Source organism: Anomaloglossus baeobatrachus, chromosome 5, assembly GCF_048569485.1.
Source record: "Anomaloglossus baeobatrachus isolate aAnoBae1 chromosome 5, aAnoBae1.hap1, whole genome shotgun sequence".
Taxonomy (NCBI): Eukaryota; Metazoa; Chordata; class Amphibia; order Anura; family Aromobatidae; genus Anomaloglossus; species Anomaloglossus baeobatrachus.
Window position 1 is genome coordinate 583,514,232 of NC_134357.1, and position 144,179 is coordinate 583,658,410.

A 144,179-nucleotide genomic window follows, 5' to 3' on the forward strand; every position below is an offset into this window, starting at 1 on the left:
CCGGAAGATGCAAACTGCGCTGAAAGCCGGCAAGGCCGGCTGAAGCAGTAGGTGACTTTCGAAAATGTGCAGACAGGCGGCGAACTTTTACCAGCAGATCAGACAGCTCTGGGTATGACTTTAGAAACCGCTGAACCACGAGGTTGAGCACATGGGCCACGCATGGAACATGTGTCAGCTGGCCTCGCCTCAAAGCCGCCACCAGGTTCCGGCCATTGTCACACACGACCTTTCCTGGCTTTAGGTTCAGAGGTGTGAGCCAGTGATCTGCCTGCTGTTTCAGAGCTGTCCACAGCTCTTCTGCATTGTGGGGTTTGTCACCTATGCAGATTAGCTTCAGCACAGCCTGTTGCCGCTTCGCCGAGGCAGTGCTGCAGTGCTTCCAGCTTGTGACTGGTGTGGAGGGTACAGTGGATGAGGATGCGCAGGAGGAGGAGGAGGCTGAAGAGCATGACATTCCGGAGCTGTAGAGTGTGGGTGAAACACTGACTGAGGTAGGGCCTGCAAACCTTGGTGTGGGAAGGACGTGTTCCGTCCCTCGCTCAGACTGGGTCCCAGCTTCCACAATATTAACCCAGTGTGCCGTCAACGAGATGTAGCGGCCTTGCCCACAAGCACTTGTCCACGTGTCTGTGGTTAGGTGGACCTTGGGTGAAACAGCGTTGTTCAGGGCACGTGTGATGTTTTGTGACACGTGGTTATGCAACGCGGGGACGGCACACCGGGAGAAATAGTGGCGGCTGGGGACCGAGTAATGTGGGACAGCTGCCGCCATCAGGTCACGGAATGCTTCTGTCTCCACCAGCCTAAAAGGCAACATTTCCAGCGCAAGCAGTCGCGAAATGTTAGCATTTAGAACTGTGGCATGTGGGGTGTTGGCAGTGTATTTGCGCCTGCGTTCAAAGGTTTGCTGAATGGATAACTGAACGCTGCGCTGGGACAAGGACGTGCTTGATGATGGTGTTCTTTCTGCGTAGGCAACTGCAGGTGCAGGAGTGGAGGAGGCTTGTTCGCAGGCAGCATGGACAGGGGATTGGCTCGCATGCACAACCAGCGAAGACGTAGCAGTGACATCAGCAAGCACTGCTCCTCGACTCTGTTGTACTTCCCACAAAGTCGGGTGCTTGGCTGACATGTGCCTGATCATGCTGGTGGTGGTCAGGCTGCTAGTTTTGGTACCCCTGCTGATGCTGGCACGGCAGGTGTTGCAAATGGCCTTTTTTGAATCATCTGGATCCAACTTAAAAAACTGCCAGACTCGGGAAGACCTAACATTTGTACAGGCACCTTGTGTCGTCGTGTTGTTCCGGGGAACGGTTGCCTGACTTCTGCCTGGGGCCACCACCCTGCTTCTTACTGCCTGTTGTGATGCTACGCCTCCCTCCCCCTGTGCACTGCTGTCCTCGCTCTGCATATCCTCCTGCCAGGTTGGGTCAGTTACTGGATCATCCACCACGTCGTCTTCCTCTTCCGCACCCTGCTCCTCCTCCTGACTTCCTGACAATTGTGTCTCATCATCGTCCACCACTTGTTGAGACACGTTGCCAACTTCGTGAGAACGTGGCTGCTCAAATATTTGGCCATCTGTACAGACGATCTCCTCATGACCCACTTCAATATGAGCTGGCGAGAGGCCAGAATGTGTGAATGGAAACGTGAACAGCTCTTCCGAGTGTCCAAGTGTGGGATCATTAATGTCCGAGGAGGACGTGTACTCAGCCTGGTGGTAGGAAGGAGGATCAGGTTCAGAAATGTGCGGTGCAGTATCACGGCTACTGACACTTGACCGTGTGGAAGACAGAGTGTTTGTGGTGGTGCCAATCTGACTGGAAGCATTATCTGCTATCCAACTAACAACCTGTTGACACTGGTCTTGGTTCAAGAGCGGTGTACTGCTGCGGTCCCCAAGAATTTGGGACAGGACGTGCGAGCGACTAGATGTGGCCCTTTGTTGTGGCGAAATTAGAGCTTGCCCACGACCTCGGCCTCTGCCTGCACCACCATCACGTCCACTTCCTTGTTCCTTGCCAATGCCCTTGCGCATTTTGCAATGCTGTGCTGACGTGTATATTCACTACTTGTGCGTTATATCAAAGTTTGTGGAAATTGCACACAAGTGCACCTGTACGCTGCCACCGACAGGCACACACGTGCGGTTTTAAAAACCAAGCACGGACGCAATAAGAACCTAACAGGTTTTTTTGGGGAGCGACAATTACAGACAAGTCAGACACTATCTGGACTGTTTTAGACTGTGTACACCAGCCCCAGATATGATGAAGGCTGGTATACGGTCACCACTAGGAATGGCTATATATACCCTGCTTGCCTGCCTGCCTGTATACTGGTACAATAGTCCTGACAAGGACTCTTCTGGTCACTAGCCTGTATTCAGACCTGGCCATACCCTGCCTGTATATAGCAACAATAGTCCTGAGAAGGACTCTGCTACTGTACTCCGACCTGGCTATACCCTGCCTGCCTGTATACAACTAGAATAGTCCTGAGAAGGACTTTTGGTCACACTGTTTGCAGCCCTGCAACTGAAAAAGCTATAAAGGGCCGCAAAGCTTTCCCTGAATCAGCGACACTCTCCCTGCACTCACTGTCTGGATAGCTGTGAGCAGAGCACAGCGCGCCGGCCGGTATAAAGGCTCGGTCACGCTGTGCAGGCCGGCCAATCACTGCAATTCCACAACTAACAGGGCTGTGGCATTGCAGTGATCTGCCAGCCAATCCCTGCATGAGGGCTGGCTCTCAAAAGAGCGCCAACATGCAGGGATGAAGACCACGAGTACAGCACGAGTATCGCGAGATTACTCGGTCCCCGCCGAGCAGCCCGAGTACAGCGATACTCGTGCGAGTACCGAGTAGTTACAAGCATGCTCGCTCATCACTAGTCCCAGAGCATCAAAATAGGCATCAACGGAAGACTGTTCTGCGGCCACTGGAGATAGCAAAAATGCCCTGGTCTGAGGACCCCCCCATAAATGGGACATAACTCCCACCCGCTGGGGCTCTATTGACTGACGATCGGGGTCGTAACACGAAAAATTATTTGCAGCTTTCCCTAAAGGCTCTGAACTGATCTTTCTCCCCTGGGAACTTTGGGAGACCTTCCAAGGGTTTAAGGGAGCTTAATTGCACATCATTCGGTAGTAAGAGGTTCTGGGTCGTACGCACAGTACTTGAAAATTACCCCTGCAACTGAATCTGAGAAGACGATAATTTCTGCTTCTCTGTGGCTAAATCCTTGGTTAACTGAGTCAGATTCACCACTTTGTCTCAGAGAGTATGCAAAGGATCCATGGCAGGGAGAAAGATGTCTGGCCAGTTGTAATGTAACACTTGTTTCTACCTTATGGGGTAGCATGAATGGAAGGGTAGTCAAGAGAGCTGGGGTCTGGTAACAGGAGGTTACGTATAATCATAAGGGGTAAACAGACGTAGTCAGGGCACAATCCGAGGGTCACAATACCAGAGGAGGATGGAGTAGTAAACTGGAGCAAGCAAAGATGTCAGATAACAGTCCAAGACAGGGATGCACGACAGGAATAAGGAGCGAGCAGAGGGATGTCCAATAACAGTCTGGGGTCAAGAAACAAAGATCAGAATAGTAGCAGACACACAAACTATGGCAACACACAAGAGCCAGAGAATACAACTGGCAGAGTTCTGGGGGAGCATACTGTTACGTCACCACCGGAGTCCGCTCCATCGACTTCTGCTCCGATCGCCAGGCGACGCCGTGTTCCTGCTGTGGATGGTGCTGGTGATGGGAGAGGAGTTGATGCCGGTGGGCGCAGGCTCCGTTCATCCACTGGTCTGGGTTTCCTGGGGATCTGTAGTGCCACTGGCTGACTGTAGGTGGCGGTTGTCTCCCAGCTGAGGTACCATCATTCAGCTACAGCCTATGGGAAGACACCACACCCTTTTTAATTCCCCTCCTGGCTGCTGACCTCTGCCAGAGATAATTCTGAGAATTCTGGCTTCTGTTTCGTCCTGTGATTTTGTGTGCTGATTACCGCTTGTTTCCTGACTACCCGCCTGCCTGCTGTTTTTGTACCTTGCTGCCCGATCCGGTTTTGACCTCTGCTTGTGTCGGATTATGTCTTTGCCTACCGATTCTGTCCCTGTTCCGCAATTCCTGGTTTGACCCTGCCTGACGACTACTCTCTGACTTCAACCTTCCACAGGTAGTGATCTCCAGGGCCCTGTGTAATTCAAAATCCCTGTATAGGGGTTAAAGGGTTTCAAGGTTCTGGGGGTCCTGCTTGGTGAGCGGCTTCCTTCTAGCCTGTCCATTACAGCCCGTCTGAGTCTGTGGATCTAGGCAGACGTTACACATGCTCAGTAAAGAAGCCTGAGCAATTACCCGGAAGATTTAACAGCTGAGTAACTAGCACCTCCCAGAACCAACCTGGACTCCAGTATAGTGACCGAGCTGCTAGTTCATTATCAAGGAAGGCGCCGTAGAACATCTCCAAGGGCAAGATTGTTACAGGGAGGACTGGCAGATTAGGATAAAGGTGATGAATATCCTAATCGCCAGTCAGAGTCCACCGTGCTCCAAGATGGTAAAGGAGCTGCTGGCAACCCGTAGGTCAGACGGATAATACAGAGCTTGGTGGATCCGACATAATATGAGCCTGATCCAAGTTCAACATCACTTGGACCAGGACTATTGTGAACCCCTTTAACCTCACATGGTCCACACACCCAAACCAGGAACTCCCGTGTTAACACCACAGGGGTCCTGGATACTGACTCTCTGTGTGCGTAGGGAGCACAACGGGCAGATGACGCAGTAGCCGCAGCCTAGCTAACTCCCCAGGGCTGCACAAGCAGGACTGGAGGGTAGCAGGGAAGCGCGGTGCCTGACTCTAATGTACCGAGCCACGAATCTTGGCGTGACAGGCAAAGGACGCCTAACCCTACCTACAGCTTCCAGAACAACTGGGTGTTGCTGCAATGTGGCTCTATCACAAAGAGAATGAAGACTGTGCACCAGAATGCAGTCTTCAAGCCCTTTTATCACCTAGGGTCCACCCCAAACCTAGTGTAAGCCACAATGGCGTCCCCAAAGGCCAATAGCGGAGTGCCACATCATCAATGACATCACCAGCGGCCTATCCGGAACTGCCACATCACTGATAACACAATGGCAGCACTGCCCCAAACACCCTACCTGTCATCATTTGATGACCAATGGTGGGGTGACAGGTCATAGGGGCGGGCTTCCACGAGCCAGTCCGGAGTGGCCACATCATCAGGACAACTGACCCTATCCAGTTTAGCAGGGCCTTCCACCTCACGGACATGCCCAGTGAAGTCCTTACCGGACTTAGCCTCTCATGCACTAAGTGCCTGAGCATGCTCAGTAGCCTGAACAACCGACTTAAGGCCCCTTTACACACTGCAACATCGCTAGCGATATCGCTGTAACGGCACCGGTTTTGTGATGTAATAGCGACCTCCCCAGCGACATTGCAGTGTGTGACACGCATCAGCGACCTTGCCCCCGCTGTGAGGTCGCTGATCGCTACAAGTTGTTCAGGACCATTCTTTGGTCCTTTGTTTCCTGCTGCGCAGCATGCATCGGTGTGTTTGACACCGTTACAACAACATCGTTAGCGACTTAGCCCGTAGGCGTGCTATAGTGTTCCCTACCAGCGAGGTCATTCTGCAGGTCCAGGATCGCTGGAAAGTCTCTAAACGCTGCTGCGTCGCTGGCCAGATCTGCCTGTTTGACAGCTCACCAGCGACTGTTTAGAGACTTTCCAGCGATCCCAGCCAGGTTGGGATCGCTAGAAAGTCTCAGTGTGTAAAGGGGCATTTAGTCTCGGAAATCAGCCTGAGCATGTTCAGTAGGCACAACACATTACTTGGACACAGAACAAAGTCCAAGTACCTGAGCAAAGAGGCTATTTGCATTAAGTGTGTGTGCATGTTCAGTAGCCTGAACTGAGGACATAGCCTCAGAAATGGAACTCACAGGCTGAGCATGCTCACCAACACTGGACATAGACGCTGGCTGGGGCAAATCGGCAAGTGCATGCGCCCTAGCCGCCTCTCAACACTTAGACATGGAGGAAGAAGCAGCCAACTGGACGACCCGAGGCACGGCCAAAAATAGCGGCCGGTGCCTGGGCGTAGCAGAAACCATAGCAGGCTGCTTGCGGCTACGGTGGCGCCGATTTGTAACAAAAAAGCTCTGCACAAAGGAATAGACAGACTGCTAGATCTGTAAGTGCCACAGAGCATCTCCAAAGGCAAGACGCTCTGCACAAAAAATGGACACACTGCCAGATCTGTAAGCGCTGCAGAGCACCTCCAAGTCTGTGAAATGCTCTGCACAGAGAATCGTGACAGTCACGAACCGGGCCGGGGGGTCACTCAGGATCCCTCCACTCGGTCGAGGACTTGTCAATTTGTGACTAAACCACACCTCGCAGCCCCACCGTAACGTCTCTAATATGTCGGAGCCATGTTAGACAACCTCATCACGTTCTGCGCCCCCAAGGGGTACGTAAGGTCCGCTTAGCACAATGCAGCACTGACACCTCTTATCCACGCAGGCACAGGGAGACACGGGGAGGGGAGACAGAGCAGGCTGCGCAACCCCCAGCGTGGCACCCAGCTTTCCCACAACCTTGACAGGAACTTTTCACTAGTCCCTGTGAAACAGAATTCTGCTGGTCCGGTACACTGCCACCAATTCCTCCTTAGATATGGGCCTGGTCCATTAACGGGACTATATGGGGCCAGAAACCAGCCCAGGTAGCTTGTAAAGCTAAGCCAAACTCACAGACATGGGATTCATGGATTGTGATTAAAGCAACAGCCCAAGATTAAATTATATATTTACAAAAAAAACAAGCTATATGGATGGAAAAATGAAAACAAACTTATGGCTCTTGGAACAACGCGAGGAAAAACGTAAAATAGCCACGTTGTGAAGGGGTTAATCATATACAAATAAAATTTGAACACTTTATAATGTAATGATGCAATTCAAACTGCTTGTTCTCAACCATAATGCTCTCCACAGTGCGGCACCCCCTACATCTCCACCCTCCTCTCTGTCACCACAAAGCTCTCCACAGTGCGGCACCCCCTACATCTCCACCCTCCTCTCTGTCACCACAAAGCTCTCCACAGTGCGGCACCCCCTACATCTCCACCCTCCTCTCTGTCACCACAAAGCTCTCCACAGTGCGGCACCCCCTACATCTCCACCCTCCTCTGTCTATCACCACAAAGCTCTCCACAGTGCGGCACCCCCTACATCTCCACCCTCCTCTCTGTCACCACAAAGCTCTCCACAGTGCAGCACCCCCTACATCTCCACCCTCCTCTCTGTCACCACAAAGCTCTCCACAGTGCGGCACCCCCTACATCTCCACCCTCCTCTCTGTCACCACAAAGCTCTCCACAGTGCGGCACCCCCTACATCTCCACCCTCCTCTCTGTCACCACAAAGCTCTCCACAGTGCGACACCCCCTACATCTCCACCCTCCTCTCTGTCTATCACCACAAAGCTCTCCACAGTGCGGCACCCCCTACATCTCCACCCTCCTCTCTGTCTATCACCACAAAGCTCTCCACAGTGCGGCACCCCCTACATCTCCACCCTCCTCTCTGTCTATCACCACAAAGCTCTCCACAGTGCCGCACCCCCTACATCTCCACCCTCCTCTCTGTCTATCACCACAAAGCTCTCCACAGTGCGGCACCCCCTACATCTCCACCCTCCTCTCTGTCACCACAAAGCTCTCCACAGTGCAGAACCCCCTACATCTCCACCCTCCTCTCTGTCTATCACCACAAAGCTCTCCACAGTGCAGCACCCCCTACATCTCCACCCTCCTCTCTGTCTATCACCACAAAGCTCTCCACAGTGCGGCACCCCCTACATCTCCACCCTCCTCTCTGTCTATCACCACAAAGCTCTCCACAGTGCAGCACCCCCTACATCTCCACCCTCCTCTCTGTCTATCACCACAAAGCTCTCCACAGTGCTGCACCCCCTACATCTCCACCCTCCTCTCTGTCTATCACCACAAAGCTCTCCACAGTGCGGCACCCCCTACATCTCCACCCTCCTCTGTCTATCACCACAAAGCTCTCCACAGTGCGGCACCCCCTACATCTCCACCCTCCTCTCTGTCACCACAAAGCTCTCCACAGTGCAGCACCCCCTACATCTCCACCCTCCTCTCTGTCACCACAAAGCTCTCCACAGTGCGGCACCCCCTACATCTCCACCCTCCTCTCTGTCACCACAAAGCTCTCCACAGTGCGGCACCCCCTACATCTCCACCCTCCTCTCTGTCACCACAAAGCTCTCCACAGTGCGACACCCCCTACATCTCCACCCTCCTCTCTCTCTATCACCACATAGCTCTCCACAGTGCGGCACCCCCCTACATCTCCACCCTCCTCTCTGTCTATCACCACAAAGCTCTCCACAGTGCGGCACCCCCTACATCTCCACCCTCCTCTCTGTCTATCACCACAAAGCTCTCCACAGTGCGGCACCCCCTACATCTCCACCCTCCTCTCTGTCTATCACCACAAAGCTCTCCACAGTGCGGCACCCCCTACATCTCCACCCTCCTCTCTGTCTATCACCACAAAGCTCTCCACAGTGCCGCACCCCCTACATCTCCACCCTCCTCTCTGTCTATCACCACAAAGCTCTCCACAGTGCGGCACCCCCTCCATCTCCACCCTCCTCTCTGTCACCACAAAGCTCTCCACAGTGCAGCACCCCCTACATCTCCACCCTCCTCTCTGTCTATCACCACAAAGCTCTCCACAGTGCAGCACCCCCTACATCTCCACCCTCCTCTCTGTCTATCACCACAAAGCTCTCCACAGTGCGGCACCCCCTACATCTCCACCTTCCTCTCTGTCTATCACCACAAAGCTCTCCACAGTGCAGCACCCCCTACATCTCCACCCTCCTCTCTGTCTATCACCACAAAGCTCTCCACAGTGCGGCACCCCCTACATCTCCACCCTCCTCTGTCTATCACCACAAAGCTCTCCACAGTGCGGCACCCCCTACATCTCCACCCTCCTCTCTGTCACCACAAAGCTCTCCACAGTGCAGCACCCCCTACATCTCCACCCTCCTCTCTGTCACCACAAAGCTCTCCACAGTGCGGCACCCCCTACATCTCCACCCTCCTCTCTGTCACCACAAAGCTCTCCACAGTGCGGCACCCCCTACATCTCCACCCTCCTCTCTGTCACCACAAAGCTCTCCACAGTGCGGCACCCCCTACATCTCCACCCTCCTCTCTCTCTATCACCACAAAGCTCTCCACAGTGCGGCACCCCCCTACATCTCCACCTTCCTCTCTATCTATCACCACATAGCTCTCCACAGTGCGGCACCCCCCTACATCTCCACCCTCCTCTCTGTCTATCACCACATAGCTCTCCACAGTGCGGCACCCCCTACATCTCCACCCTCCTCTCTGTCTATCACCACAAAGCTCTCCACAGTGCGGCACCCCCTACATCTCCACCCTCCTCTCTGTCTATCACCACAAAGCTCTCCACAGTGCGGCACCCCCTACATCTCCACCCTCCTCTCTGTCTATCACCACAAAGCTCTCCACAGTGCGGCACCCCCTACATCTCCACCCTCCTCTCTGTCTATCACCACAAAGCTCTCCACAGTGCGGCACCCCCTACATCTCCACCCTCCTCTCTGTCTATCACCACAAAGCTCTCCACAGTGCGGCACCCCCTACATCTCCACCCTCCTCTCTGTCACCACAAAGCTCTCCACAGTGCAGCACCCCCTACATCTCCACCCTCCTCTCTGTCACCACAAAGCTCTCCACAGTGCGGCACCCCCTACATCTCCACCCTCCTCTCTGTCACCACAAAGCTCTCCACAGTGCGGCACCCCCTACATCTCCACCCTCCTCTCTGTCACCACAAAGCTCTCCACAGTGCGACACCCCCTACATCTCCACCCTCCTCTCTCTCTATCACCACATAGCTCTCCACAGTGCGGCACCCCCCTACATCTCCACCCTCCTCTCTGTCTATCACCACATAGCTCTCCACAGTGCGGCACCCCCTACATCTCCACCCTCCTCTCTGTCTATCACCACAAAGCTCTCCACAGTGCGGCACCCCCTACATCTCCACCCTCCTCTCTGTCTATCACCACAAAGCTCTCCACAGTGCGGCACCCCCTACATCTCCACCCTCCTGTCTATCACCACAAAGCTCCCCACAGTGCGGCACCCCCTACATCTCCACCCTCCTCTCTGTCTATCACCCACCCGTTCTCTACACTCTGCAAATGACTTTCGACTAAAGGGGGCTTTACACGCTACAATATCGTTAATGTTTGGTCGCCAGGGTCAAGTTGTTAGTGACGCACATCCGACGTCATTAACGATATCGCAGCGTGTGACACTGACCAGCGACCTTAAGCGACCTCAAAAATGGTGAAAATCGTTCACCATGGAGAGGTCGTCCCAAACTCAAAAATCGGTAAGGGTTGTTTATCCAGGTGGTTCATCGCTCATGCGGCAGCACACATCGCTGTGTGTGACACCGCAGGAGTGAGGAACGTCTCCTTACCTGCCGCCGTCCCCAATGAGGAAGGAAGAGGTGGGCGGGATGTTACGTCCTGCTCATCTCCGCCCCTCCGCTTTGATTGGCCGGCCGCTTAGTGACGTTGCGGTGACGTCGCTGTGATGCCGAACGTCCCTGCCCCTTGAAGGAGGGGTTGTTCGGCAGTCACAGCGACGCCGCCAACCAGGTAAGTATGTGTGACGCTGCCGTAGCAATAATGTTCGCTACGGCAGCGATCACAATCGCATGCGCGACGGGGGCGGGTACTTACATGCTCGCTATCGCTACAAATTGCTAGCGATATCGCTACCGTGTAAAGCCCCCTTAACAGCCACACTAATTCGAACCTCCCACTCCCGAATCCAAGACTTCTTCTGAGCTGCACCAATCCTCTGGAACGCTCTACCCCAAGAAGTTAAGATGAATCACAACTTATTCAGCTTTAGACGCTCCCTAAAAACGCATCTTTTTAAGGCGGCCTATCACAATCCCTAGCTGAACTAAATTCACATAATCCCTCCACAACTTCTCAGAACATAACCCCACATCAAACTCCATGGCACCCAAATGCTTCTCAAGGCTCTGGCCAACTGGTCCAGGAAGCCATTATCTATCCCCCATTTCCTTGAGATGGCTGGATTGTCATTGTAAATAAGCACTTGTACCTTGCCCCTCCCCCATCTCATTGTAGAGTGTAAGCTTTCACGAGCAGGGTTGTCTTTTTTCCCTCTAATTATTGTATTTTCTATAATTGTTACTTGTTTGTATATGATCCTCCTGAATTGTAAAGCGCTGCGGAGTATGTTAGTGCTATAGAAATAAAGATTATTATTATTATTATTATTATTATTATTAATGTTGAGCTGGATTTCTTCTGATCGTCATCGCCGATGGCAGCGACGTTCATTCCGAGCTCCGGAGGAGACTACACAATTGTGGTGAGGTGGCTTTCTTCCTTTTTCGAAATCAGAGAACCAACATGTCCTCCCCATCCACTGAGGAGCTGATCATGTGACCCCTGACTCCTCCCCTCCATGTGACATCATCACAGGTCCTGTAAGCACAGAGCAGCCATATATCTAGTGTGCGGCTCTGCAGGTGGAGGTAGGTGCAGGGTATTATATATCTAGTGTGCGGCTCTGCAGGTGGAGGTAGGTGCAGGGTATTATATATCTAGTGTGCGGCTCTGCAGGTGGAGGTAGGTGCAGGGTATTATATATCTAGTGTGCGGCTCTGCAGGTGGAGGTAGGTGCAGGGTATTATATATCTAGTGTGCGGCTCTGCAGGTGGAGGTAGGTGCAGGGTATTATATATCTAGTGTGCGGCTCTGCAGGTGGAGGTAGGTGCAGGGTATTATATATCTAGTGTGCGGCTCTGCAGGTGGAGGTAGGTGCAGGGTATTATATATCTAGTGTGCGGCTCTGCAGGTGGAGGTAGGTGCAGGGTATTATATATCTAGTGTGCGGCTCTGCAGGTGGAGGTAGGTGCAGGGTATTATATATCTAGTGTGCGGCTCTGCAGGTGGAGGTAGGTGCAGGTTATTATATATCTAGTGTGCGGCTCTGCAGGTGGAGGTAGGTGCAGGGTATTATATATCTAGTGTGCGGCTCTGCAGGTGGAGGTAGGTGCAGGGTATTATATCTCTAGTGTGCGGCTCTGCAGGTGGAGGTAGGTGCAGGGTATTATATATCTAGTGTGCGGCTCTGCAGGTGGAGGTAGGTGCAGGGTATTATATATCTAGTGTGCGGCTCTGCAGGTGGAGGTAGGTGCAGGGTATTATATATCTAGTGTGCGGCTCTGCAGGTGGAGGTAGGTGCAGGGTATTATATATCTAGTGTGCGGCTCTGCAGGTGGAGGTAGGTGCAGGGTATTATATATCTAGTGTGCGGCTCTGCAGGTGGAGGTAGGTGCAGGGTATTATATATCTAGTGTGCGGCTCTGCAGGTGGAGGTAGGTGCAGGGTATTATATATCTAGTGTGCGGCTCTGCAGGTGGAGGTAGGTGCAGGGTATTATATCTAGTGTGCGGCTCTGCAGGAGGAGGTAGGTGCAGGGTATTATATATCTAGTGTGCGGCTCTGCAGGTGGAGGTAGGTGCAGGGTATTATATCTCTAGTGTGCGGCTCTGCAGGTGGAGGTAGGTGCAGGGTATTATATATCTAGTGTGCGGCTCTGCAGGTGGAGGTAGGTGCAGGGTATTATATATCTAGTGTGCGGCTCTGCAGGTGGAGGTAGGTGCAGGGTATTATATATCTAGTGTGCGGCTCTGCAGGTGGAGGTAGGTGCAGGGTATTATATATCTGTGTGCGGCTCTGCAGGTGGAGGTAGGTGCAGGGTATTATATATCTAGTGTGCGGCTCTGCAGGTGGAGGTAGGTGCAGGGTATTATATATCTAGTGTGCGGCTCTGCAGGTGGAGGTAGGTGCAGGGTATTATATATCTAGTGTGCGGCTCTGCAGGTGGAGGTAGGTGCAGGGTATTATATATCTGTGTGCGGCTCTGCAGGTGGAGGTAGGTGCAGGGTATTATATATCTGTGTGCGGCTCTGCAGGTGGAGGTAGGTGCAGGGTATTATATATCTAGTGTGCGGCTCTGCAGGTGGAGGTAGGTGCAGGGTATTATATATCTAGTGTGCGGCTCTGCAGGTGGAGGTAGGTGCAGGGTATTATATATCTAGTGTGCGGCTCTGCAGGTGGAGGTAGGTGCAGGGTATTATATATCTAGTGTGCGGCTCTGCAGGTGGAGGTAGGTGCAGGGTATTATATATCTAGTGTGCGGCTCTGCAGGTGGAGGTAGGTGCAGGGTATTATATATCTGTGTGCGGCTCTGCAGGTGGAGGTAGGTGCAGGGTATTATATATCTAGTGTGCGGCTCTGCAGGTGGAGGTAGGTGCAGGGTATTATATATCTAGTGTGCGGCTCTGCAGGTGGAGGTAGGTGCAGGGTATTATATATCTAGTGTGCGGCTCTGCAGGTGGAGGTAGGTGCAGGTTATTATATATCTAGTGTGCGGCTCTGCAGGTGGAGGTAGGTGCAGGGTATTATATATCTAGTGTGCGGCTCTGCAGGTGGAGGTAGGTGCAGGGTATTATATATCTGTGTGCGGCTCTGCAGGTGGAGGTAGGTGCAGGGTATTATATATCTAGTGTGCGGCTCTGCAGGTGGAGGTAGGTGCAGGGTATTATATATCTAGTGTGCGGCTCTGCAGGTGGAGGTAGGTGCAGGGTATTATATATCTAGTGTGCGGCTCTGCAGGTGGAGGTAGGTGCAGGGTATTATATATCTAGTGTGGGGCTCTGCAGGTGGAGGTAGGTGCAGGTTATTATATATCTAGTGTGCGGCTCTGCAGGTGGAGGTAGGTGCAGGGTGTTATATATCTAGTGTGCGGCTCTGCAGGTGGAGGTAGGTGCAGGGTATTATATATCTAGTGTGCGGCTCTGCAGGTGGAGGTAGGTGCAGGGTATTATATATCTAGTGTGCGGCTCTGCAGGTGGAGGTAGGTGCAGGGTATTATATATCTAGTGTGCGGCTCTGCAGGTGGAGGTAGGTGCAGGGTATTATATATCTAGTGTGCGGCTCTGCAGGTGGAGGTGTGTGCAGGGTATTATATATCTAGTGTGCGGCTCTGCAGGTGGAGGTAGGTGCAGGGTATTATATATCTAGTGTGCGGCTCTGCAGGTGGAGGTGTGTGCAGGGTATTATATATCTAGTGTGCGGCTCTGCAGGTGGAGGTAGGTGCAGGGTATTATATATCTAGTGTGCGGCTCTGCAGGTGGAGGTAGGTGCAGGGTATTATATATCTAGTGTGCGGCTCTGCAGGTGGAGGTAGGTGCAGGGTATTATATATCTAGTGTGCGGCTCTGCAGGTGGAGGTAGGTGCAGGGTATTATATATCTAGTGTGCGGCTCTGCAGGTGGAGGTAGGTGCAGGGTATTATATATCTAGTGTGCGGCTCTGCAGGTGGAGGTAGGTGCAGGGTATTATATATCTAGTGTGCGGCTCTGCAGGTGGAGGTGTGTGCAGGGTATTATATATCTAGTGTGCGGCTCTGCAGGTGGAGGTAGGTGCAGGTTATTATATATCTAGTGTGCGGCTCTGCAGGTGGAGGTAGGTGCAGGGTATTATATATCTAGTGTGCGGCTCTGCAGGTGGAGGTAGGTGCAGGGTATTATATATCTAGTGTGCGGCTCTGCAGGTGGAGGTAGGTGCAGGGTATTATATATCTAGTGTGCGGCTCTGCAGGTGGAGGTAGGTGCAGGGTATTATATATCTAGTGTGCGGCTCTGCAGGTGCAGGTTATTATATATCTGTGTGCGGCTCTGCAGGTGGAGGTAGGTGCAGGGTATTATATATCTAGTGTGCGGCTCTGCAGGTGGAGGTAGGTGCAGGGTATTATATATCTAGTGTGCGGCTCTGCAGGTGGAGGTAGGTGCAGGGTATTATATATCTAGTGTGCGGCTCTGCAGGTGGAGGTAGGTGCAGGGTATTATATATCTAGTGTGCGGCTCTGCAGGTGGAGGTAGGTGCAGGGTATTATATATCTAGTGTGCGGCTCTGCAGGTGGAGGTAGGTGCAGGGTATTATATATCTAGTGTGCGGCTCTGCAGGTGGAGGTAGGTGCAGGGTATTATATATCTAGTGTGCGGCTCTGCAGGTGGAGGTAGGTGCAGGGTATTATATATCTAGTGTGCGGCTCTGCAGGTGGAGGTAGGTGCAGGGTATTATATATCTAGTGTGCGGCTCTGCAGGTGGAGGTAGGTGCAGGGTATTATATATCTAGTGTGCGGCTCTGCAGGTGGAGGTGTGTGCAGGGTATTATATATCTAGTGTGCGGCTCTGCAGGTGGAGGTAGGTGCAGGTTATTATATATCTAGTGTGCGGCTCTGCAGGTGGAGGTAGGTGCAGGTTATTATATATCTAGTGTGCGGCTCTGCAGGTGGAGGTAGGTGCAGGGTATTATATATCTAGTGTGCGGCTCTGCAGGTGGAGGTAGGTGCAGGGTATTATATATCTAGTGTGCGGCTCTGCAGGTGGAGGTAGGTGCAGGGTATTATATATCTAGTGTGCGGCTCTGCAGGTGGAGGTAGGTGCAGGGTATTATATATCTAGTGTGCGGCTCTGCAGGTGGAGGTAGGTGCAGGGTATTATATATCTAGTGTGCGGCTCTGCAGGTGGAGGTAGGTGCAGGTTATTATATATCTAGTGTGCGGCTCTGCAGGTGGAGGTAGGTGCAGGGTATTATATATCTAGTGTGCGGCTCTGCAGGTGCAGGTTATTATATATCTGTGTGCGGCTCTGCAGGTGGAGGTAGGTGCAGGTTATTATATATCTAGTGTGCGGCTCTGCAGGTGGAGGTAGGTGCAGGGTATTATATATCTAGTGTGCGGCTCTGCAGGTGGAGGTAGGTGCAGGGTATTGTATATCTATGTGCGGCTCTGCAGGTGGAGGTAGGTGCAGGGTATTATATATCTAGTGTGCGGCTCTGCAGGTGGAGGTAGGTGCAGGGTATTGTATATCTATGTGCGGCTCTGCAGGTGGAGGTAGGTGCAGGGTATTATATATCTAGTGTGCGGCTCTGCAGGTGGAGGTAGGTGCAGGGTATTATATATCTAGTGTGCGGCTCTGCAGGTTGAGGTAGGTGCAGGTTATTATATATCTAGTGTGCGGCTCTGCAGGTGGAGGTAGGTGCAGGGTATTATATATCTAGTGTGCGGCTCTGCAGGTGGAGGTAGGTGCAGGTTATTATATATCTAGTGTGCGGCTCTGCAGGTGGAGGTAGGTGCAGGGTATTATATATCTAGTGTGCGGCTCTGCAGGTGGAGGTAGGTGCAGGGTATTATATATCTAGTGTGCGGCTCTGCAGGTGGAGGTAGGTGCAGGTTATTATATATCTAGTGTGCGGCTCTGCAGGTGGAGGTAGGTGCAGGGTATTATATATCTAGTGTGCGGCTCTGCAGGTGGAGGTAGGTGCAGGGTATTATATATCTAGTGTGCGGCTCTGCAGGTGGAGGTAGGTGCAGGGTATTATATATCTAGTGTGCGGCTCTGCAGGTGGAGGTAGGTGCAGGTTATTATATATCTAGTGTGCGGCTCTGCAGGTGGAGGTAGGTGCAGGGTATTATATATCTAGTGTGTGGCTCTGCAGGAGGAGGTAGGTGCAGGGTATTATATATCTAGTGTGCGGCTCTGCAGGTGGAGGTAGGTGCAGGGTATTATATATCTAGTGTGCGGCTCTGCAGGTGGAGGTAGGTGCAGGGTATTATATATCTAGTGTGCGGCTCTGCAGGAGGAGGTAGGTGCAGGGTATTATATATCTAGTGTGCGGCTCTGCAGGTGGAGGTAGGTGCAGGGTATTATATATCTAGTGTGCGGCTCTGCAGGTGGAGGTAGGTGCAGGGTATTATATATCTAGTGTGCGGCTCTGCAGGTGGAGGTAGGTGCAGGTTATTATATATCTAGTGTGCGGCTCTGCAGGTGGAGGTAGGTGCAGGGTATTATATATCTAGTGTGCGGCTCTGCAGGTGGAGGTAGGTGCAGGTTATTATATATCTAGTGTGCGGCTCTGCAGGTGGAGGTAGGTGCAGGGTATTATATATCTAGTGTGCGGCTCTGCAGGTGGAGGTAGGTGCAGGGTATTATATATCTAGTGTGCGGCTCTGCAGGTGGAGGTAGGTGCAGGGTATTATATATCTAGTGTGCGGCTCTGCAGGTGGAGGTAGGTGCAGGGTATTATATATCTAGTGTGCGGCTCTGCAGGTGGAGGTAGGTGCAGGGTATTATATATCTAGTGTGCGGCTCTGCAGGTGGAGGTAGGTGCAGGGTATTATATATCTAGTGTGCGGCTCTGCAGGTGGAGGTAGGTGCAGAGTCCCCATTATTTGGGGGCTGTCGTTATAATAGAGAATATCTAAACGTGTTTTACGCATTTATTTTTCACTCCTAAATTAGAAATCTAATGTGGAGACATTTTGTAATTGGCAATTTTCACGATTTTGTGGCCCTCATACAATGAATATACGGTATCGTGCTCGTTTCCTAGTGCACCGACCCGTCCGCCATCCAAGGAGCTCTGAGACCCTTGTATAAGAGGGACCCCGTTGTGGTCGCACTTGTCTCGGGAGTCTGATCTCCTGCATTCCCTAAATTCGTTCTTTCCGTGCCGTCAGTTGTTAATCATATCCATTGTTATTTTGTGTGTTTAGCAAATTATGTTGATAAACTTTGTTACAATTCTTGAATCATGAATAGGAACTGAGCCGCTAAGCAAGGAACCCTGAATTAGTGATGAGCGGGCACTACCATGCTCTGGTGCTCAGTAATCGTAACTAGTGATGAGCGAGCACTACCATGCTCTGGTGCTCAGTACTGGTAGGTAGTGATGAGCGGGCACTACCATGCTCAGGTGCTCAGTACTGGTAGGTAGTGATGAGCGGGCACTACCATGCTCAGGTGCTCAGTACTGGTAACTAGTGATGAGCGGGCACTAGCATGCTCTGGTGCTCAGTACTGGTAGGTAGTGATGAGCGGGCACTACCATGCTCAGGTGCTCAGTACTGGTAACTAGTGATGAGCGGGCACTAGCATGCTCTGGTGCTCAGTACTGGTAGGTAGTGATGAGCGGGCACTACCATGCTCAGGTGCTCAGTACTGGTAACTAGTGATGAGCGGGCACTAGCATGCTCTGGTGCTCAGTACTGGTAGGTAGTGATGAGCGGGCACTACCATGCTCAGGTGCTCAGTACTGGTAACTAGTGATGAGCATGCACTAGCATGCTCTGGTGCTCAGTACTGGTAACTAGTGATGAGCGGGCACTACCATGCTCGGGTGCTCAGTACTGGTAACTAGTGATGAGTGGGCACTACCATGCTCAGGGGCTCTGTACTGGTAACTAGTGATGAGTGGGCACTATCATGCTCAGGTGCTCAGTACTCGTAACTAGTGATGAGCGGGCACTACCATGCTCGGGTGCTCAGTACTGGTAACTAGTGATGAGCGGGCACTACCGTGCTCAGTACTCGTAACTAGTGATGAGCGGGCACTACCATGCTCAGGTGTTCAGTACTCGTAACTAGTGATGAGCGGGCACTACCATGCTCAGGTGCTCGGTACTCGTAACTAGTGATGAGCGGGCACTACCATGCTCGAGTGCTCAGTACTCGTAACTAGTGATGAGCGAACACTACCATGCTCGGGTGCTTGGTACTCGTAACTAGTGATGAGCGGGCACTACCATGCTCAGGTGCTCGGTACTCGTAACTAGTGATGAGCGGGCACTACCATGCTCAGGTGCTCAGTACTGGTAACTAGTGATGAGCGGGCACTAGCATGCTCGGGTGCTCAGTACTGGTAACTAGTGATGAGCGGGCACTACCATGCTCGAGTGCTCAGTACTCGTAACTAGTGATGAGCGGGCACTACCATGCTCGGGTGCTCAGTACTCGTAACTAGTGATGAGCGGGCACTACCATGCTCGGTACTCGTAACTAGTGATGAGCGGGCACTACCATGCTCGAGTGCTCAGTACTCTTAACTAGTGATGAGCGGGCACTACCATGCTCGGGTGCTCAGTACTCGTAACTAGTGATGAGCGGGCACTACCATGCTCGGGTGCTCAGTACTCGTAACTAGTGATGAGCGGGCACTACCATGCTCGGGTGCTCGGTACTCGTAACTAGTGATGAGCGGGCACTACCATGCTCGAGTGCTCAGTACTTGTAACTAGTGATGAGCGGGCACTACCATGCTCGGGTGCTCAGTACTCGTAACTAGTGATGAGCGGGCACTACCATGCTCAGGTGCTCAGTACTTGTAACTAGTGATGAGCGGGCACTACCATGCTCAGGTGCTCAGTACTGGTAACTAGTGATGAGTATGCAGGTATACAGTATACAGGTATACATCTTTTTTCTCCCAAACATACCTGAAGAAGGCTGTAGGATAAAACATCCGAGCCGAAACGCGTTGTATAATTAACCATATTTTAATGTACAAATAAAATATCTCTTTACTTATTTGTATATTGGTCCAGTCATATGACCAAAAATCATCCAATATGTTCCACCATTGGTAGCAGGAGCGCCACAAGTCTTTGGAACTTCTTTCACTAAGTGGACCTGCTGGAGGCTCCTCTCTAGTATCCAGTGCGATTGCTGCAGACTGCACCATAATCCTATTGGAAAGTGGATCAACTCCTTTTGGATTATTCCAGGCTTCCTAACCTCTGAACCAGGTGAGAGTTCCACTATCTCAATACTATAGAGGTAGCACGGTCAGAAGACACGGGATCCAGGCATTAAGGTTCACAGCACACGGTTTTAATGTCCAAACAAAAGTCCATAACACAATACATGTGCCTCTCCAGCAGAAAACTCAGGGAGTTCTGTTCACTCCCTCACACCCGGCACACCTGCCCTCGTTCCTGATTCTATTTAACCCTTCCTTCAGCCTGTAGGGAAACAGCATTAACCCTAGAGTGGATTTACTTTCTATCATGGAGTGAGCACAACCGGGGCGAGACATACCGGCCGTCATAGATAACCCCGGTCACAGTCTCACATACCCCCCCCCCCCCTCAGTTCAAGCGTGCGGGTTTGAACTCCCGCCATCAAACACGGGCCGCGGGACAAGGTATCGGCGTTGCCCTGCAACCTACCGGCCCGGTGTTCAACCGTAAACCGGAAGTTATGCAGAGAAAGGAACCACCGGGTAACCCGGGCATTCCGTTCCTTGGCGGACCTCATCCAGACCAGTGGAGAGTGATCCGTCACCAAGCGAAACTGCCGTCCCAGCAGGTAATAGCGTAGGGACTCCAAGGCCCACTTGATCGCCAGGCACTCCTTCTCCACTACGCTATAATTCCGCTCGGGAGGGGTGAGCTTCCTACTTAAGAAGGTGACGGGGTGTTCCTCCCCCTGAACCACCTGAGACAGCACTGCCCCCAGGCCGATCTCCGAGGCGTCAGTCTGTACTATGAACTCCTTCCGGAAATCAGGGTTGACCAGAACGGGCTGTCCGCACAGGACCTCCTTCAGGGCCTGGAAGGAGTCCTCGGCCTGCGGAGTCCAGCGCACCATGACTGACTTCTTGCCTTTGAGAAGGTCCGTCAAGGGGGCTGATAGTCCCGCAAAATCCTTTACAAACCTCCTGTAGTACCCCACAATACCCAGGAAGGCCCTAACCTGCTTCGTGGTCAGGGGTCTAGGCCACTTCTGGATCGCCTCAACCTTGTTAATTTGGGGCTTAATCACTCCTTGGCCTATCACGTAGCCCAAGTAGTGGGCTTCCGTGAGTCCCAATGCACATTTCTTGGGATTGGCTGTCAATCCGGCTGTTCGAAGCGCGTCCACCACCGCTTGTACCTGTTCCAAGTGGGTCTGCCAATCGGAGCTGTAAATAATGATGTCATCCAGGTACGCTGATGCATACGCCTGGTGGGGTTCCAGCACTAAGTCCATCAACCTCTGGAACGTGGCCGGAGCGCCATGTAACCCAAAAGGCAAGACAACATAGTGGAAGAGACCCTCCGGCGTAACAAAAGCGGTTTTCTCCTTGGCGGACTCCGTTAGTGGCACCTGCCAGTACCCTTTGGTCAGGTCGAGCGTGGTAAAATATCGCGCCTGTCCCAGTCTATCAATCAGCTCATCCACCCGGGGCATGGGGTAGAGATCGAACTTGGATATTTCGTTCAATCTCCTAAAGTCATTGCAGAACCTTAAGGAGCCATCGGGTTTTGGTATTAGGACAATCGGACTAGCCCATTCACTCCGGGATTTTTCGATGACCCCCAGGCGTAACATTGTCTTTACTTCCTCCGATATGGCTTGTCGTCGAGCCTCCGGTACCCGGTATGACTTCAGGCGTACCTTCAGGTGGGGCTCGGTGACAATATCATGTCGTATCAGACTGGTCCTACCGGGCAGCTCGGAGAAGACATCGGGGTTCTGCTGAACCAACCGTCTGGCCTCTCGCCTCTGTTGCTTGGTGAGGGCTTCTCCAATCCTTACTTCCGGTTCGTCCTCTCCGGAGGTCGCTGGAGCCGGATGTGAACGACCCGAAGAGGAGGGAGGTGGGGAAAAAACAGCCATCAGGCTTTCCCGTTCCTGCCAAGGTTTTAATAGGTTGACATGGTATATTTGTTCAGGTTTCCGCCTACCGGGCTGCAATACTTTATAGTTAACCACCCCTACTCTTTCCTTTTATCTCGTAGGGGCCTTGCCACTGAGCCAGGAATTTGCTCTCCGCCGTGGGGATCAATACCAACACCCGATCCCCGGGTTTAAAGGTCCGCACGGTGGCTTGTCTATTGTAGCGGCCGCTTTGCGCGGCCTGAGCCTCCTGTAAATGCTCCTTCACAATTGGCATGACCGCGCTTATGCGGTTCTGCATACCAAAAATGTGTTCAATCACACTTTTATGGGGGGTGGGCTCTTGTTTCCTTTGCCAGGTCCAACAATCCCCGGGGATGTCGCCCGTATAACAATTCAAAAGGCGAAAACCCCGTGGATGCCTGTGGCACCTCTCGTATGGCAAACATCAAATAGGGAAGCATCATATCCCAGTCTTTCCCGTCTTTTGAAATCACCCTTCTTAGCATGGTTTTCAGGGTTTTATTGAAACGCTCGACTAAACCGTCCGTTTGAGGATGATACACAGACGTACGCAACTGCTTGATCTGGAGTAGCCGGCATAGCTCTTTGGTCACTTTAGACATGAATGGGGTCCCCTGATCCGTAAGGATCTCCTTGGGCAATCCCACCCGGCAGAACACAGCAAACAACTCCCGAGCTATAAGCTTTGCTGCAGTATGTCTGAGAGGTATCGCCTCGGGATACCGGGTGGCATAGTCAACGATCACTAGGATGTGTTGGTGCCCTCGAGCGGACTTTACGAGGGGCCCCACCAGATCCATCCCTATCCGTTCAAAAGGGACTTCTATAATGGGTAACGGTACCAACGGACTGCGAAAATGGGTCAGGGGTGCAGTAAGCTGACACTCCGGGCAGGTTTCGCAGAACCGTTTTACCTCCCCAAAGACCCCGGGCCAATAGAACCTTTGCAATATTCGCTCCTGCGTTTTCTTGACCCCTAGGTGGCCACTCATCGGGTGTTTATGAGCCAAGTCGAGGACCCGCCGGCGATGCGGCTGGGGCACCACCAACTGTTCTACCCCTACGCCCCGTATTTCATCTACCCGGTAGAGTAAATCCTGCTTAAGAGCGAAATGGGGGTACCTTACCTGGGCACCGGGCAGCTGTGCCACCCCGTCAACTACTGTCACCCGACTCCGGGCATGTATTAACGTAGGGTCCTGGAGTTGGGCTGTCCCAAACGTATCCGGGGACGCCTCCAACTCCGGGATGGGCTCGACCGTCTCAGCCTCTCCTGCCAATACCTCCTAGGGGCGACCTATCGGGTTCACACTCTGTCCCTATCATGGTGACCCCTACGGCAGGTGTCCCGGATTCAGGATTGTAGGGCTCAGGTCCCGGACCGACCAATATCTGAGGGGACTTAGGGGGTCCCCTCCATAAAGTCCAAAAATAGGGCAGATCCCTTCCTAGGATCACGTCATAAGGAAGAGTGTTAAGAAGTCCCACCTCATGTTGCACCTGACCGCAAGGTGCTGTGATGGTGACAATCCCCGTGGGATAGTCGCGGCGGTCCCCATGTATGCAAACCACCCCCACGGTGCGTCCTGTGGCCTTTACTTTAGCTCTCAAGGTGGATCGCACAAGGGTCACTAAGCTTCCGGAATCCAACAATCCTGTAACCGGACATCCATTCACCTGTATTTGGCACAAGTGGGGCTCCGTCTCTGGGGAGACCAGGTCAGCGGTACACACCACATGAGCATACATTGAACCCCGCCGGGTAACCCCACAATCCATGGGCTCCGTGGTGAGTGGACACTGGGCTTCCATATGTCCCACCCGCTGGCACCGCCAACATCTAATGGGGACGGAAACCCCCTTGACAGGTTGTCATTTAGGGTACAGAACCTTCCGGACCTCAGGAATGGCGGCCGCGGCCTCAGACGGGACGGTAGGGGACTCCTGTACCGTTGTCAGCGGTGGGTCCTTGGCCCTAGGCTTGGAGGGGCCGGACCGACGGGCGGTACGCAAAGTCTCAGTGTCCCGTATCCAGTCCTGCGTAGCCACATGCCGCTCTACCAGGGACACTAATTGGTCCAGGGTACTCGGGTCACCCTGTCCGACCCACCGTTGAACGGTGATGGGTAAAGTGCGCACAAAACGATCCACTACTACCCTTTCCACCATTTGCGCCGGGCTCAGAGTGTCAGGCTGCAACCACTTTTTTACAAGATGCAACAAGTCATAGGCCTGGGAGCGTACGGGTTTGGCTTCCTCATAGAACCACTGATTTACCCGCTGAGCCCGTACATAGGTATTCACCCCCAACCGAGCCAGTATTTCGGCTTTCAGGGTCACATAGTCAATGGCGTCCTCGGCACAGAGGTCCAGGTACGCTTTTTGGGGTTCCCCCGTCAGATAGGGCGACAATACCTCAGCCCACTGCGGGGTCGGCAGCTTTTCCCGCTCGGCCACCCGCTCAAACACCGCCAGGAACGCTTCCACATCATCACCCGGGGTCATCTTTTGCAACGCTTGTCTCACCGCTTTCCGGACGCTGCCGTCGTCACCCGGTCCCGGGGTTGTTGCTGCCGGTCACGCACGGATCGACTTGGCCAGGAGAACCATCTGTTCTTGGTGCCTTTTTTCCTCCAATTGCAAGGCTTGCTGCTGACGGGCATTGGCCTGCTCCATCTGTTCTTGGTGCCTTTTGTCCTGCACTTGCAAGGATTGCTGCTGACGTGCATTGGCCTGATCCATCTGTTCTTGGAGTTTTTTTTTCCTGCACTTGCAAGGATTGGAGCAGGTGTGCATTGGTCTGTTGCTGCTGTGCATTAGCCTGAGCCAAATGCTTTAGTATGTCCTCCATGGCGTCGCCGGGTTTGGGCTGTAGTATAGCCGCTTGAATCCAGGACATGCGCAGCTGGGTCACCAGGGATGGATGCTACACCTCACCGGCTGTCATGCCCGCCGATTCTCCACCATATGTGAAGTAGCACGGTCGGCTGCGCAGCAGAAGACACGGGATCCAGGCATTAAGGTTCACAGCACACGGTTTTAATGTCCAAACAAAAGTCCATAACAAAGTACATGTGCTTCTCCAGCAGAGAGCTCAGGGAGTTCTGTTCACTCCCTCACACCCGGCACACCTGCCCTTGTTCCTGATTCTATTTAACCCTCCTTCAGCCTGTAGGGAAACAGCATTAACCCTAGAGTGGATTTACTTTCTATCATGGAGTGAGCACAACCGGGGCGAGACATACCGGCCGTCATAGATAACCCCGGTCACAGTCTCACAATATATATATATATATATATATATATATATATATATATATATATATATATATATATATATATATATATATATAACTCATTACACTCAGATTGGCGCCGCGTTTGTCTCTTTCTATCTTTCCCTGTCTCCAGGGTATTTTTTTTTGTAACTAGTGATGAGTGAGCACTACCATGCTCGGATGCATGATACTCATAAAGAGCAGGTCGGATGCCTAGATGGACTCAACTTGTGTACCAAATATAATGGAAGTCAATGGGAAACTCAAGCATTCTTCTGGAAGATTTTCTGGAAAAATGCTTGAGTTCCCCATTGACTTCCATTATACTCTGGTACATGAGTTGAATATGCTTGAATATTCTAGTATTTAATATTGTTCCAGCCATCTTTCGGCATTTCAAAGAAATTACAACAGTTGTCCTCGACAACCTTCAATTTAGCAGGTTATAGCATGGTGTAGTTGAGTTGTTTGGACAGCATTTCTTTTAGGCTAAGTTCACACTTCCGTTGTTTTGCATCAGTCACAATCAGTCGCCTTGAGGAATTACGGTATCCTGCAAAATATTTTGCAGGAATCCTGTTTTTCCCCATAGGCTTCTATTAGTGACGGATTGTGACTGATGATGCTGCGTTGCATCCGCTGCGTCGCGGTCAGTCGTTTTTTAACTGACCGCCAGGCGGGAGCAACGCGGCATGTAACGTTTTTTGAGCAGCGCGATCCGTAGGATTTTGCTGCGCATGCGCTCTCTGGCTCCCCGCCCCCGTAACCAGGATAAACATCGAGTAACCAAGCAATGCGCTTTGGTTAGTTACCCGATATTTACAGTGGTTACGGGTGCAGGGAGCCCGCACTAAGCTGGTATCCAAGATAAATATCGGGTAATCAAGCAAAAAGTGCTTTGCTTATACCCGATGTTTACCTTGGATACAGTGTGCAAGGAGGCCGACACTTCACCACTCTGCTCCGCCCCCTCCCGCACTCCGCTTGTGTACTCACACACTCACACTCACACACGCTCACACTCACTCACTTGTCCCCAGCCCTGCAGTCCCCGCGGCATTGATGTCCTCAGCTCCACGGCCCCGCTTGGCTCCGCCCCCTCGCGCTCCGCCCCCTCCCGCACTCCGCATGTACACACGCATGTACACACGCATGTAGACACACACACACACACACACACACACACACACTCACCTGTCCCCAGTCACGCAGACCGCAGCACTGACGTTCTCAGCTCCGCCCCCGAACTCCGCCCCCCCCGCACACAACGGAGTCCGACAAAGAAATTCTTTTCTTTGTCACCGTTGTCATCCGTTGTATAACGCATCAGTCACATGCGTCAAGCAATGCATGTGACTGATGCAAAACAACGGAAATGTAAACTTAGCCTTAGCGTAAATGTTTGTTGTTTTCCCTGTGCTTCCAAAGAGAAGTTGTAAAAGAGTTGAACCTATTGGCCATTGACTTTGAGAGGACCTTGGCATCTATTCAGCTCCAGAGTCTTGTCCAGGTCTTGATAGTTTAGAAAATTGGCAAAAAAGTTTGTGGACGAGCACCTAGGTGATGGAGTTCAGAAGGGATCCTACGCGCCCAGAAAAGAGGGGAGAAAGGATCAGCTCTATAATTATTCCTAAGGCAGGCATCCAGGAACACATATCTATCTTTGCATTTAACGCCTTCCAGAAGCCTTAGATCATTACAGATGGTTTTCATGGTCATCCTTCTTATTCATTTGACCAGCAAAAGCAGATTCTAAAACCTTAACCCATGCCCATGGTGTGACTACATCCTCAAGATCAGAGATTCATTTCTCTTCATCTGAGAACCTCTCTCTTAGGTTCTCAACATCAGCATGCAGCAGATCAAAGTCGACTTCGAAGAAATATTTTTATTTCAATGAGTATTCCATTATGGCTTTCAGGATGTCCAGTGTTGTAGGGTTTTTCCTCTAGTAGAGCTACTGCAGTACCAGGATGGTAGGATTCTCTCACTCACAGAGCCTTATTATTGAACTTGATCCAACTTACTGGCTATTTGGTGGCGCTACTTCAGGGCCACGATCAGAGACTGATGGGCCAGTAAAGAATAAAAATGTTTAGTGAGTAATTATCGACATTCAGTTACAGTTTTGAAGATGTCCAATGTAATATGGTTTTCCTCAGACAGAGCTGCTGAAGTACCAGGAACAGAAGATTAGGTTGCATTGTGCAAATTACTCCAGCTAGATATTTCACTTTACATGAGGCATGACTTACAGAGCTAGACAAAGCCAGGTTTAATGTGCACAAGTGATATTATACCTCCCTTATCGTCCAAAATACTTTTACATCAGCTTCTCTCCTTTCCAGTTAGGTCTTTATTATATTGGATCCTCTCAGTGGAGACCTTCAATACAAGATAATTCTCCTGATTGCCCTGTGAAGGATGGATATGGACAGGGACAAGATGGCGGAGAGGATATTACACCTCACCCTAGAGATCCTCTTCCGGCTTACTGGAGAGGTGAGAGATTCTGATGACGTCACATTACATCATTCTTATCTATGGGAATAACAGATGGACAGAACTGGAGAGGTGAGGACTCTGGAAATGTCTGGAGTGAGATTTATTACTGTGTCTCTCCATAACCAGGATTACACAGTAGTGAAGAAGACCTCTAGTGACCGCTGTCAGGCCCCTGTGTCTGAGGGATGGGGAAGACCCCTGAGCCCAATCACGGGGCCTCCACCTCACCCCCCGATACATGAGGACATCAATGACCAGAAGATCCTAGAACTCACCTACAAGATGATTGAGCTGCTGACTGGAGAGGTGACACTGCTGGGAATGCTGGGACATTATACAGTAACGCTATGAAGGGATCGGGGGTGACGGTATCATTGTATGTGTCAGGTTCCTATAAGGTGTCAGGATGTCACCGTCTATTTCTCCATGGAGGAGTGGGAGTATTTAGAAGGACACAAAGATCTGTACAAGGACGTCATGATGGAGGTTCCCCAGCCCCTCACATCACCAGGTAATAGACAGGACTAAATACACATGGCCTATAATTATCTGTATGTAAGGAATGAATTCAGTCCCTGTATGTGTCTCCTCCAGTTCTATCCAGTAAGAGGACAACACCAGAGAGATGTCCCCGTCCTCTTCTCGCACAGGACTGTAAACAAGAAGACCCCGATGTTCCTCAGGATGTGTCTCCTCCAGTTCTATCCAGTAAGAGGACAACACCAGAGAGATGTCCCCGTCCTCTTCTCCCACAGGACTGTAAACAAGAAGACTCCGATGTTCCTCAGGATCATCAGGTAGATGGAGAGAAGGTGCCATGAAATCTCCCTATGATGTGTAGATGGCTGTGAAGGTCTTGTGCTCAGTCTTGTTTTATCCTCCAGTATTATATGTGTTATACTTGTGTAATGAGAGCGGTGGAGATGGCAGGATTAGAGCTGATCATAGATGGGACTTCTCCATCTGTCTGTGACTTTTACAATATTTGTTTCAGGGGGAAGATCTGCCCCATATTAATACTACAGAGACATATGTGAGGGGTGATGAGCGGAGTAAAGAGGAGATTCCTACAGATAACCGCCCAGGTGAGTAGTGACCACTAAATGCAGAGAAGTCACAGATTCTTCTTATTCACATATTTGTCGGTCGTTTTTTTAGTGTATATTTTCTCTCCTTCAGTCAAAATACATATTAAATGTGGATGACTATAGAATTCTGTTCCAAGTGAAATAAATATATTATCTCCTAGTAGAATAATTTTTTTATGTGATAATAAAACCAAGAACATAAAATCAGAAACCCCTAACAAACTGTTTTGAAAAATGAACTGTTCATATGACCATCTCTTTGGAATCTGACTAGAAATCCTGACTAATTTTATACTTGTATGAACACTTTTCCTTGCCATCCATGAGAGCACTCCTCCCTATCACTGTATCGGAAGCCTAAAGTAAAATATCTAGACACCTTCCACTATCAGTGGTCTTCCTGTTCTTTCAACAGGGGAACTTGGAGCATCTGGCTTGTAGAATTGTGAATCATGGAAGACCCTAAAGGCCACTTTACACGCAATGACATCGCTAACGAGATGTCGTTGGTGTCACGGATTTTGTGACGCACATCCGGCCTCGTTATCGACGTTGTTGCGTTTGAAATGCACGAACGACCGTTAACGATCAAAAATACTCACCATATCGTTGATCGTTGACACGACATTCTAATCACAACTATCGTTGCTGCTGCAGGTACAATGTTGTTTGTCGTTCCTGCGGCAGCACAGATCGGTATGTGTGACACCGCAGGAACGAGGAACATCACTTTACCTCCGACCGCCCGCAATGAGGAAGGAAGGAGGTGGGCGGGATGTTTGTCCCGCTCATCTCCGCTCCTCCGCTTCTATTGGGCGGCCGCTTAGTGACGCCGCATAAACCGCCCCCTTAGAAAGGAGGCGGTTTGCCAGTCACAGCGACGTCGCTAGGCAGGTAAGTATCTGTGACGGGTGTAAGTGATGTTGTGCGCCACAGGCTGCGATTTGCCCGTGGCGCATAACGGGGGGACGGGTACGCTCGCTAGCGATATCGATAGTAATATCGCTGCGTGTAAAGTGCCCTTAAGAAAGGCTCTGAAGCAAACGCTAGTAGTGATAGCACTGAATAAATTGGCCTTTGGGTACTAACATTAAAGGCCCCGTTACACGCAACGACATCGCTAACAATATATCGCTGGGGTCATGGAAATCGTGACGCACATCCGGCGTCGTTAGCGACGTCGTTGCATGTGACACTTTTGAACGACCGCTAACGATCTCAATTACCTGAAATATCATTGATCATTGACACGTCGTTCCTTTCCCAAATTTCGTTGATCTTCTGAGATGAAGGTTGTTCGTCATTCCTGAGGCAGCACACATTGCTGCGTGTGACACCCCGGGAACGACGAACAACAGCGTTCCTACATAGGTCATGAATTCAGAAAAATCTGACAATAGAGGAAACAACCTTACCAAAACCAGATTAGATTACCAATGCACTAGCAGAATGCAACAGACCCCATACAGCTTAGGTGCAAAATACTGATTAAGCAGTTGATCACAAACCTGCCAATTCATATAGGAGGTGGTTATTTAGTATTACAAATGCACACAGATGAGGCTTGCATAAGCGCCAGTCATACAGATACATGTGGTTTAAAGTGTCTGGCTTACATCTTGCTGTTGACACTGTGAGCGAAATACACTCCTTCTATGCCTCTTGAACTCCAAATTATTAAGATTTGTTTTACGAGTGCTCTGGTAATCATTACAGCACACACGCTTTGTTGTGTACTGAAAGTTTCTGTTGTCTTTTTACATCATATGACCAGTTTATATAGTACCTCAAACAAAGAAATAACTTCTCCGAACTATGCATCAATAAGAACAATAGGAGTATGAACAGAAATGTGAAACGTCCCCACCCATCAGTGATAGCTGATCCCTACGACATCATTAGCTATAAGACAAGATGGCCATTATAAAGAACAAAATGGAATTCTGTCACAATAGCCAAATTATTAGCTCAGGCAGGCACATATTTAGAAAACTATGTTTCATTAACTTTACACTGCACAAATACACTTAGGGGTACTTTGCACGTTGCGACATCGCTACTGCGATATCGTCGGGGTCAAATCGAAAGTGACGCACATCCGGCGCCGGTAACGATGTCGCAACGTGTAAAGCCTAGGAGAGAAGATGAACGAGCGTGAAACAGTCTAAAATCGGTGATCTGTGTCATGTCGTTCATTTTCATAATGTCGGTGCGTCCGCAGGTACAATGTTGTTTATCGCTTCTGCGGCTCCGCACATCGCTGTGTGTGAAGCCGCAGGAGCGACAAACATCTCCTTACGTGCGCCCGGCGTCCACCGGCAATGCGGAAGGGAGAAGGTGGGCGGGATGTTTACATCCCGCTCATCTCCGGCCCTCCGCTGCTATTGGCCGGCCGCTTAGTGACGTCGCGGTGATGCCGAACGCACCTCCCCCTTGAAGGAGGGATTCTTCGGCAGTCACAGTGACGTCACCAACCAGGTATGTGCGTGTGAAGCTGCCGTAGCGATAATGTTCGCTATCGCGCTCGGCATCGCTAGTATCGGCTAGTGATGTCGCAGCGTGCAAAGTACCCCTTAGTGTTGGTATCACTCAAAATTGAAACATTGAAAAGTTTACAGGGTATGAATAAGTTTTCAAGGCCCTGTTTGTCGCTGAAATCAGGGTCTCTGTTCCTAACTCATGCTGATGTGAGATTACATAGCAAAAACCTACTGGCAGATTCCCTTTAAAGCCATGGGGTTTTTTTGTACATGACCATACTATTTTTCCATTTTCTGTGCTACAGTGTGGATATCTGGGAGGGTGTAAAACAGACTCACATCACTTAATCTTATTAAACTGCAGCTGACTTTATGATTTTTCTACTGAGCAATTTACTAGAAAAGGGGTGGTAAAAGGGATATTGAAATTTTTTGGATACTGAATTAAATGCAGAAGTTGAAAACTTCTATTAAATTGTGACCTGTCAGACCAGCCTTCATCAGTTAATAGATACCTGGCGACTTGACCCAAATTTTATGAAAATCTTTTAAATAGAAATTGTTTAAAATTGTTTTTATAGAATTTCAGAGCAACATAATTCAAAAATAAGAAAAATAAGTTTATTCTTAGCAGATGGCTATGCTTGGAACAAAGGCGGACATCAAGTTTCTTCAGATTTTAAAGCAAGTGATCATGGAGTCACACATGATACATATGAAGAGCCTGCCATTATCAACTCGGCCTTTCAGAGCAAAGATCTATCATCTGATCCTTTTCAGTTGGTCCCATCTTCATCGCAGATTGTGAAGCAAAATCAAAACGCTCACACAGGAATTAAGCCATATTCATGTTCAAAATGTGGGAAAAGATTCATCTATGACTTCGATCTTATGAGACATCAGCAAATTCAGACAGCAGAGAAGCCATATTCATGTTCAGAATGTGGGAAATGTTTTAAGCGGAAAGCAAATATTGTTGAGCATCAAAGAATTCACACAGGGGAGAAGCCTTTTTCATGTTCAGTATGTGGAAAATGTTTTAGCCAGAAATCAGTTCTATTTAGACATCAGAGACTTCACACAGGTGAGAAACCATTTTCATGTTCACAATGTGGCAAATCTTTTAAAGAGAAGGCAGTTTTAGTGGCACATCAAAAAAGTCATACAGGGGAGAAGCCATTTCCATGTTCAGAATGTGGGAAATGTTTTGCTCAGAAATCAAATCTTACTGCACATCAGAGAGTTCACACAGGGGAGAAGCCATTTTCATGTTCTAAATGTGGGAAGTTTTTTGGCCAGAAATCTGGTTTGATTACACATCAGAAAAGTCACACAGAAGAGAGGCCGTATTCATGCACAGTATGTGGGAAACCTTTTAAGTGGAAAACAAATCTTGTTGAACATCAAAGAATCCACACAGGGGAGAAGCCGTATTCATGTTCATTATGTGGAAAATGTTTTAGCCAAAAATCACTTCTTTCAAGACATCAAAAAACTCACACGAGAAAGAAACAAATTTGATGTTCACAATAAGGTAAATCTTTTAAACGGAAGAGAAATTTAGTTGCACATCAAATAAGTCACACACGCTAGAAGCCATTTTCGTACTCAGTATGTGGAAAATATTTTACCAAAAAAAACCACACGTTGCTACACATCAGGGCGTTCACAAAAGAGAGAAACCATAGTCATGTTCTGAATGTGGGAAATCTTTTTCTCGAAAATTAGATCTTAATAAACATCAGAAGAATCAGACGGAAGATGCTTTTTTTTGTAGATCATGTGGAAAGTGATTCATGCACAACTCAGATATAATTGCACATCAAGGATCTCACAGCGTAAAGCAGTCATGCGCAGAATGTGAGAAATGTTTTAGCCACAGATCACTTCTTTGACATCAAAGAACGGAGCTGTAACTGGTGTATCCATAATAACCATATCTTAAAGGGGTTGTGTCGCCTTTCTTTCTTCTGATCAATCTCACATTTATGCTCTTCCACCCAAGTTTGCAATTTTTGTTTTTAAAATACATTGGAGAAAATAAGTATCTGATACTCTGCTGATTTTGTTTTGTTTGGAAAGTTTTTTCCCACCTACAAAGAATGGAGAGATCTGTAATATTTTCATAGGTAACTTCAACTGTGACGGACAGAATCCCCCCAAAAAATCCAGAAAAATCACATTGTATGATTTTTATATAATTATTTAGCATTGTATTGCATGAAAAAAGTATTTGATCACCGACCAACTAGCAAGCATTCTGGCTCTCACAGACCTGTTATTTTTTGTTTAAAAAGCACCTACTCTGCACTCATTACCTGTATTAATTGCAACTGTTTGAACCCATTACCTGTATAAAAGACACCTATCCACACAATCAATCACACGCCAACCTGTCCACCATAGCCAAGATCAAAGAGTTGTCTGACGACAAAATTGTAGACCTGCACAAGCTGGGATGGGCTACAGAACAATAGGCAAGCAGCTTGGTGAGTAGGCAACAACTGTTGGTGCAATTATTAGAAAATGGAAGAAACATAAGATGACTGTTAATCTTACTCATTCTGGGGCTCCTTGCACAATCATACCTCATGGGGTAAAGATCATTCTGAGAAAGTTCAGGAATCAGCACAGAACTACATGGGAGGACCTGGTCCATGACCTGAAGAGAGCTGGGACCACAGACTCAAAGATTACAGTTAGTAAAACACTATGCCATCATTGATTAAAATCCTGCAGGACACGCAAGGTCCCCCTGCTCACTCCAGCACATGTCCAGACCCATTTGAAGATCGCCATTGACCATCTGGATGAGCCACAGGAGGCATGGGAGAAGGTCATGTGGTCAGATGAGAGCACAATAGAACTTTTTGATATCAACTCCACTTGCCGAATGGATAAATAAGGATAAGTACAACCCCAAGCACACTATCCCAACCGTGAAGCATGGGGGTCGAAACGTCATACTATGGGGTGCTTTTCTGTAAAGGGGGCAGGACGACTGCACCATATTGAATGGAGGATGGATGGGATCATTTATTGCAAAATTTTGGCCCTCAGTAAGAACATTGAAGATGGGTCTTGGCTGGATGTTCCAGCATGACAGTGACCCAAAACACACAGCCAAGGCAACTGAATGGATCCATAAGAAGCATTTCAAGGTCCTAGAGTGTCCCAGCTTTTTTAAGGCCCTGGAAGGAAATAATTGAAAATAAAGAAACAATATAATAGTTTGTCTTTGTCTGCACTGGATGTTAGATATTCTGTGGAATTGGAAGTGCCACATTGTAATTACTAGATGTGACCCAACCACGGTTTGTCTTTGATTATAGTATTTTACAAAGGAACTTGGTGACAAAAATGTCCCTATTGTTTAATACATCCCACCCCAAAACTAAATAAAGCAATTAAAATTGTAAGTTTGTGCTTCACTATTTCTTTAAGTGTGTGTGTTACGCTTCGGGATTCTGTTGTGCCTCAAACCGGTCCAGTCCTGTCATTGACTCCCACATTGGAGTTGGTCAACTCCGCAGCGCCACCTAGCCATTGCTTGAGGCATCAGATGACTAGAGTTTTGTACAATCCTGAGCCTAAGTGCTCATTCAGCCATACTGAGCATGTGCATGATGTCATCAATGACAAGGCATCCACTGATTGGTCATCAGTGACATCAGCAATGAAGTGGCAGCTGCGGATTGGTCATCATGACATCAACAACAACGTGGCAGCCTCTGTATGGCTGCAACTGACGACATTACCACATGCCATGTGGTCTGGGCCATGGAGGTGGCTATAAAAGGTCTGTAGCTCCGCTCATCGGGGGTGCGAGCGTCACACTGCTGCATGCTGACAGCTAAGGCTGCTATTCTGGCTGTTAGAGTGATTGGGTTCTAGCGCCATTTTCCTCCAGTCCTTGTGGCAAGTGTGTGTATGGATAAGCACAGTGACTGTGCCGCCCCTGCAGCGGTCGAACCGCTCTGATCCGGGAATTCTGCTGTGGTTCGAGGGTCTCCGGACCCGGGGGCTCCTGGCCACTCGAATGTAAAGGGGGTATTTACAAGGGATAAGGGTTTGTGACGCCAGCCGTGGTTCGGGGTAAGGGGGGTACTGTCGCTGCTGATGGGAGTACCCGGGGAAGATGGAGTGGGGGAGCCAGATGACGTTCCTTCCATGGGTAGGGGAGGCCCGAGACTCTGGATGGTGGTAATGCTGGTGTAGGGGAGTGCAGGGCTGGTTGGGAGCAGGGGAGGACCATGTACTCACTCAGGCACTGTTGGTGATGATGCGACCGCAAAGCAGACTCTGACAACAAGGTAAACCAACTCTCTGGGTGCCGCTGCCCTCCCCTATAGTACTGCCAGGTGGTCTGGAGCCTGCCTCCATGCACAAATTAGAAGTATTCTGGTGGCCCGTTGGCGTAAAGCTGTCTGGGCCCTGCTCCCTACTTGTTGGTAGTGGAGCTGCGCTCTCAAGGGCTTACACTTGAGATTTCTGTGGGTTGGAAAGCCCTATCCCCCTCGTTGCGCTAGTGCCCCTGATCTCTGAGCTTCTTGAGGACAGTCCATAAAGTCACTATCTTCTACAGGTTAATTGCTGGATTGCCTGAAGCTACTCCCCGACCTAGGGTCCAGTACCCCGCCGTGCTTTCGGCCCGGATAGGTTATTAGACTCGAGCTGCTGACTGTCCTCCAAGACCAGGTCTAGGCACCCAGCCTCAATACCCTGCATGACCGGGTCTGCGACTCCTCCAGGCCCAGACCACCGTCTGCGACACAACCTCTAACACCCAGGGAGCCACACACTCCCCCAGCTCCTCACTACTCGAGGGCTACCACTCTTCTTCAGGTACCTGCTACTCCCAGCTCCTTTCTCTGGGAGCTACTTTTGTTCTGTCCTACTTCCCTCCCACCAGTCTGCCTGACCCCTAGGTGGGCGGCCCTATTCCAGCTCAGCAGCCGACTGGTGTGTCTGACAGGGTGTGGTGTGAGGTGTGGTTGGGATTTGGATGCGGATGGAGGCAGGAACCCAGAACCATGGGGGGTCGAGCCCTGCATGGAAGAATAGAAAGTCCAGGGGCGTCACATGACTACATCAGGGCTAGGCGTCGGTGCAAGGTATTTGTATCTGTGCACACCTGTACTTAGGACAATTGTTGACCCGCACTGTTCCGATCATTCCTCGGGTACCCGGTAACGCTAACCAGAGGACCCACGTAGTCTGACTTGCCCCTTTCGCATGTAACCGGTAGTCTGCAGTGCCAGACTTGGGTATATGTGCCAGCCCTGGGTACCCAGTGACGCTAACTGGTTAGCCTACTCGGTCAGATGTGTCCTCTACGCACGTGACTAACTCCTTTGTACCTGTACACGGTTCGACGTGCCCTGTACGCACGTGACTGGTTTCCCAGTGATGTTAACTGGGTTACCTCTCGGTCTGACGTGTTCCTACACACGCATCCGATACCTGTTGCGATTCCTTTTGGTTTTGACGTATCCCTACACACGTGATCATAACTTGAATACCTGTGAGGTTAACAGGGACATGCTACACGTTTGGGTGTGCCCTTAAACAGCCCCTTTGTTTCCTTTGGGGTCTCCTGAGTTGCTGTATTTCGTTCTCCTGTCCCATAGTGGCTTTAATACTTGCCCGGTGGACTTCGGGTGACAATTTATATCATATTATTTGATATCCAATCGTGCCCTCCGTAACCGTGTCTCCTGTTTATTACAAATAGATGCAGATATCATAATATTTTTCTCAGAATAGATTTTTTTAATCATTACACTGCTTTACATCAATTTTCCTGACTACAAGATAACTTTGGACCTTTATGAATGTTGGTGTGAGGAATCCAATTATCACATCCGTTATCTCCAGTCACGTCTGATTTAACTCTTACCAGAATAATATATCATTATACATAATTATCATTATATTAGTTAGATATGCAGAATACACAAAAGCAAATGGTTACATAGGTTGATAAAAGCCCTAGGTCCATCTAGTTCAACCTTCCTCCACCAGTTCTACATTTTGTCATTAAGTCATTTATAACCAATAATGTTGTGTGAACCGAGGAAATCATTCAGCCTTTTTTTTAAAAGCTGTTCTAGTGTCTGCCATTACAACCTCTTGTGGTAGGGCATTCCACAGTCTGACTGCTCTAACTGTAAAGAACCCTTTCCGATTTAGATTTTTTTCTAAGCTAACCAAATCTAACTTTTTCAACCTCTTATCATACGGGCGGCCTCCATTCCTTGTAGTAGTCTACTTGCCCACTCTGAACATCTTTTTTAAAATGTGGAGCCTAAAACTGGATTCCATATTCTAGATGTGTCCTCACAAGTGACTTCTAGAGGAGTAACAATACATTGGGATCCCGGGATCTAATCTCTCTTTTTATACACCCTAAAATCTTGTTTGCTTTAGCAGCTGCTGCTTGACATTGAGTGCTGCTGCTCAGCTTATTTGTAATGAGGATGCCCAAGTCCTTCTCCTGTTCTGTAGTCCCGAGTTTACTTTTATTTAATGTATATGCAGCTAGAGGATTACTCCGTCCTAGGTGCATTACTTTACATTTATCAACATTAAATCTCATTTGCCGGGGGGCGTGGCCTGGCAATGGAGGAGTGAGGACGCTAAAAAACCTTGCTCCCGCGCCTGAACTGCCCCTGAGCCCTATTAATCATACCCACCCAGCATTATAGACGTAAATGCCGGCTAAAAAGAAGGGGACCGGCGGGGGGACGCTGACAGACTCTCCTGTGCCTCCCTCAGAAAGCATTGCAAGGTTCCTAAGGAGCTCAGCGGGACAGGGCCTGACGCAGACTGACCCCTTCATGGCGGCCGCTGAAGTGTCTGGGGGTTCTTCCATGCCCCATCACTGCCAGATGGAACGTGCCCAGGGATCCTCCTGGAGAGATGGGAGCCCCCACAAGCCGAACGGAACACAGCGAGCAGAGGAAGGAGCAGACGGGGGACTGCTGCATCAGGGTGCCCCCTCCTTACCTGACATGGCGGCGGTCGCTCGTGGAAAGCATGCTCCCCACAGCAGCAGAGAGACGGAGGACATCGCAGACGCGGCAGCTACTGAACCAGGAATGCAGGCAGAGGGTAAGAAGTGTCAGACATCCCCACAGCCGCAGCAGAGATTATCGGTAACAGCAGCGCCTGTAGCCCTCTCAGAAAATAGGCGGGAATTTCAACACCTCAGCCCCACTGATAACACACTCTCATATGCTGCTGTGTGTGCGCTCCCTAACAACCTGAACGCTGCTGGTCAACATGAGGCTGCAGACACTGTGACTCTTATGCCTGCTCCTGATAACTCCTCATTGTCCCTGAATAATCAGCTCCTCGGGCAGTCAGAGATAAGATCCCCCTCAGTACATATGTCAGTGTCAACATCAAAAAGCAGTGCACTGACAGTGGAGACTCCCTCCTCCCCAGAAAAAGGCTTGACCCCTGCTGTATTTAGATCTTCACCATCTGTCTCAGGGGATGGGGATATACAGGAGGGAACGCAAGAGGACTGTGTGTGGGATGACCTTAAAGCCAGAATAAGGACCATCCCCACTAGAGAGGAAATGGAAAACTACATCTCCAGACTAGAAGCCTCTTACAGAGCAGAATCGGCCTCAATCAGGGGGGAGGTGCAACAACTGTCAGAACGGGTGACGGCGTCTGAATCCTGCACTACATCTATCTCAATGCAACTGAAGGCACAGGCAACAGCATTATCTACACAAGCCCAACAGATAGAACATTTAACAGATCTGCTTGATGAGTTGGAAAACAGAGGAAGGCGAAACAACATTAGGGTAAGGGGCATCCCAGAAACCCTCGCCCCCCAAGATATAGATGAGTCACTGCGGCATCTTTTTAATTCTATATTGGGCCTTCCACGGGACTCCCGTTTGGAATTAGACAGGGCACACAGATCTCTGGGCCCTAAACCAGTTGAAGGTTCTAGTCCACGGGACATAATATGCAAAGTTCATAAATACAAGATAAAAGATGAAATCCTGAGAAAGGCACGGCAGAAAGATCCCATTTTATTCAAGAACACGCCGATTCATTTGCTACAGGACCTATCTCGGCACACATTACAAAAGCGCAGGGTTCTAAGGCCTTTATTAGATGCCCTGAGACAGAGAAACATCCTCTACTCATGGGGTTTCCCCTTTAAATTGCAAGTCCGACATGGCGGTTCCTCACATGCGATACAGTCTCCAAGGGATATCCCGGATTTCTGTGTGGCCCTTGGGATACCCGTGGTGCATATCAATGCTTCAGAATGGCCATACGTCCACGGAGTTCCAGGAGTGGAGGCACAGGCTCCTCGGTCGCAGCGGGTCCGTAAGAGAGATCGGGGCCCGCGGCGGCGGAGTGGAGTAAAGACTGGAGCACCATCACCAAGTGGAGACTGAGAGTCCCTGGACTGCCTCAAATGGGATCCACTGAAATGTGGGGAGAGAATGATGGTTTTGCCATTTAGGGCACTTTGGTCTGTGCAGGCGTTGTCACCATTATTTCTAATGATGGGATTGATAATTTTGACTCCATATCTATATAGAGTTTATGGTGTTTTAGGATTGATGGGTTGGGTACATTAAAGTTCACATATATAATTGAGTTGGGCCGGGGGCCGGTCCGGCGGGGAGCATGCCTCCCTTGAAAGTTCACGTTCCCTTGGGGCTCTACACGCTGCAGGCAGGTGTAGAACACATTGGCCCCCAATTGTTCACGGTTAACCTTTGCTCACTCTAAGAGTAAAATTTCATAGACAGGTTATTTGTATAACTAGTCCTTTGTTTGGTATTGTGATTCCTCGAATCTTCTACATCTTCCCTTTTTCTCTTGTATTCCTGAAGTAACCCTTCCCCCTCTCTCACCCCCCCCCCCTTTTTTTTTTTTTTTTTTTTTTTTTTTTTCTTTTTTCTCTCTCTTCTTTCTCTCTTCTTTTTCTTTTTCTTTTCCTCTCCTTCTTCTCTCTCCCCGTTCTCTCCTTCCCCTTTTTTATCTTTGTCCACTTCTCTTTGTCTCCCTTCCCCTATCTTTCCCGGATCCCTTCACGCTCTCTAAAGCCCCTGGACCAACATGACCACCCTCAACTTTAGCTCTATTAACATAAGGGGGTTTAATACCCCTCAAAAGCGTTCACAGGTCCTGTATTCTATGCACAAAAAAAAGGTTCAGATTCTTCTATTACAGGAGACGCATTTCAAGAAGGATCATGTACCCATACTACGAGATAGATTTTATCCAGTATGGTTTCACAGCGTTAACCCAGAGGCCAGATCTAAAGGAGTATCGATTGCACTTCATAAACACTTAGTGCACACCATAGTCGACTCCTGTATAGACGAGCAGGGTCGCTATATATTTCTTAAACTGAAGGTCGCAAATTCGATGTTTACAATCGCAAACTGGTACCTACCTAACACTAATCAGATTTCTACCTGTAGGGCCCTTCTGACGCAGCTATCTGATTTTGCAGAGGGGACATTGGTGGTTGGCGGTGACTTTAATTTTACTCTAGACCCAGCCATGGACTCCTCCTCTGGACGCAGCAGTGTCCGCACTAAGGAACTTAGTGCCCTAAAGCGGACTTTTCACGCCCTCCGACTGATTGATGTATGGAGAATCCTAAATCCCCAAGGTAAGGACTACACATATTATTCCCCACCACACAACTCATACAGCAGGATAGACCTTTTTCTGGTAAGCCACGGAGCGTTGGCTTGGCATCCCATTACAGAGATAGGGGAAATTTTTTGGTCCGACCATGCCCCAGTCTACCTCTCCCTTCAGGTACCCTCCCTCCCCCAGCGCTCATGGACCTGGAAGTTAAACAACAATTTACTTAAAGACAATCTCTGCCTAACGGAGTTGAGAGATTCAATTGACTCCTTCACGCAAGTCCATAGTTCTGACCCAACTTCTCAGCCTACCCAATGGGAGACCTTGAAGTGTGTCTTACGTGGAATACTGATTAAGCACGGCTCTAGGATCAAGAGGGAAAGAGCTGAAGAGATTGATAACTTGTTAACACAGATCCATGAGCTGGAAAATACACATAAACTGACACGTACCCCCACAGTTCTGGCTGACCTCGTCCTTAAACGAACTAACCTAAAAACCCTATTGGACCAGAAATTTCTCTATCATAGAGAGAGAGTCAAAAATTTTTATTATAATTCATCTGACAAATGTGGTCGTCCTTTGGCACGGCTGCTGCATCCCCGGGCCAACACCTCGTACATTTCATGCATCAACACCAAAGGAGACAAAACATATGATCCAACAGAGATCCTGGAGGTCTTTCGGTCCTACTACAAAGACCTATATAATATTAAAGGGCAATATGCGGAGCTCCCACCTGCTGACCTGGCAGATAGAATCGGGAGATATATACAAGAGACAGCCTTGCCTTCCCTAGATAGCAATGTTATAGAGATCCTGGAGGAGGATATATCAGAATCCGAAATCTGTAACGCAATTCAAATTACTCCCTCAGGTAAATCCCCTGGCCCCGATGGGTTCACCCCGGCTTTTTACAAATTGCTTAAGGATCAATTAGCCCCGATAATGGCCAAAACATTTAATTCTATTGATGAAGACACAAGGCTAACCCCTCAGTCTCTGGAAGCACACATTAGCGTGATCCCCAAACCGGGGAAAGACCCATTATTAGCTGCAAGCTATCGCCCTATCTCATTATTAAACGTGGACCTAAAACTCTACTCTAAGATTTTGGCTGATAGATTGTCCCCTTTCCTGCCCTCCGTTATTAACACAGACCAGGTGGGGTTTGTCAAGGGCCGTGAAGCAAGAGACAATACAATTAAAACCTTGTCTCTTATTGCTAAAGCTAAAAACAACTCGATCCCGCTGGGTCTCCTAGCCATCGATGCTGAGAAAGCCTTTGACAGAGTCCATTGGGGATTTCTGAGGGCAGCATTGGGTCAGTTGGGACTGGGACCCCGATTTATACAGAAAATTGGCGCTTTATATGACAACCCAACCGCTAAGGTCAGGGTTAACGGGGCTTTATCCTCCTCCTTTGCTGTACGAAACGGGACCAGACAAGGCTGCCCCTTATCTCCGCTTTTGTATGTAGTCATCATGGAACACTTAGCTAACGCTCTCAGGGGGAATAGTAATATCAAAGGACTCAAGATCGGGGATGCCCATCATAAAATTGCATTATATGCAGATGATCTCCTGTTATACATCTCTCAACCTCATATATCGATCCCGTCTATAATGAAGGAATTCGAACGATTTGGCCTCCTTAGTAACTTTAAAGTTAATCTATCAAAATCAGAAGCATTAAATATCTCTTTGACCCAAACTGAAGTTTCCCGGGCAATGTCTAACTTCCCATTCAAATGGAGACCTTCGGCCATTAAATATTTGGGTATTTCAATCCCAGCGGACCTCTCCAAACTATATACACTTAATCACTTACCACTACTAGAAGGTACAATAAAGAACTTAAAGTCTTACGGGGGACTGAAATTGTCTTGGATGGGCAGGATGAATGTAATTAAAATGGATATCCTGCCACGCTTTTTGTACTACTTTCAAACCATCCCCATTTCTCCTCCCAGTAGTTTTTTTCGTACCCTTCAATCTGCTATTATCCGATTCATATGGGGTAAAATTAAACCAAGAATCAACTTACGCACTCTTACCCTTCCAAGGGAGTGTGGAGGAGCAGGCCTTCCTAACTTCAGAGTCTACATGCAGGCTGCAGCCTTGACCCGTATATTAGACTGGCATTTCAACAGTGACTCTAAGCAATGGATACGGGTAGAGCAAGAAGGACTGGAGATCCCTCTTAAACACCTCCCTTGGATACCTCCTTCAGATCTTTCTAACGTGGGGATACTTTCAAATTTTATCAAAGAAACGCTCAAAGTTAGTCACATAGTATCCAAAAAAATGTCGCCTCCACAGTCAGTTAGTCCCCTCGCTTCCTTATTCTATACTCCATCATTTCACCCTGGATATAAACAGAGAAGCTACTTCGGCTGGAGGGCGGAGGAAGACATCCGCTGGGGGCACATACTGATTGATGGTAAATTACCCTCATTCCAAACCTTTCGGACACAGCTTCCGTCTAGAGGTTCACAATGGTTAGAGTTTCTCCAACTACGGGCATTTGTCTCTCCGGGGAGAACAGTTGATCGAGTCCGAGGCACTTGTAGTGCCTTTGAGGAACTGTTTACTAAAAACATCCCGCCTGAACACACAATCTCCCTTCTGTACGGTATTCTTATCAGAGTTGGGGTCTCAGGCAAACGAGGCTACCAATTAGCTTGGGAAAAGGAGCTGAAGCAACACTTCTCTCCCGATGAGTGGAAGAAATGTTTCTTATTTACTCATAAATTGTCAGTCACGTGCTCTGCAGGGGAGAAAAATTTTAAGATTTTGACACGTTGGTACCAGTTTCCGTCAAAACTACATATTATATTCCCTTCAGTATCTGCGATGTGCTGGAGATGTGGGCAAGATGTCGGTACCATGACACATATCTGGTGGGAGTGTGATGGATTAAAACAGTTTTGGGGAAAGGTTCTTGCTAATTATCAGCTTATAACTGGGAAAGCAGTGAATAACTGCCCCAAGATAGTCCTCCTCTCTATGTTACCACACTCAATCGCTTATCATAAGAGAGACATACTCCGCTTCTGCCTGGCGGCGGCGCGCTCCGTCATACCTAGGTACTGGAAGTCCTCCACGATACCTCCCATCTCAGAGTGGTACTCTGAAATGGCAAACATATGTAGGATGGAGGAGCTCTCTGCCGACATTGCGGGCACTAGGGACAAATTTTGCAGGACCTGGGGAGAATGGATCTTATTTAAGGACTCTCCAGATTTTGTTAAACTGTTTTGACGGAGCCATAACATCTTATTAGATCGGTGGAGTACAGCATGGTCAGGGATGAACCGGACAAGAATGTAGGACCACCTGATTCTCAGATGACAGTGAGCGCCTCTCCCCCACCCTAATCTAATCAAATCAAACTACCCAACATTTCCCTTTTGTGTCTGCCTTCGTCTTCCCAGCTTACTCACGCTGCTACCTACCTCTCCCCCACTTCCCCTTCTAATTCCCTCCCTTCTCCCCCCTTTCTTTCCTTTTTTTCTTCTCTCTCTGTCTCTCTCTCTTCTCTTCTCCTTCCCTTTTCCTGAGATCTCGTTGGAATCCAATTTGAAGAGGTCTATTGAGGACTATAGATGTAAAGTGTTCATTATCCGGTCAAATTGAGATCGAGACAGATTGAGAAAACATGATTTCTTTACTATGCAATTTATAAAAAGTTTGACATGTCAGTCATTCAGTTTTTCATGATGTATATGTATAATATGATATGTTTACAATAAAAATAGATTGAACATAAATCTCATTTGCCAAGTATCTGCCCATTCTGACATCTTATCCAGATATTTTTGTAATATTGTACTATCCAGGTCAGTTTTTAATATCCTACATAGTTTGGTGTCATCAGCAAAGACTGACACTTTACTATCAATCCCATCTACAAGGTCATTAATAAAGAGATTCAAAAGAATTGGTCCTAGCACAGATCCCTGCGGTACCCCACTGCTGACTGTAGCTCATTTAGAGAATGTACCATTTATGACTACTCTTTGTTTCCTATCTTTTAGCCAATTCCTTACCCAGTTGCATATAGTTTCCCCTAGTCCTTGCTTCTGGAGCTTTAGTATAAGGCTATTATGTGGTACAGTATCAAATGCCTTTGCAAAGTCCAAATAAATCACATCAGCTGCATTGCCAATATCCAGATTTGCACTTACCCCCTCATAGAACCCAACAGAAACGACTTATCTTTCATGAATCCATGCTGTTAGTTATTATATTATTTTCTGCAATATATTTTTGCACGTCATCCCTTAAAATGCCCTCAAAAACTTTGCACACTACTGATGTCAGGCTTACTGGACGGTAGTTGCCTGGATCCACCTTCTTACCTTTCTTAAATATCGGTACCACATCAGCAATCCTCCAATCCTGTGTCATCAAAACCTGTTATAAGCGAGTGTAAAACGATGAGATACAGCGGTCTGTCGACTACTGAGCTCAATTCCCTCAATATCCGTGGATGAATGCCATCTGGCCCTGGAGATTGGTCAATGTTTAATTTACTCGGAGGCAGGCGTATTTCTTGTGTTAAATTAATTATATCAGGTGGTGAATTTTGATTTTTGAAACGGGGGTCCTAGCTAGGTGTGTGTGCCGTTGTAATGGTTGTTACCTTGGCGAAATGCCTCCATAGACTGCAGGTTGCCGTTGGCGAAGACAGGCCAGGGCTAGATGGTCTGCAACAAGTTAGGGGAGACCAAAGTCCAAAAATACATACGTTACTTCAAACAATACTTCACGGACATCTCTCTTGCATCAAGCAGCCAGGGGCGCTTTTCATTTACATATAACCTCATTTCCTCTTTCTTAGGGTGCTTTCACACATCCAGTTTTTGCCATCAGGCACAATCCGGCAAAATGTGGATAAAACTGATCCGGTGCTGGATCCGTTTTATTCCCCATTGACTTGTATTAGTGCCGGATTGTGCCGGATGGCCTTGCGTTGCATGAGGCGTCTGCCGGATTCGGCGAAATTTCTTCGTCCGGTTGCCGGAAAGGACGCAGCATGGAACGTTTTTTGACTCCGGCAAAAAAATGGACCACGACGCCGTCCGGCATGTTGTATAATGGAAGCCTATGGGCGCCGGATTTGTCGCCATCTGGCATATGACAAAATCCAACGACTGATCCTGTTTTTTGAACTGAGCATGCTCAGTATCACAATGGATCTGTCAAAAAACGGAACACATGGAAAAACGGATGCGACAAATCCGTTTTTTGCCGGATCCGTCGCCCTCATCTTGCCCTGGGAGGGTTGCACGGGTCGAGGTGCAACTCTACGGCCACTCACAGGTACTCTTAGTTTTCAATTGACCTGTGAGGCCTCCCCTAGAGAGGTCACGTTGGTACGACCCAGCAGTCCTACTGACAATGTCCATTCTTGGAGGGTCACAGACTTCTGGCTGTAGTGCACCCTCAGCTTCCTGTAGAGGACTCGTGTCCCAATAAGGCGACCATAACTTACTTTTACTTATGCACAAATAGGTTCCTTTCCACCATAGTCAACTGCTCGCTAGCGTTTGATTCAAGTCCTTCTCTTTCAATCCCCTTTTACACGAGCCTTATATTTTCACTGGATCTCCCTGACCTGGGTTTCGGTCTATCAGATATTTCCATCTATCAAATGTTGCAGTCTATCACGTATCTCGTCTCATTCCTCTGTCCTTAGGAAGTATTATCTGGTGTCCGGATCTCCCTCTTCTCTGCACACACCCTGTAACATGAGTCTGCTAACCAGAAGACCGTAGGTCCCTCTTGTCTGAATACTAGACCCTATCTGCCTTACTGTCACACAGTTGTTCCTGGTATCTCCAAGTAGCTCCTCTCATCCTGAGGTAATACATGTCATTTACCAAACACATTTTAAAAGATCTCATTTTCTTTGAGAAGGGTGTACGCAGCACTTCCACTTCCTTATACGACCCTCCGCTCCGTACACATCAATAACACACGGCTCCGCTCCGTACACATCGTACACACGCGGCTCCGCTCCGTACACATCGTACACACACGGCTCTGCTCCGTACACATCGTACACACACGGCTCCGCTCCGTACACATCGTACACACACGGCTCCGCTCCGTACACATCGTACACACGCGGCTCCGCTCCGTACACCTCGTACACACACGGCTCTGCTCCGTACACCTCATACACACACGGCTCCGCTCCGTACAGCTCGTACACACGCGGCTCTGCTCCGTACACCTCATACACACACGGCTCCGCTCCGTACAGCTCGTACACACGCGGCTCCGCTCCGTACACCTCGTACACACGCGGCTCCGCTCCGTACACATCGTACACACGCGGCTCCGCTCCGTACACATCGTACACACGCGGCTCTGCTCCGTACACATCGTACACACGCGGCTCTGCTCCGTACACATCGTACACACGCGGCTCTGCTCCGTACACATCGTACACACGCGGCTCTGTTCCGTACACATCGTACACACGCGGCTCTGCTCCGTACACCTTGTATACACACGGCTCCGCTCCGTACACCTCGTACACACACGGCTCTGCTACATCCACACTGTAAACCCCTCCTGACCCCACACATAAACTTCCCCTCATCCAGCACCATGACAACCAGCACAGCAGAGTCCTGCATACACTGAGGAGCTGATCATGTGACCCCTGACTCCTCCCTCCATGTGACATCATCACAGGTCCTGTAAGCACAGAGCAGCCATATATCTAGTGTGCGGCTCTGCAGGTGGAGGTAGGTGCAGGGTATTATATATCTAGTGTGCGGCTCTGCAGGTGGAGGTAGGTGCAGGGTATTATATATCTAGTGTGCGGCTCTGCAGGTGGAGGTAGGTGCAGGGTATTATATATCTAGTGTGCGGCTCTGCAGGTGGAGGTAGGTGCAGGGTATTATATATCTAGTGTGCGGCTCTGCAGGTGGAGGTAGGTGCAGGGTATTATATATCTAGTGTGCGGCTCTGCAGGTGGAGGTAGGTGCAGGGTATTATATATCTAGTGTGCGGCTCTGCAGGTGGAGGTAGGTGCAGGTTATTATATATCTAGTGTGCGGCTCTGCAGGTGGAGGTAGGTGCAGGGTATTATATATCTAGTGTGCGGCTCTGCAGGTGGAGGTAGGTGCAGAGTATTATATATCTAGTGTGCGGCTCTGCAGGTGGAGGTAGGTGCAGGGTATTATATATCTAGTGTGCGGCTCTGCAGGTGGAGGTAGGTGCAGGGTATTATATATCTAGTGTGCGGCTCTGCAGGAGGAGGTAGGTGCAGGGTATTATATATCTGTGTGTGGCTCTGCAGGTGGAGGTAGGTGCAGGGTATTATATATCTAGTGTGCGGCTCTGCAGGTGGAGGTAGGTGCAGGGTATTATATATCTAGTGTGCGGCTCTGCAGGTGGAGGTAGGTGCAGGTTATTATATATCTAGTGTGCGGCTCTGCAGGTGGAGGTAGGTGCAGGGTATCATATATCTAGTGTGCGGCTCTGCAGGTGGAGGTAGGTGCAGGGTATTATATATCTAGTGTGCGGCTCTGCAGGTGGAGGTAGGTGCAGGTTATTATATATCTAGTGTGCGGCTCTGCAGGTGGAGGTAGGTGCAGGGTATTATATATCTAGTGTGCGGCTCTGCAGGTGGAGGTAGGTGCAGGGTATTATATATCTGTGTGCGGCTCTGCAGGTGGAGGTAGGTGCAGGGTATTATATATCTAGTGTGCGGCTCTGCAGGTGGAGGTAGGTGCAGGGTATTATATATCTAGTGTGCGGCTCTGCAGGTGGAGGTAGGTGCAGGGTATTATATATCTAGTGTGCGGCTCTGCAGGTGGAGGTAGGTGCAGGGTATTATATATCTAGTGTGCGGCTCTGCAGGTGGAGGTAGGTGCAGGGTATTATATATCTGTGTGCGGCTCTGCAGGTGGAGGTAGGTGCAGGGTATTATATATCTAGTGTGCGGCTCTGCAGGTGGAGGTAGGTGCAGGGTATTATATATCTAGTGTGCGGCTCTGCAGGTGGAGGTAGGTGCAGGGTATTATATATCTAGTGTGCGGCTCTGCAGGTGGAGGTAGGTGCAGGGTATTATATATCTAGTGTGCGGCTCTGCAGGTGGAGGTAGGTGCAGGGTATTATATATCTAGTGTGCGGCTCTGCAGGTGGAGGTAGGTGCAGGGTATTATATATCTAGTGTGCGGCTCTGCAGGTGGAGGTAGGTGCAGGGTATTATATATCTAGTGTGCGGCTCTGCAGGTGGAGGTAGGTGCAGGGTATTATATATCTAGTGTGCGGCTCTGCAGGAGGAGGTAGGTGCAGGTTATTATATATCTAGTGTGCGGCTCTGCAGGTGGAGGTAGGTGCAGGTTATTATATATCTAGTGTGCGGCTCTGCAGGTGGAGGTAGGTGCAGGGTATTATATATCTAGTGTGCGGCTCTGCAGGTGGAGGTAGGTGCAGAGTATTATATATCTAGTGTGCGGCTCTGCAGGTGGAGGTAGGTGCAGGGTATTATATATCTAGTGTGCGGCTCTGCAGGTGGAGGTAGGTGCAGGGTATTATATATCTAGTGTGCGGCTCTGCAGGTGGAGGTAGGTGCAGGGTATTATATATCTAGTGTGCGGATCTGCAGGTGGAGGTAGGTGCAGGGTATTATATATCTAGTGTGCGGCTCTGCAGGAGGAGGTAGGTGCAGGGTATTATATATCTAGTGTGCGGCTCTGCAGGAGGAGGTAGGTGCAGGGTATTATATATCTAGTGTGCGGCTCTGCAGGTGGAGGTAGGTGCAGGGTATTATATATCTGTGTGCGGCTCTGCAGGAGGAGGTAGGTGCAGGGTATTATATATCTAGTGTGCGGCTCTGCAGGTGGAGGTAGGTGCAGGGTATTATATATCTAGTGTGCGGCTCTGCAGGTGGAGGTAGGTGCAGGGTATTATATATCTAGTGTGCGGCTCTGCAGGTGGAGGTAGGTGCAGGGTATTATATATCTAGTGTGCGGCTCTGCAGGTGGAGGTAGGTGCAGGGTATTATATATCTGTGTGCGGCTCTGCAGGAGGAGGTAGGTGCAGGGTATTATATATCTAGTGTGCGGCTCTGCAGGTGGAGGTAGGTGCAGGGTATTATATATCTGTGTGCGGCTCTGCAGGTGGAGGTAGGTGCAGGGTATTATATATCTAGTGTGCGGCTCTGCAGGTGGAGGTAGGTGCAGGGTATTATATATCTAGTGTGCGGCTCTGCAGGTGGAGGTAGGTGCAGGGTATTATATATCTAGTGTGCGGCTCTGCAGGTGGAGGTAGGTGCAGGGTATTATATATCTAGTGTGCGGCTCTGCAGGTGGAGGTAGGTGCAGGTTATTATATATCTAGTGTGCGGCTCTGCAGGTGGAGGTAGGTGCAGGGTATTATATATCTAGTGTGCGGCTCTGCAGGTGGAGGTAGGTGCAGGGTATTATATATCTAGTGTGCGGCTCTGCAGGTGGAGGTAGGTGCAGGGTATTATATATCTAGTGTGCGGCTCTGCAGGTGGAGGTAGGTGCAGGGCATTATATATCTAGTGTGCGGCTCTGCAGGTGGAGGTAGGTGCAGGGTATTATATATCTAGTGTGCGGCTCTGCAGGTGGAGGTAGGTGCAGGGTATTATATATCTAGTGTGCGGCTCTGCAGGTGGAGGTAGGTGCAGGGTATTATATATCTAGTGTGCGGCTCTGCAGGTGGAGGTAGGTGCAGGGTATTATATATCTAGTGTGCGGCTCTGCAGGTGGAGGTAGGTGCAGGTTATTATATATCTAGTGTGCGGCTCTGCAGGTGGAGGTAGGTGCAGGGTATTATATATCTAGTGTGCGGCTCTGCAGGTGGAGGTAGGTGCAGGGTATTATATATCTAGTGTGCGGCTCTGCAGGTGGAGGTAGGTGCAGGGTATTATATATCTAGTGTGCGGCTCTGCAGGTGGAGGTAGGTGCAGGGCATTATATATCTAGTGTGCGGCTCTGCAGGTGGAGGTAGGTGCAGGTTATTATATATCTAGTGTGCGGCTCTGCAGGAGGAGGTAGGTGCAGGGTATTATATATCTAGTGTGCGGCTCTGCAGGTGGAGGTAGGTTCAGGGTATTATATATCTAGTGTGCGGCTCTGCAGGTGGAGGTAGGTGCAGGGTATTATATATCTAGTGTGCGGCTCTGCAGGTGGAGGTAGGTGCAGGGTATTATATATCTAGTGTGAGGCTCTGCAGGTGGAGGTAGGTGCAGGGTATTATATATCTAGTGTGCGGCTCTGCAGGTGGAGGTAGGTGCAGGGTATTATATATCTAGTGTGCGGCTCTGCAGGTGGAGGTAGGTGCAGGGTATTATATATCTAGTGTGCGGCTCTGCAGGTGGAGGTAGGTGCAGGGTATTATATATCTAGTGTGCGGCTCTGCAGGTGGAGGTAGGTGCAGGTTATTATATATCTAGTGTGCGGCTCTGCAGGTGGAGGTAGGTGCAGGGTATTATATATCTGTGTGCGGCTCTGCAGGTGGAGGTAGGTGCAGGGTATTATATATCTGTGTGCGGCTCTGCAGGTGGAGGTAGGTGCAGGGTATTATATATCTAGTGTGCGGCTCTGCAGGAGGAGGTAGGTGCAGGGTATTATATATCTAGTGTGCGGCTCTGCAGGTGGAGGTAGGTGCAGGGTATTATATATCTAGTGTGCGGCTCTGCAGGTGGAGGTAGGTGCAGGGTATTATATATCTAGTGTGCGGCTCTGCAGGTGGAGGTAGGTGCAGGGTATTATATATCTAGTGTGCGGCTCTGCAGGTGGAGGTAGGTGCAGGGTATTATATATCTAGTGTGCGGCTCTGCAGGTGGAGGTAGGTGCAGGTTATTATATATCTGTGTGCGGCTCTGCAGGTGGAGGTAGGTGCAGGGTATTATATATCTAGTGTGCGGCTCTGCAGGTGGAGGTAGGTGCAGGGTATTATATATCTAGTGTGCGGCTCTGCAGGTGGAGGTAGGTGCAGGGTATTATATATCTAGTGTGCGGCTCTGCAGGTGGAGGTAGGTGCAGGTTATTATATATCTAGTGTGCGGCTCTGCAGGAGGAGGTAGGTGCAGGTTATTATATATCTAGTGTGCGGCTCTGCAGGTGGAGGTAGGTGCAGGTTATTATATATCTGTGTGCGGCTCTGCAGGTGGAGGTAGGTGCAGGGTATTATATATCTAGTGTGCGGCTCTGCAGGTGGAGGTAGGTGCAGGGTATTATATATCTAGTGTGCGGCTCTGCAGGTGGAGGTAGGTGCAGGGTATTATATATCTAGTGTGCGGCTCTGCAGGTGGAGGTAGGTGCAGGTTATTATATATCTAGTGTGCGGCTCTGCAGGTGGAGGTAGGTGCAGGGTATTATATATCTAGTGTGCGGCTCTGCAGGTGGAGGTAGGTGCAGGGTATTATATATCTAGTGTGCGGCTCTGCAGGTGGAGGTAGGTGCAGGGTATTATATATCTAGTGTGCGGCTCTGCAGGTGGAGGTAGGTGCAGGGTATTATATATCTAGTGTGCGGCTCTGCAGGTGGAGGTAGGTGCAGGGTATTATATATCTAGTGTGCGGCTCTGCAGGTGGAGGTAGGTGCAGGGTATTATATATCTAGTGTGCGGCTCTGCAGGTGGAGGTAGGTGCAGGGTATTATATATCTAGTGTGCGGCTCTGCAGGTGGAGGTAGGTGCAGGGTATTATATATCTGTGTGCGGCTCTGCAGGTGGAGGTAGGTGCAGGGTATTATATATCTGTGTGCGGCTCTGCAGGTGGAGGTAGGTGCAGGGTATTATATATCTAGTGTGCGGCTCTGCAGGTGGAGGTAGGTGCAGGGTATTATATATCTAGTGTGCGGCTCTGCAGGTGGAGGTAGGTGCAGGGTATTATATATCTAGTGTGCGGCTCTGCAGGTGGAGGTAGGTGCAGGGTATTATATATCTAGTGTGCGGCTCTGCAGGTGGAGGTAGGTGCAGGGTATTATATATCTAGTGTGCGGCTCTGCAGGTGGAGGTAGGTGCAGGGTATTATATATCTAGTGTGTGGCTCTGCAGGTGGAGGTAGGTGCAGGGTATTATATATCTAGTGTGCGGCTCTGCAGGTGGAGGTAGGAGCAGGGTATTATATATCTAGTGTGCGGCTCTGCAGGTGGAGGTAGGTGCAGGTTATTATATATCTAGTGTGCGGCTCTGCAGGTGGAGGTAGGTGCAGGGTATTATATATCTAGTGTGCGGCTCTGCAGGTGGAGGTAGGTGCAGGTTATGATATATCTGTGTGCGGCTCTGCAGGTGGAGGTAGGTGCAGGGTATTATATATCTAGTGTGCGGCTCTGCAGGTGGAGGTAGGTGCAGGGTATTATATATCTAGTGTGCGGCTCTGCAGGTGGAGGTAGGTGCAGGTTATTATATATCTGTGTGCGGCTCTGCAGGTGGAGGTAGGTGCAGGCACCCAGACAGACAGGGAAAGAGACAGACAGACATACACACAGAGATAGACAGGGAAAGAGACAGACAGACATACACACAGAGATAGACAGGGAAAGAGACAGACAGACATACACACAGAGATAGACAGGGAAAGAGACAGACAGACATACACACAGAGATAGACAGGGAAAGAGACAGAGAGACAGACACACAAAGACAGACAGATATAAACAGATGCTAAAATTATTTCTTTAAATAATTTGTAAAAAAAATGGTGTGGGATCCTCTCTAGTTTTGATAACCAGCCACGGTAAAGCTGACCCCATGGGGTTCCTGCCTGTAGCTGCTGCTTTACCCGTGCTGATTATCAAAAATAGGGCGGAAGCCCACAATATTTTTTTACAGTGGTGCGTTCGCCAATCACAGCAATGCCAATACTTAACATAACTGTGATGGGGCCGGAAGTGCCCACACCGGAAAAGCCTGCTGATTGGTTGCTTTGCAACCTTTCAACAAGCTTTATTCGGATGACAAACCTGAACAGTAAGCGGATGTACAGATAAAAGTCTGTGTTTGGGTCCAGGACCTGAACACCCAGTGTTCGGCACGAACCCCAAACTTGATTTTCAGGAATTAACACATATGATGTTACTAACATCTGAACAGGCCGCTAGAGCTGGCAACTATCCGAACCACAGAACCACGATCTCGGGGTGTCGATGGGGTTCAAGATGTTCTGTTAAACATCTAGATGCTGTTGTCACTATTGCCAGCAGCAACTAGAGGGTTAAAAAGCCAAGATCGATCCCGACACTGACCATTGCTTATCAGCAGGGTGTCAGCTATAGTGTACATTCCATAGGAATAAGAATTTCTGGACAAGAAAGCGGATGTTGGTGGAACCGGCTCAAAAGACATTTACGCTCGTTTTTTTTCAAACTTTACAATATTAACCTTATTGATTTAGTGACTTATATTCGGCCGCCAGAATGAAGCAATATTTTTTAATTTGTGCTATTCTTTTCTTTTTTTTTTTTTTATGAGAGAGGATTTTTTTCCATTTTATACATTGAGAACTGTACATTGTAACAGTTGAAAACGTATCTCAATTTATTTATATCTCACATGATTCCAAGTGAGGACATAGGTATTCTCTGTCTGACCTCTGGATGTATGAAGTCCTCTACCACATTTTTGCTTTATACTAATATCACTCTTTTTATGTGGATTATGTTTTCACAGACTCCTCTTTAATTTTTCTTTCCATTTACTTTTGTACAATTTTCCTGATCCGTGAAGGATGGATATGGACAGGGACAAGATGGCGGAGAGGATATTACACCTCACCCTAGAGATCCTCTTCCGGCTTACTGGAGAGGTGAGAGATTCTGATGACGTCACATTACATCATTCTTATCTATGGGAATAACAGATGGACAGAACTGGAGAGGTGAGGACTCTGGAAATGTCTGGAGTGAGATTTATTACTGTGTCTCTCCATAACCAGGATTACACAGTAGTGAAGAAGACCTCTAGTGAGCGCTGTCAGGCCCCTGTGTCTGAGGGATGGAGAAGACCCCTGAGCCCAATCACGGGGCCTCCACCTCACCCCCCGATACATGAGGACATCAATGACCAGAAGATCCTAGAACTCACCTACAAGATGATTGAGCTGCTGACTGGAGAGGTGACACTGCTGGGAATGCTGGGACATTATACAGTAACGCTATGAAGGGATCGGGGGTGACGGTATCATTGTATGTGTCAGGTTCCTATAAGGTGTCAGGACGTCACCGTCTATTTCTCCATGGAGGAGTGGGAGTATTTAGAAGGACACAAAGATCTGTACAAGGACGTCATGATGGAGGTTCCCCAGCCCCTCACATCACCAGGTAATAGACAGGACTAAATACACACGGCCTATAATTATCTGTATGTAAGGAATGAATTCAGTCCCTGTATGTGTCTCCTCCAGTTCAATCCAGTAAGAGGACAACACCAGAGAGATGTCCCCGTCCTCTTCTCCCACAGGACTGTAACCAAGAAGACCCCGATGTTCCTCAGGATCATCAGGTAGATGGAGAGAAGGTGCTATGAAATCTCCCTATCATGTGTAGATGGCTGTGAAGGTCTTGTGCTCAGTCTTGTTTTATCCTCCAGTATTATATGTGTTATACTTGTGTAATGAGAGCGGTGGAGATGGCCGGATTAGAGCTGATCATAGATGGGACTTCTCCATCTGTCTGTGACTTTTACAATATTTGTTTCAGGGGGAAGATCTGCCCCATATTAATACTACAGAGACATATGTGAGGGGTGATGAGCGGAGTACAGAGGAGATTCCTACAGATAACCGCCCAGGTGAGTAGTGACCACTAAATACAGAGAAGTCACACATTCTTATTCGCTTTATTGTGTATGGTCACTCTGCCTCTCGGCTTGGTGGAGCTTTTTTGCCTCATGACATGACTTTGTCTCACCATTGTGACTTTGCTTGGTTTAGTTTATTTGCATCAGGTTGGGTTAGTTTGAACCCAATCTAAGGCTATGTGCGCACTAGGCCATTTTACCCGCGGATTTGCTGCGGAAATTTCTTGAGAAAGGTTTGAAATCTTTCTGCAGACATTTCCCAGCAAAACCTATGGGAACAAAAAATAGCTGTGTGCACGCTTCAGATTTTTCTCAAGAAATTTTTTTGAGAAAATGAGCATGTCCATTATTTTCCGCAGGTACCTGCGGTATACCCCCGGAATTTCACTCCATTCACTGTAATGTAATCGCGAAATTCCGGGGGTATACCGCAGGTAGCAAATGATGTTCGGTATACCCCCAGTATAGCCTCGATTTACCTGCGGTAATGTACATCGCTGCCTGCGGTTTTGCAGGGAGTGATGTCATTATGACAGAAGAGGAAGCGGAGCAGAGTAAACACACACGTCACACTCCCTGGACGCCGCACAGAAGTACTTCCGTGTGACGTCCGGCGGGTGCCCGTGCAGTCTGTGTGCCGCTGCAGCCCCGCCGCTGCCTGCCCTGCAGTGTGTCAGTGTCTGCCCGCAGTGTCAACAGCTTGTCACGCTGCAGCACAGGCAGACACTGACACACAGCAGTGCGTGCAGCCGCGGGGATGACGGGCGCTGCTGTCAGGAGGTGAGATGAGATCATTACCTGCTGTGACGATCTCCTGCCTCCTGACGTCACCGCGGTCACTGCTGTCTATGCCCGTCTCGCGAGCGGCCCGAGACTGTCACTAGCGGTGACGTCAAGGGTTCTCTCGATACAGCTGACAACGCTGCGGGCATAGAAGGCTGTGACAGCGCTGATGGCAGGACTACAGGAGATCATCACAGCAGGTAATGATCTCATCTATCCTCCTGACAGCAGCGCTCGTCATCCCCTGCAGTGACCTGGGCTATTGATGGTAGCTCAGGTCACTGCATTGCTCTCCCAGCCAATGGGGAACATGCTGTTCTTCATTGAATGGGACAGTGACTATGGTATGGATCGCCGTGGGACCCCTTCCTTATTGGATTATGCCGGACGTGGAATTGATTGTTCTTTTCAATAAATTGGTGAAAGAGGGAATGTGGGGAGTGTTTTTTCAAATAAAACTTTTTTTGTTGTCTATTTTTTATTTCTTACTGACTGGGTTGGTGATGTCGGGTATCTGATAGGGGGTGGTTCACCCTTTTTTTTTATCTTCTATATGAGTGTAACTTACCATTTTAGGTCACTTCTTCATTGGCCTCTAGTTGCAGTTCTGGCACTGAGCGGCGCTATCCTGCACGCTCAGTGCCAGTCAGATGACCCCCTACTGCTGCGGCTGCTAGTATCCTCTGACGTCCCGTCAAGTTCCGGGCTCGCAAACTGGACGTTACGTCAGAGGATGCTGGCGCCACTCACAGTGATTGACTGGGCTGTGGGCGGTGACTACCGCACGTCACAGCCCAGCATCGAGGGGAGGATATGGAGGATGGTACAGGACGCCAGTGTGGAGCGGTGAAGAGGGCTTAGGGTCCGGCAGATTGGTGAGGCACGGGGCGCCAGTGTGGAGTACAGGGGGGGGGGGGGTTCTTCAGCTGAAACCCCCCTGTCACGTAAGTATGTGATCTCACTCTCCACCCGCCCGCTCTGCTCCGATGTCAGAAGAGCGGGTGGTGTGATCATATACTCCCACCAGCACTACAGGACGCAGCAAGAGACTGACAAGCTGGTGACATGCAGCACCGCATGTGTCAGAGCAGAGCATGTCATGCTGTCATGCTGCATGGGACCAAGTTACTGCACTCTGTCACCTGCACAACAAGTCACAGAGTGGAGCAAGGTGGTGACATGCAGCACAGCATGTAACAGAGCACCTCTCTTCCCTCTCTCTTCTCTCTTTTCTCTCTCTCTCTCTCTTCCCTTTCTCTCTTCCCTCTCTCTCTTCTTCCCCCTCTCTTCCTCTCTCTCTTCCCTCTCTCTCCCTTCCCTCTCTCTCCCTTCCCTCTCTCTCTCTTCCCTCTCTCTCTTCCCCAATCTCTCTCTTCCCCAATCTCTCTTCCCCAATCTCTCTCTTCCCTCTCTCTCTCTCTCTCTCTCTTCCCCTCTCTCTCTCTTCCCCTCTCTCTCTCTTCCCCTCTCTCTCTCTTCCCCTCTCTCTCTCTTCCCCTCTCTCTCTCTTCCCCTCTCTCTCTCTCTTCCCCTCTCTCTCTCTCTCTTCCCCTCTCTCTCTCTCTCTTCCCCTCTCTCTCTCTCTTCCCCTCTCTCTCTCTCTTCCCCTCTCTCTCTCTCTTCCCCTCTCTCTCTCTCTTCCCCTCTCTCTCTCTCTTCCCCTCTCTCTCTCTCTTCCCCTCTCTCTCTCTCTTCCCCTCTCTCTCTCTCTTCCCCTCTCTCTCTCTCTTCCCCTCTCTCTCTCTCTTCCCCTCTCTCTCTCTCTTCCCCTCTCTCTCTCTCTCTTCCCCTCTCTCTCTCTCTTCCCCTCTCTCTCTCTCTTCCCCTCTCTCTCTCTCTTCCCCTCTCTCTCTCTTCCCCTCTCTCTCTCTCCCCCTCTCTCTCTCTCTCCCCCTCTCTCTCTCTCTTCCCCTCTCTCTCTCTCTTCCCCTCTCTCTCTCTCTCTTCCCCTCTCTCTCTCTCTTCCCCTCTCTCTCTCTCTTCCCCTCTCTCTCTCTCTTCCCCTCTCTCTCTCTCTCTTCCCCTCTCTCTCTCTCTCTTCCCCTCTCTCTCTCTCTCTTCCCCTCTCTCTCTCTCTCTTCCCCTCTCTCTCTCTCTCTTCCCCTCTCTCTCTCTCTCTTCCCCTCTCTCTCTCTCTTCCCCTCTCTCTCTCTCTTCCCCTCTCTCTCTCTCTTCCCTCTCTCTCTCTCTTCCCCTCTCTCTCTCTCTTCCCCTCTCTCTCTCTCTTCCCCTCTCTCTCTCTTCCCCTCTCTCTCTCTTCCCCCTCTCTCTCTCTCTTCCCCTCTCTCTCTCTCTTCCCCTCTCTCTCTCTCTCTCTTCCCCTCTCTCTCTCTCTCTCTTCCCCTCTCTCTCTCTTCCCCTCTCTCTCTCTCTTCCCCTCTCTCTCTCTCTTCCCCTCTCTCTCTCTCTTCCCCTCTCTCTCTCCGCTCTCTCTTCCCCTCTCTCTCTCTCTTCCCCTCTCTCTCTCTCTTCCCCTCTCTCTCTCTTCCCCTCTCTCTCTCTCTTCCCCTCTCTCTCTCTCTTCCCCTCTCTCTCTCTCTCTTCCCCTCTCTCTCTCTTCCCCTCTCTCTCTCTCTCTCTTCCCCTCTCTCTCTCTCTCTCTCTTCCCCTCTCTCTCTCTCTTCCCCTCTCTCTCTCTCTCTTCCCCCTCTCTCTCTCTCTCTTCCCCTCTCTCTCTCTCTCTTCCCCTCTCTCTCTCTCTCTTCCCCTCTCTCTCTCTCTCTTCCCCTCTCTCTCTCTCTCTTCCCCTCTCTCTCTCTCTCTTCCCCTCTCTCTCTCTCTCTTCCCCTCTCTCTCTCTCTCTTCCCCTCTCTCTCTCTCTCTTCCCCTCTCTCTCTCTCTCTTCCCCTCTCTCTCTCTCTCTTCCCCTCTCTCTCTCTTCCCCTCTCTCTCTCTCTCTCTCTCTTCCCCTCTCTCTCTCTCTTCCCCTCTCTCTCTCTCTCTTCCCCTCTCTCTCTCTCTCTTCCCCTCTCTCTCTCTCTCTTCCCCCTCTCTCTCTCTCTCTTCCCCTCTCTCTCTCTCTCTTCCCCTCTCTCTCTCTCTCTCTTCCCCTCTCTCTCTCTCCTCTCCCTTTTCTCTCTTTTCTCTTTTTTCTCTCTCTCTTTTTCTCTCTCTTTTTTTTTTTCTCTCTTTGTCAGTACAGAAATCTCTTGTGGAGGGGTGAGAGGGAGTAATAAAGATGGAGTCCCTAATGTGTCTGTGTATTTATTTCTAATAAAAATTTTTTTCTCTGTGTGGTGTCTTTTTAACCCTTTATTGGAGATTCTTAATGGCAGAGTCAAACTTGGCCTGACATTAAGAATCTCGGGCTTTATACCAGCTGGTAAAACAAAGCTGGTATTAACCCCTTATTACCCAGTGTGCCACCTGGTACCAGGGCCACTGTAAGAGTTGGATACAGCACCAGAAGATGGTGCTTTGATGAAAGCGCCATTTTTTGGGGCAGCTGTGGACTGCAATTCGAAGCAGGGGGGGCAGAAAGCTTGGGCCACCCTGCGCTGCGGATTCCAGTCCACAGCTGCCTAGTTGTACCTGGCTGGACACAAAATATGGGTGAAGCCCACGTCATTTTTGTTTTTAAATTATTTCATGAAATTCATGAAATAATTTAAAAAAGGGCTTCCCTATATTTTTTGTTCCCAGCCGGGTACAAATAGGCAGCTGGGGGTTGGGGGCAGCCAGTACCTGCCTGCTGTACCTGGCTGGCATACAAAATATATGGCGAAGCCCACGTCATTTTTTTTTTTTTTTAGGCAAAAAACTTAAAAAAAAAAAAAAAAGGTTTTCCCTGGATTTTCCATTGCCAGTGAAGGTAACACCAAGCAGTGGGGGTTAGCAGCCAGTAGCTGCTTAGGTTACCCTTAGCAATAGAAAATGCAGCGGGAGCCCACGCATTTTTTTTTTTTTTACCCCTAACCTCGCCAGCAGAGCAAGTAATCAGATGACTTCAGTGTCGGCCGATTACTTGTTCTGTGTCCCCCTGTCTCTCTGCATCCATCGCAGTGTGTGTGGGCTGTGAGGTCAGCTGAGTTCAGTCCGGCACTGAAGTCAGCTGATCTGAACTCGGCTAAACTCCAGCCCGCACACGCTGCGATGAATGCAGCGGGACACAGAAAAAATAATTGTCCGTCACTGGAGTCAGCTGATCTGAACTCCTGACCATACAGCCCGCACACGGTCACATGTGATCGGCAGCAGGCAGTGACTGCTGTTAACCTGTATCCATCGCAGCGTATGTGGGCTGTGAGATCAGAAGTTCAGCTGCCTCCAGATCAGCTGACTCCAGTGCCGGCCGATAAATTCTGTGTCTGCAGAAGGATCCAGTAAAATAACAATTGTGGTTGCATGCGTTGCACATTGAATCCACAGGATCCGGTCATATGCGGTTTGCGGTTTTTTTCCTACAGGCAAAAAAACGCTGATGTGAAAGTTGCCACACGGATGATACGGCGGACACACAGAGGACTATGCAAGAGGGGAAAAAGCAATCTCATGACCCCATCACTTTTTTTTTTTTTCCCCCAATTATTTATTTTTTTACATGTTGCGCCGGCTAAGGCTGCTTTCATTCATCAGTTTTTGCCATCAGGCAAAATCCAGCGATAAACGGATAAAGCCGGATGTGTTTTTTTCCCTCATTGAATTGTATTAGCGCCGGATTGTACTTGATGCCCTTCTGTTGCATCCTTTGTGCACGGATCCAGCGAAATTTATGTGTCCAGCTGCCGGAAAGGACGCAGCATGCAACGTTTTTTGGCAGCGGGAAAAAAATGGACAATGCCGGATCCGGCGTCATGTACAATGAAAGCCTATGGGCGCTGGATTCGTAGTAAAGCGGCATACAATGCATTACAGTGACTGATTCCGTTTTTTCTACTGAGCATGCTCAGTAGCACAACGGATCCGTCCAAAAACTGAAGGAACTGATGGAAAAAACTGATGCAACTGATCCGATTTTTCGCCTGATCCATTGCATCAGTTTTTACTGATGTGTGAAAGCAGCCTAATCATAATTTCTGTACACACACACAGACACACACACAGACACACACACAGACACACACACAGACACACACACAGACACACACACAGACACACACACACACACACACACACTATGAACTATATGAGAACAAGCAGAAGATAGACGCTTTCTTTCCCTGGTTGTGCAGAGCTGCGAGCTTCGGCTGTCTCTGCTGTGATTTCTCTCAGTGCATCCACACTGGGAAGAGGAAAGGAGGAGTCTTTGGGTGGAGAGCTGAGTGGGTGGGTTAGATACAGTCCTAAGAATTATGGGAGTTGTAGTAACTGTACCCAGGAAGTCAAGAGAAAGATTAACCCCATCAGACCTGGAGCCAGAAATGAGTATGTGCTGCTAGAGCATGATAAAAGGTAATATTGCTGAAATAACATAATAGATGTGTGGAGAGGCACATATTAGCAAGATTTATGAGGAGGAAAAAAAATCCGTTTTGGTAACTGGACAACTTCTTTAAAGGGAACTAATCACCAGGATTTTGCTATATAACCTAAAGCCAGTGCTATACTGGCACTATCAGGCTGGTTCTATACATACCAGTAGTGATCAGCTCGGATGTTTGGTTTTGAAACCCTAGAAAGTAAAGTTTATAAAATCGGCAGCTCCTTGAGTGACAGCAGCTGAGAATCAGATAATATCTGGGGGGTATTCAGAGCTATACCCTCCTTTTCTTAGAATTAGCATAACTATTATACAAATGCATCACTTTTTAACTTGCAGGGACCTGTGTGAGGTCATACCCATGTGACCAGGAGGTGCGAGGCTTCAGCCAACAGAAGGGCCCCACCCCTTCACTTAAGAAGCTGACGATTTTATAAACTTTACTTTCTTGGGTTTAGGTTATATTCAAAAATCCTGGTGATTGGTCCACTTTAAGTTTTGCTAGGCTGACCATGAATAAGCACACCGCTGGTCAACGCCTGAGCCTGCCTGTGAAGCTCAGAAACACCAAAGTAACCATAATGTGGAGTGTCAGAATCTGTAATGTGAACAGTGACTGATGCCGCCATGATAATCAGCGAGTTTTGAGAAATATTCCATGTGGCTTGGGTTAGCTTGTAGCCTGATGGCATGATTTTAGCCTTTGGCCATGTGGCCTAATTTAATTTAGCCTGCTGCCTCGTGACTTTGTGTGGTCCGCAGTTTATTGATGTGGTTTTGGGTTGCTACCTGATAATATGATGGGACAATGTCTCACAACATGGTTGTGGCCATTTTCTCAAGACTTTATAATCTTTTGGTTTACAACGTTGTAACACTTAATATGGTGAAAGTTGAATCTAGATGATTTTTGAAGTCCATTTTGGTTCTATCAGACATTAGTGATGGTATATAGTCAGTGCTAACTTTGGTAATATAGATATGGTAGAGACGTGGTCAGAAAGAGGTCCCAGGTAAGAAGACAGGAGGTAACATATAAGGTTCAGGGAGCAGACAGAGACGTGGTCAAGAAGAGGTCCGAGGTCAGAAGCCAAGATCAGAACACTTAAGGGGGCTTTACACGCTACGACATCGCTAATGCGAACTCGTTGGGGTCACGGAATTGGTGACGCACATCCGGTCGCATTAGCGATGCCGTTGCGTGTGACACCTATGAGCGATTTTGCATCGTTGCAAAAACGTGCAAAATCGCTCATCGGTGACATGGGGGTCCATTCTCAAAAATCGTTACTGCAGCAGTATCGAGGTTGTTCCTCGTTCCTGCGGCAGCGCACATCGCTCCGTGTGACACCGCAGGAACGAGGAAGCTCTCCTTACCTGCCTCCCGGCCACAATGCGGAAGGAAGGAGGTGGGCGGGATGTTACGTCCCGCTCATCTCCGCCCCTCCGCTTCTATTGGGCGGCGGTTCAGTGACGCTGCTGTGACGTCGCTGTGACGCTGAACGAACCGCCCCCTTAGAAAGGAGGCGGTTCGCCGGTCACAGCGACGTCGCAGGGCAGGTAAGTAGTGTGACGGGTCTGGGCGATGTTGTGCGGCACGGGCAGTGATTTGCCCCTGTCGCACAACAAATGGGGGCGGGTACCCACGCTAGCAATATCGGTACTGATATCGCAGCGTGTAAAGTGGCCTTAAGGCTATATGCCCACGGGACTATATACGGAATTTGCTGCGGAAAACCTGCGGATTTATCTGGCTTTTCTAGATAAATCCACAGGTTTGAGCAAGTACAGACACTCCCCAAGTTATCCTATGGGACATGGGGAGTGTCTGTGTCCATGCTGCAGTATGTGCGGCTGCGGAACATGCTGCGGATGTCCTGCAGCTGCACGTAACTGCATGTCAATTATTCCTGCGGAAATTCCTGCGGAAATCCCGCCTCTCCACTACGGAGATAGAGGCCGGGACTTCCGCAGGTAAGTCGCATGAATGTCCGCAGGTTTACCGCAGATATTTCGCTGGCATCCCACAACTATGGATAGCTGCAGATTCCGGGGAGCTGCTGCGGGAAACCTGCGGATATATCCACAGGTGCGAGCTCCCGTGGGCACGCAGCCTTACACCAGACAGGAGCTAAGAGCACACTGAGAACACTGAGAATATAGGAAGTACGACTGGTGAAGTTCAGACAGAGCAATCACCAGGAATGAGGCGCTTTTGTGAAGGCAGCTCCCAAAACCAGCGTGGACCCTAGTGCTGAAAGACAACCTGTCAGCAAGTGCACAAGACACATAGCAGAGCATTTTCAAATGCAAAATGCTCCACACAGCAGAACTGTGACAGATCACTTCCAGTGGTGGATGGGCAGGGGTTTTTCCTTTTTTTTTTTTTTTTTTTGTTTGCTGCACACTACACCTGATCACGCTGTTGTTACCCCCAGTGCAAGCCGTCCAAACACTCAAGGGGCTCACCCTGAGCTGAGCATCGTTAGCGTAACCAAGCACAGCAATGCTCTCGCGAGTGGTTTGCATTTGTAAAGCATCCAAACTCCGAACCCGAAATTTATTTGCTTGGAAGAGTCCGAGTTTGTACCGAATTTCGGGTTGGCTCAGCTCCACCAATCACCGTAGTGTGTTATAAGCAGTCATTACAGTTTGATGACATTGTAGAGAACGGGCTAATTCAATCTTTCTCTATAAGAATGTATGAACATGATGAATTTTAGTAATGAATAGCTCAGTCCAGTTTTGCGTTACTATTTTTGTGTATTGGATCTGGAGAGCATGGACCAGAAGTTCTTCTGGATAGAATTCATTAACGTCAGTGTTTGTAGGCTGCTGTAAAGCACCATTTAATTTTTTTTGAGGATTGAACATAAAAAGATTGTGCCTTTTGGGAGACACCAAATGGAGAAACATTCAGCACAACAGAATATTGACATTTGTTTTGTTATTTCCACCTTTTTGGCCATTTAGGTTTGTTTATCAGGTAGGGAATGATGGTCGGGTAAAATCCGTGAGGCACTTTCAGTCTTTTGATCTATGAAACCAGTTTAGCATACCTGGGTTTTCAATCTATACTTGATGGCAGGTACTCAAGTGGATATTTCTAATCCATAGAGGGTTTGTCATGATTCCGATGTGCAGAACATTCTGTATTGTTCTGCTATGCTCTCCTGTAGAGCCGGTATACGTTGCTTATAGTGCAGAGCGTTTTGCAGGATGAATGCTCTGCGGGTTGTTTCACAGCACTGGGTTTCCCTCTGGTCCTGGAAGGTGCTCGCCCAGATGCCTCTCGTTTCCGGTGATTGCTCTGCTTCTTTATGGAGCATGTTAGTTCAGGACGCCGCCAGTCGTACTTAATATTTTCCGAAGTGCTGTTGGCTACCATGATGCTCAGTGTTCAAATCTTGGCCTCTTGACTCCGGTTTGTTGTTAACCCGTCTCTGCCTGTCCCCTCCTGTTTCTGTTACCTCCTGGCTTCTGACCTTGGACTTCCTCCTGACCACGTTCCCATCTGCTCCCTGTATTTTGGTAGGTGCTCTCCTGGAACTCTGACCTTTGGATTATATTTTGACCTCGTCTCTGTCTTCTCTCCGTGTACTGTTGTGCCCTCTTGGTTTATGATCTCAGCCTGTCTGGCTACCTCTCTACTTACTGCATACAAGTTGTGTCTAGCGCCACTTAGTGACAGTCATCACAGGGTTCTCATTAAAGCTAATTTGTACCTTACTGAAGATTGGAATACGTTCTCCTGTTATTGACAATAGAAATGGTCTATATGAGGTTCAGAACATGACATTTTGATAATCAGGCCGATTTTTAAACCAAGTCCAGTTGTCGGGCCTGATGTTCCTCTTTGGAACCTTAATTTGGTTATTTTAACCCTTTCCTGACAGAGCAATTTCCCATTTTTCCTAACCAAACATGCGTAGCTTTTGTTTTATTTAGGCAGTAAAAAAAAATTCCGAAACGTAAAAACTTTTGTTTCTGTCGCCATTTTCCTAGAGTCGTAACGTTTACATTTTTCGGAATATGGTGCTGCATAAGGATTTTGTTTTTTCTCTCTGAGATTATATTTTTATGGGTCATTCCTCATCAAGTGGACCAGTTTTAAAAATCGCCCCCACTCGACCTTCTCCGATTTTGTTGAAAATTTATAAGGATGTACATGTATGTTTGAAAAGAGGTTCTGTAAATTTTTAGGGCCAGATCTCAAATACATTGGGCACTGTTAACCTTTCACTGGAGGTTCCACCAAGCCTGCGGCTTCAGCTAAGAGGATTTTGCAAACTTTGGCACATAGCCATTAGAGTTCTATACTGGCTATGATGCTGAAATTTGGCATACTAGCTCAACTTTTGCTGCTAAACGCGATAAAATTATTACTGGCTATGACAAAACAATACTTCGGCCGCAATTTTGTGTCAAAGTAGCTTGTAAATCGTGCCGCATAAACTTTTTGCCTAACTTTGCCCATACAGTGCCTACAAGTAGTCTTCAACCCCCTGCAGATTTAGCAGGTTTGATGAGATGCAAATAAGTTAGAGCCTGCAAACTTCAAACAAGAGCAGGATTTATTAACAGATGCATAAATCTTACAAACCAACAAGTTATGTTGCTCAGTTAAATTTTAATAAATTTTCAACATAAAAGTGTGGGTCAATTATTATTCAACCCCTAAGTTTAATATTTTGTGGATTAACCCTTGTTTGCAATTACAGCTAATAATCGTCTTTTATAAGACCTGATCAGGCCGGCACAGGTCTCTGGAGTTATCTTGGCCCACTCCTCCATGCAGATCTTCTCCAAGTTATCTAGGTTCTTTGGGTGTCTCATGTGGACTTTAATCTTGAGCTCCTTCCACAAGTTTTCAATTGGGTTAAGGTCAGGAGACTGACTAGGCCACTGCAACACCTTGATTTTTTCCCTCTTGAACCAGGCCTTCGTTTTCTTGGCTGGGTGCTTTGGGTCGTTGTCTTGTTGGAAGATGAAATGACGACCCATCTTAAGATCCTTGATGGAGGAGCGGAGGTTCTTGGCCAAAATCTCCAGGTAGGCCGCGCTATCCATCTTCCCATGGATGCGGACCAGATGGCCAGGCCCCTTGGCTGATAAACAGCCCCACAGCATGATGCAGCCACCACCATGCTTGACTGTAGGGATGGTATTCTTGGGGTCGTGTGCAGTGCCATCCAGTCTCCAAACGTCACGTTTGGCACCAAAGATCTCGATCTTGGTCTCATCAGACCAGAGAACCTTGAACCTCTGTCTCAGAGTCCTCCAAGTGATCATGAGCAAACTGTAGATGAGCCTTGACATGACGCTTTGAAAGTAAAGGTACCGTATGGGCTCGTCTGGAACGGAGACCATTGCGGTGGAGTACGTTACTTATGGTATTGACTGAAACCAATGTCCCCACTGCCATGAGATCTGCCCGGAGCTCCTTCCTTGTTGTCCTTGGGTTAGCCTTGACTCTTCGGACAAGCCTGGCCTCGGCACGGGTGGAAACTTTCAAAGGCTGTCCAGGCCGTGGAAGGCTAACAGTAGTTCCATAAGCCTTCCACTTCCGGATGATGCTCCCAACAGTGGAGACAGGTAGGCCCAACTCCTTGGAAAGGATTTTGTACCCCTTGCCAGCCTTGTGACCCTCCACGATCTTGTCTCTGATGGCCTTGGAATGCTCCTTTGTCTTTCCCATGTTGACCAAGTATGAGTGCTGTTCACAAGTTTGGGGAGGGTCTTAATTAGTCAGAAAAGGCTGGAAAAAGAGATAATTAATCCAAACATGTGAAGCTCATTGTTCTTTGTGCCTGAAATACTTCTTAATACTTTAGGGGAACCAAACAGAATTCTGGTGGATTGAGGGGGTTGAATAATAAATGACCCTCTGAATAAACTTTTCACAATTTAAAAAAAAAAAAAGAAATAACATTCTTTTTTGCTGCATTTCACACTTCCAGGCTGATCTACAGTCCAAATGTCACAATGCCAAGTTAATTCCGAATGTGTAAACCTGCTAAATCTGCAGGGGGTTGAATACTACTTGTAGGCACTGTATATAACTCAAGACCAAAAAAACAATAGTAACTGGTGCTTTGCCATGTTCAGCAACAATTCCAGACCACTTAGACTGAACATTATGGCTTGGGAACCAACAAAGATACCCAATATTAGGCTTGGGATCCTAGGCAAAGACACCCACCCTCAGGCTTCGGAACCTGCGATAAAGAGACCACCCGCGGCTGGCCTTGCACGGCTATCGGCCATGGCTCCTAGGCGATGGGGCTGCCAATTCTCGAAAGACAGCATTATTACAATTCTTAATAGGATTATAATACCAAGTCTTAGGGAATTGATTGTGGTATAACCACCATGGACCAACGCAAGGGTTTGAATAGTGCAGTTACCATTCATTGCGTTTTAATAAATAACACCACGTTCAGTGGCATTTTTCTTTTCTTAAACTGAGAGACTCCAAAAAAAAACCACTGATCCTTGTAGAGAAAAATGTGCTCTTTCTAATGATATCAGAATTAATATATTTTAGAGGTACCCTTTTTGAGAAATTTGACCTAAAAATAGGTAAAATTCGTTTTTTTTAAGTTTTTCATCATATGTGGGTGTGAATATTTCCACAAATACATATGCTTTGACCGTGATATTGCAGCAATGCAAAGTCATGTAGATGTTTGATGTACAGGGTAAAGCACCAGTTACTATTGGTTTTTGGTCTTGAGTTATATATGGGAAACGTTAGGCATAAATTTTATGCGAGGCGTTGTATAAGCTACCTTGACACTAAATTGCGGCCGAAATATTGTTTTGTCATAGCCGGTAATAATTTTATCGTGTTTAGCAGCAAAAGTTGAGCTAGTATGCCAAATTTCAGCATCATAGCCAGTATAGAACTCTAATGGCTAAGTGCCAAAGTTTGCAAAATCCTCTTAGCTGAAGCCGCAGGCTTGGTGGAACCTCCAGTGAAAGGTCAACAGTGCCCAATGTATTTGAGATCTGGCCCTAAAAATTTACAGAACCTCTTTTCAAACATACATGTACATCCTTATAAATTTTCAGCAAAATCGGAGAAGGTCGAGTGGGGACCACTGGTCCACTTGACATGGAATGACCCTTATTTATACCATTTTTCATTATGGATTACATACGATGTTTTGATCAGCTCTTACTACATTTTTTTAGCTGTGATTTTTGTTGCGGCGGTGGCAAAACATGGTGAAAGTTTGTCGATTTTAGATTTTCTTTTCGTGTCCCATTATTCGATCAGATTCATTTATTTGTATATTTTGACTTTTACAAACGCAGAGATGACAAATGTGTATTTTTTTGAACTTCATTTTTAATGGGGGAAACGTGGTAGTGATTTTCTCTTTTGGTTTCTTTTTTTCTAAAACAGCATTTTTTTAAATTGTATTTGTTGTTCAACTTAGAGGACTTGAACTTGCGATCATGCGATAGTTTGTGCTATATACGAGGGGCTGCTGATAAGTCTTTGCCTTTACCCAGAAAGAAATGAGATCGGATGATGAAACTTACATTTATTCCGCATACTCTCCACTGATGACAACACTCTTCTTACATTGGTATTCCAAGTTCTGTAAGCCTAGCAAAAAGAAGTATTTCAGTTGTGCCTCAAACCAGGTATCCGTAGCAGCCATGGCATCAGAAATGGTGTGCAATTTGGTACCCTTGAGGTGTTTCTTCAGGTTTAAAAACAGATGATTGTCGGAGGGAGCTAGATCTGGTATAAGGTGGGTGGTCACCAGCTGGAAGCCCAGCTCTGCCAGTTTTGCCGTGGTCGCTTGTGCAGTGTGAGTGGAGGCGTTGTCTTGTAGGAACAAGATTCCTTTGCACAGCTTGACGCGTCTTTTGGCCTTCAGAGCTGCCTTCAATTGGTCCAAAAGTTCAATGTAATACCTTGCATTGATGGTGGAACCCTTTTGAAGGTAGTCCACTAGCAGCACGCCCTCCTTATCCCAGAACACAGACGCCATCACCTTAGTCCAAGAGAATATAACTCCGGCACTCAATAAGAAAAAAAGGGGAAAGTCCAGAATGCAAGTATGCTTAACAAAATAATTTAACAAAAATTGATGCAAGGAAATGGACAGTCAGATAGTGACGTTTCGGCTATGGTAGCCTTTGTGAAACATACTGTCTAAATGACAAAAAAACAGAAAAACATTTTATCAATAACCGGTTTTACATATACATATTACATCATAGTTACAATATGAATATTCCATAACAGAAAGAAATAGTGAACATAATGCATATAGATAATTAATAGAATCATCAGCAATCGTAAAAGGAAAAGCCAGAATTAATGAAGATTTGTACTGACGCGGTAGTGTGAATGCTGAGAAAATTGCACGACGCATCTGGAAAGGGAAATTTGTGGTACGGTAAGTAGAAACAGTGTGATATACCAAGGTGCTTATTACACGTACGAACATGCACTCACCAAAATGGGACCTATTTGAAATGAAACCTTGTAAGTGATAGATCTTGACTGTGAACCGATCATATGTACAAGAGATAACAAGGATGAAGAAGAGATAATAGATCATGAAAAAGAGGGAAAAATCACTTGTGCCTCATATCATTTATAGCAATTACAGCCCTTAATTACCCGTATATCCGAGAATCAATGCGCTCGATTTTACCAAGAACTGGTCCTACATAAATGCGTGTCCTAGAATACTGTGTTTCTGTGAATATACAATACGTATAATGATCTATACAAAACATAAGGGTAGCATATACCTAAATAGAGGGATATATTTTTTGAGAAGACAGACAACATCTACCTGCACACCGCTTGCACGAGGAAAAGTAAGCTGTAAACCGCAGTGGCATGGAGCAAGTCTGCTAGTATGGCTGGGCTCACACGAGCGTATGAAAAAACGGTCCTATTCTCGTTTGCGAGAATAGGACAATTTTTTTCTCACTTGTCATCCATGTGCTCTCAGTATGCTGTCAGTGTGCAATCCGTTTTTTTCCTCAGCAGCTGTTACTCATTTACAGTCATGTACAGGAGCATTTAGTGTTCTCTGCTACATGATAGGATTGTATTTACAAAAACGGATGTCACTCGGATGGTCCGTATGACACTCATTTTTTCCTCGCACCCATTGACTTGTATTGGCGAGTCTCTGACGTATTCTGGATCAAATCGCAGCATGCTGACGCATTTCTTGCATCCAGACTAACATAGGTCCGAGTGCAATGCAAGATTTTCTCACATTGCACTCGTCCGATTTTCACGCTCGTGTGAGTGTACCTAATGAAAGAGAGTCAGGCAAGTAGAATCCTTTTGGTTTTATACCGCAACCTGTAGAAGTAACCCAATGGACAGGCCCGGTGGGTAGTAAGTCACTAAGAGCAACAGGTCTCATGTGTATACACAAAATAGAGCTACACAACATCCGATTCTATACCTCATTAGTCATGTAAAGGGACCTCACACTGAGTAATCACCACAGGGGTAACCATTTGTCACATTTAGGCTATGTGCCCACGCTGCGGATTTTGCGCGGATTTTGCTGCGGATTTGCCGCGGATTTCCCGAAAATCTGCAGCAGCAGCACTTCCAAGCCATTTCAATGGCATTTTGGAAATGCTGTGTCCATGCTGCGGATTTTTCCGCTGCGGATTTGCCGCGGATTTTGATCCGGAAAAATCTGCAGCATGTCAATTGTTTGGTGCAGATTTGGTCCGGATTTTTGGTTTTGAATGGGGGAAAAAAAAAAATGAAATCCGCATCAAAATCCGTGGCAAATCCGCGGTAAATCCGCGGTAAATTCGCGGCAAATCTGCGGGTGCGGATTTGCCGCGAAAGTCGCGGATTTTCAGGCAGAAAAATCCGCAGGGACATTCTAGCGTGGGCACATAGCCTTATAGTTGACCAGAATCAGGAATGTGAGCCTGTCATGATATAACATGAATCCTCATTAGTTCTATGTATAACCAAGAAAATGTAACATGGAAGACTATCCACCTGAAGAATGTTTACCTGAAAACTGCTGAACAGGCAAGTAAATAAAGTTGTGTTGGATGCAGACTGCACTCCTAGGCAAAAGATGCAAAACAGACTGGAAGAGAGGTAGTGGTTCCTCAAAATCCCAAGGGGTCACAGAATAAAGCAACAAGCTTATATGAAAACCAAATACCTGGTAAAGAGCCCTGCAGTGTGCTATGAGGAACTAGGGGTACAAACTAAATGCACTGGGTATCAAAGGCACTAAAGTCTGGAAAAGAGAACCAGCATATACATACTGTGGTCACTTGTGCAGTGTGAGCGGAGGCGTTGTCTTGCAGGAACAAGATTCCTTTGGACAGCTTGCTGTGCTTTTTGGCCTTCAGAGCTGCCTTCAATTGGTCCAAAAGTTCAATGTAATACCTTGCATTGATGGTAGAACCCTTTTGAAGGTAGTCCACCAGCAGCACGTCCTGTTTATCCCAGAACACAGACGCCATCACCTTAGTGGCTGAGTTTTGCACCCTGAACTTCTTTGGACGAGGAGAACCACTGTGACTCTACTCTTTTGACTGCTCCTTGTTTTCAGGGTCATACAAATAAATCCAGGTCTCATCCATAGTGCCAGTCGATCCAGGAAGTTCTTATCAGTCCGTAAACGCTGACAAATGGACCGGGAAGTGTTCACTCGCTGCTTCTCTGATCTGTTGTCAAACATTTTGGGACCCACTTTGCAGATCACTTCCTCATGTCCTCATGGATAATGACACAAACACGTTCACGGGAAATCCCCATGATGTCTGCTTTAGCTGAAATTTGTGGATTCTCCAGTATGAGGTTGTGCACAGCATTGACGATCTCAGGAACAACAACCACCCTCGGTCCTCCAGGACGTTCCTCATAATTGGTGCTGATGTGGCTCGTTTTGTATTTGGCAACCCAGTTCTTTACTGTGGAATATGAAGGGCATTGATCCCTCAATCAATATCCTTTGCGGACTTTCCTTGCAGAATCAAGAATCTTATCACTCTTCTGCTCTCAGTTTCTGTGAATATCGCATTAGACTCCGCCATTTTGTTTCCCCGCGTGCATTGTTGTCATAAGCAACAAACACAAAATTTTGAAAAGATATATTAGACACATAAGGCTTTCATGTGATGTAACATTTGTTACCATAGAAACAAAAAAGACCACAAAGCCAAAGACTTATTAGCAGCCCCTCGTACAGTAACACTACAGTATTGCTGTATATAGCAAATTTCACAGTCTTCTATGAATGCTAACCATCATGGCAACCCCATCAGTGTACAGTAATCGTGCCGATGAGCTATTAGAACAGCGAGCTGTAAATGCTACTGACGGAGATTGACAGCAACGTTTAACAGAAGAGGGCAAAGCGCTGCTCCGTGCTTGGATTTTAGAAACAAATGATGGCTGAATATCACAGCCATCATCTCCCAAGAAAGACGTGGGCTCGGCTAGTAAGTCCACATCAAAGTCAGGAAGTCGGGATATGACGCATCAGTACATCATATGTTGGTGAGAGGTTAAACTTACCAGAAACATTTGTTGAAGAAAACCATGAGGATAAATTAAAGGTGTCAATTTAAACCAAAAAACCCATTAAAACGGAATTTTATTACTAAAAATACATATATAAACGCCAACCCACGCACGCCTGTGAATGCAACATATATAAACTGAAATAAAAAATTAAAGGGGAGGAGGGTCACAGGACAAATTCGCTAGTTTTTCCCTTACTAGCCGAGGAGGTTAGCAGCCTAGACAGTACGGGATGGCGCCCCCGCTCAACAAAGGTTGACCTTCTTTTCCCCTACCCTCACTAAGCTATGTTGTGCTGCTATACTCGTAGGGACAAAATACACGTAGTGAGATGTACGTAATAAGGGCTAATATAAATAGAATCAGCAAGAATCAGCAAAAACATTTGTGCATGTCCTCATCATCTCCCGCCTTGACTACTGCAACCTCCTGCTCTCTGGCCTCCCTTCCAACACTCTTGCACCCCTCCAATCTATCCTAAACTCTGCGGCCCGCCTAATCCACCTCTCCCCTCGCTACTCCCCAGCCTCGCCACTCTGCCAATCCCTTCACTGGCTTCACATCACCCAACGACTCCAGTTCAAAACATTAACAATGACATACAAAGCCATGCACAACCTGTCTCCCCCCTACATCTGTGACCTAGTCTCCCGGTACCTACCTGCACGCAACCTCAGATCCTCACAAAATCTCCTTCTCTGCTCCTCTCTTATCTCCTCTTCCCACAATCGCGTACAAGATTTCTCCCGTGCATCCCCCATACTCTGGAATGCTCTACCTCAGCACATCAGACTCTCACCTACCGTGGAAAGCTTCAAGAGGAACCCCAAGACCCACATCTTCCAACAAGCTACAACCTACAATAGCCCTCAGTCCAGTAGACCACTGCGCAACCAGCTCTGTCCTCACCTATTGTACCATCACCCATTCCCTGTAGACTGTGAGCCCTCGCGGGCAGGGTCCTCTCTCCTCCTATACCAGTCTGTTTTGTACTGTTAATGATTGTTGTACGTATACCCTCTTTCACTTGTAAAGTGCCATGGAATAAATGGCGCTATAAAAATAAATAATAATAATAGGAGTAACCAAAAAAAGTTGACAAGAATCCCTCACAGTCCTGTAAATAGGATAGAATTATCACTGGACATAAACAATGGGGGTAATTATCAGTACATCAGAAGGTATGGCTCTCACAGGTTCATTTGTTTTTTTTATTTCTGGGTCACGTGACTTCAATTGCGATTTGCCAGATCACAGTGTGATTTGTGTGTGAGCTTGAAGTAATTCTTAGGGGTACTTTACACGCTGCGACATCGCTACCGATATATCGTCAGGGTCACGTCGTTAGTGACGCACATCCGGCGCCGGTAGTGACATTGCAGCGTGTAACACTAATGAGCGACTATCAACGATTGCAAAATCGTTCCAAAATGGTGATCGTTGACACGTCGTTCATTTTCTTAAAATCGCTGCTGCCACCGGTACGATGATGTTCGTTGTTCCTGCGGCAGCACACATCGCAATGTGTGTCACCGCGGGAGCGACGAACATCTCCTTACCTGTGTCCATCGGCAATGCGGAAGGAAGGAGGTGGGCGGGATGTTACGTCCCGCTCATCTCCGCTTCTATTGGCTGGCAGCTTAGTGACGTCGCTATGACGCCGAACGTACCTCCCCCTAGAGGGAGGGATTGTTCGGCGGTCACAGCGACGTCGCTGACCAGGTATGTGCGTGTGACGCTGCCGTAGCGATAATGTTCGCTACGGCAGCGAGCACCAAATGTCGCACGAGCAACGGGGGCGGGAGCTATTGCGCTCGACATCGCTAGCAATCTTGCAGCGTGTAAAGCAGCCTTTACAGTGGAAGTCTATGGAGTGTCAGAAGGAGGCGCCATATGTTTGCTTCCATGGGTGATCCCGCTAGTCAGAATAGAAGTCACATGAACCAGAAGAAGACCCGAGCGGCAATGGACACTTGGGATTTAGTCAGTGATTATATTACCGCCTTTGCACTACCTTACATACACTGCTTTGAAAAAGTTTTCATAACCTGTGAGTGTTCCCACATTTTCTTTACTTTACATCCATAAACTAAAATTTTATGTGATATATCACCAATCTTGGGAAGTATTTGTGAAGTTGGTAAAGGAAATGATGCATGGTTTTCTAATTAGTTAAAAAAAATCTGAATCTAAAAAGTGCGACATGTACTTATGTTAATAAAAAACCCTTATTCTTAGCAGATGGCTATGCTTGGAACCAAGAAGGACATCAAATATCTTTAGATTTTAAAGCAAGTGATCAAGGATTCACACATAATACATATGAAGAGCCCACCATTATCCCGTGTGAAAACTCAGCCTCTCACAGCAAAGTTCCATCATCTGATCCTTTTCTGTTGGTTCTATCGCCCTCGCAAATTGTGAAGCAAAATCAAAGCGTTCATACAGAAATTAAGCCATATTCATGCTCAGAGTGTGGAAAAAGCTTTTACTATGACTTTGATCTTAAGAGACATCAATACATTCACAAAGTTGAGAAGCCGTATTCATGTTCAGAATGTGGGAAATGTTTTAAGCGGAAATCAAGTTTTGTTGAGCATCAAATAACTCACACAGGGGAGAAGCCTTTTTCATGTTCAGTATGTGGAAAATATTTTAACAATAAATCAAATCTTACTCAACATCAGAAAATTCACACAGGAGAGAAGCCATTTTCATGTTCTATATGTGGGAAATCTTTTAAACGAAAGACAGAAGTAGTTGTACATCAAAGAAGTCACACAGGGGAGAAGCCATTTTCATGTTCTAAATGTGGGAAATCTTTTAAACGGAAGGCAGAAGTAGTTGGACATCAAAGAAGTCACACAGGGGAGAAGCCATTTTCATGTTCAGAATGTGGGAAATGGTTTGCCCAGAAATCACATGTTGTTAGACATCAGAGAGTTCACACAGGAAAAAAGCCATTTTCATGTTCTGAATGTGGGAAATTGTTTGGCCAGAAATACGGTTTGATCTCGCATCTGAAAAGTCACACAGGGGAGAAGCCATATTCATGCTCAGAATGTGGGAAATGTTACAAGTGGAAAGCAAATCTTGTTGAACATCAAAGAATTCACAGAAGGTAGAAGCCACATTCATGTTCTGAATGTGATAAATCTTGTTCTCAAAAATCAGATCTGAATAAACATCAGAGGAGTCAAAAAGGGAAGAAACCTTTTTTATGTACAGCCATGGCCAAAAGTTTTGAGAATGACCCCAAAATTATATTTTCACATGATCTGTTGCCCTCTGGTTTTTAATTGTGTTTGTCTGATGTTTACATCACATACAGAAATATAATTGCAATCATATTATGAGTACCCAAAGGTTATATTGACAGTTAGGAATGAGTTAATGCAGCAAGTCAATATTTGCAGTGTTGACCCTTCTTCTTCAGGACCTCTGCAATTCTCCCTGGCATGCTCTCAATCAACTTCTGGACCAAATCCTGACTGATAGCTGTCCATTCATGCATAAGCAATGCTTGCATTTTGCCAGAATTTGTTGGTTTTTGTTTGTCTACCCGTCTCTTGATGATTGCCCACAGGTTCTCAATGGGATTAAGATCTGGGGAGTTTCCAGGCCATGGACCCAAAATCTCTATGTTTTGTTCCATGAGCCATTTAGTGATCACCTTTGCTTTATGGCAAGGTGCTCCATCATGCTGGAAAAGGCATTGTTGGGCGCCAAACTTCTCTTGGACAGTTGGGAGAAGTTGCTCTTGGAGGACATTCTGGTACCATTCTTTATTCATGGCTGTGTTTTTAGGCAAGACTGTGAGTGAGCCGATTCCCTTGGCTGAGAAGCAACCCCACACATGAATGGTTTCAGGATGCTTAACAGTTGGCATGAGACAAGACAGGTGGTAGCGCTCACCTCTTCTTCTCCTAATAAGCTGTTTTCCAGATGTCCCAAACAATCGAAAAGGGGATTCATCTGAGAAAATGACTTTCCCCCAGTCCTCAGCAGTCCACTCCCTGTACCTTTTGCAGAATATCAGTCGGTCCCTGATGTTTTTTCTGGAGAGAAGGGGCTTCTTTGCTGCCGTCCTTGAAACCAGGCCTTGCTCAAGCAGTCTCCGCCTCACAGTGCGTGCAGAAGCACTCACACCAGCCTGCTGCCATTGCTGAGCTAGCTCGGCACTGCTGGTAGTCCGATCCCGCAGCTGAAACAGCTTTAAGATACGGTCCCCGTGTTTGCTGGTCCTTCTTGGGTGCCCTGGAGCCTTTTTGGCAACAATGGAAGCTCTCTCCTTGAAGTTCTTGATGATGCGATAGATTGTTGACTGAGGTGCAATCTTTGTAGCTGCGATACTCTTCCCTGTTAGGCCATTTTTGTGCAGAGCAATGGTGGCTGCACGTGTTTCTTTAGAGATAACCATGGTTAACTGAAGAGAAACAATGATACTAAGCACCAGCCTCCTTTTAAAGTGTCCAGTGGTGTCATTCTTACTTAATCATGACTGATTGATCACCAGCCCTGTCCTCATCAACACCCACACCTGTGTTAATGGAACAATCACTAAAACAATGTTAGCTGCTCCTTTTAAGGCAGGAATGCAATGCTGTTGAAATGTGTTTTGGGGGTTGAAGTTCATTTTCTTACCAATATTGACTTTGCAAGTAATTGCTGTTAAGCGGATCACTCTTTATGACATTCTGGAGAATATGCAAATTGCCATTAGAAAAACTTAAGCAGTAGACTTTGTAAAAATTAATATTTGTAGCATTCTCAAAACCTTTGGCCATGACTGTACTTGTATGTAGAAAGGGCCCCATCCACAACTCAGATAGCACACAAATCCCACATCAAAGCTCATGCAGTGATTACAACTTTAATTTTGTTCTAGAAGGGTGATTTACTATTTGTTTTATGTTTTGTGTCCTTTTTACCTCACCATAATTGGTTTATTTTTCTCTTCATTGTTTTGTAATCATTTATTATTTAATAAAGTATTCTGATTTGGTGTTACGGCTTGTAGTAGACTTTTTTTCAATTAACATTCTGGATATTTCCCATTTCTCAAACTTTTGCAGAATTTGTTAGTTTTTGCTTTATCCTCTTAAGGACCGGGCATTTTTTTTTTATTTTTGTGTTTTTTCATTTTTCTCTTACCTTCTTCCACGAACCATAACTTTTTTATTTTTCAGCCAGCAACCAATAAAGTCTTGCTATTCTGCGGGACTATGTGAGTTGTACTTTTCAATGACACCATTCAGTAATAGGCTCCGTTTTATGAGATCTTACCATTTTCTTGGGTCCATTCGTCAGGCAGAATTGCATCTGGTTGAATTCAATAAAACCTATGAAAGTATCAATAAGACTGTTCTTGTCATAAGGGACTATTGTGATAGCGAGAAACCGGGGCCCCAAAGATGACCCTCAAACTAAGGAGCACTGTGCTATCCCTAATACCCCTAATGGTGAGGATGTGTGAGACTCCTTCCTGGCCCTGCTCCTGACCAGCCCTGATCTTATTTCCCCCTCCCCATGTTCGGGACAGGAGTGTGATTTAACCCACACAAATAGACAAATGGGAGACCAAAACTGTCACACAACATGCACACACAGAGCTGTAAGACAATAACAGATTAGGAGGAAAAGAAGAGCAGGTTGGAAATAAGACAATAGATAACTCCACAATAACTCCAAGCACAAAACAACTCTTTCTCCAGCAAGTCTGGGAAACCACAAATCACAGACCAACACAGTTTAAACTATAGTTGGGGTTGGTAGAATATTTCTTCCAGCCTAAAAATAGAAAAAAGGGGAAAGAGGGCGCTCCTGTGTGGAACCGTTAAACACAATTGGTGGAAGTGTGTTTTTTACACTCACCTGATAAGTGTTGTACTGCAGGTACAACACTGTTAAAGATGCTGACGGGGGGTTCCAATGCTCACCGTTCCTCACCCACGGGAGTCCTTTCCTGTCAGTCCCGCAGGAGTCCTTGCTTATGCAGCCGCTCTCACGATCCAGGGACACGAGCAGCGCAGAGCCGTTGGACCGGCGTCGGACAGCAACTCCTCCTCCAAGCCGAATGGTTCCGTGATCTCGGTAACGATGTAGAACCAATCCCGTATTGCAGCGTCAGTGGAAATAACAGACTCCTGATCTGGCTGCAGCAGCCCCTTATGGGTTTTTTCTTTTTCTTGTGCTGTGTATGGGGAGGATTTAATTAATTAATCAATTAATTTAATTGATTTACTTTGATGAGATTTTAATCCAATTGTTGTAAATGCCTCAGCATATATAGGTTCAATATTCTGTTGATTTTTCTGCTACCTGAGGAAGGGGGAGGACAGTCCCCCGAAACGCGTTGTGGCTTTATAACATTATTAATAAAAAATTTACATCAGTATCATCTATCTCCAATCTGAACTATTTTCCAGCCTAAAAATGAGAGTAGAAATGATACAGTAGGCTTGTTTGATCAAAACATTGTAAAGTTGCCATCGAGCAGGATAGCAGAGGTTAACTCTTGCTAGCCAGTCTATGAATGAGCAGACAGCAGGCCGACGCCTGAGTTGATCAGAAACACCACAGAAACCATGGGACGGAGTGTCAGATTCTGCAATATGAACAGAGCCTGACGCCGCCATGACAGTCGTCGAGTTTCATGTAAAACTCTGTGTGACAGTTCTCTAAAGTAAGGTGGAGGCCTCCTAATAAATGTTGCGCATCTTTAGACCATCTGCGTACCAGAAATAAAATTACATTATTGTAAATTTGTTGTGACATGGAGGACACTGCTCCCTCTTGCACAGCCCAACCCACGTTTCATAAAAGTGCAACCTGGCGTGAAGTTTGTAATTTTTTTTTATGCCTTTTGTTTTTAAAGCGCACCAATCACCAGGATTTTCCTATATAACCTAAGGCCAGTGTTATACTGGCACAATCAGGCTGATTCTATACATACTTTTAGTTCTCAGCTCGGATGAATAGGTTTTGAAACACAAGCAAGTAAAGTCTGTAAAATGAGCATATTTTTGAATGGCAGCAGCTGCCGATCAGCTGATAGCTGGGGTGGGTTTTGATATTGATTCCCGTCCCCCTGCCTGTTGTTCCTGCGCCTATCTGTTATTTATGCTAAGTCTATTATTAATTCTATTATAGAATCATTTTACTAAATGGCTAGGAGGAGCTGGGCCTCAGCCAACATAGCTCATACCAGTAAGCAACATTGTTTTTCTGTTGGCTGAGGCCCCACCCCTTCTGGTCACATGGATATGACATCAGCACAGGTCCTTCTAGCCACTTAGGGAAATGATTCTATAATAGAATTAACATAAATAACGGGGAGTACGCACAGGCCAGGTGGTGGCAATCACTATCAAAACCCACCTCAGCTATCAGCTGATCGGCAGCTTCTGCCATTCAAAAAGCTGCTCATTTTACTTGCTTGTGTTTCAAAACCTATACATCCTATCTGACAACTAAAGGTATATATAGAAGCAGTCTGATAGTGGCAGTATAGCACTGGCTTTAGGTTATATAGGAAAATCCTGGTGATTGGTGCGCTTTAATGCCTCATTTTTACAGGGCACAATTTAGAGATATTTGTACCCTGTGTTATTTAGAGAGGCCACATTATAAATAACCAATTTGCCAATTTTTTTCCCCTAAAATGACCTCTCTACTGTTTAAGCAAAATGCAATTTGTGGATTAATTTTTCAAATCTATGCTTCAAATGTAATTTTTTTTTCTTAAACCAAACCTTCTCAGGTTAATGCATCTGTTTTGACTCATCAGTCCAGAACGTACCGTATTTTTCGGACCATAAGACGCATCCTGGTTTTAGAGGATGGAAATAAAATTTTTAAGCAAAAAATGTGGTCATGACACACTGTTATGGGGCGAGGATCTGCTGTTTGACACTGTTATGGGGGTAATTTAAAAAACAAAACAAAAAAAACCTGTGCGGTTCCCCCAATTTTGACAACCAGCAAAGATAAAGTCTCACAGCTGGGGGCTGGTATTCTCAGGCTGGGGAGACTCACATTATTGGGAGCCCCCCCCAAGCCTAAAAATATCAGCCAGCAGCCGCCCAGAATTGCCGCATCCATTAGATTCGACAGTCCTGGGACTTTTCCCAGCTCATCCTGATTGCCCTGATGCGGTGGAATTCGGGGTAATAAGGAGTTAGTGGCAGCCCATAGCTGCCACTAAGTCCTAGCTTAGTGATGGCAGGCATCTATGAGACACCCCCTCATCACTAAACTGTAAGTGAAAGTAAATAAACAAACACATAAAAATCCTTTATTTGAAATAAAAGACAAATAAATACCTTCTTTCACCACTTTATTAACCTTTAAAACACCCAGGTCCGATGTAATCCACACAATGTCGTTGTGACGGGGTGTACATCAGAGCAAAGAGAGACAACAGGCCGAGGATGATCCACAGTTCCACCGAGGGTCCATAGCTCTATAGGCTGCAGCAGCTCCACCCTCTAAGAGCCCAACCAGATGCCGGACGCGCTCCCTTTCTGGGACTTCCATTAATCGACACTGATGCTCAAAGTCCTGGAAGAAGCCCTCAATGTCACCAGCAGCCTCATTAAACTGCTTGAAGTCTTTGCGGGACACTCTGGGAAGTTCCCTCATGATGGGTGCTGGGGTTACAGTCTGTCTGGAACCTCTCGCGGCTTCCACAGCGAGCTGCTTATCCAGCAATGCCATCTCCTCCATCCTGCGCTCCTTCTCTTCAGCTCCACGCATGGCCTCCCTCTTATCTTCTATGGTGGCCTCATCTCCAAGCAGTGCCATCTTTTCCTTGTACCACACAACCCATTGACTTTTTTGGGTATTCACCTCCGGCTCCCGTCTTTGCTCCCCTTGCTGTGGAAATTGTTCCTCGGTGCCATCTTGCAGGCAAGCGTGTTCCAATGCCTCAATTAGTTGCTCCTTAGAGAGTCCTTTGTAGCCGACACCTAATTCACGGGCCTTTGTTTGTAGACTCGCCACAGTCCAGTTCCTGTATCCTGAGGTTCTGGTTTCAGACGTCGATTGGCTGTTGTCCTCCATTTCTTCTGCTCTGATCCCGCTGCTGCCACCAGTTTGTGACGGGGTGTACATCAGAGCAAAGAGAGACAACAGGCCGAGGATGATCCAACAGGTTTACTAACAGGAATACAGGAACAGCACACGACAAGTCCAAATAAAAAAGATTCGGGGGCACCTCCCGATAATCCAAAGTGCCAGATCACAACGTAATAGTCCTTTTCAGAGTCCCAGAAATCCCACACAATCCACTGGACGGCGAGGTCTGTCCGCAGATTCAGATCTCGCTCCCTTCCTCTTCAAAAACTCAACTCCCAACTGCATTTAGAAACAGGAGTGAATTGTTTGAGCTCGTGGGCCCGCCCCTCAAGGGTAGGGGTCTATGCAATGGTTGGGCCCACTAGAAGATTCTAGAAGGTTGGCTCCGAGATGTCTACAGGTTTGTGTAGTTGGCGTTATCCACTGCTTACGAAACAATGAGAAGTTCCCCTGGCTGTGTGGACAAGAGATAATTGCATTATGGGCCCAGAGACACAGGAGATGGGGGGAAAGGTATGGTTACTTACATCCCAAGACATTTCAAAGTGTTCAGTAAGTACAACCAAAGGAAAGTGACATCACATCCTGACATAGTATTACAGCAAATACAGTGAGAAGGTAAAATACATCATGACAATTCCTTCCCCTCCCAACTTGTGTACGTACTAGGGACCTCTACAGGTCGCTGGTTAAGTACACGCAGGCATGGCTGACAGGACTCAAGGCTCCTCTTGCCTGGACAGTCCATCTGCATTTTGGTGTTGGCTGCCCCTTCTATATTGTATGGTAAAGTTATAGGGCTGCAGAGCCAGGCTCCATCGCAGTAAGCGTCCATTGTCCCCAGAGACTCTGTTCAGCCAGGTGAGGGGATTGTGATCAGTAACCACAGTGAATTCCCGTCCATACAGATACGGCCGTAGTTTCTTAAGGGCCCACACTACAGCCAGACATTCCTTCTCAACAGTTGCATAGGCCACTTCTCGGTCCAGCAGTTTCCGGCTGAGATAGGCGATGGGGTGCTCGGCCCCAGCTGCATTCACCTGGCTGAGGACAGCTCCCAGTCCATAAGCAGAGGCATCCGTTTGCACAATGAATCTCCTCTTGTAGTCTGGAGCAGCCAGGACAGGATCGCAGATCAAAGCATCCTTCAGCCGGTTAAAAGCCTCATCACAGGCTGGAGTCCAGATCACCAGCCGGGGCATTGTTTTCTTGGTCAGGTCGGTAAGAGGCTTTGCCACAGTGCTGAAATGAGAAACAAATTTTCGATAATAACTGGCAGTGCCCAGAAAAGCCATAACTTGTTTCTTAGTTTGGGGTACAGGCCAGTCTCTAATAGCCTGGATTTTGGCAGGCTCAGGTCGGAGCTTCCCTCCTCCCACTCTATGTCCTAGGTACTGGACTTCCCCCATCCCCAATTGGCATTTATCGGGTCGAATAGTTAGGCCGGCTGCAAGAATCAGGTCCAAAATAATGGCTACTTGATTCAGATGTTCCTCCCATGTGTGGCTGAAGACGGCGATATCATCCAAGTAGGCACAAGCAAAGTCATCACATCCCCGGAGGATCTGATCCACCATTCTCTGGAAGGTGGCCGGGGCATTTTTCATTCCAAAAGGCATGCTTAGAAATTCATACAGACCAAAGGGGGTTATAAAAGCGGACCGTTCTCTCCCTTCATCCGTTAGAGGGATCTGCCAGTATCCCTTACTGAGATCCAAGGTAGTGACATATCGGGACCCAGCCAGTCGGTCTAGAAGTTCGTCAATACGAGGCACAGTCACACGAAGGTCCCCATGAGTTGACGGTCTAGGGTGATGGTGAACATTGGGGCCAGAAGGACCAGGGGCCACCAGCGTTGGGGGGTTGGTGTTTTTTTTCTCACTGGGTAGTAGTTTTTTCCACTGAGGCTTGATGGTGCGAGCCTCATCAGCTAGAGCTGCAGCTTCCTCCACAGTGGCTGGTCTCCTTTCACGCACCCATTCCCGGATCTCAGCGGGGCACTTGAAGTAAAACTGCTCTTTTAGGAGGACCTGGAGGACGGTCTCCAAGGTTAAGGCCTCCTCTGCCTCCAACCAACGATGCCACAGATGTTTGAGTTTGTGGGCATACATCTTGAAGGACACTTCCTCATCACATGCTAGAGTACGGAACTGAGTCCTGTAAGTGTCTGGCGTTACAGCATAATGTTCTAGAATAGTCTGTTTAATATCCGCATACTCACAGTTCCACCGAGGGTCCATAGCTCTATAGGCTGCAGCAGCTCCACCCTCTAAGAGCCCAACCAGATGCCGGACGCGCTCCCTTTCTGGGACTTCCATTAATCGACACTGATGCTCAAAGTCCTGGAAGAAGCCCTCAATGTCACCAGCAGCCTCATTAAACTGCTTGAAGTCTTTGCGGGACACTCTGGGAAGTTCCCTCATGATGGGTGCTGGGGTTACAGTCTGTCTGGAACCTCTCGCGGCTTCCACAGCGAGCTGCTTATCCAGCAATGCCATCTCCTCCATCCTGCGCTCCTTCTCTTCAGCTCCACGCATGGCCTCCCTCTTATCTTCTATGGTGGCCTCATCTCCAAGCAGTGCCATCTTTTCCTTGTACCACACAACCCATTGACTTTTTTGGGTATTCACCTCCGGCTCCCGTCTTTGCTCCCCTTGCTGTGGAAATTGTTCCTCGGTGCCATCTTGCAGGCAAGCGTGTTCCAATGCCTCAATTAGTTGCTCCTTAGAGAGTCCTTTGTAGCCGACACCTAATTCACGGGCCTTTGTTTGTAGACTCGCCACAGTCCAGTTCCTGTATCCTGAGGTTCTGGTTTCAGACGTCGATTGGCTGTTGTCCTCCATTTCTTCTGCTCTGATCCCGCTGCTGCCACCAGTTTGTGACGGGGTGTACATCAGAGCAAAGAGAGACAACAGGCCGAGGATGATCCAACAGGTTTACTAACAGGAATACAGGAACAGCACACGACAAGTCCAAATAAAACAGATTCGGGGGCACCTCCCGATAATCCAAAGTGCCAGATCACAACGTAATAGTCCTTTTCAGAGTCCCAGAAATCCCACACAATCCACTGGACGGCGAGGTCTGTCCGCAGATTCAGATCTCGCTCCCTTCCTCTTCAAAAACTCAACTCCCAACTGCATTTAGAAACAGGAGTGAATTGTTTGAGCTCGTGGGCCCGCCCCTCAAGTGTAGGGGTCTATGCAATGGTTGGGCCCACTAGAAGATTCTAGAAGGTTGGCTCCGAGATGTCTACAGGTTTGTGTAGTTGGCGTTATCCACTGCTTACGAAACAATGAGAAGTTCCCCTGGCTGTGTGGACAAGAGATAATTGCATTATGGGCCCAGAGACACAGGAGATGGGGGGAAGGTATGGTTACTTACATCCCAAGACATTTCAAAGTGTTCAGTAAGTACAACCAAAGGAAAGTGACATCACATCCTGACATAGTATTACAGCAAATACAGTGAGAAGGTAAAATACATCATGACAGTCGTACGACGCATCCAACTCTGCTACATCTGACAATCACAGAGAGCGCCCATAGAACACGACTGCTCTCTGTGAGGGTCAGGCCGCAAGTGAAGTGAGCCGCCGGGATCAGCGGTGACTCCAGCTGTCACCGCACATCACATGACTGAAGTCACCGTGGATTTCGCGGTTACTTCAGCCGCGGCCGGATTTGCAGTTACACATGGAGGACATCCGCTGTATACTCACCGCTCCGAGTCCTCACTCCACGCAGCATCACTCGCTTCCTGTTTGTGCCAGCTGACCTGTGTGGAGCCGTGTGTACGGCAATGACGTCATCGCTGTGCTCACCGCTCTTACACAGATCAGCTGGCACACAGACAGGAGGACACCGCAATGCTGCAGGGAAACAGTGAGTATACTTATTTACTGCCCCCCACGCTGATCTGACGACGGGGGGCAGTGAATATAGCCGCACATGATCACTCCAGGCTGTAGTTGCCTGGGGTGATCACGCGGGCCAGCTCTTTAGTATGCTCGCATTCCCTGCCCATCATCCCGCCCACCTGTCAGCGCTGGCTTCAGCGCTGAGGGAGGATGGGCGTGCATATCAAGTGAGCGGGCCCACATGGTCAGGGTATCGCTGCTACAGCCTGTTCCTGCCTGTGATGACCCGTTCCATCACCACCACACCCGCCTTCACCCGCTCCACCACCACTGCACCGCAGCCATCGGACTATAAGACGCACCCCCCACTTTCCCCCAAAATTTGGGGATAAAAAAGTGCGTCTTATCGAAAAATACGGTGTATTCTAGACGCATCCATATAGACAAACATGCACACAGTCATGGCTGAAAGTGTTGGCACCCTTGAAATTGTTCCAGAAAATGAATTGTTTCCCCCCAAAAATATTACAATTACACGTTTTGTTAGACACATTAGCTTATTTGCTTTGTGTTTATTAGAACAAACAAAAAACCTCGAAAAAAAAGGGGTAAATTGGACATAATTTCACACACAATCCCAAAAATGGGCTGGAGAAAATTATTGGCAATTTCCCACTATTGTAGGTAAACAACTTTGCTTCAAGCATGTGATGCTCGTTCAAGGTCACCTGTAGTAAGTAACAGGTGTGGGCAATATGAAAATTACACCTGAAACAAGATAAAAAGGGGAGAAGTTAACTCAATCTTTGTATTGTTTGTCTGTGTGTGCCACACTCAGCATGGAGAACAGGAGGAGGAGAAGAAACTGTCTAAAGACTTGAAATTGTAAAAAAATATCAATAATCTCAAGGTTACAAGTCCATCTCCAGAGATCTTTATGTTCCTTTGTCCACGATGTGCAACATAATCAAAACGTTTACCACCGAAGACACTGTAGCTAATCTCCCTGGATGTGGACGACAGAGAAAAATTGATGAAAGGTCGCGATGCAGGATAGTCTGGATGGTGGATAATCAAGGTCCAAAGAATTTCAAGTTGTCCTGCAGGCTCATGGTGCATCAGTGTCAGTGCGGGCCATCCATCGACTGAAGATCCCACAATCATACTCACCAAACGCTGAACGGGAGGCCATGCATTGGAATGCATCAAGAACCTGCGGTGGCATGCAAAACCACACACACCTCAGCTCGCACTCCTGCACACACATTAGATCGCATACCCACACACATCAGATCGCACACACTCCCACATCAGATCACACACTCACTCACCACATCCAACGATACTGATTGCTTTTGGCCAGCAAGGAAACCTGGGACGCAATGCAGTGCAGCGCGAGGATCTGCGGTGGAACGTTCCACCGCAGGTCCTCGATCTCCACTGCACTGCGTCCGAAGTTCCACTGCCAGCCAGAAGCAATCAGTAACGCTGGATGTGGTGAGTGTGTGTGCGATCTGATGTGTGTGGGTGTGCGTTCCACTGCAGGCCCTTGATGCATTACACTACAGGTCCTCTCATTTGAAGTCTGGTGAGTATGATTGCGGTGTCTTATGTTTTCTTTCTTTTAGGGCTGTCTGCTTTATATAATGAAGTGTCCTGCAGAATTCTTTAACTTTTTTTTAGCTGCATGGACACTTCTAAGAAAAAGACTGATGGCACATTCCATCTTTCTAATGTGAACCGGTGCAAACTGAATATGAAACATGGTAACAAAAAGGCCTTCTGACTGAGCACTCCTGCTCTTCAGCCTCAGGCGATTTTAATTCTCCATTTGCAGGTTCCTGTCTGCCCATAAATTGTAGGTTTTATTCACCCAAAGAGAGGCATTAGTTTGATAGGGACCCAGCAAAAATGAGCTCGCCTTGCCGCTGGCTGTTGGGCTCACATACAACTGGGCAATTTTCTGTGCTAAGTATCTCAATTTTTCCATGTTTTTCCATAGCAGTAATGCATGTTTATATCCCCATATTAATTGTTCCACATATCTTAGCACTACAGATTGGAACTGTCTCCTTTTTGTTGCATAGACACTTCATTATTGAACTGCGACTAGGACTTATTTTCGGGGTAAGGCTTATATTTGAGGAGTCGGTGCATTACTTTACACTTATCAACATTAAATCTCATTTCATTACCAATCACAACGACTTTGTTTCCTATCTTTTAGCTGATCTGATGACGGGGGGCAGTGAATATAGCCGCACATGATCACTCCAGGCTGTAGTTGCCTGGGGTGATCACGCGGGCCGGCTCTTCAGTATGCGTGCATCCCCCGCCCATAATCCCGCCTACTGTCAGCGCTGGCTTCAGCGCTGAGGGAGGATGGGCGTGCATATCAAGTGAGCGGGCCCACGTGGTCAGAGTATCGCTGCTACAGCCTGTTCCTGCCTGTGATGACCCGTTCCATCACCACCACACCCGCCTTCACCCGCTCCACCACCACTGCACCGCAGCCATCGGACTATAAGACGCACCCCCCACTTTCCCCCAAAATTTGGGGATAAAAAAGTGCATCTTATTGAAAAATACGGTGTATTCTAGACACATCCATATAGACAAACATACACACAGTCATGGCTGAAAGTGTTGGCACCCTTGAAATTGTTCCAGAAAATTAATTATTTCCTTCACAAAATATTACAATTACACGTTTTGTTAGACACATTAGCTTATTTGCTTTGTGTTTATTAGAACAAAAAAAAAACCTCGAAAAAAAAGGGTAAATTGGACATAATTTCACACACAATCCCAAAAATGGGCTGGAGAAAATTATTGGCAATTTCCCACTATTGTGGGTAAACAACTTTGTTTCAAGCAAGTGATGCTCGTTCAAGGTCACCTGTAGTAAGTAACAGGTGTGGGCAATATGAAAATTACACCTGAAACAAGATAAAAAGGGGAGAAGTTAACTCAATCTTTGTATTGTTTGTCTGTGTGTGCCACACTCAGCATGGAGAACAGGAGGAGGAGAAGAGAACTGTATAAAGACTTGAAATTGTCAAAAAATATCAATAATCTCAAGGTTACAAGTCCATCTCCAGAGATGTTTATGTGCCTTTGTCCACGATGTGCAACATAATCAAAAAGTTTACCACCGAAGACACTGTAGCTAATCTCCCTGGATGTGGACGACAGAGAAAAATTGATGAAAGGTCGCGATGCAGGATAGTCTGGATCAAAATCAAATCTTTATTTTTATATAGCGCTAACATATTCCGCAGCGCTTTAAATACATCAGGAACGCTGTCCCCATTGGGGCTCACAATCTAGAGTCCCTATCTGTATGTCTTTTGGATGGTGGATAATTAAGGTCCAAAGAATTTCAAGTTGTCCTGCAGGCTCATGCTGCATCAGTGTCAGTGCGAGCCATCCATCGACTGAAGATCCCACAATCATACTCACCAAACGCTGAACGGGAGGCCATGCAGTGGAATGCATCAAGAACCTGCGGTGGCATGCAAAACCGCACACACCTCAGCTCGCACTCCTGCACACACATTAGATCGCATACCCACAGACATCAGATCGCACACACTCCCACATCAGATCGCACACGCAATCACACACATCAGATCACACACTCACTCACCACATCCAACGATACTGATTGCTTTTGGCCAGCAAGGAAACCTGGGACGCAATGCAGTGCAGCGCGAGGATCTGCGGTGGAACGTTCCACCGCAGGTCCTCGATCTCCACTGCACTGCGTCCGAAGTTCCACAGCCAGCCAGAAGCAATCAGTAACGCTGGATGTGGTGAGTGTGTGTGCGATCTGATGTGTGTGGGTGTGCGTTCCACCGCAGGCCCTTGATGTATTACACTACAGGTCCTCTCATTTGAAGTCTGGTGAGTATGATTGCGGTGTCTTATGTTTTCTTTCTTTTAGGGCTGTCTGCTTTATATAATGAAGTGTCCTGCAGAATTCTTTAACTTTTTTTTAGCTGCATGGACACTTCTAAGAAAAAGACTGATGGCACATTCCATCTTTCTAATGTGAACTGGTGCAAACTGAATATGAAACATGGTAGCAAAAAGGCCTTCTGACTGAGCACTCCTGCTCTTCAGCCTCAGGCGATTTTAATTCTCCATTTGCAGGTTCCTGTCTGCCCATAAATTGTAGGTTTTATTCACCCAAAGAGAGGCATTAGTTTGATAGGGACCCAGCAAAAATGAGCTCGCCTTGCCGCTGGCTGTTGGGCTCACATACAACTGGGCAATTTTCTGTGCTAAGTATCTCAATTTTTCCATGTTTTTTCATAGCAGTAATGCATGTTTATATCCCCATATTAATTGTTCCACATATCTTAGCACTACAGATTGGAACTGTCTCCTTTTTGTTGCATGGACACTTCATTATTGAACTGCGACTAGGTCTTATTTTCAGGGTAAGGCTTATATTTGAGGAGTCGGTGCAATACTTTACATTTATCAACATTAAATCTCATTTCATTACCAATCACAATGACTTTGTTTCCTATCTTTTAGCCAATTAATTACCCATCTGCTTCTATATACTTCATACACAAATAGCTCTGCACCGGACACGTCCCACACATATGGCTCCGTTCCATATACTTACTACACACGCGTCTCCGCTCGCTACAAGTTGGACACACATGGCTCCGCTCCGTACACACACTGCTCCGCTGTGCACACATCATACAACACGGCTCCGCACGTATTGTACACACATGACTCCTCACCGTACATATCGTAGACACATGGCTCCACTCCGCACACAATGTACACACACGGCTCTGCTCTATACACCTCATACACACACGGCTCCGCTCTGTACACCTCGTACACACACGGCTCTGCTCTGTACACCTCGTACACACACGGCTCCACTTCGCACACAATGTACACACACGGCTCTGCTCTATACACCTTGTACACACACGGCTCTGCTCTATACACCTCGTACACACACGGCTCTGCTCTATACACCTTGTACACACACGGCTCTGCTCCGTACACCTCGTACACACACGGCTCCGCTCCGTACACCTCGTACACACGAGGCTCCGCTCCGTACACCTCGTACACACACGGCTCTGCTCCGTACACCTCGTACACACACGGCTCTGCTCTATACACCTCGTACACACGCGGCTCTGCTCCGTACACCTCGTACACACACGGCTCTGCTCCGTACACCTCATACACACGCGGCTCTGCTCTATACACCTCGTACACACGAGGCTCCGCTCCGTACACCTCGTACACAAACGGCTCTGCTCCGTACACCTCGTACACACACGGCTCTGCTCTATACACCTCGTACACACGCGGCTCTGCTCCGTACACCTCGTACACACGCGGCTCCGCTCCGTACACCTTGTACACACACGGCTCTGCTCCGTACACCTCGTACACACACGGCTCTGCTCCGTACACCTCGTACACACGCGGCTCTGCTCCGTACACCTCGTACACACACGGCTCTGCTCCGTACACCTCGTACACACACGGCTCCGCTCCGTACACCTCGTACACACACGGCTCTGCTCCGTACACCTCGTACACACGCGGCTCTGCTCCGTACACCTCGTACACACACGGCTCTGCTCCGTACACCTCGTACACACACGGCTCTGCTACATCCACACTGTAAACCCCTCCTGACCCCACACATAAACTTCCCCTCATCCAGCACCATGACAACCAGCACAGCAGAGCCCTGCATACACTGAGGAGCTGATCATGTGACCCCTGACTCCTCCCCTCCATGTGACATCATCACAGGTCCTGTAAGCACAGAGCAGCCATATATCTAGTGTGCGGCTCTGCAGGTGGAGGTAGGTGCAGGGTATTATATATCTAGTGTGCGGCTCTGCAGGTGGAGGTAGGTGCAGGGTATTATATATCTAGTGTGCGGCTCTGCAGGTGGAGGTAGGTGCAGGGTATTATATATCTAGTGTGCGGCTCTGCAGGTGGAGGTAGGTGCAGGGTATTATATATCTAGTGTGCGGCTCTGCAGGTGGAGGTAGGTGCAGGGTATTATATATCTAGTGTGCGGCTCTGCAGGTGGAGGTAGGTGCAGGGTATTATATATCTAGTGTGCGGCTCTGCAGGTGGAGGTAGGTGCAGGTTATTATATATCTAGTGTGCGGCTCTGCAGGTGGAGGTAGGTGCAGGGTATTATATATCTAGTGTGCGGCTCTGCAGGTGGAGGTAGGTGCAGGGTATTATATATCTAGTGTGCGGCTCTGCAGGTGGAGGTAGGTGCAGGGTATTATATATCTAGTGTGCGGCTCTGCAGGTGGAGGTAGGTGCAGGGTATTATATATCTAGTGTGCGGCTCTGCAGGTGGAGGTAGGTGCAGGGTATTATATATCTAGTGTGCGGCTCTGCAGGTGGAGGTAGGTGCAGGGTATTATATATCTAGTGTGCGGCTCTGCAGGTGGAGGTAGGTGCAGGGTATTATATATCTAGTGTGCGGCTCTGCAGGTGGAGGTAGGTGCAGGGTATTATATATCTAGTGTGCGGCTCTGCAGGTGGAGGTAGGTGCAGGGTATTATATATCTAGTGTGCGGCTCTGCAGGTGGAGGTAGGTGCAGGTTATTATATATCTAGTGTGCGGCTCTGCAGGTGGAGGTAGGTGCAGGGTATTATATATCTAGTGTGCGGCTCTGCAGGTGGAGGTAGGTGCAGGTTATTATATATCTAGTGTGCGGCTCTGCAGGTGGAGGTAGGTGCAGGTTATTATATATCTAGTGTGCGGCTCTGCAGGTGGAGGTAGGTGCAGGGTATTATATATCTAGTGTGCGGCTCTGCAGGTGGAGGTAGGTGCAGGGTATTATATATCTAGTGTGCGGCTCTGCAGGTGGAGGTAGGTGCAGGGTATTATATATCTAGTGTGCGGCTCTGCAGGTGGAGGTAGGTGCAGGGTATTATATATCTAGTGTGCGGCTCTGCAGGTGGAGGTAGGTGCAGGGTATTATATATCTAGTGTGCGGCTCTGCAGGTGGAGGTAGGTGCAGGGTATTATATATCTAGTGTGCGGCTCTGCAGGTGGAGGTAGGTGCAGGTTATTATATATCTAGTGTGCGGCTCTGCAGGTGGAGGTAGGTGCAGGGTATTATATATCTAGTGTGCGGCTCTGCAGGTGGAGGTAGGTGCAGGGTATTATATATCTAGTGTGCGGCTCTGCAGGTGGAGGTAGGTGCAGGTTATTATATATCTAGTGTGCGGCTCTGCAGGTGGAGGTAGGTGCAGGGTATTATATATCTAGTGTGCGGCTCTGCAGGTGGAGGTAGGTGCAGGGTATTATATATCTAGTGTGCGGCTCTGCAGGTGGAGGTAGGTGCAGGGTATTATATATCTGTGTGCGGCTCTGCAGGAGGAGGTAGGTGCAGGGTATTATATATCTAGTGTGCGGCTCTGCAGGAGGAGGTAGGTGCAGGGTATTATATATCTGTGTGCGGCTCTGCAGGTGGAGGTAGGTGCAGGGTATTATATATCTGTGTGCGGCTCTGCAGGTGGAGGTAGGTGCAGGGTATTATATATCTGTGTGCGGCTCTGCAGGTGGAGGTAGGTGCAGGGTATTATATATCTGTGTGCGGCTCTGCAGGTGGAGGTAGGTGCAGGGTATTATATATCTGTGTGCGGCTCTGCAGGTGGAGGTAGGTGCAGGGTATTATATATCTAGTGTGCGGCTCTGCAGGTGGAGGTAGGTGCAGGGTATTATATATCTAGTGTGCGGCTCTGCAGGTGGAGGTAGGTGCAGGGTATTATATATCTAGTGTGCGGCTCTGCAGGTGGAGGTAGGTGCAGGGTATTATATATCTGTGTGCGGCTCTGCAGGTGGAGGTAGGTGCAGGGTATTATATATCTGTGTGCGGCTCTGCAGGTGGAGGTAGGTGCAGGGTATTATATATCTGTGTGCGGCTCTGCAGGTGGAGGTAGGTGCAGGGTATTATATATCTGTGTGCGGCTCTGCAGGTGGAGGTAGGTGCAGGTTATTATATATCTAGTGTGCGGCTCTGCAGGTGGAGGTAGGTGCAGGTTATTATATATCTAGTGTGCGGCTCTGCAGGTGGAGGTAGGTGCAGGGTATTATATATCTGTGTGCGGCTCTGCAGGTGGAGGTAGGTGCAGGTTATTATATATCTAGTGTGCGGCTCTGCAGGTGGAGGTAGGTGCAGGTTATTATATATCTAGTGTGCGGCTCTGCAGGTGGAGGTAGGTGCAGGTTATTATATATCTAGTGTGCGGCTCTGCAGGTGGAGGTAGGTGCAGGGTATTATATATCTAGTGTGCGGCTCTGCAGGTGGAGGTAGGTGCAGGTTATTATATATCTAGTGTGCGGCTCTGCAGGAGGAGGTAGGTGCAGGGTATTATATATCTAGTGTGCGGCTCTGCAGGTGGAGGTAGGTGCAGGTTATTATATATCTAGTGTGCGGCTCTGCAGGTGGAGGTAGGTGCAGGGTATTATATATCTAGTGTGCGGCTCTGCAGGTGGAGGTAGGTGCAGGGTATTATATATCTAGTGTGCGGCTCTGCAGGTGGAGGTAGGTGCAGGTTATTATATATCTGTGTGCGGCTCTGCAGGTGGAGGTAGGTGCAGGGTATTATATATCTAGTGTGCGGCTCTGCAGGTGGAGGTAGGTGCAGGGTATTATATATCTGTGTGCGGCTCTGCAGGTGGAGGTAGGTGCAGGTTATTATATATCTAGTGTGCGGCTCTGCAGGTGGAGGTAGGTGCAGGTTATTATATATCTAGTGTGCGGCTCTGCAGGTGGAGGTAGGTGCAGGGTATTATATATCTAGTGTGCGGCTCTGCAGGAGGAGGTAGGTGCAGGGTATTATATATCTAGTGTGCGGCTCTGCAGGTGGAGGTAGGTGCAGGGTATTATATATCTAGTGTGCGGCTCTGCAGGTGGAGGTAGGTGCAGGGTATTATATATCTAGTGTGCGGCTCTGCAGGTGGAGGTAGGTGCAGGGTATTATATATCTAGTGTGCGGCTCTGCAGGTGGAGGTAGGTGCAGGGTATTATATATCTAGTGTGCGGCTCTGCAGGTGGAGGTAGGTGCAGGTTATTATATATCTGTGTGCGGCTCTGCAGGTGGAGGTAGGTGCAGGGTATTATATATCTAGTGTGCGGCTCTGCAGGTGGAGGTAGGTGCAGGGTATTATATATCTGTGTGCGGCTCTGCAGGTGGAGGTAGGTGCAGGGTATTATATATCTGTGTGCGGCTCTGCAGGTGGAGGTAGGTGCAGGGTATTCTCTCTCAGCATTAGTCGTTATTCACACTCGCTTCCATTTTCCGTCACTTTCATACTCTCGGTGCCGTGTTTATATAATTACCAGTGATGAGTGAATATACTTTGCATTATTCGGTACTCTCATAAATACTGCGGTATTCGCGATAGCCGTTACTCGCAGAGTATTTTGTTCCTCGTCTCGTAAGTTTCCAGTCTCCTCCCCATGTTTGGCCCCTGATTTTCAGACAATAAACCTGCGGAGATTACCTGCCAATCACAGTAATGTCGTAACCATGATCATACTGAGTTTCCTCTCCGCTGTCGCATTGCTTCCTGGTCTGATCATTATAGTTCATGAATATGCACTGCTCCCCCGCCCACCCTCTGTAACAGTGTCTGTGACTGGTCGCAGTCCTGCTAGCCCTGCCCACCCTGTGTATCGGTGTCTGTGATTGGTTGTCTGCACACTAGTTGTCTGGGACCCCAAAGTGTAGTGTAAAAAAAAATAAATAACTGGAAAAAATGGCATAGGGTCCCCGTATTTTGATACTCAGCGCAGATAAAGCAGACAGCTGGAGGCTGCAGGCCCAGCTGTGTGTGTTATCTTGGCGATATATCAAAATACAAGTGACAGAATGAGTTGTTTTTTAATTATTGAAATAAATAATAAAAAAACTTCCAATTTTGATACCCAGCCAAGATAAAGTATACAGCTGGGGGCTGGTATTCTCAGGCTGGGGAGGCCAACTGTTCTTGGGCCCTCCCCAGCCGAAAAAATAGTAGCCTGCAGCCATCCCACAATTAGCTCATCCTTTAGATCAGGTCAGGTCCAACGTAATCCACACGAGGTCCCATGACGATCCCGGCTCCGCTACATACTGAGGTCGCAGTGCATGGTCACATTAGAAAACTCGTCCGAGTACTGCTGCGTCAGGGACACACTGAGTAGCATCTGTGAGTGTGATGTCTCCGAGTTTACCTGAGGTCACAGCTGGGGTTCCCACTGTACCCCAGCTGTAACCTCAGGTGAACTCATTGAACTAAATAACCTAACATCATTGAATATTTGTTTGCAGACATTTCTGCCCCAAATCTGCAGCTCAACCAACAGGTAACCAACTAACAACTAGAGATCACCGGTTCGAACCTCGGAGTGGAGCCGAGACAGTGTCATTTTAGATGGCAATATCTCTGGAATGTTTCACCATATCCCAGTGATTTTGAGATATTTTCTTTTTCGTGACACATTATACTTTTAGTGGTAAATTTTGAAGTTGATAAATTTTGCGTTTATTTATGGAACAATAAAAGAAATTTGAGGAAAAAAAGACACTCTTTATACCATTAATCCAGATACAACACACAAAATAGTTAATAAATAGCATTTTGTCTTTTTTTTTTAAAAAAAAAGGTATTTTTCAATTTGTGCTATTTTGTAAGAGAAATGGACTGATGTTATTTTTTTTTATTTATTTTCTACATTAAGATCTTTATATTGTAACAGATAAAAAAAATATCTGAATTTATTTATATTTCATATGATCCAACTGAGGACGTAGATATTCTCTGTCTGACCTCCTAGATGTATGAAGTCCTCTACCTTATTATTACTTTATACCTATAGACTCATCTTCAATTTTTCTTTCCATTTCAGTTTGTACAATTTTCCTTACCCGGCAAGGATGGATATAGACAGGGACAAGATGGCGGAGAGGATATTCCACCTCACCCTAGAGATCCTCTTCCGGCTTACTGGAGAGGTGAGAGATTCTGATGACGTCACATTACATCATTCTTATCTATGGGAATAACAGATGGACAGAACTGGAGAGGTGAGGACTCTGGAAATGTCTGGAGTGAGATTTATTACTGTGTCTCTCCATAACCAGGATTACACAGTAGTGAAGAAGACCTCTAGTGAGCGCTGTCAGACCCCTGTGTCTGAGGGATGGGGAAGACCCCTGAGCCCAATCACGGGACCTCCACCTCACCCCCCGATACATGAGGACATCAATGACCAGAAGATCCTAGAACTCACCTACAAGATGATTGAGCTGCTGACTGGAGAGGTGACACTGCTGGGAATGCTGGGACATTATACAGTAACGCTATGAAGGGATCGGGGGTGACGGTATCATTGTATGTGTCAGGTTCCTATAAGGTGTCAGGACGTCACCGTCTATTTCTCCATGGAGGAGTGGGAGTATTTAGAAGGACACAAAGACCTGTACAAGGACGTCATGATGGAGGATCCCCAGCCCCTCACATCACCAGGTAATAGACAGGACTAAATACACATGGCCTATAATTATCTGTATGTAAGGAATGAATTCAGTCCCTGTATGTGTCTCCTCCAGCTCTATCCAGTAAGAGGACAACACCAGAGAGATGTCCCCGTCCTCTTCTCCCACAGGACTGTAAACAAGAAGATCCCGATGTTCCTCAGGATCATCAGGTAGATGGAGAGAAGGTGCCATGAAATCTCCTATGATGTGTAGACGGCTGTGAAGGTCTTGTGCTCAGTCTTGTTTTATCCTCCAGTATTATATGTGTTATACTTGTGTAATGAGAGCGGTGGAGATGGCAGGATTAGAGCTGATCATAGATGGGACTTCTCCATCTGTCTGTGACTTTTACAATATTTGTTTCAGGGGGAAGATCTGCCCCATATTAATACTACAGAGACATATGTGAGGGGTGATGAGCGGAGTAAAGAGGAGATTCCTACAGATAACCGCCCAGGTGAGTAGTGACCACTAAATGCAGAGAAGTCACAGATTCTTATTCGCTTTATTGTATATAATCACTCTGCCTCTGGGCTTGGTGGAGCTTTTTTTGCCTCATGACATGACTTTTTCTCGCCATTGTGACTTGGCTTGGTTTAGTCTTTTTGCATCAGGTTGGGTTAATTTGAACCCAATCTAAGCTGTGAAATATGAAAAACACATAGTATCATCAAATCAATATTTTTACTGAATAATTAATTTAAAAACTATAGCAATTAAAAATAAACTAGGAACCTAATTCTCTAATAAAATGTGGGGACACAGAATTATTGTACGGTGGGGGGAGGTCTACAGTTTAATACAAATGACAAAAACATTCACAATTGATTAACACCTTTAAGAAAACCTTGCTATGTCATATAAATTAATAAATATACACCCCAATGATCCCAAAAAATTGTGTATAATAATTGGATAAAAGGGGGTAACATACCACAAAAGGAAGGGAATCGAATTTTATGGAGGTTTATATGGCTATGAATACAAAAGGATAAAAAGAAATGCACACAGCGCACTAACTGACTATATCTAAACCTAAAGGGGGCCAAAAATCCCCTATAAAGGGGCAAGGCTGCAAGAAGATACTGGCACACAATGGCTGTGGATACAGGGTAATTTACCTTGACAATAGAAAACCCTGATAAGGTGTCCCAAACACCCCTCGACGCGCGTTTCGCAACTTTTTTCAGGACGCCTCCGGTATTTTCATTAGTACTAAGTTCCAAACCCCCAACCACTGTAAAATTATTTTGTGTCCCCAATTATGAGGTATCATACAAATTTTTTATTTCTAGAACTCTAATATTTCTATCATGTTGGGTTAGTCTTTGATGTTTTTCCTTTGCTCAGTTTAGCCTTTTCCCTTGTGTTAGGGATTGGGGCTCCTAGACTGACCCTCAGGCTAGGGGGAATCTAGCTATCCTTGACTTCAGAGTTACCTCTGAAGGTGAGGATGTCTGAGCCGCCTTCCTAGCCCTGCTCCTGCCCAGCCCTGGTCTATTACCCCCTCCCTGCTACCCCCAGGAGGAATGGGACAGTAGTATGATTTCACCCACAGAAATAGACAAACAGGGGAAAACAAAACTCTATCTACTCACAGATGTGTAAAACAATAATAACTAAAGAGGAAAATAAGGGCAGGCAGTAAACAACAAGACTACAGGAAAACTTCACAACAACTGCAAGCACCACGCAATATAATCACCAGCAGGACTGGGACACAACAGCACACAGACCAACACAGCAATAAACTATAGTTGGAGTGGAAAGACATTCCACCATTTTAAAGAGGCAGGGAATAAATGTGAAAGGCTACCAACAACATGTGTTCCCAGAGGTAACCAGCAGGCTAGCAGAGGTTAACTCTTTCTAGGCTGACCATGAATAAGCACACAGCTGGTCGACGCCTGAGCCTTCCTGTGAAGTTCAGAAACACCAGAGAAACCATAGTGTGGAGTGCCACACTGAGCTGAGCATCGAGCGTACCCGAGCACAGCAATGCTCTCGCGAGTGGTTTGCATTCGTAAAGCTCCTGAACTCTGAACCCGAAATTTATTTGCTTGGAAAAGTCCGAGTTCGTGCTGAACTTCGGGTTGGCTCATCTCCACCAATCACCGTAGTGTGTTATAAGCAGTCATTACAGTTTGATGCCATTGTAGAGAATGGGATAATCTTCCTCTATGAGAATATATTAACATGACGCATTTTAGTAATGAATAGCTGAGTCCAGTTTTCCGTTAGTATTTTTGTGTATTGGATCTGGAGAGCATGGACCAGAAGTTCTTCTGGATAGAATTCATTATCGTCATTGTTTGTAGGCTGCTGTAAAGCACCATTTAATTTTTTGTGTGGGGATGACATGAAAACATTGTGCTTTTTGGGAGACACCAAATGGAGAAACATTCAGCACAACAACAGAATATTGACTTTTTTTTTTTTTATCCCCCCCCTTACCCCTTTGGCCATTTATTTTTGCTTATCAGGTAGGGAATGATGGTCGGGTAAAATCCATGAGGCACCTTTAGTCTTTTGATCTATGAAACCTGTTTAGCATACCTGGGTTTTCAATCTATACTTGATGGCAGGTATTCAAGTGGATATTTCTAATCCATAGAGGGTTTGTCACGATTCCTATGTGCAGAACATTCTGTATTGTTCTGCTATGCTCTCCTGTAGAGGCGGTATATGTTGCTTATTGTGCAGAGTGTTTTACAGGATGAATGCTCTGCTAGTTGTTTCACAGCACTGGGTTTCACTCTGGTCCTTGTTGGTGCTCATGCAGATGCTTCTCGTTCCCGGTGATTGCTCTGCTTCTTTAGGGAGCATCTTAGCTCAGGACGCCGCCAGTCGTACTTCCTGGTTACAATTGTGCCGTTGGCTCCCATGGTGCTCAGTGTTCAGATGTTAGCCTCTCGACTCCGGACTGTTGTTGACCCGTCTCTGCCTGCCCCCTCCACCACTGTTACTTCCCGGCTTCTGACCTTGGACTTCCTACTGACCACGTTCATGTCTGCTCCCTTTATTTTGGTATGTACTCTCCTGGAACCCTGACCTTTGGCTTGTATCTTGACCTCGTCTCTGTCTGCCTCCCATGTACTGTCGTGCCCTCCTAGTTTATGATCTCGGCCTGTCTGACTACCTCTACACTTACTGCATGCAAGTAGTGTCTAGCTCCACCTAGTGACAGTCATCACAAAATGATAGCTGAATATCACAGCCATTATCTCCCAGGAAAGACGTGTGCTCGGTTAACAAGCCCACATCAAAGTCCGGAAGCCGGGATATGACGTATCAGTACATCATATGTTGGTAAGGGGTTAACTTACCAGGTTCATTTGTTCAAGAAAACCATGAGGATAAATTAAGGGTGTCATTTTAAACCAAAAAACGCTTTAAAATTGAATTTTATTACTTTCAATTAAAATACATGAACGTCAACACACACCCCTGTGAATACAACATATACAAACAGAAAATCAGAGGGGAGAGTACCAGGTTATATTCCCTAGTTTTTCCCTCCCTAACCGAGGAGGTAGGCGGCCTAGACAGGAACAAATGGCGCCTCCGCTCAACGAAGGCTGACCTTTTTTCCCCCTACACTGACCAAGCTATTTTGTGCTGCTATACGCAGTGTAGGGACAGAATACACAAAGTGAGATGTACGTAATCTAATATATAAAGCTGAGTGTTTTTGTGTTTGTCCGCTAAAGGAATCCGCACCGTCACATTTACAATCACGAATCAGGGAACGTCATTGACGTCATGTTTTGAGGGGAAAATGTATCCCCGCGCTTTACAGTTAATTGGGAAAAAACCTGCTTACATTAAACTCAATGGAGTTTGGAACTCTGTTATTATAGACTCCTATTATGGACAGAGAACGACACACACAAAAAGAGAGACACACACACAGAAAGAGACACAGAAAGACACAGAAAGGGAGACACTCACAGCTCTGCTTTTATTTTGCTACAGATTATTAATAGGAGCTGTGATTAGTTGCTATAGGCAATGAAGGACATTCTTAGTATAAGAAGCTTCTGTGTGAGGTAATATGATTTTGGTGCACAGATGGATAGAGAGAGAGACTAACAGAGGGACAGACAGACAAAGAGAGACCGACAGTGAGTGACAGAGACAGAATGAGAGAGAAACAGACAGAGAGAGGCACACAGAGAGAAATAGAGAGACAGAGACAGACAGAGAGTTGATAGAGAGAGGGATACAGAGAGACAGACAGACAAATAGAGAGAGACAGACGAATAGAGAGAAACAGACAGAGAGGGAAACAGGAAGAGACACACAGAGACAGTTACTATTCTGGGCAACACCGGGCACTACAGCTAGTAACAATATAAATAGGAGTAACCAAAAAAGTTGACTAGAATTCCCCCAAAGTCCTGTAAATAGGATAGAGTTATCACTGGACATAAACAATGGGTGTTTTTAGCAATACATCAAAATGTACAAATGTATGGTCCCCATGGGAGACATTGAGTCATAATCCATAGTTTGTGAACCAATTAGCACATCACAACCCTTATTACGTACTTAGCCCATGTAGGGAATAAAGGTAGTGAATAATCATAGAATCATAGAATATTAGCGTTGGAATGGACCTCCTGGGTCATCTAGTCCAACCTCCTGCTCAAACCAGGATTCACTAAATCATCCCAGACAGATGTCCGTCCAACCACTTTTTAAAGACTTCCATTGAAGGAGAACTCACAACCTCTCGTGGTCGCCTGTTCCACTCGTTGATCACCCTCACTGTCAAAAAGTTTTTTCTAATATCTAATCTGTGTCTCCTCCCCATCAGTTTCATCCCATTGCTTCTAGTCTTTCCTTGTGAAAATGAGAATAAAACTGATCCCTCTACAGTGTGACAGCCTTTAAGATATTTGTAGACAGCTATTAAGTCTCCTCTCAGTCTTCTCTTTTGCAAGCTAAACAATTCTAAATCCTGTAACCATTCCTCATAGGACATGGTTTGCAGACCAGTCACCATTCTGGTCACTCTTCTCTGAACTTGCTCCAGTTTGTTGATGTCTTTTTTAAAATGTGGTGCCCAGAACTGGACACAGTATTCCAGATGAGGTCTGACCAATTCAATAATCAATCAGCTGTTATACCGGATCTCTAAATATTATCTGATTAACATAAATTACTCTGGTCCCACATGATCAATCATCCATATCGATCAAGAACCTCATCAAGGCTTAAAGTCAGTCAGTTAATTACTGATTCTGCTGACCGCGTATCCACCATATGTAACATCAATGAGCATTAGTAGCCAGTTTGCACATGGAGTCGCTATTGACTCCATCTGCAATCTGGTTGCGGATGCCCCTGATTACCATTGTGGAAGGGGGTAAATGTGTTGGGTCCTAGCTATAGAGCACTTTGCCATTTATGTACAGCCTTGTTATTCCACATTGATGTGTCCTAGCTATAAGCTAAGTATTTTACATTGAGCATAATCTGCATTTATGCATAGCCTTGTTTACTGATGCTCATTGATATTATATATGGTGGATGTGCTGTGTCATTGACAGCAATACAATTCAATTTAACGGGTTTTTTTGGTTTAAGGTTTTCTTGATTTCTGGGTCACGTGACTTCAATTGCGATTTGCCAGATCACAGTGCAATTTGTGTGTGAAGTAATTTTTACAATAGTAGTCTATGGAGTGTCAGAAGGAGGCGCCATATGTTTGCTTCCTTGTGTGATCCCGCTAGTCAGAATAGAAGTCACATGAACCAGAAAAAGACCTAAGCGGCAATGGACACTTGGGATTTAGTCAGTGAGTATATTACCGCCTTTGCACAATCTTACATACACTGCCTTGAAAAAGTTTTCATAACCTGTGAACTTTCCCACATTTTCTTTACATCCACAAACTTAAATAAGATGTGATATATCACCAATCTTAGTAAGTATTTGTGAAGTTGGTAAAGGAAATGATGCATGATTTTCTAAATAGTTAAAAAATCTCAATCTAAACATTGCGACATGTACTTATGTTATTAACACACAGAAGGACTATAAGATTCCTGGGACATTCACATGTTCCTCTTCCAACGTGGTGTACTTAATCCTGTGCAGTATATGTCCTATTGGGGGCCTCTATGTTGGAGAAACAGGACAGAGACTGAGAGCAAGGATGAGATCTCACAGGCACACAATTACAGACAAAAAAATCCATTTACCTGTGGCCAAACATTTCTGTGCTCCAGGACACAACATAAACCACAAGAAAGTTGTCATATTAAAAGGCAACTTCAGATCACAGAGCCATCGCAGGGTCTGGGAATACAAATTCATCACAATGTTTAACTCTGTGGACACAGGACTTAACCTGTCAGGAGGATTTATGACTCATTATAAAATCTGAGAGGTCAGCTCCAGAGACTACAAGGGCACCAGGCCTCTGATCCTACATGGATATTTTGGACAATAAAACTCACACCACTAATCAAAGCTAATTAAGGATTCACTTTCCAAGCTCAATGTTTGTTTATTTAAATGTCCTTTTACTATGCATCGCTCTGCCCTGTTTTGTGTATATATTTGTGTTTCTTCAGCTATTTTGTCATACCATGCCTGAGGAAGAGACCTGAGATGTCTCGAAAGCTTGCTTTATAACATCATATTTTATTTTTATTTTAGTTAGCCATTAAAAGGTATCAAAACTACAAAATTTTAATTTTGTTTCTCTCACTGAGAGCAATCAATTATGTTATTAAAAAAACCCTTATTCTTAGCAGATGGCTATGCTTGGAACCAAGAAGGACATCAAATATCTTTAGATGTTAAAGCACGTGATCAAGGAATCACACATGAAACGTATGAAGAGCCCGTCATTATCCCTTATGAAAACTCAGCCATACACAGCAAAGATCCATCATCTTATCCTTTTCTGTTGGTTGTATCGCCATCGCAAATTGTGAAGCAAAATCAAAGTGTTCATACATTAATTAAGCCATATTCATGTTCGGAGTGTGGGAAAAGCTTTTACTATGACTTCGATCTTAAGAGACATCAGCACATTCACAAAGCAGAGAAGCCATATTCATGTTCAGAATGTGGGAAATGTTTTAAGTGGAAATCACGTTTTGTTGAGCATCAAATAACTCACGCAAGGAAGAAGCCCTTTTCATGTTCAGTATGTGGAAAATATTTTAGCAATAATTCAAATCTTGCTCAACATCAGAGTATTCACACAGGAGAGAAACCATTTTCATGTTCTAAATGTGGGAAATTTTTTAAACGGAAGACAGAAGTAGTTCGACATGAAAAAAATCACACTGGGGAGAAGCCATTTTCATGTTCAACATGTGGGAAATGTTTTGCCCAGAAATCACATGTTGCTAGACATCAGATAGTTCACACAGGAGAGAAGCCATTTTCATGTTCTAAATGTGGGAAATCTTTTAAACGGAAGACAGAACTAGTTGAACATCAAAAACGTCACACAGGAGAGAAGCTATTTTCATGTTCAGAATGTGGGAAATGTTTTGCCCGGAAATCACATGTTGATAGACATCAGAGAGTTCACACAGGAAAGAAGCCATTTTCATGTTCTGAATGTGGGAAATTGTTTGGCCAGAAATCCGGTTTGGTTTCGCATCAGAAAACTCACACAGGAGAGAAGCCATATTTATGCTCAGAATGTGGGAAATGTTACAAGTGGAAAACAGATCTTGTTGAACATCAAAAAATTCACACAAGGTAGAAGTCATTTTCGTGCTCAGAATGTGGAAAATGTTTCACCCTCCCCCCTAAAAAAAAAAAAAAAAAAAAAAATCACACTTTGCGACACATCAGACAGTTGAAACAGGGGAGAAGCCATATTCATGTTCTGAATATGTGAAATCTTGTTCTCAAAAATCAGATCGTAATAAACATCAGAAAAGCCAAAGAGGGAAGACGCTTTTATTTATGTAGCGCATGTTGAAACGGCCCCATCTACAACTACAACTCAGATTGTGCATCTAGGATCTCAACGTGTAAAGGCTGCTTTACACCTTACGATATCACATACGATATCGTATGCGATCGTACCCGCCCCCATCGTATGTGCGGCACGTTTGTCGCACAAACGATTATTTCCCGTCACACGTACTTACCCTTCCATACGACCTCGATGTGGGAGGCGAACATCCTCTTCCTGGAGTGGGAGGGACGTTCGGCGTCACAGCGACATCACGCGGCAGCCGGCCAATAGAAGCGGAGGGGCGGAGATGAGCGGGACATAAACATCCCTTCCTTCCGCATTGCCGGCGGGAGCCGTGGGATGCAGGTAAGCTGCTGTTCATCGTTCCCGGGGTGTCACACACTGCGATGTGTGCTACCTCGGGAACATTGAACAACCCGACGTACAATTTTTAGCTTTTGAATGACGTGCATGCGATGAATGGTTTTTCGTTCTATCGCAATCGCACGTAGGTTTTACACGCTACAATATTACTTATGATGCTGGATGTGCGTCACGACGTGACCCCGCCGACACATCGTAAGATTTATTGTAGCGTGTAAAGCCCGCTTAAGGCCATGTGCGCACTAGAAACCGACTTTTTCATAAGGAAAAACTGGACCCTCTGAAAGAATCCCGCACCCACGGTAAAAAACTGCACCAAAACTGCAATGAAATCCGCATGCGGTTTTGCCGAGGTTTTGGTGCGGATTTGCTGCGGTTTTTCCGCAGGTTGGTCCCTGCAGGTTTTCACCATTATCTTTGGCAAAAAACGCAGGTATCTGCAGAAAAGAAGTGACATGCACATTAATTCCGCAGCGGAAATTCCGCGGGTAAATCTGCAGGTATAAAAATACGTAGTGTGCGCACAGAATTTTTTTATACCCATAGGTTTTGCTGGGGAATGACTGCAAAAATGTTAGAAACATTTTCTGCAGCAAATCCGCGGTAAAATCAGCAGTAAATATGCAGCGTGTGCACATAGCCTTAGACGTCAAAGAACTGAGATATAACCTAACAAGTGTATCCAGAATAACCACATCTTAAATGGGTTGTGCCGCCTTTCTTTCTTCTGGTCAATCTGACATTGGTGCTTCACCAGCCAAATTTACAATTTATTGTTTTTTCATAAATGTTTTGAGAATTTTTTTTTAATCTCTGGAATGAAATGATTGACAATAAAGGGACATAACAGTTTTAGTTTATACCTGACATCCAGTGCCGACATTCTGTGGATTTGTTGTATGCTGAACACATTGGAATTACCAGGTGTGAGCCGACATAGGCTTCTCGTTGATTATAGTATTCTATAAAAGAACTTGGTGACAAAATATTCACTGTTTTTAAGGCTTTTCGGAAACAAATCCCATCTCAAAGCTTATACAGTTTATTTTTCATCCGACAGCCAGTAAAGTTATTTTGCTGGACTTTGTGAGTTGTTTTTTGAATTACACCATCCAGTAGTAGGCTCTGTTTTATGAGATCTTACCATTTTCTTGGGTCCATTTGTCAGGCAGCATTTCATCTGGTTGAATTAAATAAAACCAATGAAAGTAAGAAAAAGACTGTTCTTGTCATGAGGGACTATTGGGATAGCGGGAAACCGGGGCCCCTAAGCTGACCAACAGACTAGGGAGCGCTGTGTTATTTTTAATGGTGAGGATGTCTGAGTCTCCTTCCTGGCCCTGCTCCTGGCTAGAGATGAGTAAACCTTCCGTTTTGAGGCTCAGAAAATGACATGACGATCCCTGTGGTATTGTGCTGTTCTTGTGTCTGAGTGCTGCACAGCACTGCTCAAATTTGACTTCCATTCTGCGTTTTAAGATGTTTTGTTTACAGAGAGACAAAAAAAAAGCACAACCCACCTCCAGAAGTGTTTTACTTACAGCCCACAGAAAAACAATTCCAGAGGCAGGTGGCCGGTGCTTTTTTGTTATTTTTTATTTCTCCGTTAACAAAACATCTTAGAACGCAGAATGCAAGTCAAATTTGAGCCGATCACACACATCCCGCAGCTCGCACAATGCGGCACAGCACTCAGACACGAGCCCAGCGCGATACTCACCACGGGGATTTAACAATTTTCCGAGCCCCCCCAGGGTGGCCGGGACAGGAGTGTGATTTAACCCACAGAAATAGACAAACAGGGGAGATCAAAACTCTAACACAGCACCCACACACAGAGGTATAAGAGATTAGGAGGAAAATAAGAGCAGGGTGCAAACAACAAGAAAATGGGAGAACTCCACAATAACACCAAGCACAAAACAACTTTTTCTCCAGCAAGTCTGGGACACCACAACTCACAGACCAACACAGCTTAAACTATAGTTGGTGTTGGTAGAAGATTTCTACCAGCCTAAAAATGACAGGAGCAGAAGTGATAGGCTTCTTTGATCACCAGTTGTAAGGAAGCCAAATGAGCCGGCTAGCAGAGGTTAACTCTTGTTATACTGTCTATGAATAAGCAGACAGCAGGCTGACGACCATCAGACGGAGTGTCAGATTCTGCAAGGTGAACAGAGCCTGACGCCGCCATGTCAGTCTGCGAGTTTTGTGCAAAACTTTGTGTGACCGTTCTCTAAGGTGGAGCCCTCCTAATAAACTTTGTGCCCCACCTTGGATTATGTTTAAAGAAACCCAGGAATTCTCGAGGCTATTGACTCAGTAAAGGGGAGGTCAAAGGCGCAGAGGCGTCACCTCCACTTTTGACTCCACCCCCTCTGCCCTCGACCTGTCCTTCCTCAATTTTCCCCTCTCTTCACAGTCCCCCCCCCCTTCTCCCCCTTTTTTTTTTTTTACTCTTCTCCCCTTCCTCTTCCCTCTCTCCTCCTCCCTAGATTTCTCTTTTGATTCCTCTCTTATCCCTCCCATCTCCTTCTTTGTCTTCTCCTCTCACACACTAGCACACACTATTCCCACACTGCTCACTTCATCCACACTCTCTGTACTCCAACCCCCTCTGGGACTTCATTATTTGGCCCCTTGGGCGCAAAGTATACCCTACACCCCTAAAAATGATACTTATAGGTCCATCTTTTTGGTCCCAGTCAGAGGTAAGACTTATAGATAACGAGGGGGCTACGCCCAAGATCCTCCCCAGACCGAAAAACAAGAAATCAGCACTGTTACGGTTGTTTGTTTTATGTAAGCCAATTCACCTGAAACACATCCGGAAGTGAAGGGACTCTGGAATAGAAGGATTTGGGAATTGGCCATATAGTAAGCAATGTTACTGTAGAGTATATGATAAGACCTTGATTAGCAACCTAGTCATTACATGTAATGGAGTATATAGGACCGTTGGACCCGGAGAGGGACCATACCTGCATTTTTCTTACTAGTTTCTCTTATTAGCCACTATGGCTTTCTTACTTTCTCAAAAAATGTTTGTTTATTTCTTGAAAATTCAATAAAAACAGATTAATCATAAACTTTGTGCCCCTTTAAACCGCCTCTGCTCCAGAAATAAAATTGCAGTATTGTAAATTTGATGCGAAATGGAGAACACTGCTCCCTCTTGCAAAACCAAACCCACTTTTCAGAAAAGTGCATCCTTGCAGAATGATGGTAATTTTTAATTTCTTTTGTTCTCGATGTCTAATTTTTACAGAACACTATTTATAGGAGGTGCATATTTGAGACACCTGTACCCTGTGTTATTTACAGAGGCCGCATTATAAATACATACAGTCACAGCTGAAAGTGTTGGCACCCTTGAAATTGTTCCAAAAAATGAATTATTTCTCCCAAAAAATAATTACAATTACACATTTTGTTATACATATTTATTTCCTTTGTGCTTATTGAACAACAAAAAAAACCTGAAAATGATTAAAATTGGAGATAATTTAGCACACAACCCCAAAAATGGGTCAGACAAAACTGTTGACAGCTTTCCAAAATTGTGGGTAAACAACTTTGTTTCAAGCATGTGATGATCGTTCAGTCTTTCCTGTGGCAAGTAACAGGTGTAGGCAATATGAAAATCACACCTGAAACCAGATAAAAAGGGGAGAAGTTGACTTAAGGGGGCTTTACACGCTGCGACATCGCTAATGCGGAGTGGTTGGGGTCACGGAATTTGTGACGCACATCCGGCCGCATTAGCGATGCCGTTGCGTGTGACTCCGATAAGCGATTTTGCATCGTTGCAAAAACGTGCAAAATCGCTAATTGGCGACATGGGGGTCCATTCTTAAAAATCGTTACTGCAGCAGTAACGAAGTTGTTCCTCGTTCCTGCGGCAGCACACATCGCTGTGTATGAAGCCGCAGGAGCGAGGAACATCTCCTTACCTGCGTCCCGCCTGCAATGAGGAAGGAAGCAGGTGTTTACGTCCCGCTCATCTCCGCCCCTCCGCTTCTATTGGCCGCCTGCCATGTGACGTCGCACGACCCGCCCCCTTAATAAGGAGGCGGATCGCCGGCCGTCGCAGGGCATGTATCTGCGTGTGAAGCTACCGTAGCGATATTGTTCGCTACGGCAGCTATCACAAGAGATCGCATCTGCGACGGGGCGGGGACTATCGCGCTTGGCATTGCTACAATCGGCTAGCGATGTCGCAGCGTACAAAGTACCCCTATAAGTCCATCTCCAGAGATCTTTATGTTCCTTTGTCCACATTGTGCAACATTGCCAAGACGTTTACTATCGATTGCACTGTAGCTAATCTCCCTGGACGTGGACGGCAGAGAAAAATTGATGAAAGGCTGCAACGACAGATAATTTGTATGGTATAAGTTGCAAAGACATTCAAGCTATCCTGTAGGCTCAGAGTGCATCAGTGTCAGCGCAAACTGTCGAAATTTGAAAGACATTAAACACTATGGCATGAGACCCAAGAGGACCCCACTGCTGCAGGGAGATAAAAAATCTAGACTGCAGTTTGCCAAAATGTATGTAAGCCAAAATGTTTCTAGTAAAGTATATTTTGGACAGATAAGACCAAGATAGAGCTTTTTGGTAAAGCACACCATTCAGCTTCTAGAATGAGGCATACAAAGAAAAGAACACCGTACCTACAGTCTATAAAATGAAGATTGTTTTACACTCAAAGCTGTAGTGGATGGTAAGATATGGAACCTGAAAGTCAAGACCTCAAAACATTGTTACCCTTTTGCTTGTCAGTCTAAACGTCAAATAGTCCAATCGTATTGCAGCAAGCCAAATACACCTGAGAAAAAAAAGGATCAGCACTGCTTCACTGAATAATATTTGTCAGAGTGAAATGCAATTTTTTTATTATTGGGTTGCACTTGTCCAAGTTATACGGCAGTGGTTTGCTTTTGCTCTGGCTGCTGAAACTGCCTCAATCTAGGAAATCTGTAATGCTCACCGCTGGAGTTTTTGAGGTGGCGAGCGTAAGTGGACCCACTGGACCACAGGGGGGATCCGGGCTTACCTTTTAGTGAGGGGAGCTTAACCAAGAATCTACCGGCGAGGCAGGCACTAGGTACCTATCATGGGGAGTGATAGGATAACCAAAGCTCCTAAACTAACCCCCAGGCTAGAGGGGCCATAGCTGGTCCGAATCTCATCTCAGAGATACAGTACAGACCAAAAGTTTGGACACACCTTCTCATCTCTAGAACAACTGTTAAGAGGAGACTTTGTTCATCAGGCCTTCATGGTAAAATAGCTGCTAGGAAATCACTGCTAAGGACAGGCATCAAGCAGAAGAGACTTGTTTGGGCTAAAGAACACAAGGAATGGACATTAGACCAGTGGAAATCTGTGCTTTGGTCTGATGAGTCAAGATTTGAGATCTTTGGATCCAACCACCGTGTCTTTGTAGAAAAGGTGAACGGATGGACTCTACATGGCTGGTTCCCACTGTGAAGCATGGAGGAGGAGGTGTGATGGTGTGGGGGTGCTTTGCTGGTGACACTGTTGGGGATTTATTCAAAATTGAAGGCATACAGAACCAGCATGCCTACCACAGCATCTTGTAGCGGTGTGCTATTCCATCCGGTTTGCGTTTAGTTGGACCATCATTTATTTTTCAACAGAACAATGACCCCAAACACACCTCCAGGCTGTGTAAGGGCTATTTGACTAAGAAGGAGAGTGATGGGGTGCTACGCCAGATGACCTGGTCTCCACAGTCACCAGACCTGAACCCAATCGAGATGGTTTGGGGTGAACTGGACGGCAGAGTGAAGACAAAAGAGCCAACAAGTGCTAAGCATCTCTGGGAATGCCTTCAAGACTTTTGGAAAACCATTTCTGGTGCCTACTTCTTGAAGCTCATCAAGAGAATGCCAAGAGTGTGCAAAGTAGTAATCAAAGCAAAAGGTGGCTACTTTGAAGAACCTAGAATATAAGACATATTTTCAGTTGTTTCACACTTTTTTAAGTATTTCATTCCACATGTGATAATTCATAGTTTTGATGCCTTCAATGTGAATCTACAATTTTCAGAGTCCTGAAAATAAAGAAAACTCTTTGAATGAGAAGGTGTGTCCAAACTTTTGGTCCGTACTGTACATCTAAAGGTGACAATATATGGGCCGCCTTCCTTACCCTGCTCCTGAACAGCCCTACTCTAATACCGCCTCACCCAAGGAGCTGGGAAAGGAGTGAGTGGTAGAACCCACAGATAAGAACAAACGGGAAACCAATACTTGATCAGTGAGCACACTCACACAAAGATATTAGACAACAAATGATAAGGAGGAATATAAGAGCAGGGAAGAAACGAAATGACGATAGAACGCCACAACAACTCCACGCACAAAGCAATGCAATCACCAACAGGACTGGGCTACAACAGAACACTGACCGTTGTAGCTAAAGCTATAGAAAGCATGGGAAGACAGGCTCCTCCATCTTACAAAGGCAGGGAATAACTGTGATAGGTCTCCTACAACATGTGATCCAAGAAGTAAGCAGCAGACTAGCAGTAATTAACTCCTGCAAGCCCAATCATTAATGAGAACACAAGCTGGTCGACACCCGAGCCTGTCTGTGTAACTCAGAAGCACCAAAAGAGGAATAGTGTGGAGTGTCAGATGTGAATAGTGTCTGTAATGTTAGATACATGTAGTCCAACAATATCAATTAGGACACAGAGCAACCATCCCTCAATTGGGACGCTGCATTGTGTACCAGAGCTACTCAGATATAAGATCAAAAAACAGGAGAAAAATGAGTAGAAATGCTTCAAAAAATATGTATTTGTTTATTATTATATTTTTTGTTTAAAAAAAACATCACAAAAATAAAGAAAATACATATATAGGTATATAGAATCTAGAAAGAGAGATTAAGGCCAAGAGGGGAGATATTAAAAGAGGCACAAAAAACACCTGCAAGAATCCAAATGTTTGCTGCAGACAGTAACAAGGTTTTTTCAAAAACACATTGGTGTCACGTAAAGGATTTAAATCAGCAGTATTTGACTGGGATACCGGCTGCACAGTACATCCATGCGGCATTAGAAAATTACCGCAATTGTATACAGATTTATCCAATGCAACATTTATCCCATGGAAGTAATACCATAAAAAGGTTGCATAAGCCAGATCAAACACAGACACTAACCACACACTGCAGTAGCACTGTTTTGAGCAATTAAATGAAACACAAGTGTGTAAATATACAAAGGTCTAAGCAAATGTATGGAGGGTCTGTGTTAGTCGCTATATGTCAGCCACAGCGTTTATCTTCATAAAGCAGGTGACACATGTGTATTAACACATTATAGTGGTTGTAAACAGGGTCCTGTCACACACAGTGTCCGGCACTGCCCAACATCAATCAGTACATTACACATCAGATCAACGTCATATTAATGTTAGACATGATGTTTTGTTTTTTTTTAAACTCGTTTTATTGAAGGTTAAGTAAGACATTACATTATAGGATGAGTCAGCAATTTGTACTTTACAAGAATACACGTATACTGTTTGATAATCAGGGTAATAAAGCGGTAACAATTAAATCAACCTCTATCACTTTCCATCTGGCCTTAGCACATTAATCATTGCAGAGGTGTCTGTTCGCGCAACATATCCATTCTGAGGCAAAAAGCCCATGCCAATAAGAGAGGCGCAACCCAGATTACAGAGATCTCGTTATATCCCCAATACAGTATATCATAAATCACGTAATTCTCCTTTCCACCCATCGGAGCACCATTAGTTATTATCACGCTAGTACCGACTGTAGGCTATCAGCTAGGGAGCCGGGTGATCCTCCGGTCAAGGGCGAACCCATCCAACTACCCCATATTTTGTCGAATTTATTCAAAGAACCTCTTACTTATAAACATAGTGTTCTGACGGAATTATAGCATTTACCAATGCAATCCATGAGGCTCTAGTTGGAGGGTGAGTGCTCATCCAATTTAGTATAATTCCCTTCCGGGCCAAAAATAATACCTTTTTTATTAGCAAATTTTCATTTTGGGACCAGGAGCGTACATCCACCACCCCAAATAGACACAGAATTGGGCTCAAAGCAAACTCCTTTCTGAAGTATGGTGGAAAGAGTCGCTACAACCTCACTCCAATAGGAGAGAATGACCCGGCAGTCCCATATCATGTGCCAGAAATCAGCACCGTCTCTCCCGCATCTCGGACAACCCATCCCCACCAAATTATTCGCCTTTTTCATCTTGTTTAGTCTCTGAGGAGTAATATAACTTTGGTGTATTATGTACAACTGAATTAGTCTGTTATTGACTGCAGGAGAGACCAGCGTGTGGGATTCGACAATGTCGTCCCACACTACATCATCAATTTCAGGGATCCTGGCACTCCACCTCTCCCGGACAGAAAGAGGGCTGTTCATGGCCTTGGCCCGGATAAGGGAGGAGTACAATTTAGAAATAAGGCCTCCAGGGCCCTGTGATCTGATAATTCCAATGATTGGAAAGGAAGAGAATCTAATCCCACGACCAGAGAACTGAGCCCGAAAGGCGTGCCTAATCTGGAGATACTGAAACCCATGTGATTCCGGCAGATCAAATTCTGCACGCAGTTGTGCAAAGGGGCGGAGTTCACCATCCCGGATCAGTGATCCCAGGGAGACTATTCCCCGATTCCTCCATTCACCAAACCCCGGCAGTCCACAAAAGTGAGGAAGGTCCAGGTTATCCCATAAGGGTATCTCAGTTGGCATATCCTGAAATCCGAAAATGGCTTTAGCCTCTTTCCAGACCCTGGCCCCCAGTTTGTGTATTGGAAGGACCCGACCCTCAGGAGCCCTCTTGTGGTCCGCCAGACATGATGTTTAAGGCAGTGAGAGCACCGGTACAACAGGAACCAGGAATACCACAGTACATGATCTGCAGAGGAGTCGGTCTAGCAGGTTAGTCAGGTGAGGAAGGGTTAAATCCCAAAGAAACGCCAACGTACGTTTCACAAATTGCTTGTGTATTGTTGCTTCATCGGGGAGTGACTGATCGCAAAGGTCGGCTAGTTTAAATAGCCGCCAGTCCCATGAAAGCAGCTGTTTCCTGTCAAAGGATTTGAACGGCGCATGCGCCCATGGCGCTCTCAAGATCTGGAAACCCCCACACGCCGTCATGGCTCCGGCGCGTGCGCGGGAGCAGGAACGCGTCTCCATAGCACCCGTGCCACACGCAACCCAGAGACGGCCGGGAGGAAGGCGGACCTCAGGCGCAAAGCGCGCGCGCGCACATCCATGACAGGTACAAAAGGAAAACATAGTATATTATAACCACAGACACACTGCGGCCACATGTTAAGTAAAGGTGCAATATCAATAATATCTAAGGCACAGTCGCCATCAGAGCACTATATCAACATGGGTACAGGTAAATTCTATTAAGGGACACATATATGTGCAGTCCGGTGTCCATGGACGCATGCTCCATTCAAATCCTTTGACAGGAAACAGCTGCTTTCATGGGAGTGGCGGCTATTTAAACTAGCCGACCTTTGCGATCAGTCATTCCCCGATGAAGCAACAATACACAAGCAATTTGTGAAACGTACGTTGGAGTTTCTTTGGGATTTAACCCTTCCTCACCTGACTAACCTGCTAGACCGACTCCTCTGCAGATCATGTACTGTGGTATGTATAGGGTTCCTGTTGTACCGGTGCTCTCACTGCCTTAAACATCATGTCTAACATTAATATGACGTTGATCTGATGTGTAATGTACTGATTGATGTTGGGCAGTGCTGAACACTGTGTGTGACAGGACCCTGTTTACAACCACTATAATGTGTTAATACACATGTGTCACCTGCTTTATGAAGAAAAACGCTGTGGCTGACATATAGCGACTAACACAGACCCTCCATACATTTGCTTAGACCTTTGTATATTTACACACTTGTGTTTCATTTAATTGCTCAAAACAGTGCTACTGCAGTGTGTGGTTAGTGTCTGTGTTTGATCTGGCTTATGCAACCTTTTTATGGTATTACTTCAATGGGATAAATGTTGCATTGGATAAATCTGTATACAATTGCGGTAATTTTCTAATGCCGCATGGATGTACTGTGCAGCCGGTATCCCATTCAAATACTGCTGATTTAAATCCTTTATGTGACACCAATGTGTTTTTGAAAAAACCTTGTTACTGTCTGCAGCAAACATTTGGACTCTTGCAGGTGTTTTTTGTGCCTCTTTTAATATCTCCCCTCTTGGCCTTAAGGCTACTTTACACACTGTGATATCGGTCCCGATATCGCTAGTGTGGGTACCCGCCCCCATCTGTTGCGCGACACGGGCAAATCGCTGCCCGTGTCGCACAACAGCTGTCACACATACATACCTGTCCGGCGACGTCGCTGTGACGGGCGAACCGCCTCCTTTCTAAGGGGGCGGTCCGTGCAGCGTCACAGCGAAGTCACTGAACCGCCGCCCAACAGCAGCGGAGGGGCGGAGCTGAGCGGGACGTAACATCCCGCCCACCTCCTTCCTTCCTCATAGCGGCCGGGAGGCAGGTAAGGGGAGCTTCCTCGTTCCTGCGGCGTCATACGCAGCGATGTGTGCTGCCGCAGGAACGAGGAACAACCTCGTTACTGCTGCAGTAACGAGATTTGAGAATGGACCCCCATGTCGCCGATTAGCGATTTTGGACGTTTTTGCAACGATGCAAAATCGCTTATCGGTGTCACACGCAACGGCATCGCTAATGCGGCCGGATGTGCGTCACGAATTCCGTGACCCCAACGACTCCGCATTAGCGATGTCGCAGCGTGTAAAGCCCGCTTTACTCTCTCTTTCTAGATTCTATATACCTATATATGTATTTTCTTTATTTTTGTGATGTTTTTTAAACAAAAAATATAATAATAAACAAATACATATTTTTTGAAGCATTTCTACTCATTTTTCTAATGTTTTTTAGTGTCTGTAATGTGTAGGATACTATTTGTATAGAGTCTAGTGCAAGGGAACACAGGTTCTGCAAATTGTTCTTGTATTACCTCATACAAGTAAATGCACACAGCAGAAGATTGTTTAGATGAGTTGCAGAATACAGAAGCTCAGAATCACATTAACAAGGCATAAACTTTCAAAAGGTATTGCAAATGTCTCTATGAATAGTTCAGAGTCTCTCTTACTTTAATGTAAGCGTCAATGGCAATGCAGGTGGGAACCTGGGTGGAGATGAACTCCAGGAATAATTGACCGAGGACGGCTCCAGTTACTAGAGGAATCAGCAAATGCTGGCAGGTAGCAGGGGAACCCCTAGCGGAGCAAGAACCAGCTGAAAAGTAGTCAGTCCTAGTAGCGTCAGGAGGGTTGATTACATACAGGCTGCAAACAGGATTCAGAAGCATTGGTCAGTCAGCTGAGGCAGCATAAGCAAGTAATTGGAAGGAAACAGGGCGGGAACGTAGAAGCTGAGGAATCCATATTGAGTGAGGGCAGCAGAACAGGAAGCACGATGACCGACGGAAAAAAAACAGATTAAAACAAAATAACAGAAAACAAGGCAAAAGCCTGAAAACCTCACATTACTCCTTCCTTAGGGATGGCCTCTGAATGACCACAGACCAGGCTCTTCCGGGTACCTCTGATGAAACTGGCGGGGTAAATGGGGAGCATTGATGTTGTCTACTGGATCCCAAGAGTTGTCTTCCGATGAGCAACCCTGACACTTAACCAAGTATTTCTGCAAACCCTGGAGTCCAGGATCTTCTCCACCAAAAATTCCTCCTGACCCTCAATTAGCGCTGGATCAGGAAAGAAAGGGAAACATATTGGGTACTGTTGCCTTTAATAGAAAAACGTGAAACAGAGGGTGAATTCTCATAGTTCTGGGTAGTTGAAGACGACAAGTAACAGCACTTACAATCTTGTAGGGTCCAACGTACTTTTGTCCCAATTTAGATAATGGAACTCTCAACTTGAGGTTTCTGGTTGATAGCCAGACCAAATCTCCTACCTTGAAGGCTGGTGCAGACTTGCGAAACTTATCGGCTGCTCTCTTATACCTTTCCTGAGGCAATCCCAGGTTCTCCTTTAGAAGATCAAGATTCTGTTGTAGCGAAGAGATTCTGTCGGCCACAACTAGTAAGGGCGTATTTATGGGAAGTCGAGGAAGAATGTTAGGGTGATAGCCTAGATTAGTGTAAAAAGGAGACTGCTTAGTGGAAAAGTTCTGAGAGTTGTTATATGATAACTCAGCCAGCGGGAGTATATCCACCCATTCGTCCTGTAGATGGTAGCTAACGCAGTGGAGATATTGGTCCAAGGTCTGGTTGGTCCGCTCAGTTTGTCCATTTGTCTGGGGGTGAAAGGTTAACCTTAATGACTAATGCCGCACAGAAATTCTGCCAGAAACTTTAAAGTGAATTGTACCCCTAAATCAGAAATTACCTTATCTGGTACTCCATGCAGGCCAAACACATTTTGAATGATTAAGTCAGATGTCCGTTTCGCCTTTGTTAAACTGTCCACCACCACCAAAATAGTGTTCTTACCTTGAGAGGTCGGCAATTTCACAATAAAGTCCATTGAAATGGAACCCCATGGATGGGATGGAATGAGTAGGGGCTGTAATAGATCAGTTGGTGAAGAACGGGGTGTCTCGCACAGACTTCATATGAAGTGACGTAATTTAAAACGTCTCTTCTGTAAGTGGGCCACAAAAAGAACCGAGAAAGGAACTCTTGAATCTTCAGAACTCCTTTGTGTCCAGCTATCTTCGACTCATGAACGAGTTGCTGTACTCTCAATCTGACTGTCTCAGGTACTGTATGTACAGGCGTTGCCCCTGAAACCATACACCATTTTTATTTCTTACTTCACTAGGCGGTCGCACTAGCAAGGAATCCAAATTATATGCCTCCTAGATGTCAGTAAGAAGGTCTTGATTATGAATCACTCCCAGGAATCTGGAAGAATTGTCTTAGGAGACGTGACTGGAATGGTGTCGGTCGAGAAGAACCTAGATGGTGCATCGGCCTTTCCATTGTGTGATCCAGGTCTATAGGAGATGACAAAACTGAATTGATTCAAAAAGAGACTCCAACGAGCCTGGCGAGCATTTGGCCGGTGTGCCACTCCTTGAAGAAGGTGTCTCCATTCTTTGAAGACAGCAATAATGGCCAGCAATTCGCTATAGCCCACGTCATAGTTCCTTTCTACTGAAGACAACCGCTGGGAAAAGAAAGCACAGGGATGTAAGGTATTCTTCTCACCTGTCCTTTGTGAGAGTATAGCCCGATAGCACAATCCGAGGCATCCACTTTTGCTATGAAGGCAAGTTCAGGGTTGGGATGCACTAGGATAGGTGCTGTGGTGAATTTTCTCTTCAGACGGGAGAACGCTTCTTGGGTTTGAGGGGTCCAGGTGAAGTTGGAGCTTTTACGGGTAAGCTGAGTGATAAGTAACACTGCCTCAGAGAAGTTTCTAATGAAATGCCTGTAAAAATTTGCAAACCCGATGAAGCGCTGAACCTCCTTTATGTTCTTGGGTACTTACCAGTTCTTGATGGCCTGAGTCTTTCTTTCATCCCTGCTTATTCCCTGAGGAGAAATTAAGTACCCCAAAAATTGAATATCCGTCTGATGAAATTCGCACTTCTCCAACTTAATGTAGTGATGGTTTTGTCGTAGGCGTTTCAAGACCATCCTCACATGTCCGTGATGTTTGTCTGTGGAATTAGAAAAATAAATGTCCAGATAAATCACAATAAATGTATCTAGGAGATCCCTAAACATGTTGACTACATGTTGGAAGGTTGCTGGGGTGTTACACAGTACAAAAGGGCATAACACAATATTCAAAATGTCCATAGTGTGACTGAAGTAAAATATATCTTTGTACCGTGTTAGCCAGTAGAGATAAAAAAATTGTTTAAAAGAACTGAGAGTCCTCAGTGGTTGATACCTTTTAATGGCTAACTGAAAAGATGGTAATAATTGCAAGCTTTCGAGACTACTCAGGTCTCTTCATCAGGCATGGTATAACACAAAATCTCTATGGCAGGGGGCAAACTGTTGTGGCCATAAATTTTGCTGCAGTTCAGTGTGAAAGTTTTATTGTCCTCTGATTAGGGTCTGGCCCGGGCTGTGACACGCTCGGATGGTCAGAGGAGCTCATCTTTTAACTGATGTAAAAAGACATGAATCCATGAGACACATTCATTCCTGCTCTGAATGTGTCACCGGTCATCATAAGTTTGTACTCCCATAGTCTCCTATCTCTCTGGGACTTGAAATTTCCTTTCAATACCAGCAATTTCATGTCCATGATGCTGGGGTTGGGGTTACAAAAATGTTTGGCCACAGGTAGATCCATCCGTTTTTCTCTAATTGTGTGGCGGTGAGAATTCATCTTTGTCCTGAGCTGTTGTCCAGTCTCCCCTACATACAGATCCCCAGTTGGACATTTGGTACATATAATTAAATACACCACATTGGTTGTGGTGCAGCTGAAGGTACCTGGGATCTTGTACTCCTGATGTGATCTGGGAATCTTTATCTTGTCCGTTGTCAATATTAATGGACAGGTCTTACATTTTTTCTGGTTGCAGGGAAATGTTCCTGTTGGTGTTGGAGAGGACAGGGAGCTTCTGACAATGATGCTTCTTAGATTTGGGGTCTGTCTAAAACACAGAATTGGGGGGTCTTGAAAAATAGATTTTAACCGGGCATCTTTTTGCAGTAATGGTTGTAGTTTCCGTGCAGCTCCTCTAAACACCTCCAGATGTAACCAGATTACAAGAGCCACCAGAATATCAAGAAACCATCTCCTACATTATAAAACTAAAGAAGAAAACAACCGGGTCCCTCTTGTAGTCACCTACAATCCACATCTGGAGGTGTTTAGAGGAGCTGCACGGAAACTACAACCATTACTGCAAAAAGATGCCCGGTTAAAATCTATTTTTCCAGACCCCCCAATTCTGTGTTTTAGACAGACCCCAAATCTAAGAAGCATCATTGTCAGAAGCTCCCTGTCCTCTCCAACAACAAGAGGAAAATTTCCCTGCAACCATAAAAAATGTAACACCTGTCCATTAATATTGACAACGGACAAGATAAAGATTCCCAGATCACATCAGGCTACAAGATCCCAGGTACCTTCAGCTGCACCACAACCAATGTGGTGTACTTAATTATATGTACCAAATGTCCAACTGGGGGTCTGTATGTAGGGGAGACCGGACAACAGCTCAGGACAAGGTGAATTCTCACCGCCACACAATTAGAGAAAAAAGGATGGATCTACCTGTGGCCAAACATTTCTGTACCCAGATCACAGCATCATGGACATGAAATTGCTGGTATTGAAAGGAAATTTCAAGTCCCAGAGAGATAGGAGACTATGGGAGTACAAACTTATGATGACCGGTGACACATTCAGAGCAGGAATGAATGTGTCTCATGGATTCATGTCTTTCTACATCAGTTAAGAGATGTGCTCCTCTGACCATCCGAGCGCGTCACAGCCCGGACCAGACCCTTATCAGAGGACAATAAAACTTTCACACTGAACTGCAGCAAAATTTATGGCCACAACAGTTTGCCCCCTGCCATAGAGATAGTTCTGTTTTATATATCTTGTTTCTTGTTTTTTGTTTTTTTTTACTGCACTATTCTATGTCCTGTTGTGTATAAATATGTGACTCTTCAGATTTTGTGTTATACTGAGCCTGATGAAGAGACCTGAGTAGTCTCGAAGGCTTGCAATTATTATTATGGTGTGGACTTATCTGCCTCTCTGAAAATGCAGCTCCTTAGTTTCCCAGTTAATTGTAGGGGTCTGAACCTGCAGCCATGGAAATCCTAAAATGATGGGAAAGTGGGGAGAAGAGACAAGCATAAAAGACAGCGTCTCTGGATGGTCATTACCAATGAGAATGTTCAAGGACTCCGTCTCCTGATCCACTGGTACAGAGCGTAACAGAGAGCCATCCACCGTCTCCATCTGTACAGGAGTGGCCTTTTTTACAGAACGTATTCCGTGTTTCTGGGCAAAAGAAATGTCCATAAAATTGCTGCTTGCTCCTGAATCAATAATACCCAAACTATGTCGACCCCCAGAGCTTGATGGAGAGGAAACATTGGGAGTTGTTACTCTTACTGCTCGGCTGAGCTACTGCTGAGGAAACCTAAAATACTGCGGCATTAACATGTGAATCGGGCTCCGAAATCACAGCATTCAAGTCCCAGTAAGCGACATCTATAGCTGCCGATCTTTCTGGGGCCCGTGGTTCGGATATGACAGAAGTCCTTTCACAGCACTCACAGTGTACAACCGCTACAGTAGTCTTATGAGATTTGCTGGTACAGTTTACAATGAAATATCCTGACTTACCGCAATAAAAACATACATTTTCCCTCAGGCAATGTTTCTAGTGTCGCGGGCGGGGAGGAGGGTGTCAGCACACTACGCTCACCCCTTCTGCTCGGGTCCGGCAGCTGCTGCTCAGTGGTGGCTCGAGCCGTGGGCCGGATCCCGGGGGTTTCTCGAGCGGCACTCCTCGCCCGTGAGTGAAAGGGGGTTGTTGGGTGTGGGGATAGTTTATTGTCCGTGACGCCACCCACGGTTGTGGTGATTTCACCACCGCTGCTCAATATGGGGATCCCGGGGATGGTGATGCGGAGCAGCCAGGTGTTGTGTTGCCCCTCCGTGGGTAGGGGTTGGTGATCCCGGGGCCCGGTGATGGCTTGGGAGGTGCAGGGCCTGGTGGGCGCAGGGACGCGGGGGCAGCGCTGTGCCTTGCGGCACTGTGGTACTCACTCAGCCTGAGACGTTGACACAGTTCTTACGGTAAACCAAACGGCTGGTAAGACGGTCCCACGGACGGCTGCACTTGCTCTCCCAGTAGGTGACGGTGATGTCCCTTTTCCTTGCACCTTTGTTTACTTGTTGGTTGCGATGGGTCCCCACCGGTAACCCGCTCCCCGGCTTCAAGCTGGACCGGGGGAGCTCTACTCTTTGCCCGCAGGCGCTGGCCCTGAGAAACTGGTGCCTTGGCGGTGGCGGTGTCTCTCCTACTCTGGTTGGACTGTTGCCTTCAATCGGGACTTGGTTGTTGGGGGATCTACGTCCCCTTCACTGACGGATTTGGCAAATTCTGGCGACTCCTAGCCTTGCCGGGGTCCGAGAGGCCCCTGCCCTGGTGCTGACTGTCCTTCGGAACACTGCTCCAGACCGCCGGGCCACTACCCGTCCGCGGTCCTTCCTGGAACTTCCAAACGGTCCCCCTCCAGACAGTCACCGCCGTTGCTGACCTTGCTGACCTGTCCTGCACACAGCTGGACTACTTCAGGCTTTCTCTCTGTTACCACTCCTGCTTTCCTCCTTTACCACTTTACTTTCTTCTACTTTCACTTCCTTAGCTCATCTTAGCTGTTTACTCCTTTCTAGCCCTCAGCTAGACTTCAACCGCTGGTTTTTCCCGCCTCCAGAGCTGTGATCTCCTCGGTGGGCGGAGCCAACCGCCTGGCCCACCCCCTGGTGTGAATCATCAGCCTCTGGAGGAAGGCAACAAGGATTTTTATTTAGCTTTGGTGTTCCTAACTGGGATGTAGGGTGTGGTGGTGTGTGAGCTGTGTCCCCTGGCTTGCCCAGGGCGACACACTAGCATGCATCAGTGACCTGTCTCTGAAGTGAGTCCACCTGCATGAGTTAAGGTTCTTGAATGATCCTACCCAAAGACTCCTTAGCTGGGGACAAAGGGAGGAAATTGTTAGCTTGGTTAATTTTGGACCATCTCTCCTGTCTGCATTCAGTGAGACGGGCATCAATCCGAATTCATTAGTTGATGAAGTCTCCCAAGGCAGTGGGTGGGTCGGCACGGGCAAATTCGTCTTTAATCAAAGCAAACAATCCTTTGTGGAAGACAGACTTCTTGGCAGAGCTATCCCAATTGGTGTTGAAAGCTATCTCCTGGTGTCAACATGGCTGCTTCTGCTGTAGCACCTTGGTTCGGGTCATCAAACACTTGACCCATGGCTGAAATGAAAGCATCCAAATTATTTAGGCAATCGTTGTCCATTTCAATCAGAGGTTTAGCTCATACAAGAGCCTTGTCGGTGAGCAGCATGATTATGGTTAGCACCTTGGACCGCTCCGTGAGGACCTGGGGCGCATAAGCAGCGAAAAACAGTTTACCCCCTGAATTTTTCCCATTCACCGCCAAAGCGGAAAGGTGGTAACTTGAGGAGTCCAGAAACTGTGGGTTAAGCTGGTGCGTGGAATCGTTCTTCCAGGGCCTCAATCTGGGTTCGTAATTCCTTGTAGGTTTTCGAACAAAACATGAAATTGTGATCATTGCAATCCCACAAACTTTCTAAGTTAGTCTTCAGAGTCTGAATATCTGCAAGAATGGTGTCTGTCACCCCACACAGATCTTTAAGGCGGGCTTCCATATTCCCAGACCCAGCAGACTCTATTCGTGGCTTCTAAATCTTCTAATGTGTAGAATACTATTTGTATAGAGTCTAGTGCATGGGTGTAAGGGAACACAGTAGACACAGGTTCTGCAAATTGTTCTTGTATTCCCTCATACAAGTAAATGCACACAGCAGATGAGTGATTAGAGGAGTTGAAGAATACAGAAGCTCAGAATCACATAAGCAGGCATAAACTTCCAAGGTATTGCAAAAGTGTCTATGAATAGTTCAGTCTCTCTTCGGTGTCAGATGCCGCCATGACATTCGTCGAGTTTAGAGTCACACAACGTGTGACAGCACAACCCCTAGGGCAGTGACTGGGACTGAGGGAGCTGACCCCCAGGACAAGAGATGGACTCAGGTATGGACACAGGTGCAGGCAGGTACAGGCGGGATGGCTGAGGCAGACAGGAAGGCAGGTACAGACAGGTATGGTGGGCACGGCAGGGACACATTGGTTCTCGAAAGCGGATACAGGTGATGGACACTGGAATAACAGGACCTGACAACTAGCTATCAGACTGGAAGACTAACTAAGGAAGTTGCACAGGCACCTCTCCTAATGGGAGGCTGCATTAAATACTTAAATTCCAGTAAATGGCACAGCGGCCCTTTAAGAGGTGGGCAGATGTGCTCCCTCTAAGTGCATTTCCTGGGTGAACAGGCTACTGGAGGAGGAAGGAGAAGGAGCACATGTGGACGGTCTCAGAGCAGTGGGGGATGCCACAACCTGGCCAGGTCGGGGAGTAAGTCGGTGTGATACCAATGTGATATGACTGAAAGAATGTGTGATTAGATAGGAATCATAATCAAAAGATAGGAGTGATCCCAGATATTATTTGACCTATCAATAATTCAGTATCAAAGAGATGTCCTTTGGATAACCAATTTCACTATGACCAAAGAATAAGATAATGAGGAAGTCACATTTACAGTTCCACTTACCGGAAACTTGTGGTTGGCTTAAAGACAGGTTTAAGGAAGCTTGCATATGAAATTTACGGCTCATTGCAATATTTCACTAACCCTATGGTCAACTGTGGTCGGTCAGTTGTCAACTGGCAGGATGTACAAGTAAATGTGCAGGAAGTTGCTGGTGCCCACAGCAGTTTGTGGTCAAGTTACATGAACATGACTCAGCTGTCACATGCTGGTGACCATTTAAACAAAACCTACAAATTTTCCTATAAAAATACACCGAACTCGCTTAATGTAAGGGAAAACCTTCCAGGACATTGAAGTGTACGCACTGCTCCTGTGATGCAAGATGCCATGTTTCCTTATCATTAAATAGAGTTCCCTCCGATGTGAAAGGATTGCTACAACAAACGGTAATGTTGATGCATATTTCTGTTATTGTATAAGATTCTATGACTATAGTTCTAAATGCCTATGTACCATTAACTATTCATGTGCTATTAAAATAAATAGTATCTTGCTATAAAGAATATTAGTATTCGTGCCTGATTAGGATATCAGTGAGTGCTTCATAAGTACGGGCTTTCAGCCCCCTTTTTAGTAGAATTTAGCAAGACATAAATTGGCGTAGTCGGCAGGATTACTTCTATAAGAAGTAATTAACGGATATTTGTAATTTAAAAATTAAAAACATATATTTGGCAAAATTCCAGATATTTTTTCAATCTTTTTGCATAGTGTCAAAATGTTCAGAAAACGTAAGGATAATGTTAAGGAGGTTGTTGTGGAGGTCCCCGGCTGGACTGAGGCTCCCTACAATCTTATAGCACATGAATTGGTCAATTGTGGATTGGCAGAACAATGGCAGAATAAGCTCAAGGGTTGTGAAGCTACTGATGTTGTGAATGTACTCAGTAGTGCCCCTGTGAAAACAGGTGATGTGTCTTGTGGATTGGCAGAACAATGGCAGGACAAGCTTAAGGGTTGTGAAGCTACTGATGTTGTGAATGTACTCAGTAGTGCCCCTGTGAAATCAGGTGATGTAGTGTCTTGTGGATTGGCAGAACAATGGCAGGATAAGCTTAAGGGTAGTGAAGCTACTGATGTTGTGAATGTATTCGGTAGGGTCCCTGTGAAAGCAGGTGATGTAGTGTCTTTAGCACGGCGCAAACAATGGCAGGATAAGCTTAAGGGTAGTGAAACTACTGATGTTGTGAATGTATTCGGTTGTGTCCCTGTGAAAGCAGGTGATGTAGTGTCTATAGCACGGCGCAAACAATGGCAGGATAAGCTTAAGGGTAGTGAAGCTACTGATGTTGTGAATGTATTCGGTAGTGTCCCTGTGAAAGCAGGTGATGTAGTGTCTTTAGGACGGCGCATCTGGATTTTGGCAAGTGCATATAGTGTAATGCATGAGCGTAATCTAAAGATGCAGAAGAAAAGTTCCCAGATGGAACAAAAGTTGATAGAATTAGGTTGCCTGAAAACAGTTCTGGAATGTAATACCAGACTGTTGAAGGATAAATTGGAACATTATCAGAATGTGGCAGAAAAAGCTGCCATAAAAATTGCTCAAAATAAGTACAAGAAAAGAAGAGGAAAGGTAAATAAAACCAAAGTACATAAAAGTATCGTCTCAGCTTCTATAAACTGGGATCCCGATACTTGGGATGGGGATGTGTGGGATTCATCTTCATCATCTGATGAGGAGGATTACCATAAAGGGAAGATTCAGGCTAACCCAGTAAGGAGGCGCCTAGAGAGGACAGAGAATGAGATCATCCGGGAACATGTCCGGGATGGTCAGCGGAATCTGCAATATGACGAAGATGGTAATGCCATCACAAATGACAGAACAATTCCTCATGTAAAAAATCGAGTAACCATTGAAGATTACTCTCAGGGAGAAGTTGATAGCATTTTAACACAGTTTAGACAAAAACCAGGAGAAGGAGAAATTCCCTGGTTGGTCAGGGTGCACAATCTCGGAGGAGGTGGAGTGCACTTTGACGCCGGAGATGTGACAAAATGTGTCACCATGTCTCGTGACCCAGTAATTCAGAGATCAATAAAAAATTATTTTGTTCATCATAATGAGCATGGTACTCAAAACTTAATCATGATCTTAGCCCATGCTTTTCTGGACAAATACCCATCAGAAGCAGACTTTCCTATCAATGATAAACCTTGGTATACCTTAAAAGATGGTATGGAAAGGCTGAAGGAAGAAGCAATGAGGAATGCTCTTCCTCTTTTGGGAATGGATGATGATTATCTCCAGTACCCATTGACAGCCAGCATAAGAAATAGGCTGGTTAAACATGCTCCTCCAGCATGCAAAACAGTTATTTTAACCTTAACTGTAGCGCTGACTGGAGAATCAATCGGTGTAGTTCTAGGGAGGATGAGGGAGTTACAGGATATGGGACAGTGGGATAAACCGTCTCCTGGAGGCCATCTTGGTAACAGTAAGCCAAACAATCCTGATTGGAAAGAGAAATCAGTAGGAGAGACCCCACGGGTGTCTCGCAAAGACATGTTCCAGGCTTTGCTTAAAGCCGGGATCAATAAAGAAAGGATTGATGGAAAGGAGACAGGAGAATTATGGAAGTTGTACAAACAGAAAGTTCTATCTGCAAAGAAAGTGACCACTACAAATGTGGAAGGGGGTTCAAAAACCACCAAGGTAATGAAATCAGAAGGAAAAGGGGAAAACCCCCCAAAGAAAGAGTCTTGGGAAGATTTTCAGTCAGTTTATCCATGGGAAGAACTGGCTGCAGCCGTGGCCACAAAGGTCACGGAAGGAAGGGCTAATACACAGACTGAAGTCTGTGTAAATGAAAGTTCAGAAGGAAGTGATTTACCATAGGTAGCCAGCCAAGCCCCCCTATTGATAAAAAGGGACGAACGTCCCTACGTCAATCTTAGCATACATTGGAAAGGGGGAAATGTTCAAAGAGTCCCAGCTTTGATTGACATGGGGGCGGAGGCTACTTTAATTCATGGAAACCCAGAAACAATAAAAGGACCTCGAGTAAAAATTGCTGGACTAGGTGGTCAAGTGATCACCGGGGTTCAGACACAGGTAGCTTTGAAGATAGGTAATTTACCTATCAAGCAGTATACGGTGCTGGTAGTACCTATACCAGAATATATTTTGGGAATTGATATCCTAAAAGGGATGACTCTTAATCTAACAGAAGGAAAATTCTCCTTTGGGGTTATGTCTTGTCATAAGGAAATGCAGATCTCACATTATATCAATGATATAATGATACAAGGACAAGATGAGCAAAGTGTGAAAGATCAATTGACAAAACTGGTTGCTCATATGTGGAGTAAAGGATGGGAAATCAATGATGCCAAGGTTCAAGGACCGTCTCAGGTGGTAACATTTCTAGGGATTCAGTGGAACAAGGGGCACAGAGAGATCTTGCTGTCTTGCTAAATTCTACTAAAAAGGGGGCTGAAAGCCCGTACTTACGAAGCGCTCACTGATATCCTAATCAGGCACGAATACTAATATTCTTTATAGCAAGATACTATTTATTTTAATAGCACATGAATAGTTAATGGTACATAGGCATTTAGAACTATAGTCATAGAATCTTATACAATAACAGAAATATGCATCAACATTACCGTTTGTTGTAGCAATCCTTTCACATCGGAGGGAACTCGATTAAATGATAAGGAAACATGGCATCTTGCATCACAGGAGCAGTGCGTACACTTCAATGTCCTGGAAGGTTTTCCCTTACATTAAGCGAGTTCGGTGTATTTTTATAGGAAAATTTGTAGGTTTTGTTTAAATGGTCACCAGCATGTGACAGCTGAGTCATGTTCATGTAACTTGACCACAAACTGCTGTGGGCACCAGCAGCTTCCTGCACATTTACTTGTACATCCTGCCAGTTGACAACTGACCGACCACAGTTGACCATAGTGTTAGTGAAATATTGCAATGAGCCGTAAATTTCATATGCAAGCTTCTTTAAACCTGTCTTTAAGCCAACCACAAGTTGCCGGTAAGTGGAACTGTAAATGTGACTTCCTCATTATCTTATTCTTTGGTCATAGTGAAATTGGTTATCCAAAGGACATCTCTTTGATACTGAATTATTGATAGGTCAAATAATATCTGGGATCACTCCTATCTTTTGATTATGATTCCTATCTAATCACACATTCTTTCAGTCATATCACATTGGTATCACAATCGGTCCTTGATCCCAGGGATTATTTTCCATCATCAGTATTCTACTAGAAGAAGATCACTCGGAATATACCATACCATGACCAAGAAATATTGTTTGCCACAAATTTTGTTTTCTTGGTTTGTTTAGATAAACGTTGAATCACAAATATAATCACTTTCACTTCTTTTGTACAGTATATTAAAACTAAAAGCAATATTATCTGAAAAGCTCCCTTGAATATCATGTGTTTTGGCATTTACTCGATATTCAAAGGAATCATTACACATTACATTTCCCGATATGTTACTACAAGTTTCACTAGTCCCATTTATGAACATATTGGCATAAGGCCATAACATATCATGAATTGTCCTTTCCACTAAGCTGGGTTTAAAAGCATCTACAGTATTTATAGCTGTCCCAAAACTTATTTTTATATTCTCTATAGGGATGAATTCCAGGTTAGTCAGTCCAGTCTTATTTCTTAGTACCCAAATTCCTCCCTTAAAAGCCAGATATTGCAAATTGGTGACTGTTGCATTCAAATTGCCTTGCCACCATGGAAGATTGATCCATCCCACTATGGAAATGGGTACTGTAGTATTCTATAGACGAACACTTTGAGTGTATTTATCAGCAAGATGATCAGAACAACTTTTCTACTTTAAGATTTCCTCCATCGATACCGGGACATCCAGATAAGGGATACTGGTGGCTGTAAGCGAAGAATGTGTACAGATCCAGCAATCTGTGTGTTGAAAATGTGATGGTGCATCAGAAATGTATTCGCCATAGGTTCCTCCTGATGTAGACTTGTCCATCCAACGACCAAAGAGGCAAACATCAAACACAGGAATTTCTCCATGTCATCACTATCGAGCTCTTTCCAGTAACCGATACCATGGATTCCGCTTATTTACAACACCATCTGCAAATAAAGATACACTATTATTCTCGTAAATAACATTTTTCTTGTGGAACATATTCCCACTTCCCCACTCCTGGTCTCATCAGGAAAGTACGATCTTTTCCGACCGCTATTACCTCTGCCTCTGAGGGCGGTCCTTGGAGGTTTTGAATCCATATTTTTGCTCCTACATTTGTAATATTAGAGGATCCAAAACCTTTAATACCCCGTATTGTTAATTCTGCCGGGGCAGTTCCTTCTCTTATTTCAGACAAGTTTATTGGAATTATCAACATCTGAGCTACCTTCTGGTGCTTCATCAATATCAAAGGTTCATTTCCCAAATTTAGCATCAGTACCTTGATTTCTCCCTGATAATCTGTCTCTATTACCCCTCCCACCACTATGGCTCCTTTTAACGCTAAACTAGAACGAGTGGCTATTTGACCATAATGATCCTTTGGTGTATGGCAACCCAATCCTGTTGAAATTGGTTTTACCTTACCTGGGGGTACCACGACAGTTTCCAATGTACTGAGGTCTAAACCTGCTGAATAAGGTGTCGCTCTTTTTGGTGTGCCCAAACAGCTGTACCTTGCCTTGTCAACTGTTGGACTGACTTGTCTGATGGTTGCTGCTTTATCTGCTTCTGAATTAAACAAACGTTCAAGTGAGTTAGTAGGGACATGAGCATCGACATGAAATACAGTGGTCTTGGTAGATTGAATAATCCCTTCAATGTCTTGCCACACTTCCCTGACCATCTCAAACACATTTTGCTGTTCCTCTCCCCATGGGAACTCATATTTTTTCCTCGTTACTTTGTACAAATGAGCCAACATTTGTCCCAAATGAGGGATATGTTGTCTCCAAAAATCAAACAATCCAATATAAGACTGAGTCTCCTGTTTGGATTTAGGGACCGGAAAATTAATAATTTTCTGTCTGGCATTGGGCATGCAAGATGCCATGTTGTTTCCTACTCATTATTCGAGTCCCTCCGATGAGAAGGATTGCTACAACATAACGGTAATGTTGATGCATATTTCTGTTATTGTATAAGATTCTATGACTATAGTTCTAATGCCTGTGTACCATTGATTATATTCATGTGCTATTAAAATAAATAGTATCTTGCTATAAAGAATATTAGTATTTGTGCCTGATTAGGATATCAGTGAGCGCTTCGTAAGTACGGGCTTTCAGACCCCTTTTTAGGAGAATTTAGCAAGACAGTCGGCGTTCTTGTGGACAGTGCACGGACGTCAGTGGTACAAAAACACAAAGGTAGGATATGGCACGCACTCTCTCATGATGAGAAGAGGGAGAGACACAGGAACTGTAGCTTGAAACAGGAGGGGGCATAGCCTGATACAAGAGGGGGCATAGCCTGATACAAGACAGTGTATAGCCTGATACTTGAGGAAGCGTGTCCTAATACAACTGATACAAGACTGGGCATAGCCTGATACAAGAGGTGGTGTAGCCTGCTACAAGACTGTGTATAGCCTGATACAAGGGGTATACCTGCTGGTTCTCACTGAAGTGAGGGAGAAACAAGCCTACAGCTGGGACAGCAGAACAGAGTTTCAAAATCAGGACTGTCCCGCTGTATTTGGGACAGATGGGAGCTATGTGCTCCGTACACATAGCACACACATGTCTCCGCCCCCTACAGAATGTACAGTTAGGTCCAGAAATATTTGGACAGTGACACAAGTTTTGTTATTTTAGCTGTTTACAAAAACATGTTCAGAAATACAATTATATATATAATATGGGCTGAAAGTGCACACTCCCAGCTGCAATATGAGAGTTTTCCCATCCAAATCGGAGAAAGGGTTTAGGAATCATAGCTCTGTAATGCATAGCCTCCTCTTTTTCAAGGGACCAAAAGTAATTGGACAAGGGACTCTAAGGGATGCAATTAACTCTGAAGGCGTCTCCCTCGTTAACCTGTAATCAAGGAAGTAGTTAAAAGGTCTGGGGTTAATTACAGGTGTGTGGTTTTGCATTTGGAAGCTGTTGCTGAGACCAGACAACATGCGGTCTAAGGAACTCTCAATTGAGGTGAAGAAGAACATCCTGAGGCTGCAAAAAAAGAAAAAATCCATCAGAGAGATAGCAGACATGCTTGGAGTAGCAAAATCAACAGTCGGGTACATTCTGAGAAAAAAGGAATTGACTGGTGAGCTTGGGAACTCAAAAAGGCCTGGGCGTCCACGGATTACAACAGTGGTGGATGATCGCCGCATACTTTCTTTGGTGAAGAAGAACCTGTTCACAACATCAACTGAAGTCCAGAACACTCTCAGTGAAGTAGGTGTATCTGTCTCTAAGTCAACAGTAAAGAGAAGACTCCATGAAAGTAAATACAAAGGGTTCACATCTAGATGCAAACCATTCATCAATTCCAAAAATAGACAGGCCAGAGTTAAATTTGCTAAAAAACACCTCATGAAGCCAGCTCAGTTCTGGAAAAGTATTCTATGGACAGATGAGACCAAGATCAACCTGTACCAGAATGATGGGAAGAAAAAAGCTTGGAGAAGAAAGGGAACGGCACATGATCCAAGGCACACCACATCCTCTGTAAAACATGGTGGAGGCAACGTGATGGCATGGGCATGCATGGCTTTCAATGGCACTGGGTCACTTGTGTTTATTGATGACATTACAGTAGACAAGAGTAGCCGGATGAATTCTGAAGTGTACCGGGATATACTTTCAGCCCAGAGTCAGCCAAATGCCGCAAAGTTGATTGGACGGCGCTTCATAGTACAGATGGACAATGACCCCAAACATTCAGCCAAAGCTACCCAGGAGTTCATGAGTGCAAAAAAGTGGAACATTCTGCAATGGCCAAGTCAATCACCAGATCTTAACCCAATTGAGCATGCATTTCACTTGCTCAAATCCAGACTTAAGACGGAAAGACCCACAAACAAGCAAGACCTGAAGGCTGCGGCTGTAAAGGCCTGGCAAAGCATTAAGGCCTTGTGCGCACTAGACGTTTTTGCTGCGTTTTTAGCGGCGTTTTTTACCGCGTTTTTGTGCTGAAAACGCAGTGACATTGCTTCCCCAGCAATGTCTATGGGTTTTCAGAAGTGCTGTCCTCACACAGCGTTTTTTTGTAGCTGCGTTTTTGTGGTGACCACAAAAATGCAGCATGTCAATTATTTCTGCGTTTTTCACTGCGTTTTTCACCCATTGAGTTCAATGAGATGTTCAACAACGCAATGAAAAACGCATATAGCTGCGTTTCTATGACTAAAAACGCAGCTATAAACGCAAGGGGTGGGCAGTAAAGTGACGTGTACAGGAAGAGGATTCCTTCTGTTGGTAAACACAGAAGCAGGAATCCTCCCGGTACCGTCACCGCTGCGTCCACCTCCCGTCCTGTGCATGTCAGCTCCGTGCGGCGCCATGTCTGGGCGGGAGGTGGAAGCAGCGGCGAAAACAAAAGTGAACAGTAGAAAAAAAAAATGTCATATATACTCACCTGTCTGCAGGGTCCCGGTGCCATGCCCGCTCCTGTCCCGGTCCCGCCGCTCTGGCTGTGTGCAGTCTCCCCGGGGCAGGACCTTGCTTGCAGGACCTGGCGGTGGATCACCTGATGCAGTCACCTGACGCATCAGCTGATCGTAATTCTCGCGGTGTCGCCCGGCCGGCTATCAGCTGATCCTGCCGTCAGGGGACTTCATCAGCTGATTACCGGCAGCTCCGGCAGCGATGGGACAGGATCAGACTCTCATCCGATCGCTGCAGGAGCTGCCGGTAATCAGCACAGACGTGAGTATATATATATTTATTTTATTTTGCAACAATGCATCAGCTGATTGTATAATTGGCTTTTATACAATCAGCTGATGTGTGATGTGCTTCAGCCCCTTGAACCTGACACATGATCTGATAGCTTTGCCTTCCAGCAAACCGATCAGATGATATTGGATCCGGATTGGACGGCGCGGGACCCTAACCCAGGATTACTGTGGAGGGGGGTTCTATATTTTAATAAAGATGGAGTCACTAATTGTGTTGTGTTTTATTTAAAATAAAAATATTTTTCTGTGTTGTGTTTTTTTTTTATCTTTACTAGAAATTCATGGTGGCCATGTCTAAAATTGGCGTGACACCATGAATTTCGGGCTTAGGGCCAGCTGATAATATACAGCTAGCCCTAACTCCATTATTACCTAGCTAGCCACCCGGCATCAGGGCAGCTGGAAGAGTTGGATACAGCGCCAGAAGATGGCGCTTCTATGAAAGCGCCATTTTCTGGGGTGGCTGCGGGACTGCAATTCACAGCGGGGGTGCCCAGAAAGCATGGGCACCCTGCACTGTGGATTCCAATCCCCAGCTGTCTAGTTGTACCCGGCTGGACTCAAAAATTGGGCGAAGCTCACGTCATTTTTTTTTAAAATTATTTCATGAAATTCATGAAATAATTAAAAAAAAAAGGGCTTCCCTATATTTTTGGTTCCCAGCCGGGTACAAATAGGCAGCTGGGGGTTGGGGGCAGCCCGTACCTGCCTGCTGTACCCGGCTAGCATACAAAAATATGGCGAAGCCCACGTCATTTTTTTTGTTTGGGGGGGGGCAAAGAAATCCTGCATACAGTCCTGGAAGGAGGATGCTGAGCCTTGTAGTTCTGCAGCTGCTGTCTGCTCTCCTGCATACTCTAGTTCTGCAGCTGTCTGCTCTCCTGCATACAATGAACATTTTGAAGAAGGAAATGACATCAGAGCTTTTTTTTTTTCATCAACAATCTTTAATGGCATTGTGCACTGATTAAAAACGCAGTGAGCAAAAACGCAGCAAAAAACGCACCAAATCGCGGTAAAAACGCATGCGTTTTTTTAGCCGCGGGTGCGTTTTTTTAGCCGCGGGTGCGTTTTTTGAGACAAAAACGCACATAAAAACGCAGCGTGAAAAAAACGCCTAGTGCGCACATACCCTTAGAAGGAGGAAGCCCAGCGTTTGGTGATGTCCATGGGTTCCAGACTTAAGGCAGTGATTGCCTCCAAAGGATTCGCAACAAAATATTGAAAATAAAAATATTTTGTTTGGGTTTGGTTTATTTGTCCAATTACTTTTGACCTCCTAAAATGTGGAGTGTTTGTAAAGAAATGTGCACAATTCCTACAATTTCTATCAGATATTTTTGTTCAAACCTTCAAATTAAACGTTACAATCTGCACTTGAATTCTGTTGTAGAGGTTTCATTTCAAATCCAATGTGGTGGCATGCAGAGCCCAACTCGCCAAAATTGTGTCACTGTCCAAAGATTTCTGGACCTAACTGTACATGTATGGCTCTGCTCCATACACATTCACCGCTCTGCTTTGTACAGTTTGTACACATGTAGTGCCCCTGGGACACTCAGGGCACTACAGGGAACTGCATCCTCACAGACACCTGGAACACCAGTGCTAGCAACAGTTACCACTCCACACCAGGGGTAATTGACTAGTCGGACACAAGGGAATGGCCACCTAGAGGGCGGAGTCTGACCAGAGGACTAGGCAACCTGGTGGGAGGTGACAGCAGACAGTCTGGAAGTGGAAGTAGGAAGTGAAAGTGGAAAGACGTGCCTAGAGCTGGATCATGTAACTGTGGCCCGGGGGCACGTGCGAGTGGTCGCCAGTGCGGGTACACCCGATTACCGCTGGGAGCAGAGCACGCATGGGGCACAGAACCCTAGGTCAGGCGACAGTTTCAGACGGCCTGGCAAATTCCTGCACAGTGAGGGGACCTTCACGGACATCACTGACCCACAGATCCGGGGGCATCAGCAGTAAAGCAAGGATCAGGGTTCGGGACACAGGCCAGCCCTACAGGGTCCACACTGACCGCCGTACGAACAAGGAGACCGCAACCAAAAAGAGATAGTCGGGCCCCAAATGCTCCACGCTACGGGGACCCAAAACACACTGAGAGTGCCGGGCCGGGAACAAAGCAACCAAGTCATCAGCTGGCACTGGAAATACAGGGACCTGAACCAGCCGTCCAAGGGTCCAGAGAGAGTAGAGACTGTTAACTACAACCCACGGTGTGGCCTCCCTTATTACTCCATCATACATCTCCCAGGCTCAGCCCTACCTGCGGAGGGCCTACCACCACAGCTGCCATTACCACCAGCCCTGGGGGATAAAAAAAACCTCAGCAGCGGCGGTTCCACAATCTTAACTGCAACCCGCAGGTGGCGTCACACTAATGACTTTAATCTCCCCTGTAAATACTTCCCATTAAAAAGCTAAAAAGCACCCAGGTCACAGGACCGGGCAACGGCCACCAAAGTGACATTCCCCAGTGATACACTGCCCGGGACCGAGTACCCCATAACCCTGGGTGACACACTCACACACACACACACACACTGCTCCGCTCCGTACACCTCCTACACACACGGCTCTGCTCCGTACACCTCGTACACACACGGCTCCGCTCCGTACACCTCGTACACACACGGCTCCGCTCCGTACGCCTCGTACACACACGGCTCCGCTCCGTACGCCTCGTACACACACGGCTCCGCTCCGTACGCCTCGTACACACACGGCTCCGCTCCGTACGCCTCGTACACACACGGCTCCGCTCCGTACGCCTCGTACACACACGGCTCCGCTCCGTACGCCTCGTACACACACGGCTCCGCTCCGTACGCCTCGTACACACACGGCTCCGCTCCGTACGCCTCGTACACACACGGCTCCGCTCCGTACGCCTCGTACACACGCGGCTCTGCTCTGTACACCTCGTACACACACGGCTCTGCTCCGTACACCTCGTACACACACGGCTCTGCTCCGTACACCTCGTACACACACGGCTCCGCTCCGTACACCTCGTACACACACGGCTCTGCTCCATACACCTCGTACACACGCGGCTCTGCTCTGTACACCTCGTACACACACGGCTCTGCTCCGTACACCTCGTACACACACGGCTCCGCTCCCTACACCTCGTACACACACGGCTCCGCTCCATACACCTCGTACACACACGGCTCTGCTCCGTACACCTCGTACACACACGGCTCTGCTACATCCACACTGTAAACCCCTCCTGACCCCACACATAAACTTCCCCTCATCCAGCACCATGACAACCAGCACAGCAGAGTCCTGCATACACTGAGGAGCTGATCATGTGACCCCTGACTCCTCCCCTCCATGTGACATCATCACAGGTCCTGTAAGCACAGAGCAGCCATATATCTAGTGTGCGGCTCTGCAGGTGGAGGTAGGTGCAGGGTATTATATATCTAGTGTGCGGCTCTGCAGGAGGAGGTAGGTGCAGGGTATTATATATCTAGTGTGCGGCTCTGCAGGTGGAGGTAGGTGCAGGGTATTATATATCTAGTGTGCGGCTCTGCAGGTGGAGGTAGGTGCAGGGTATTATATATCTAGTGTGCGGCTCTGCAGGTGGAGGTAGGTGCAGGGTATTATATATCTAGTGTGCGGCTCTGCAGGTGGAGGTAGGTGCAGGGTATTATATATCTAGTGTGCGGCTCTGCAGGTGGAGGTAGGTGCAGGGTATTATATATCTAGTGTGCGGCTCTGCAGGTGGAGGTAGGTGCAGGGTATTATATATCTAGTGTGCGGCTCTGCAGGTGGAGGTAGGTGCAGGGTATTATATATCTAGTGTGCGGCTCTGCAGGTGGAGGTAGGTGCAGGGTATTATATATCTAGTGTGCGGCTCTGCAGGAGGAGGTAGGTGCAGGGTATTATATATCTAGTGTGCGGCTCTGCAGGTGGAGGTAGGTGCGGGGTATTATATATCTAGTGTGCGGCTCTGCAGGTGGAGGTAGGTGCAGGGTATTATATATCTAGTGTGCGGCTCTGCAGGTGGAGGTAGGTGCAGGGTATTATATATCTAGTGTGCGGCTCTGCAGGTGGAGGTAGGTGCAGGGTATTATATATCTAGTGTGCGGCTCTGCAGGTGGAGGTAGGTGCAGGGTATTATATATCTAGTGTGCGGCTCTGCAGGTGGAGGTAGGTGCAGGGTATTATATATCTAGTGTGCGGCTCTGCAGGTGGAGGTAGGTGCAGGGTATTATATATCTAGTGTGCGGCTCTGCAGGTGGAGGTAGGTGCAGGGTATTATATATCTAGTGTGCGGCTCTGCAGGTGGAGGTAGGTGCAGGGTATTATATATCTGTGTGCGGCTCTGCAGGTGGAGGTAGGTGCAGGGTATTATATATCTAGTGTGCGGCTCTGCAGGTGGAGGTAGGTGCAGGGTATTATATATCTAGTGTGCGGCTCTGCAGGTGGAGGTAGGTGCAGGGTATTATATATCTAGTGTGCGGCTCTGCAGGTGGAGGTAGGTGCAGGGTATTATATATCTAGTGTGCGGCTCTGCAGGTGGAGGTAGGTGCAGGTTATTATATATCTAGTGTGCGGCTCTGCAGGTGGAGGTAGGTGCAGGTTATTCTCTCTCAGGATTAGTCGTTATTCACACTCACCTTCATTTTTCATTACTTTCATACTCTCGGTGTTTATATTATTAAGATGATGGTGAATATACTGGGCATCAGGGGTTTAACGACCACGGTTGCAGAGGTCGCCATTGCGTCCGGGCCCGGCAGGTTAGGGGCCCGCTCTGCAGATCAGCAACCGCCTCCTCTTTGTGACCACGTGGTGTTAGAGGGGCCCGGTGTCAGCGGCATCAGGCCCCCCTCCCCCATCATCGCACATAGCAATGATAAAGCATCGAGCGGCCTGCGCCATTCGACACTTCATCATTCCCTCCCCCCCCCATGCCTACGCGGTGATGTCACTTCTGTGCGAAGGCTGTGCTGAGGCGTGCAGAGCGCAGGACCTGAGGACGCTGACCGTAGCAGCGGGGGAACGAGGAGAGAGGTGAGGACAGAGCAGCAGTGAAATGCGGAGAGGTGAGTACTTGTTTTTTTTCTTTCTTTTGAGTACACGGTGGCCAGAGGCCTAGGGGGCTGCATTATACATGGAGACCTGGGGGGCTGCATTATACATGGAGGCCTGGGGGGGCTGCATTATACATGGAGGCCTGGGGGGGCTGCATTATACATGGAGGCCTGGGGGGGCTGCATTATACATGGAGGCCTGGGGGGGCTGCATTATACATGGAGGCCTGGGGGGGCTGCATTATACATGGAGGCCTGGGGGGGCTGCATTATACATGGAGGCCTGGGGGGGCTGCATTATACATGGAGGCCTGGGGGGGCTGCATTATACATGGAGGCCTGGGGGGGCTGCATTATACATGGAGGCCTGGGGGGGCTGCATTATACATGGAGACCTGGGGGGGCTGCATTATACATGGAGACCTGGGGGGGCTGCATTATACATGGAGACCTGGGGGGGCTGCATTATACATGGAGACCTGGGGGGGCTGCATTATACATGGAGACCTGGGGGGGCTGCATTATACATGGAGACCTGGGGGGGCTGCATTATACACGGAGACCTGGGGGGGCTGCATTATACACGGAGACCTGGGGGGGCTGCATTATACACGGAGACCTGGGGGGGCTGCATTATACACGGAGACCTGGGGGGGCTGCATTATACACGGAGACCTGGGGGGGCTGCATTATACACGGAGACCTGGGGGGGCTGCATTATACACGGAGACCTGGGGGGGCTGCATTATACACGGAGACCTGGGGGGGCTGCATTATACACGGAGACCTGGGGGGGCTGCATTATACACGGAGACCTGGGGGGGCTGCATTATACACGGAGACCTGGGGGGGCTGCATTATACACGGAGACCTGGGGGGGCTGCATTATACACGGAGACCTGGGGGGGCTGCATTATACACGGAGACCTGGGGGGGCTGCATTATACACGGAGACCTGGGGGGGCTGCATTATACACGGAGACCTGGGGGGGCTGCATTATACACGGAGACCTGGGGGGCTGCATTATACACGGAGGCCTGGGGGGCTGCATTATACAACACTTCCCCAATTGGAATGACAATCAGCAGATTTGGCGTTCAGTACCATCTTTATGCTGATGACACACAGCTATACACCTCATCCCCTGAGCTCACCCCCGCTGTACTACAGAACACAAGTTACTGCCTGACTTCAGTTTGCAACATCATGTCTGCTCTCTATCTGAAACTTAACCTTTCCAAAACTGAACTTCTTTTCCTTCCCTCTCCCAACCTCCTGAACCTGACATCTCCCTCTCTGTGTGTGGCACAACGATTCGTCCTAGGCTGCAGGCCCGCTGTCTGGGTGTTATACTTGACACTGACCTCTCCTTCACCTTATGTATACAATCTCTTGCCCGCTCCTGTCGCTTGCACCTCAAGAACATCTCTAGAATCCGCCCCTTTCTCACCATGGAAATGACAAAAACCCTCACCATGGCCCTGATCCACTCTCGCCTTGACTACTGTAACTCTCTATTAATTGGTCTCCCCCTAACTAGACTCTCCCCTCTACAGTCCATCCTTAAAGCAGCAGCCAGGGTCACCTATCTGGCTAACCGCTACTCGGATGCCTCTGCTCTGTGCCAGTCATTGCACTGGCTGCCCATATATCACAGGATCCAATTCAAACTGCTTGTTCTCACCCACAAAGCTCTCCACAGTGCAGCACCCCACTACATCTCCACCCTCCTCTCTATCACCACAAAGCTCTCCACAGTGCAGCACCCCCCTACATCTCCACCCTCCTCTCTATCACCACAAAGCTCTCCACAGTGCAGCACCCCCCTACATCTCCACCCTCCACTCTATCACCACAAAGCTCTCCACAGTGCAGCACCCCCCTACATCTCCACCCTCCTCTCTATCACCACAAAGCTCTCCACAGTGCGGCACCCCCCTACATCTCCACCCTCCTCTCTGTCTATCACCCCACCCGTTCTCTACGCTCGGCAAATGACTTTCGACTAACATCCACACTAATTAGAACGTCCCACTCCCGGATCCAAGACGTCTTCCGAGCTGCACCAATCCTCTGGAACGTTCTACCCCAAGAAGTTAGTACAAATCACAACTTACTCCGCTTCAGACGCTCCCTAAAAACGCATCTTTTTAGGGCGGCCTATCACAATCCCTAGCTGAACTAAATTCACATAATCCCTCCACAAATTCTCAGAACATAACCCCACATCAAACTCCATGGCACCCAAATGCATCTCAAGGCTTGGGCCAACTGGTCCAGGAAGCCATTATCTATCCCCCATTTCCTTGATATGGCTGGATTGTCACTGTAAATAAGCACTTGTACCTTGCCCCTCCCCCCATCTCATTGTAGATTGTAAGCTCTCACGAGCAGGGTTGCCTTTTTTCCCTTTAAATATTGTATCTTTTATAACTGTTACTTGTTTGTATATGATCCTCCTGAATTGTAAAGCGCTGCGGAGTATGTTAGCGCTATAGAAATAAAGATTATTATTAACATGAAGGACACCTTATACATGGACTATAGGGGTGCATTCAAGATGGAGGTCTATGGGGCTGCATAATACAATAAGAAGGTTTATGGGGCTGCATTATAATATATATAGGACTATGGAGGCTACATTATAATATATGGAGGACTATGGAGGCTACCTTACACTTGGACTATGGGGGTGCATTATAAAACATGGACGACTATGGGGGTGGATTTAATATATGGAGGACTGTGGAGTGCATTATAATATATTGAGATTTATGGGGTGAATTATAATACATGGAGAACTATGGGAAATGCCTTATAATATATGGATGACTATAAGGGTGCATTCTAATATATGTAGGATTATGTGGGACCCTTTATACTATACGGAAGGCTATGTGGGGGCCATTATTGTATTTGCAGAACTATATACGAGGGGGGGACAAAGATACAAGCATGGGATGGGAACGTTTTGTGCTGAGGGAAACAGGCTCTTTCCCTCAGCACCCAGCTTTCCCATGCTCTGCTATAAATCTTCTCTCAGCACCCAGCTTTCCCATGATCTGATATGGGAAAGTTGGGTGCTGAGGGAAAGATGTATAGCAGAGCATGGGAAAATTGGGTGCCAAGGACAAGATGGATATCAGAACATAGGAAAGTTGGGTGCTGAGAGTAAGGGGTACTTTGCACACTACGACATCGCAAGAAGATTGCTGAGAAGGCCGAGCGTGATAGTCCCCACCTCCGTCGCAGCTGCGATATCTTGTGATAGCTGCCGTTGCGAACATTATCGCTACGGCAGCTTCACACGCACTTACCTCCCCTGCGACGTCGCTCTGGCCGGCAAACCGCCTCCTTCCTAAGGGGGCGGGCCGTGCGGCGTCACAGCGACGTCACACGGCAGGCGGCCAATAAAAGCAGAGGGGCGGAGATGAGCGGGACGTAAACATTCTGCCCACCTGCTTCCTTCCTCATTGCAGCCGGGACGCAGGTAAGGAGATGTTCCTCGCTCTTGTGGCTTCATACACAGCGATGTGTGCTGCCGCTGGAACGAAGAACAACATTGTAACATCGGTCCTTCCAAAATTATGGAAATGACTGACACTACACCGATGATACGATTTCGACGCTTTTGCACTCGTTAATCGTATCAAAAACGATTTACACACTCCGATGTCAACAGCGACGCTGGATGTGCGTCACTTTACGATTTGACCCCACCGACATCGCACCTGCGATGTCGTAGTGTGCAAAGTACCCCTTAGAGCCAAGTGTCAGCGTCATTATCCCGTACCCCAAGTATCATTGTACGTGGAGGGGGGAGCCCAGTCCAAACTTTGCACCGGGGCCCATGAAACTCTAGTTAAGCTACTGCTCGGCATTATTCGTTATTCGCACAAATAGTACGGTATTCGCGATATCCATGACTCGCAGAGTATTTTGCTCCTTGCTGCTGGAGTTTCAAGTCTCATCCCCACATGTTTGGCCCCTGATTTTCAGCAACTAAATCTGCTGGGATTGCCTGGCAGTCACAGTAATGTAACCATCTTAGCTTCTGACATCACTGTGATTGGGAGGTGCAGTGAAAAACAATAAGACCAGGAGAATTATACTTGCTTAGTTTCCCCTGACACGGCTTCCTGGTCCAAACATTAATGTTCATGAATATGCACTGCTCCCTCTGTAACAGTGTCTGTTACTGGTCGCAGTCCTGCTTCCACCGCCCACCCACTGTAACCGTGTCTGTCACTGGTTGCAGCCTTGCTTTCCCCGCCCACCCTCTGTAACAGTGTCTGTTACTGGTCACAGTCCTGCTTTCCCCGCCCACCCTCTGTAACAGTGTCTGTTACTGGTCGCAGTCCTGCTTTCCCCGCCCACCCTCTGTAACAGTGTCTGTCAGTGGTCGCAGTCCTGCTTCCTCCGCCCACCCTCTGTAACAGTGTCTGTTACTGGTTGCAGTCCTGCTTTCCCCGCCCACCCTCTGTAACCGTGTCTGTCAGTGGTCGCAGTCCTGCTTCCTCCGCCCACCCTCTGTAACAGTGTCTGTTACTGGTCGCAGTCCTGCTTCCCCTGCCCACCTCCTGTGCCAGCGTCTGTGATTGGTTGTCCTCACACGGTACCCCAGCTGTGACCTCAGGTGAACTCATTGAACTAAATGATCTAACCTGATTGAGTATTTGGTTGCTGACAT

General features: G+C 47.1%; 2 protein-coding genes across 2 annotated transcripts; both read left to right on the plus strand.

The window, feature by feature from the left end:
• Positions 1 to 27,898: 27,898 nt before the first annotated feature.
• On the plus strand, positions 27,899 to 34,466 carry LOC142312472 (uncharacterized). Its single transcript, XM_075351415.1, has 4 exons — positions 27,899 to 28,010; positions 28,094 to 28,296; positions 28,494 to 28,584; positions 31,699 to 34,466. Exons 1-4 carry the CDS (start codon positions 27,926 to 27,928, stop codon positions 32,586 to 32,588), a joined length of 1,269 nt encoding a protein of 422 aa, XP_075207530.1. The 5' UTR covers positions 27,899 to 27,925; the 3' UTR covers positions 32,589 to 34,466.
• Positions 34,467 to 38,080: 3,614 nt separating this feature from the next.
• On the plus strand, positions 38,081 to 107,133 carry LOC142313135 (uncharacterized). The gene is made up of 6 exons (XM_075352122.1): positions 38,081 to 38,887; positions 40,281 to 40,728; positions 55,114 to 55,211; positions 55,409 to 55,499; positions 75,509 to 76,377; positions 104,809 to 107,133. Exons 1-6 carry the CDS (start codon positions 38,081 to 38,083, stop codon positions 105,493 to 105,495), a joined length of 3,000 nt encoding a protein of 999 aa, XP_075208237.1. The 3' UTR covers positions 105,496 to 107,133.
• The last annotated feature ends 37,046 nt before the right edge of the window (positions 107,134 to 144,179 follow it).

Excerpts from the sequence above, each read along its gene's own strand:
- LOC142312472 (XM_075351415.1), top strand. The coding sequence starts at position 27,926 with ATGGAGGAGTGGGAGTATTTAGAAGGACACAAAGATCTGTACAAGGAC. Across the intron at positions 28,011-28,093 it reads CCAGCCCCTCACATCACCAG|TTCTATCCAGTAAGAGGACA; the intron begins GTAATAGACAGG and ends TGTCTCCTCCAG. Across the intron at positions 28,297-28,493 it reads ATGTTCCTCAGGATCATCAG|GGGGAAGATCTGCCCCATAT; the intron begins GTAGATGGAGAG and ends TATTTGTTTCAG.
- LOC142313135 (XM_075352122.1), top strand. The coding sequence starts at position 38,081 with ATGGCGGCGGTCGCTCGTGGAAAGCATGCTCCCCACAGCAGCAGAGAG. Across the intron at positions 55,212-55,408 it reads ATGTTCCTCAGGATCATCAG|GGGGAAGATCTGCCCCATAT; the intron begins GTAGATGGAGAG and ends TATTTGTTTCAG. Across the intron at positions 55,500-75,508 it reads TCCTACAGATAACCGCCCAG|ATGGCTATGCTTGGAACCAA; the intron begins GTGAGTAGTGAC and ends TATTCTTAGCAG.